The 128,610-nt window shown below is 46.2% G+C and overlaps 3 protein-coding genes across 3 annotated transcripts; all 3 read left to right on the forward strand.

Moving 5' to 3' along the window:
* The first annotated feature begins 29,649 nt into the window (after positions 1-29,649).
* LOC110548025 (anthrax toxin receptor-like) lies at positions 29,650-53,703 on the forward strand. Its single transcript, XM_060391690.1, is given in 17 exon segments — positions 29,650-29,882; positions 37,515-37,583; positions 38,551-38,622; positions 39,838-39,871; positions 40,701-40,829; positions 40,900-40,968; positions 41,235-41,315; positions 41,407-41,467; positions 44,313-44,411; positions 45,324-45,393; positions 45,939-46,019; positions 47,654-47,707; positions 47,709-47,846; positions 47,927-48,038; positions 49,672-49,797; positions 52,203-52,273; positions 53,643-53,703. Coding segments are annotated over 17 exon segments (1,560 nt in total).
* A 3,750-nt stretch (positions 53,704-57,453) lies between these two features.
* On the forward strand, positions 57,454-92,798 carry Antxrl (ANTXR like). The gene is made up of 17 exons (XM_060391691.1): positions 57,454-57,494; positions 60,530-60,772; positions 69,162-69,233; positions 70,496-70,567; positions 72,689-72,770; positions 72,869-72,902; positions 74,185-74,264; positions 74,342-74,410; positions 74,756-74,836; positions 74,931-74,991; positions 82,169-82,267; positions 83,675-83,744; positions 84,291-84,381; positions 86,812-86,850; positions 87,831-87,995; positions 89,462-89,542; positions 92,394-92,798. The coding sequence occupies exons 1-17, from the start codon at positions 57,454-57,456 to the stop codon at positions 92,796-92,798; spliced, it is 1,785 nt and encodes a 594-aa protein (XP_060247674.1).
* A 12,097-nt stretch (positions 92,799-104,895) lies between these two features.
* Positions 104,896-119,307, forward strand: LOC110548037 (annexin A8). The gene is made up of 12 exons (XM_021635994.2): positions 104,896-105,019; positions 108,580-108,670; positions 109,650-109,744; positions 110,881-110,994; positions 111,610-111,700; positions 112,448-112,527; positions 112,956-113,015; positions 113,459-113,552; positions 113,772-113,867; positions 115,352-115,410; positions 116,587-116,709; positions 118,411-119,307. Exons 1-12 carry the CDS (start codon positions 104,999-105,001, stop codon positions 118,468-118,470), a joined length of 984 nt encoding a protein of 327 aa, XP_021491669.1. The 5' UTR covers positions 104,896-104,998; the 3' UTR covers positions 118,471-119,307.
* The last annotated feature ends 9,303 nt before the right edge of the window (positions 119,308-128,610 follow it).

Consider the following 128,610-nt stretch of genomic DNA (forward strand, 5'->3'; position numbering starts at 1 on the left):
TTGTCACCAGATCAGTGACACACAGGTTGTTAAGTCTAACGCCCCATGAAAAGCAGTTCCAATTACATCCTGCCTCATCCTAAGAGCAATTTAACTGCCGCTGAAGCTCACCTGGAACTATAGGTATGGACCATTCCACCTGGCTTTTTAGGTTAATGCTGGCACCCAACTGGGTCCTCATATTTGCATGCCCAATGCTTTACTAAGGGAGCCAGTGGTTCCTTACTAAGCTAGCCCAGTGGTTCTCCCGCTGGGAGGCACAACCCCGTTGGGGTCCCATATCAGATTTCCTGCATATCCCATATTTATAATGCGATTCATAGCAATAGCATAATTAGTTACAAAGTAGCAAAGAAACAGTTTTATGGTTGGGAGTCACCACAACATGAGGAACTGTAGTAAGGGGTGGCAGCATTAGGAAGGATGAGAGCCACTGTTCTAAACGCTTGGTTAAACTTTTATTCTCTCTCTCTCTCTCCCTCTCTCTCTCTCTCTCTCTCTCTCTCTCTCTCTCTCTCTCTCTCTCTGTGTGTGTGTGTGTGTGTTGTTTTGCAAAGAAGTTTTAAGTCATGTTTAACAAAAGCCAGAGTATTCCTACTGCACTGTCAGACAGGAAAGCGTGTGTGGACCTGATTGGCACCTGGCAGGGCCCCATATAGAGTCCCATTAGGCAGGGTCCAGAGAGAAGTGACAACATATATTCCTGAGCACATCACTCAAGGTGACATGTGTATGTGTCGAGAGACACTGCCTGCAAGCACTGGACACACAGAGAATAATGCTTATGGTATTTATGGTACTAAGAAAAGTGTGTGTATACAAGAGAATTTTTGTCTATTCCCTAGAAACAGGGTGTTTGTGGCTGCCTCTACCTAGTTGCTGCTCTGTGTCTGAATAAGGCTCAGTCCACACTTCTGAGCTCTCCATGTGAGTATCACATGTAGACTGCCCTTCTAGGGAGCCTGGGAACCCACCTAGCATATGTCAGTCCAGCTTGCTACCTCACTGAAAGTGAAAGGCTGGTTTGTGAGCGTGTTGGGAGCCTTTGTGCTCTAGCTGCCATGAATTATACTTGCAGCCCTGGCTGAAAGAGAAGAGCATTGCTCAGGAACTGTAGGACTTGGGAACAAAGTCCCCTTCACTTCTGCCATCCTGGTGAGAGCTCTCACCAGGCTCTCAGTGGTGGTCAGTGTCAGAGAGAGCAAGGGCAAAGGGCCCACATCATCCAGTCCCCTTGTCACTCAGTCACTCACTTGTTCAGCCAGTCTGGCATCAGTCAGAGAGCTCCTACCCAAGTGAAAAAAAAGAAGAGAGGGCACAGCCCTCAGTTACCTGACTTAAAAGGAGGCTGCTTTTGTTCTACTGCCCACTGAGTCTCTGCTCTCATGTTTTGGGGATAAGCAGGATATTTTCAGACAAGTGTCGCTTTGGAGCATCACCCAACCGAAGTAGACAGAGGCAATTCATAGCCTAGGCCAGGATGGTAGAGAGACTCCTTGACTGAACATTATGCAAATCACAGGACACATCCTTAGAAGAGACAAAATGAGCCAGGGTGGGCAAGGTAATGAGTGGTCGCAACAGAGACCACCAAGCATTCTTCCTTTAAAAGAAGGCACCGGTGCCACATGGCCAGGTGGAGAGGAGGTTCTGCTACCTTTTATAATGACCTCTCTGAGAGCAACTTGCATGCCAGGCAGTATCAAAAACAGCTAGTGGGCTGAGCCTACCAGGACTCCTCTTGGTGTGTGAAACCCCTCAAGGATTCAGTAACAGAAGGTTTTCATTGGCACCTACTGAGAACAACCTGACTCCTGCAGATGTCTGAGAGAATCTAGTCTTTTCTGTGATCCAAGACAAAAGCAGAACTGAATCCCCAATGGCAAGACCCCATACCTTTCTGTCTGTCTGACCCCTACTTCCCTGGTCCCTGGCTGCCTCTCTGTGGGATGGAAAGCATGGCCACAAAGGATCCCAAGGTTTTGTCATATTTGCTTTAGGGAAGAAAATTCCTTTAGTGTCTCACTTCAGTTTCCAGTTTCCCCTTCTGGGCTCAGAGAGGACAGAAGTGCAACTCTGCCCTCCATCAAGGGTGAGTCTGTGCACCGATGAGATCCAGGTCTCACACTGACCTCAGCCGAGTCAAAAGACAAGAAGGATGCTTTGCCCTCTCCAGCAGAAGACATGTCTGTTGTACCAGAGATACTCTCAGGAGACATCTTCCTGAACTGGGTACTGGGTAGCGGGTTGCTCTTGAATGCTGAGGAGAGCAGTTTCACCATTTGTTTCAAATACTCTGTGATTTTCACAAGGGTCACAGGTGTGGCTAACTGGACACTTGATTGCAGGACCCACAACTAATATTTAGAAAAGCCAACACTCATATCCTTATCCTCTCAGTGTCTCTATCCGGTTCTCCACATGTCTAGGCTCCAGAAAGGAATGAACACATCCTAATGTAAGGTCATCTGTGTGATGGTGACAGTTTCTTCATCCCACTTGGGTACGTTTCTCCATGAGGTTTAAGTTGATTTGAATGAATCATGGCATGAAAGTGCTACAATACTTGCCTTTATCTACTATTAGAAATGATTTATCGCTTCATTTTCTTTCTCCTTTCTTTCCTTTCTGCAGTGTGTATTGTTTGGATGGTTGGTTGAATTTTTGGTTTTTGAGACAGGGTTTCTCTGTGTAGTCCTTGCTGTCCTAGAACTCACTCTGTAGGCCATGTTGACCTCTAACTCAGAGATCTCCCTGTCTCTGCCTCCTGAGCAGCAGGATTAAAGCCTGGTGCCACCATCATCTGGCCATTACATCATTTTAAATAAAATATTTTGCTTAATTTTTTTAAATTATTATAAGAATTGATGACATTAACTAGGGATGTATTATTTCTGTTTTGAGATAAGGTCTCAGGAGTTTGAGCTGACCTCAAATTCTACTTAGCGTTAGGATTATGGAAATATAATATAAAGTTATAATTTTACTCATAAAAGTGATTTCCATAAGTAATCTGTCTTTACAGCTAAGGAAATCCTTGCCTGCAGCCTCTCAAATTCACACCCTGAGCACACACCTAGGAAGTACCCAGCATTCTTTGATATGACATGGCAATTATTTCACTAAGCACACTGTAACACCCTCTGCCAGATTTGGTCTCTGTTCACTTCTGTGGGCAGTTTCTGTGCAGGATCACATAAAAGCCTCAACCAACAGAAAGACATTAATAAACTATGCAATGGGTTTTAATTGGTAATTAAACAACTTTGGTATTTTGTTCTTTGATATATGGACATATAAAATATATCACAAACATTAAAAAAATAAAGACATACCTGTGAAAAGACTGAATTCTACAAGAAATAAAATACCTCCATATAGTACTTCTGTTCCCACCTCCCCAAAAGCTAACCAGACTTATTTTCTGGCTTCACTTGAAAATGGCCAAGAAAATCTGATATTAACATAAAACTACTTTGACGTTGGCCCTACTACTTGATGGACACACGAACACTGATTTCAGCTAGCACAGTTATAAGTTTAAAATGTTCTGTGCGTCACTAAGCAGCAAAAATGTGTCACTCAAAGTGTGTATTGTCAGTGGCACTCACAAGCATTTAGTTTACTGTCATTTTTACTTCTGCTCACAGCCAAAGGTCTCAAGCACACAGCTCTGGCCTCCCATTATCTTCATTTCTGATCCTCATTGCTTTCTGTGTCTCCCAACTTGGCACTACACACCAGCCTACAAGACAGGTGTGGATGTTTTAAAGCTGCTGCAAGGGTCATCTTCCTGGTGTGCTTTGGGTGCCATGGAAAGCCAAATGTGAGGGCCATGGTCAGAGACACCTTCCTAATACCAAGTATTTCCTTTCCACTCACCATGAAAACTCAGAGATTTATCACTGGACCTCATTTTTCCCATGATGGACACTGAACATGTTACATTTCCAGATGTTTGGAAACACGTGTTAGAGAAAGACCTGCGGCTGGTGTGTGGTTTTTACCCTCAGGCCCAGCACACCCTGGTGGGAAGATCAGAGCATTCTCCAGGGATGAAGTCATTTATGGATGGAAACACAGCCCAGAAAGCCAACTTAGTAGTAAAGAAATTAAAGTCAGAATTCACTTGTGCAGAGAAGCAGACAAAGGAGAGGGGAGAACTGAGATGGAGCCACACCTCCCTGTGCCTGTGCTTTCTGAGTCCTTCATGGGCCATACTCCCAGTGTCAGCACAGGCCACAGGCCACAAATCTCTGAGCTTGGTCCAACTCAACAGCCATGCCTGGTTTGTAAGGAGGACAGTTCAGCACCTGGGCAACTCACACTTCCAAAAGTCTAACTATGGCCCTGCACTTCAAATGTACCATGAAGGAACTACACAGGTAGGCAAAATGAGAGAGACCAAAACAGGGTCAAGCCAGGTGTCAGGGCTGCAGCCTGCAACCCCTGAGGACTCGCCTCCTAGGACCTGGGCCAGCTACCTCACAGCTCAGGAGTCTGTGTACAGGTGTGGTCGTTGTCTGGTGTAGTCATGGTTGCTGGAGGTTACCTTTCACCCCAGTCACTCCCCAGACTCTCCACCCCTCCTCCACTGCACTCCACCCCAACTTCCCTGGCCCAGCACATTCATGCCACCAACTACTCCCCTAAAGTCACTCTCACCTCTGCTTTCTCTGTTCCTGCCTGTTCTACCCAAGACTCTCTGAACCCCTCCAGCCTGAAGCTCAAGATCTCTGTGTCTTCTCAGGGCCTAGAAACTCTCCTGGGGATTTGTTGAAGCTTCTGTCTCTACCGGTCTGGGAGTCCCCACCCATACCACACTCCCCATTTGTAGAATGACAGCCTTGCACCAGGTTAGGATACGTTCTGTGACATTGAAAAATTTGAAGGTGTCCAGAGACACAAATGTCTTGGGAGCAGTAAGAGGGTAGAGAATGACAGCTAATCTGTGTGTTTGTTAGTTTTGTGCATCTATAAGCAAGCAAGCAAACAAACAAAATTACCTGAAGCAATTATCTTTTTTAAAAGATGGGTTTATTTTATAAAACATGTTTGTTCTGCTATAATATATATATATACACACACGTGTGTGTGTGTGTAACAATGTTACATACGCAATTGTAGTGATTTAAATAACATCTTAAGAAATATTGAATTAATAAGACTAAATACAAAAATATCAAACTGTAGTTAATTTTTTTTCATCATAAGCCACTGAGTCTAATTAGAGCTGCAGGTATTGTGTGAGTATAGGGCCCACACTTCAGTGTTGGCAGCATCATTCAAGAAAGCATCCTTTCCCTCAGCAGCTATCAGCTGCCAATAAAACTCAGCCAGCAGTGGGGTTTCACCAGCATCTCTTTGGTGAAAGGTTTGGCTCACAGTTCTGAAGACTCCTGTCCAAGAGCAGGCTGTTTATAAAAGGTAGTACCTCAGGTCAGCATCTGGTATGAATGGTGTATCTCATGAACTAGAAAAAGAAGGGGAAACATATCCTGTTGAAGGATATGTCCCCAGGGATTAAGGATTTCCCAGTAGGCTACAGTACTGCTACCTTGGGGACCAAGGCCTTTCATCTACCCCACAATCTGCATAAAAACTAATGCCATGTGCACGGTTTGTTTCTTTTTTTCAAAATTAAGTGAAAAAACAACCCACACATTGGAAAAAGAGATTGCCATGCCTGTTAAAGGCCTGATGTTCAGAATAAACAATGTAAATGAGCAAATATGAAAGGAGAAACTCCCCAGATCAGAGAAAGAACACATATACATAGGCCCAGGTCGTGTGAATGCATGGCCAGTCCACTTAGGAATAATAATGAATAAAAGGCAGATAAGGCCACAGTCTAAGAGATAGCTATTCAGTGGTTTACAATGGGAAAAACCATAAAACTATGGCAATAAGAATTGTCCTGGAAGATGTGATGAGACCCTAATGTGATAAAGCCAGTATCCTACATGTGATTGACTTCAACTCATTACATATTTGAGACAGTCATTATTTTAAAGACAATAGCAAAAGAAAAGATTTCCAGAGAGCCAAAGCTACCCCTTGTAAACTTAATTGTATATATTGAGATCCCTTCAGGTTTCAATTCTAAAGACTTTTATCAATATACAGGCATAAAAAAAATGTTACGCTCAGGATGCGAGGCTAAGCACTGCACTCAGGGTCAGCCGCTTTGGACCCAGAGAAGAGCATGTCTGATTGCATGCAGGTTGATGCCCCAGGTCCCGCCTCTGAGAAAAAGGTATCGGGCGGGTCTGATGCTCTTTGGGTGGATGACACCTAAATGAACATCAGTACAAAGTTCCAATTTTTTCTTATATCAGAGATCAGACCTCTACTCTTGCCTGATGCGTCTAAAACAAAAAGGGGGAACTGTAGAGAGCTGCGGAATGCTGTGCCTTAAAGATGGAGCTGGTTTCCACCTTCCACCTTCCCGATGGTGAGTGCTCTCTGTCACAAACAACTCCACATTTGGCTAAGGCTGAGGATCTTAGTTTGCTTCCATGTATGTGGACCTATCTGCATTGCCCACGTGGCACGCTGGGGTTGGCTACCCAGAGGCTATTTAAGCTGTGGGATGGCTTTCCCCAGGGTCAGATGATTGTTCAAGGTTCCTGAATAAACTGCATTGAAAAAAAAAAGTGATCATGGTATTTCTAACGTGTGGAGAGCTGAGACTCAGACGCCACTAGATGGCGATGACATTCCACCCTCAAAACTGTAAACAGCCTCTAGTACATATGTGCGAATTGCGTAAGCACGCTAAGCATGCTGGGCCTGAGTCATCAGGCGGGGTAAAAAGTGAGCAGCCAATCAGGGTATTCTCGCGTCACTTAGGTGCGACCCGAGCTTATATAAACAGCGCCACATCGGGGCTCTCTCTCCTCTCCTCTCCTCCTCTCCTCCTCTCCTCCTCTCCTCCTCTCCTCCTCTCCTCCTCTCCTCCTCTCCTCCTCTCCTCCTCTCCTCCTCTCCTCCTCTCCTCCTCCTCCTCCTCTCCTCCTCCTCCTCCTCCTCCTCCTCCTCCTCCTCCCCCTCTCCCCCTCCCTGCTCGGGGCTGGCGGCTCTCGGGACGCCACGGCATCTCTCGGCCAATGCCCGCGGCCCTCTCCTCTCTTTTCATCGCGTGACTGTAATAAAGATTTTGTTGCGGGAGGATCCTTGAGTCCGCGTGCATTTCTGCCGGCGAGACCATCACGCGGCTCCCAACATCTGGTGCCGAAACCCGGGAACACCACCGGTACCGAGGAGAGCGCCCGTTTGCCGGGAGGGATTCAGAACCGCAACGTTGAGGTTTGTCCTGAGAGACATGTTCGATCTTGATTTATCCCATTTCTCATTTCGGCTAGCAGAAGCCCTTATGGCCTTCCCTGCTGTAATAGCTGCCATAGTTCTCTTTCTTTTGGTTTCGTGCAAACTTGAGGGCTGCCTCGGAAGGAAAGGGATTAGCAAAAGGCTAAGGGTAGGGGAGATGAGAGACAACATGCCAGAAACAGGATGTGAAAGATTAGGGGCCCCAATGGATAGAAATAGAGACGTCTCTAAGAAGAAAGGCCCTTCTGTGGATGTTAAAGCCACAGAAGTGAGAGATAAGGGAAAGAACGCCCTGGGAATAAAAGGTAAAAGAAAAAGAAAAAACCCAATAAAAAAGCCTCTTTATCCAATAAGATTAAAATTCCCGATAAATGCCTGGGCGCAGCCATCTTGGCTTTCATCAGAGGCTTCCACGTGGCTGGCAACTGGGCGCAGCCATCTTGGCTTTGGGGAAAAATGGGCGGGACCTTGGGTATATCAGCGGTCCCCACGTGGCCGGCACCATCTTTGATTCGGGCTAAGAGGCCCTGCCTCCCATGTGCTCTCCACATAATTCATTTAAAAAACTGGTGATTGTTCATTACAAAATGTTTTTTAATGCTCTTTAAAAAAAAATTCTAGCTAATAGGTTTGGTATGGCTAAAATAATTTTTACAGTTTAAAATTGTTCTGTTAAGCAGTTAATTTTAAAGCTTGTTTAATCACTAAAAAATTTTGGTTGTGGGGGATTATAGATGCTCTACAGTGTTTACTGTATCAGCAACACCTAGTGGCTGTACTTGGTGTTGTCAGTCGCAGCCTGCTAATACTAGCACATGGCCTGCCGCCATGATGGTTCAGCAATAAAAAGCACGTAAAGCTGTAGTTTGGCTGCCATGTTTGTTTAGGATTTCCAGCTGAGTTCAGTTTCATGTGGCCAGCCGCCATCCTGGTCCGGAGATAAAGAGGGTAGAGCTATAAGTTTGCCACCATGTTGTTCAGGTACTGTTCAATTTTAATGTCGTATCCTTTGTTGCAAAAAACCCTGCAACAATGGGGATTGCATATTGCCACTAAAAAGGTCCAAATTTCAGAAGTAGGTTCCTTTCTAGGGACTGTTATTTATCCAGAACGAATAGTTCCTCAAAAAAAAAATCCGCAGGGATCATTTACATACCTTAAATGATTTTCAAAAATTATTAGGTGATATAAATTGGCTTAGGCCGTTTTTAAAGATTCCTTCTGCTAAATTAAAACCCCTGTTTGATATTTTGGAAGGGGATGCTCATATTTCTTCACCCAGAGCCTTAACACCGGCTGCAAGCCACGCCCTGCGAGTGGTAGAAAATGCTTTACAGGATGCCCAATTAAAACGTGTAGATGAAACTAAGACCTTTGACCTGTGTGTCATTAAAACTAAACATTTACCAACTGCTGTATTATGGCAAGATGGACCCTTAGTGTGGGTTCATCCCAATGCTTCTACAAAAATTATTGAATGGTATCCGGATGCAGTCGCTCAACTCACACTTCGTGGGCTAAAAACAGCCATTACATACTTTGGGAAGGAGCCAAAGTCTTTAATAGTGCCTTATACGGCTCACCAAGTTCAGGTATTAACTGCTACCTCTGATACTTGGGCAGTGCTAGTTACCTCCTTTAGTGGTTTAATTGATAATCATTACCCAAGACATCCTATTTTGCAATTTGCTTTAACTCAGGAGGTAGTCTTCCCGCATGTAATGTCCCAAAAACCACTTCGGGATGGACTGGTAGTTTATACAGATGGGTCAAAAACAGGAATAGGAGCTTATGTGGTTAATAATAAAGTTATTTCTAAGCAATATCATGAGACCTCGCCTCAAATTGTGGAATGTTTAGTAGTGCTAGAAGTTTTGGAAAAATTTCCAGGTCCTTTAAATATTGTTTCTGATTCTAGTTATGTGGTAAATGCAACCAAAATCTTAGAGGCTGCTGGATTAATTAAAGCGTCTAGCAAGCTTGCAAAAATTTTTCAAAGGATTCAGTTTGCCTTAATTACCAGAAGATCCCCTGTTTTCATTACACATATTAGGGCTCATTCCGGTCTCCCGGGACCCATGTCCCATGGAAACGACCTGACAGATCGAGCCACAAAGATGATTACATTTGCCCTCCTTTCAAATTTAGAATTGGCTAAGGAGTTTCATAAAAGATTTCATGTTAGAGCTGAGACATTGCGTAATCGATTTGACATTACTAGAAAAGAAGCTAGAGATATTGTTACCCAATGTCAAAATTGCTGTCAGTTCTTACCTATGCCTCATGTTGGGATTAATCCCAGAGGAATCTGTCCACTACAAGTGTGGCAGATGGATGTTACCCACATTTCATTTTTTGGTAAACTTCAATATTTGCATGTTTCTGTTGATACTTGCTCTGGAGTTATGTTTGCTTCTCCCCTGACTGGAGAAAAGGCAGCCCATGTTATTCAACATTGCTTGGAGGCATGGAGTGCCTGGGGAAAGCCCAAAATTCTAAAAACTGACAATGGTCCAGCCTATACTTCTCAGAAATTTAGACAGTTTTGTCATCAGATGGAAATAACCCATCTGACCGGTCTCCCATATAATCCTCAAAGTCAGGGTATTATTGGACGTGCTCACCGCACCCTAAAATCCTACTTAATAAAACAAAAGGGAGGAGTCCAGGAGGCTCTGCCCTCAGTGCCACGAGTGACCATTTCATTGGCACTCTTCACACTCAATTTTTTAAATTTGGACAGTCAAGGCCATTCGGCGGCTGATCGCCACTGCTCAGGGCCTAATAGGCCCAAGGAAATGATCAAATGGAAGGATGTCTTAACTGGTCAGTGGAAAGGCCCGGATCCTATTTTAATAAGATCCAGGGGAGCTGTCTGTGTTTTCCCACAGGAAGAAAACAATCCATTCTGGGTACCGGAGCACCTCACACGAAAGCTCGTGACAGCTGAAGATGATCTTTCAACAGATACACCTGCTACTGCTTAAAGAGTCAAGGGCGGCGAGGATGACCACTAATTCTACTCGAGTGGATTCATTGCCCACAGATTGGCTTTACCCTGGGTTTCTTCTGCCTTTTCTTACTTTAAGATTGGGTGGGGGTTGGAATGTTTGGTGCAGCGCTATGTCGTGGCTTAGTGTTTTTTACTCTGGTTATTCTGCAAACTCAGAACAAACCCAAAACAAACGTGACTAGGTCGCAATCGCGCAAGTACTAGCAGCCTTGGAACAAGGATCATCTCCCAAAAATTTGGTTATCCATGTTAAAAAATTAAAACAGACTGTGACACTCAGTCGATGCACCTCAGGGGTTTTACCCATTGCACTGAGTCGATGAGTGATCCAAGTCTCAATGTTTGCCTTTGCCTAAGCGGCTATGGTACCTAAATAGGAGAATGACAGCCCTTGCACTCCCTGGAATTTTATTCCATTGCACGGGAATGGGTGTCACCTCCTTCTTTAATCTTCTCCCTTAGCCCCTGCACCCAGAGGACCTGTCTCCATTGCACCTGGTGGGGTAAGGGAGTAATCTAAAGCTCTTGATCGCTTACTCCCCAAAGAAGGAGTTCGCTTGATCAAGCTTAGGGCCCTCTTGTACCGTGCTTATATAGGCTTTAAGGCAGTTTTCATTTATTAAAACAAAAGGGGGGTGTGGAGAGCTGAGACTCAGACGACACTAGATGGCGATGACATTCCACCCTCAAAACTGTAAACAGCCTCTAGTACACATGCGCGAAATTGCGTAAGCACGCAAAGCATGCTGGGCCCGAGTCATCAGGCGGGGTAAAGAGTGAGCAGCCAATCAGGGTATTCACGCGTCACTTAGGTGCGACCAGGGCTTATATAAACAGCACCACATCGGGGCTCGCTCTCCCCTCCCCTCCCCTCTCCTCCCCACTCGGGGCTGGCGGCCTGCGGGACGCCACGGCGTCTCTCGGCCAATGCCCGCGGCCCTCTCCTCTCTTTTCATCGCGTGACTGTAATAAAGAGTTTGTTGTGGGAGGATCCTTGAGTCCGCTTGCGTTTCTGCCGGCGAGACGATCACGCAGCTCCCAACACTAACGGTGGTTTCCCTTACAGTCTGGGTGGCTCTGGATTCCTTTTTGAGTGCAGTTGTGTGGCCCAGGTATAGTCTCCCCACACGGTGCCGTCCTCTGCTCCTGCAGGTGCTTTTATGCAGGAGGGTGAAGCACAGGGGAATCCCACCCACATTCCTGTCTGAACCGTGACAAACTGGTGAAGCTGTCCAGAGAACAGCATAAATGACACCATGCTCGGTGAGGTGATGTCACAAAGGGTTCCACAGACTCAAGCTGCTCACTGCAGACTCTGCCCCCCCCCCCAAGCTCTGAGAGGCCATAAAGAACGTTCATACACACTGATGCTGTGAGGACGCCCCGGTCACAGGGAGAGACCACAGGTTAGGGCTCCGTGACATTCTAGTTGAGACTCACCCTGGAGTTCCTCAGCCCTGGTGCCACAGGGACCCATGAGGAAGCTTCCAGACAATTCCATTCTCTCCTAGTACCCAGGACTTCTCGGGTTTCCTTTCCAGAGGGCCTTCCTACTCCACCTTTCCCTGAGAGTCTGACCCACTTACCCTGAGATCACAATAAAATGGTTCTGTTAAGTCATCAGAGTTGGACAGCTTGTCACATGGCAGCGGATGAACTGCTCCCACTCACGGAAGACCCTGGCAGAGCACCCAATCTTCATCTCTTTCTGAAATCAGACATTGCCTGCTGCTTTCAGGACCCACCATTGGCCTCCCACTTTCCACACAATAGCTCCTTGGTGCCTTGCCCTCTTCACCCACAGTAACTGGGGAGCTCAGCCACCTTTTCAGTTAACAAAACACACAGGTTCCTTGAGGTGCTCCCTAAGGATGCCCTGTGAGGGTCTGGGATTGGGGGAGAAGGAGTCCACATCGGAGACTCCTGCACAGGTCCTGTGACTGGCACTTGGCACTGTCAGCATTTAGGCATTGAGCAGAAGGGCAGGTCACAAAGTCACCATGTCAACCTTCCTGTCCATCATAACCCCAGAGTGTTTTGTCCCAAAGTGGGGGAAAGGCTCCTCAGGTAGTTAGGGGAAGGACATCCCAAGAGCAGCTGCCTCCAAAATTCCCTGTGCTCTGAGTATACCAGGTGTAGTGCTACCATCGGGGGTAGGATACAAACAGTGATCCTCAACTGCTGTACGTGACTATTAATATTTACTAATGATTGTCTTTTAGTAATTCTGCTGTTAGTCCTAAACAGCTGTATACCCAAATCACCACACAGAGACTGGGTTTATTTAGTTAACCTAGAACACTATGCTGGGCAGTATTTACTCCATCCTAAACCTCCAAGTCCTCATAGTTTCCTAACATTTAGATTTCCCACATTTTATTTGCTTTTAGTGATATCTTAGGTCTAGTCCATCTCTCCATGTAGTTCCAATATCTGTCCTCCAGCTCTCTCTCCAGGCTCTCCTCACCCTTTCTCCTCCACTCATTTCTTGCCCTCTAGCTCCTCCCCACTCTCCTGTCCTCTGGCTCCTCCCAGCTCAACATTGTCTCTAGTTGCTTTCTTTTGGCCTGTTTACACAAGAGCTGAGACAGGATGCTTAGAATGAGTATCAAAATGCAATATCTGGATTGAAAACAGAGAGTGGGGGAGGGAGAAATCAGCATTTGAATGAACAGGGTAAGGTGTATACATTTTAAAAGAACATTATACCAACATTTCCCCCTTTAAGTCCAATAAAAGGCTCCTTTTCCTTCAATACAATAATAATTGTGAAATTATGAAAACTGTTAGGTAAAATCTACATGTGCAATGTCCAGTCTATGTGTATTTAGCACATGGAGATGGTATCTTAGGAGAAAGTATCTGATTATCCTATCTATCTTGACAAGTCAAAAGTTCTATACCTATATTAACTTTTATCCTCATTGGTATTACCTATATGAAAAGACTTTTTAACTTCTAAACAATTCAAGCTTAATTGTGGCACTCTAACTTTTTAGTCTTCAACCCCATCAGAGACTTGAGAAGGAGTAAAATTAGTTATTAGAGTAAATAGGAACTGCATGTTCCTATTTGTTGCAGCTTCCAAAACAAAAATTTGACAGAGACAGTTTGCTTCGTGAACAGTCACCCATAACTCTCTGTAACATTGGAGCATCATCTTCAGCCTTCTGGCTCAGAATATTTGACAGACATATATGTGAAACAGGAACTATTCAGGACTTGCTTACCCTGTCTTGGCAGAGTTCAGCAGTCGACTTGTCCTGCAATTAAGCTTGCCCATTTTAGGCAGAAATTGTCTGTCGTGAAGGGAGGGTATTTTCTTTACCTGAGTGTCTTGTTTGCCACATTCGAAGCCATCTCCATACAGAGGTTCTTTGATGCTCATTATCTTCTTTCAGGTAGGCGGGGTTCTGCCAGGAAATGACTTGTCTCATTGTCAAAGAATCTTTAATAAATACATTTTAAATGGCATATTCTGTAGGTCTCTGAAGTTTTTGAAGACTACCTATCTTTATGTAATCTATCTGTATACAAAATAATGTCTGTCTGTTAGCTCTAGGATGTATACTCTTGTGATAAATTAGACTAGTGTCTGACATGACTATGAGTTCAATAACTAGCAAATAACTTGTATTACCTAATACCTTAACCAGTTTTTAATAGCTGTTTAAAAGTATTGGAAGTAACCTTGACTTTCTATCAATATACTAAAGCTTATACCAATCTATTAATATGCAAAATCCTATACTAGAGTTAAAATTAATCTTATTTGGGAATAACAAATAAAACCCTAAGTTGAGTAGATTCAATAATCTACCCTTTTTTCTATTCCTATAAGATATCCCTGTATATTCCTTGTTTCACTCTGAATAAGACCATTAATAATAAACATCTCCCAATGACAAAAAAATTTCGTAGCCATAGCAAACAACCAAAAACATACCCAACCCACTTTAAGGAAAATTGGATGCCATTCTCATGGATTTCTCCTAGCTGACATTTTGGACATGTAGAAATCCTGTAGGGGGCCCAAATAAAATTGGGGAAAATGGTTAATTAAGCAAGCAATAACATTTGTGGTCCAGTCTTTGAATGTTGAAAAATTTTAGGATTAATAAAAGTCCTCTTTGGAACAGTCTAAAATGCTGGACCAATTAAGATTAATAGCTTTCTTCAAAGTTCTTTTGGGAGCAGGCTTTGATGAGAAAACAGCAATTGAAGCAGTTGAGGCAGGAACAAGCAGAATGCTAGAACATGCAAGATGCTGGAACAGATGTGTCAATGTCTCAGCATGCTGAAGAATGATTCTGTTAGGTTTAATTCAGCATCTCTGGTGTCCAGTTCTTTTGTTCTGCAAAAATATAATTTCTCATAAGCATTATAGAGTTCTAAAATTATAAATCTATGAGACATGCAGGATGAAACTAAACTGTAAGCCAATTTAATCTGTATCAATTAAAAGGTTAGCATAAGGGAATCTTATGAAAGAAGTGGGAAACAGTAAGATCTGGAGAGGACAGGAACTCCACAAGGAGAGCAATAGAACCAAAAAATCTGAGCACAGGGGTCTTTCCTGAGACTGATACTCCAACCAAGGACTGTGCATGGAGATGACCTAAGACCCCTGCACAGATGTAGCCCATGGCAGTTCAGTATCCAAGTGGATTCCATTGTAATAGGAACAGGGACTGTCTCTGACATGAACTGATTGGCCTGCTCTTTAATTACCTCCCCCAGGGGGGAAATCAGCATTACCAGGCCACAGAAGAAGATAATGCAGCCACTCCTGACGAGATCTAATTGACTAGGATCAGAAGGAAGGAAAAGAAGACCTCCCCTATCAGTGGACTTGGGGAGGGGCATGCATGCAGAGGGTGGAGGAATGGAGGGATTGGGACAGGAGGAGAGAGGGAACCACAGGGGGGATACAAAGTGAATAAAGTGTAATTAATAAAGAATTTTTTAAAAGGCTAGCATAATACATTTTGAGGATATTATAGCCAAAGATTTTTTCGCCAAGTATTGTTGAAGTTTTGGCTGAAGACATATTTTTATGTCTCAGTCAGTTTTAGAGTTGTTCCCATGTAAAGGGATTAGCAATATAAGTTACCATTAATATTGAACATACAATCATTATCATCAAAACAAGGTTGGATAGATTAAAATATCTTTTCAGGCTCTTGAGTGCCTGTTGTATTAGGCCAAGCTGCTACCTATTTCCCTAGAAAAGACTCCCATTAGAAAAACAAGCTGGTTGCTTTGAGCAATAGAAAACACATGTTTTAAGTAAACTTTATATAAACTCCCTTATAATTTAGAATATAAGCATACTGTAGGTATCTTGTACCTGTTTTGAGATTTAGCCCTAGATTTTTATATATGTTGTAGCTATTTGTCCTATCCCCTTGTTTATATAGAATGGGTAGTTATGCCTTTATAGCCAAACTTAAGTTTAACTCCCTCTTACCTTTAGCATTTAAGCATATGCTAGGCATCTTGTACCTGGGCTTTACACTGATAGTGGCTATTTTTTGGCTTGCCCCTTTTTTATACAGGATGGGCAGTTATAGCCGAACTTCATATGAACTCCCTCTTACCGTTAGCATTTATATACACTCTCTTAGTGTTAGCATATAAACTCTCTTACCCTTAGCATTTAAGTATATCCCAGGCATCTTGTATCTGGGTTTTTACATTGGTTTTGGCTATTCTTTGGCTTGCTCTCTTTTTGATATGGGATGGATAGTTTTGCTTCTTAAACATATGAATATAATTTTTGAGTTTTTAGGACTAAACTAGGTTGGCAGGTACTTTGTCATCTTTAAGCCTCTTGTGTCTTTTTTTACATAGGCATGACCAACATTTTTCCCCCATGAAAATGTCTCATGTTTAAAAGGATAAGGCAGTTTCCAGAACAGTGTGACATTATCTCTCTTTACATAAACCTAAGATTGATGTGAATCCCACGTTTACATCAGTAAGGACATAACATCTATTATTAAGAAAAAAGAATTTACATGGTACCCTTAAGGAAAATTTTGTCATTTTGAATCTTAGAGAATCTCTGTAAATGGCTGAACAGCAGGAGTTGCCATCCTGGCTTTTATTATATAAATAAGCTTGATCCTGAACTCAGAGACTTGCGAGTTTCTTTTTGCTTTGTATTGGGAAGAAAGGCATGTGCCTTCATGAAAAAAAATATATATATATGTATATATATATACATATATATATATATATATATATATATATATATATAACCCAAATCAGTATCATTGTAACTCAAAGCCTTTAATTGAAAATCAAACAAAGAGAAGAGAAAATTTTAAGTTGGGGTCAGTTGTGCCAATCTATGCCATAACAAACAAAGCCCAGTTGGTTATTTTAGTTGATGTTTCAGTGAATTGGCAGACCCTTACCAGAAAGAGCTGACAAGTATCTTGAAGGCAGAGAGCTTTGAATTTTGGCTGTTATTAATCTAATTATTAGAAAGAATGCCCTTTTTCTTGTCTGTAACTTAGTACTCCAATCCTTTGTTTTTTCCCCATTTTCTCCTTCAACTTTCTTGGAGAAGGTATAGAGAAGAACCAACACCATTAAACATATTGCAACCAGATCCATTAATATGACAGCCAAAACGAAGCCAAAAGGGATTAAAACACCCTCTGCCATGGCAATATTTTACTTTAAATACAATTTTAGGCCAAACTCTGTCTAGAAGTTTGTTTGCCTTCAGTTCCCCTATTCCCTGCCATGACTGTGGAGCTGAGCCAGTTGAGCCAGCCACAGTATAAAGGAGTCATGCTTGTTTATCCCTCAGTTAAAATGCAGCAGCAGCCAGTTTTGTTATAGAAGTCTCAGGTCTGCCCATAGGAGGCTGTCTTTTGCTCCAAGGCCAGTTTAAAAGTCTCTCTTAAAGAGACAGGAATTGACCTGGGAGTTTTTAGGTTTTAAGTTTGGGTTTTATCACTGGGAGCTTAATCCTCCCACCAAATTATGATAAAGTATGATTTAAAGGGTGTGGATACTTAGATTACTTGGGTGCCATTTGTTGTTGGTAACTATTAATATTTACTAATGATTGTCTTTTAGTAATTCTGCTGTTAGTCCTAAACAGCTGTAACCTAGTTAACCTAGAACACAATGCTGGGCAATATTTACTCCATCCTAACCTCCAAGCCTTCATAGTTTCCTAACATTTAGATTTCCCACGTTATACTTGCTTTTAGTGATATCTTAGGTCTAGTCCATCTCTCCATGTAGTTCCAAGATCTGTCCTCCAGCTCTCTCTCCAAGCTCTCCTCACCCTTTCTTCTCCCACTCATTTCCTGCCCTCTAGCTCCTCCCCTCTTTCCTGTCCTCTGGCTCCTCCCAGCTCAACATTGTCTCTAGTTGCTTTATTTTGGCCTGTTTATACAAGAGTTGAGACAGGATGCTTAGAATGAGTATCACAATACAATATCTGGATTGAAAAGAGAGTGGGGAGGTGAAATTAGCATTTGAATGAGCAAGGGTAAGGTGTATACATTATACCAATACTCAACCCCTGGGTTTCAGGCAGAGGTGGCACAGAAAGAGTCCAAGGGTGGCTGCCACTCAGCCTGCATGTGACCCTCCAGAGCATCTGAAGGACTAGCAAAGTCACAGGGACAGTCTAGAACACAGGGATCCACAGTCCCCACATGCCTTTCTCGGCACTCTTTCTGCTCCTGCTCCTATTGCCTCCTCCCATTTTTAAAGCAGAGAGCCTCCAATACCATGGCCCTGGCTGGAAACTATTCCACCGCCTGGGCAAGGGCTCCAGGAGTTCTCACCAACGCCAGATCCATCGCGTGAAGCAAAACTGACGCCACTGGCGCCACAGTCGATCAGGAGATGAATGTCAGGGTGTTTTCGACCTCTACTTCATCCTGGACAAGTGAGTTGCCCTCCTGCACTGTCCCTGGGTAACCCTGGGGCAACAGTGGTAGGCCAGACTCTGAAGGACAGCCAAGATCATTGTGAGCAGACCCTGGGATGTAGGCTTCTGCCACTGACTTCCTTCCTGAGTGCAGGGAGGCCAGCACAGGCCTTCTGGGTGGCTCTGTCCCCATCAACTTGACCCTCAGGCCAAGCAGCTGCTGGGAGGTACCTTTTCACCCATGTGATCTACCAACAGAGCCCCTCTGCAGGGACTGCCATTGCCACTGTGGGCACTCTCCCAGCGCTGCTGCTCAAAGCAGCCTTTGTTTTACTGCCCTAAGTGCTCAGCTTCTTTCTCCCAACTCAAGAACCATGGGAAGAGCCTGGTTTTTCTCAGTATGGTAAGCAAGCTGGACTGGCCTTTACACCTGTCCTGGCTGTCACAGGAGGGAATGGCTCAGGGATTCTGGCACTGTCCCATCTAAGTATACAATTCCTTGGCTTACAGAAACTTGTAGTGCTCTCTTAACTTCTCTAAAATTGGAAATTATGTTTACACTCTGATCTTCTGAGTTTAGCCATTTGACTAGTCTGTATTTTTCTCTTTTGTTTTCATGCATGTATAAAATGTGTTTCTACCATTTCATTGCCATTTACCTCGCACCTTTATTAGTCTCCTCCTCAACTAATCTCCCTTTCTACTTTCATGTTGGTTTGCTTTTTAATGACTCAATGAGTTATTTACAGAAGCATATTCAGTGCATATTTACTTACATTAAGTTATTTACAGATGCATATTCAGTGGCTACTGAAGAAGCTGTCTCTCCTCTCAGCAACCATTAACCACAAATAAATCCTTAATAAGGGGTGGGGACCCTTAAGCTCCTTCCCATTTCATGACAGAGTTGATGAGCCAGGTTTTATGGAGATCTTGTGGAAGTAGTCCTAGCTGCTGTGAATTCAACTTCAACCATCATGTCATATCTAGAAGTGAGTGTTCTGCAACAGTCCCTACCCTTTTCCTACAGATTTTAATTTTTTTTATCATGGGGGATATTCCCCTTACCTTACAGGGCATGATATAAATGTCTCTGCTGGAAGCAAAGAGGGTAAAGACAGGTGGGTAGAGACGCAGAGAATTTGGTATCAGGGACCAGGAATGAGGATATCCCTACAGATAGTGTGGGAGCCTCTTCGCCTATTCTAAATGGGTGATGTGAGTGTGTGTACATATGAAAAAGTAAAGGGTGGAAGGCAAAGAGCAAGAGAAAGAGTGAGAAAGAGAAAAGGGAAGATAGTTGAAGCATGAGATCAAGCAAGGGTTGTCCTGACATTCTTCTGAGAACCTACATATATAAATGGGCTTTAAAATCCTTTGCCAATCTTTGCTTCAGTGTAAAAGAGAGGGGTGGGATCAGGGCCCCGGTGCTCTGCTCCTTGACAGGTTGATGATCCAATGTATTGGCTTCTCAGTGGTTATGGCTTTGTCCCCAGCCCTAAACTGTAGATGTTCTTCATTACCTACTCAACAAAGGTTGAAGTTCTCATGCCACTCACCTCAGACAGGTAAGTGTTGCTCTGAACCCTGAAGCTATCCCACTGGCCAGGACACAGGGGTCTTGAAGAAAAGGAGGGCTTGTAGAGACCTCTGTGGTTCCCCCACCACTCGCACTGCCCATGCATAGGGCACCTATGTATCCAAACTGACCTCCAGGCCTCAGTTACTAGTGCCCCTTGAGCCTGTACTCAAGCAGAATGGGCCTTAGCTTCTAGAAGTTCTCAACTCCTGAATTTTACTTAGGCTCTGTCTATAATAACATATGGACCTATATGGACCTAGGGAGCTGGTGAGGTGTTCATATTAGTACCATTAAGAATACTGACCTGTGTGTAGCCTGCTGTCACTCTGCTTGGACAAGTGAAGCAGAGAGACATCTGGGAAACCCTGAGGAAAACACTGGAGTCTGGGGAGGGCAGATAGGTCTCCTGTGAACCTAAGTAAGGAAGCTTCAGGATGGGGTCATGAGTCACCTGTGCTGAGTCACCAAACAGGAAGGTATGGGAAAAAGATGATCATAAAAACAGGTGACTTAATTGTACCCAAAAGCTGGGTGAAGCTGGGGCTTCTGGCTGATTAGGAGGGAAGGTCAAGGTTGGATCCTCTGCCAGAGACTCCATAGGGAGTTAGAGAAACAGAAAGAGGTGTGATGGCATATCAGAATGGGGTGTCCAGTAGTGTGAAAGAAAAGGCAGAAACAGGGAGCAAGGTAGAACTGCCAGATGCAGGGAAGGCACAAGAGTTTCCGAGTATATTGACATGACACCATGAGCTCATCTCGGGGGAGAGGTGGGAAGAGACTGGCTTCCAAGGGTCCAAGGTACAAGCCCTGGTGTAGTGTACTCATGTGGCTTGGCTTGAGGGAGACGTGACTAGATTCAAATGGCAGAGAGAAATACTGAGGGAGACTGGCAGCAACATAGGAGAGTCAGAAGGGAGAGGCTAGGCAAGACAGGGGCTGAGTGGAGGACTGAGTCTGGGCTGGATGGAGGGTTGGGATAGAACTATACAGAGGACAGTGGGCTAGGCCAAGCAGAAGGATAGGTGCTAGGATGGGAGAAGGCTAGCGGTAGGGCAGAGAGAAAGAGTTGGGCTAGGCTGTACAAAGAAGAACTGGACTGGGCTATGCTGGCAAAGGGAGGAGGACAGGACAGGCTGGAAATCCTGGTTTGGCCCCCATTGGGCATGCTGAACATGATCAACTTATTTTCTCATGTGGAGTACCTGGGCCTGGCATGGGGCTTTCAGAATTCAGCCCCTGCTAATGCCTCTCTCTTTCCCAATAGGAAGAAACGTTAGAGTCTACTGTGGATCTCCTTGCTATGCCTACTTCGCTTTCTCACATTGGATTATCTGGAACCTAATACTCCCGTTTCTTGTCCTAGAATGACCATCGGGCCCAGCCCTGCCCACCTCAGTGTGTTCTGTTTTAACAGTACCTGACAGGCCATGTTGCTTCTTGCCTAGGGAACAACAAATGTGGCTCATGGATAGCCCTCAAGGCCCAACTCCAGGTTCAGGAATTCTCTGTAGGGAGCTTGTGGAGTTTAGAGTTGGGTTCACATCTACATACAATGGCTTCAGCCTTTACCAGGAAGAGGGAAGGGAGTCAGACCAGGACTCTGTGACAGTGAGGATGGGAGCCAGGCAGTGCCTCAGCAGGCTGACATGGTCCCCTTTAAGCCCATCCCAGTGACTAATGGACTGCTCAAAGGAGGGTAACCTTGGCATTAGGCTGCCTATTTAGAATGCAGATATCCCCCGGAAACCCCTAGATTAAATGCTAATTCCAGAATGTTCTCCAAGGACTTAATAGGCAAGGGCTGCATCCCAAATTTCCAAGGTCTGTATGCCCCAAAATGTAGATGGACTCAAATAAAACCAAACCTTCCCATGGGTCCCAATGAATTTCCTGTTCCCTCCTGAAATGCCTCAGTGTTCTTGGAATCAGGGACAGAGAAAGGCCCAGCCCAGAAGGGAAAGACAGTGACTCTTGTCTAGTGCCCTCTCTTAGCCAGCTGGTCTGCAAAATGAGCAAGGCCATAGGATGTCACTGTCAATAAACTTCATGCCACTTCTTTTTTTTTTTTTTTTTCAATTCTCTTCAGAGAAGAAATCCATGAGGGCCTTCTCAAACTTGAGAAAGTGGTACCTCAGGACGTTCATACATGCAGAAAAATTTGTAAAGGTACAGACATCTGTAGCCACCTATGAGTGCTGTCCAGTAGAGAATACCATTGGGTTCATTGCACTGTGTCACTGTTGTATTTTTTCATTTCCTGCCAGGCGAATGAACAAATCTAAAACGCCACCTCAGGAGGTGAGCTGTCTGCACCTTCAGCGAGGCAGGCCAGACAGAGTTGGGCTTCCTACTGAGACTGTGTATAGATCTTCTATCTCTTCAAGTCTGACTCTTGAGGCCAGGGTTCCCTTCCCTGTGCAGCAGTCACCTCTGAGCACAGGACCCAACTCAGGATGCTTCTGAGGGGACCAGAAGCTGAGTGTGGTCACCTTTAGGTTTTGTGCACACTGGTCCATGGCCTACAGATGTACTGGTGGATAGCAAGAAGAAAGCATAAGGGCTGAGCAGACTGAGCACACTGTGCATTGAAGCCTGGGCTTGGCTTTCCTCTTATTCCCAAGTCTTCTCTTTTACCTCTTGTTTGGTCAACTTCCTAAGCCCAGCCAAGATCTGTGTCCCTCTAGACTACAGGCTGTCAGGACATGCAGGAATATGTGGAATTTAATGGGAAATTTTGATGAGAGGCCATTGGGTCCCTTCTTAAGACTTTCTGACTCGGGATCTTATGATGAGCAAAAAGGTAGATATGTGTGCTTAGTATAACAAAAGTTATGTATTTATGGTGAAGGTCATTGCACAAGACTCACACTCTAAATTCCTAACAACAGTTCTAAGCCTACCTTCCCAAGGCTATTTACCTGTGCAATGTATCTTAGCTGAAGGTAGCTCTAGTCTCTAACAGAAGTCTCTGATTTGAGGGTCTGGATCCTGGGGGAGACTTTAGAGCCACAGGACAGATCAAGGTGGCTTCTCTCCAGTTGTGCAGAGCAGAGCATTGCTCTTCTATACTGTGCAGTGGGCATCATAGGGTTCGAAGACTGTGTCTGGTTATCTTGAGTGAGTCCTGGTTATCCAGTGCAGCCTTGGGCATAGTGGGGATCCTGACTGTGATACCTTTGAAAATGTTCATTACAGGTCTTGATTTGTTGGTCCTCCTATTACCAGTAACTTGTCCCTAAGGGTGTATCAAAAGCTGGCCCCAGACCCACCCTGCCTCACCAGGAAGGAGAGGCTGGGCCCATGGCTCAGAAAATAGGCTTCCATTAGGAGAGAGGTTCTATAGCCAGGGAACAAGAGGCCAGGCCTCCTAGTAGGGTTCCAAACCCCTCTGGCTCCTTATCTGTAGAGTAGGTGGTGAAGAAAGCCTTTCTTTTACTCTGAGACTGTCTGAGGAATGGCCAGGTTTACTGCAAAGCACCATGCTGGGTCTGCAGCCTCACTCACTAGGTGGTCCCTAGAGTATGTCCACCAAGCCCAAGCCCATGGTTCCTGGCTTTGCGGTTCAAACCAGTTACTTTTCTCCTATCATAGATAGTAGACATTGCGGACAGCCAAAACCACAGTTTTGGGGTCAACGAAGGGTTTAATGCTCTGAACAGCATCGTTGAACCGGTGAGTAAGTAGGATATGGAAGACTAGGGGACCCCTCTCTGCATTCCCTGGGGTGTACTATCTGCCCATCTCCATCTCTCTGTTTGTCTCTCAGCTTGCTACCAAGTCCTGTATTGAAATACTATCTGTGGAGCCTTCCCTTGTGTGTGCAAAAGGTAAGAGCTGAGAGGTCGCTGACATGAGTAGATGGTGTAACACAAGAGCGTGTACACAATTGCATGAGTGTGTGTAGCTGTGATATTGTTTCTGTGACTGGTTTGTATGTGTGTGGTGCTTCCATGATGTGTGTGGTAGATGTGATTTATGTATTTTGATAATTAATATTGATCATCAACTTGACAAAATCTAAAATGACCTAGAAAACACACCTCTTAGCATGACTGTGAGAAAGTTTTTGAACCGGGTAAATTGAAGTGGGGGAAAACCACTCTAAATACAGGTAGCACCATTCTATGGCCTGAGGGTCTAGGCTGAGCCCAGCATTCAACTCTCTATTCTTTATAACTATGAAGTAGTATGACCAACTGCCTCAAGTTCCTCCCACCATGACTTCTTCCCCTACATGATGAACTCTTTAAACATTTAAAACCGAACTGAATAAGCCCTTCCTTTAACTTTATTTTTCTGGCATTTTGTCACATCAACAAAAGAAGAAACTAATACAGAAAACTGGTATCAGGAGTAAGATTCTTACAAAATTCTGACTGTGTGATTCCTAAGCCTTTGAAAATAGTTTGCAGGAAGAATATACAAAAGTTTGGAACTTTGATACAGAAAAGCCCAAGAATGCTCTAAGCAAAGCCTAGTGGGTCATTCTAATGGAAATTTGCAAGACCAGTATGCCAAGAGACACTTAGACAGTGGAGGCCTCTAAGGATCCCATCAGGAACCCAGGGAGAGGTCATTCATGTCATATTCTGGCAAGAAATGTGACTGTATTGTGCTTAGTGTCCTGAGAACTTGAGTGAAGCTGAATTCAAACTTCAAGAACTAGTTTATTTGACAGAAGAAATCTCAAGACATAAAATAGCATTCAGGGTGTGTCATGGTAATTGATCACTGCTAACCAGGTCTACAACAAAAGAGAAACACAGGACCAAAAAGGATATGAAAAAAATGTGCTATTGGACAGGAGAAAATGGGGAATTTTAAGGTGGTAAACAAAACAAGTACTGAGAAAATGCTTGTAATTAGTTAATGTCCTTAGCAGAACAAGGACTATAGGAAAGGTGCCCTGGGGACAAAATAACCCCCCACACACACACACCTGTAAAGTGGTCCACCTTATGAAATGCAAATTTATTTAAAAAGAAAGAATATGAACTCAGAAGGGATTTCCAGTTCAAAACTACCTATAGAAAATCTGTTTTCTCAGATTCAGCAACCAAGACATACAGATGTCACTACATCTTTTCCAAGCTGACAGCAGAAGTTGGCAGTGTCGTTTACGTGGTCTTGGTTTTGCATACCCACAAGATGCAGCATTGAGGGGGTAATGGAGTCTTATGAGAGCTCTAGGCCATCCAATGTATAGCAGGCTCAGTGCTCCATAGAGAAGAGACCTTACAAGATCTTTGTTTAAGCCTACATTGCAGTGGAGATCCCAGCACATTAGAGAAGCTAGAGCCATAGAACATCCATTGAAGAAAGATGCAGCCATGTTGTGGAGCTGGCCAAATAAAGGCCATGTGTGCTGAAGGAATCCCAGGCTGCCAGCTGAAGGGCAGGGCTACCCAAGCCCTTTAAATCCAATGGTTCCAGTACAAGCTCAAGCATGCTGGTTTTCCATGTTGATCTGTACCCTTGACCTCTGAGTCAAATAAGTCCTTTCTTAAGATGCTTTTATGAGATCCTTTGTTGAAATAACGAGAAAATTAATACATATACTCACTGAGAATTGTGTATGACTGTACACATGTGTTTCTGTGTAGAAATGCATATAGGTAGGAAATCTGGATTGTGTGTCATGTGTTTGTGACATACATAGTATGCATGCAGGTGGATATCGTGGATAGATGAGTAGGTGTGGTATTTCTGTGTAGTGTAAGTATGAAAAATTGAGTTGGGGTAGTTTGTAATAAAGCATATGTCCTGTGTATATTTTGTAGGTAAATGAAAAATAAATAAGGAAAGGATATGAGTACTCCTAGGTATGGTGGTGTGCCGTGGACCAACCCAGCCAGGAGTCCCTCACCCGCGGGAGAATTAGGGGTTCAGATGTCAGATTAGGCACAGGTAGGTGAAATGACAGAGACCACACCAAGTGATGTTGGTTTGGATCTACTGAGCTTTACTGAAGTCAAGCCAACACTTAAATAGTGATTACACAAAGAAGCACCTGAAGTTGACATACTTCCCGGAGCATTCAGACTTTTTACCAACAATACAAAGTTTACATTTTAACTGAAAGAGTAACCTGGTAGAAGCAGTGTCTACAAAAAATCTTGGCCTAAAAGCTTTTAATCAAAGCAAATACAAAGCCTTAATCTAGTGGTGTTTATACAGTTTACTGCTACTAATTAGTGAGTGGAAAGCCAGGGGCTGTCATTGCCCTCCAAACCAAGGTGGCTAAAGATTTACAACCCCCCTAGAGGTAAGCACTGGGGGAATTCCTCCTGTTTGTCTTGCTAAGGATTTACAATCTTTCCTTAGAGATAAGATGTTTGAGCTAGCCTGTCCGTAAACTCATAGTATAATATAAAACTCTCTGACCTCCTATGTTTGCCTATCTTCTTTCTGCCTCATCATAAACACCTGTGTTTGGTAATGGTTTTGTAGTAGCTTTACTGCAGTGGGAATATCCAGAGCATTTATCCTAACAGATCCTGATTAAACATTTTCTTTAGAAAGCCCTAAAACTCTTGTCCCTTTACTACCTACAGTGTTTGGTTTTTCCACAAGCAATTCCTGATGCTGAATCTGATTTATTACCTCTCCTAAAATTTTATTTTCCTTCTACTCTTATTTGCTAAATTTTTTAGTAACCTATTAGAAATATGTTTCCTAGAATAGTTAATTGTACTGTTCCAAGAATCATAGAGAAACAGCAAAAAAGCTCATCAATCCAATCTTGCAACCGAGTAAGCGTGGGACTTTCAGAATACATCTTTTTGGCTTAGGTGGCCATGTTAGGGTTCTTGCTAGGGACCTCCAGGGAGCATATTTCCGAAGAAAACGTATCTCACATCTAGTAGCACAATCCATTGATATGCTACACTGACGACTCTAGAGAGGGTGTAGTAGTGGTAAAGAAAGTTTATTACAGATAAAAGGCAAAGGATAGTCAGAGGCAGGAACATCTGGGAGAGTCTAGAGTGAACATGACAAGACTGAGCCTGGACCATGTGAGGAGAGGGGGAGGGAAGAGGGGAGAGCCAGACCAAGAGGCCAGATGGTAAAGGGTAGATAAAGGCCACCTCACCAAAATGTTTGTGTTATATAGGGAATGGAAGCTGGAGGAAGGCTGCCCAGCCGTTGGGCTGGAGAAGTTCAGGGTAAGGGGCAGGCTATGCCAGCCATACCCTGTAACAGGTAGGGACTGAGGGATGCTGGGAGAACCTGGCTGCCAGTATCCACTTTGATACATTAAATAGGCACCTAGGCCATTTGTCCTGGCTTTGAGACCTAACAGTAGGTAGAAAATCTTCATGTAATACTTCTGTGGTGAGGTTTATCTCCATGTATGTAGTGTGTCTTGGGAAAATATTATGGGAAAGAGGAGGATACACGTGCGGTTTAAAATGCAGAGAGGGGAATAGTTATGCTATCTGTGCAGTCTATCTGGTAGAGATGTCTTGCACATGGTAAGTGCTTTTGGTAGATACGTGTGAGCAGCGTGTAAATGTATGGTATATGTGATATGATAAGGCTCAAATAGGCATGGGAGGAGAGTCTGATATATGATTATGATTTGTATGTTTGGGTGTTCTGTGGTGTGACAAATTGTGGTGTGGGAGTGTATATGTACCACATGATGTGTTTATATTATATGTGCTACATGTCTGAGTTTTAGTGTGGCCTGTGGTGTCTAGTATATATTTATGTGATTAATGGCATGTATTTGTGTTGTCTGGTATATAAGAGTAGTATGTATGATATCTGTGGCATGCTTACAACTGTGAGTGTGGACTAAATCATGTGTGTTGCTTTGTCAACACACAACAAGGGCTTAGGGCATGTCCTTTTGTAAGTATATAAGTCGTATTAAGGAGCTTCTTGTGAGTTGTGTGCGTGCGTTATGCATGATATATGTGACTAACTATGTAGTATTTCTAGAGGGCACATGGTGATAGTGTGTTTGTGTTTAATGGGTACATATGCCATAAGCTGTATGGATGCATGTGTAGTTTGTAGTATGTATTATAGCTAATACGTGGTGGTACACAAAACATATATATGTATGTATGTGCGTACAAATGATGTATATGTGCCTATGAAGTTGCTATGTGTATGTGGGGGATGAGCATGCATGGGGCAGTATGCTTTAGGTATAGTATGATGTAGGTGTGGAAGGTACATGCTGTGGTGACACTGTGATGTAAAGCAATTACTGCCCATTTATCTCAAAGCAAAAGGTGACTTAATAAGGCTAGGAAGACGGCATTTTTAAAACTTTCATGGAAACCTAGACAATGGGATGGAGCCACCAATACATCCAGAGCACCGGGGCTTTGCTGGAAGGACCAGAAGCAGCTGAGGTGGACATACCTATGGCATTTCCAATTCTGCAAAGTGGGGCAGTAGCAAGGTGATCATGTCCATGGGTGAAAACCCATTGGGCACAGTGGGCATCTATGAGGTTCCCGGAAGCAAGAGAAAACACCCATGTGTGGTGAAGATACCCATGAAGACAGCCATGCTTATGCTTACTTCACCCCAGCATTGACATGGCCAACACCTGACCTCCAGGACTGACAGGATGACCTCTGTCTATGCCAAGTTGTCTGCATCCATGTGCCAAAGACACACACGTTTGTATATGTAGGAAGGCTGCCTTTCTTTGTCAGTACTTGCATGCAGACTTGGTCCCATATAGCTAGAATTTGTACCTTGCAGAAGAGGAAGATACAGGAAACCCAAGTCTCCTTTTCCCACTGGAGAAAAGCTCAGCACTTCCTCTGTCTCACAGCTCAGGCAGCTGAGCTCTGACCTCCATCCTCTCCGATGGGAGCCCAAGGTTGGCTTGAGAAGACAGGACTATGCTCTCCTGTAAGCTGTGCTGCACTCAGCACCTACCTGAGGCCAATGCCGTGTATGTGGGAGCTGCAATATGTTCTCCAGATGGTGTGAGGATGGGTGTTAGAATCTAAAAGCTACTAGGGTAACAGGCAGGAACTAGCCCTGATATTTCCATCCTTGTTATTGGGTCTGGAGTGCCCTATAATTTCAGTCTCTGCCAAGCCCTACCTCAGTGCTGGGCCTTGTCGCTGGGACCTTTTATTCCAGTCTTCCTGAGGGTCTGACTCATGATTTCTGAGCAAAATAAAACAGTTCTGTGTTAAGTCACCAAGACTAAGCAGCCTGTCACACGGCCCTGGATGACCGGACACTTCCCACTCATAGAAGATGCTGGCAGCAGTATGCAACCTCCATCCCATTGTAGACCCTGCTATTGCCTGGCTGACTTGAAGGCCCACAATTGCCTTCCCACTTCCCACACAGGCTTCCTGGTTCTTTGACCTCTTCACACCCTACCTCTGCTACCTTCTTAGTGAAGAAAAAAAAAATGCCTGCGTTCCTAGAGGTGGCACCTAAGGACCTCTGTAAGGAGCTGTGAGGAGGGACATTATCTGAAACCTATGCAAAGGACCTGTGACTGGCACTTGGCACTGTCAGCATGCAGGGCATTGAGCAGAGGGGCAGGTCACAAAGTCACCATGTCAACCTTCCTGTTCATCATAACCCCAGGGTGTTGGGGGAAGGGCTGTACAGGCAGTGAGAGGCAGAAGCCCCAGGGCAGCTAGTATGTCCCTAGTCCCTGTGCTCTAAGTGGAGAGAAGCAGTGAGCGTTGGTGAGAGGACACAGGATTATTGTCCCTAAGTACAGGCAGAGGCACCAGAGAAAGAAGTCAGGGGTGGCTAGAACTTAGTGTACCTAGATTTTGGCAAAAGCTCCCAAATTCTAGTAGATTCGCCCACTCAGCCAAGATAATGCAGGACTATGGTCCTCAGGTGTCCTGTTCACTGCACCTGCTGCTGCTTTCAACATCCCTTGTTGCAGTACAGAGTTTCCCATACCCTCAGTCTGGCAGAAACCCCTATTCTAGGGAATCTGCTAGTTTCCAGAGTAATGAAGAACGGAAGTCGAGGGATATTGCGGATTATGATGATGATGTTCTGCAGTATTGTGATGGTGACTTTGATATTTACTTCATCTTTGACAAGTGAGTGGCCCTGGATGCCCTGGACCTAGATAAACCCCAGGTGCTTCTACCCCCAGGCATAGCATGGCCTGGGAAGGGGTGTCAGCTCTGCCAGGAGAGAACCAGGAGTCTTCTGTGAGTGAGACCAGAAGAGTTAGACCTGACTTCCTCTATGCCTAAAAAGGGGAAAGATCAGGATGTCCTCTGGGCAGTTTTATCTGGCTTATTAATTTGTCATCTCTCATTAGTTTCTTCTCTGAGTTTGAGGGAAATGAGTATCCACCTGATCTTTCAGGTTCAAGAAGCTTATTAGGACCATGGGAGGAAGCCCCCTGGACAAAGACTCTGAAATCTTAACTTCTAATGATTGCACTAGAACCACAGTTTAAGGAGAAGGTAATGGGAAGAAGATGAGAGGGGAGGGCAAGTTAACTTGGCATCACTAAGAAAAAGGATTTTTTTAATCAAAGGAGGATGAAGCCTGTATATGTCTCCTAAGGAGCACTTTGTCTGCCTGGAAGGATGAAGAATGGAGCAGGGGCTGCAATGGAGTGGTCTTCAGAAGCCCACAAGAGTGTCTGGGAAAAAGGATTGCAAACCATTGAAAAACCATTGCAAACCATGATGGCTGTGCATAATGAAAAAAGCAGGGAGAGAGAACCCAGGCCAATACCCACAATCCTGAAAGTAGACAGAGAAAGAAAAGTTGGTGGGCCCGAGAGAGGGCAACCTGAGAGCTGCCAGCTCTGAGAACCAGGCTCAGAGCAGCTCAGCTGATACACTGGAGAGAAGAGATGCTCACTAATTCTGTGCTGGTTGGGTTTGTCAACTTGACACAAACTGAAGTCATTCTGGGAAAGGGAGACTTAATCTAGACAATGTCTCCATCTGATTGTCTGTGGGCCAGCATGTGATGCCTTTTCTTGAAAAATGACTGGTGTTGGAGGGTCCAACCCCTGTGGGGAATGCCACTTGTAGACAGGTGATCCTGGGCTGTATCAAAAAGCAGACTGAGCAAGCCATGGGGAGCAAGCCAGTCAGCAGTGTCCCCTATGGTCTCTGACTCTGTTCCTGCCCTGAGATCCCTGCTTGAGTTCCTCTTCTGACTTCCCTTCGTGATGGACTGTAAGCTTCAAGATGAAATAAATCCTTTCTTTGCCCAAGTGGCTTATGATTACAGAGGTTGTCAGAGCAATGGAAAGCAAACTGAGACAGACTCCACAGCTGGGACCTGCCTTCTCAGGCTCCACCTCTCTCTGCCTCTGTTGTCTATGGTGACTGTGGAAACTGCCTAATGGAGCAAACCAGAGTTACTGAGCTATAGACCCAGGGGCTCCAGCTTCCCTCCTTCACTGCAGTGTGCCCTCGGGGAGTCTAAGTGAGAAGAGGGCAATCTGCTTTAGACTGTCCTAAAATGGAAGAGAAAAGGCTAGGATGGAATGGGTGGAGCCCAGAGCATGAGACTTTTCTGGGTCTGTGTTCCCTGTCCTCGACTGTCTGCCTCTCCTGTGCAGAAGGACCCCCAATCCCAACCCCTGCTTAGTCCATAGGTCTCACCCAGGCTTCTCTCTGCCAAGGCTTTGCCTCTGTGACAGCTATGCACAAAGGACAAGGGGATGGCCTGGCTCTGTGAGGCACTGAGAGCCCTTGCTCTTAGGACTCAGTTGTGTGAAGATAAGGTTCAGAATCACTCCCTGATCCTCTCCTGAAACCTTCCTCAGTTGGTGTTGTCTGCCTGCTGCTTCCCTCTGCACCCAGCACCCTGTGGGTACTTTTCTACTGCTTATAGGGACCTCAATCTGAGTGTCACACCCCTTCTTGACCTTGGGACAGATGGTTAAGCAGCAGCTTGAAAAAAGACCCATGCTTCCTGTGAAAAAAGAGGAAGGACCAGTCAGAAGAAACCAAATCCTCTCAGAGCACCTGCCAGCTCTCCTCAGGTGTCTTTGGCTTCTGACATACCCTTCATTCTCTCCTTGGAAGCCACACAGCTGACTGAGGGAGATCCAGATATGACTTTTCATGTCACATAGTCCCATGGTCTATCACCCCTGAGTCTGACTAGGCCTGGCTCCAGCACTGTGTGTGAAGATCTGTCGGCATTCTTGGTGAACTAGGGTGTCACCAGGGTAACCAGACTTACTATCCCAATGTCCTGCAAGAAATCTACCTGCTCCCCACCACCACTTTATCTAGAAAATATGTCTTATATTCAGTCAACAGGCCACAGGGAGGGCAGAGCTAGTGTAGGCAGGCTCCTCATGGTAAACTGAGGCACAAGTCAGGGAGCAAGAGACCTAACACAGGAGTGAAAAAAGAAAACATGCCAGGAGATGAGCAGGAATGGAGTTGAGGGAGCTTGTACACAGGCATGATGGCCTCAACTGATGAGTGGGAGTTTGGGAGATTAAAGGCCCTCAGGTCTGTTTCTCCTTGAACCACAGGGGTAACCGCCTGCCTGCGCTGTGGAATGGGATGTCTCTTGGAATGAATGGGCACAGCAATTCTTCAGCCATGGGGCTCCAGAAGGGAACTAAATAGGAAGGTCCCTAATCTTGGGTGCTCAGAGCCTAGCTAACACTCCCAGGTTGGGCAAACAAGCCCAGATGGTTGTTTCCCCTTTCTAGGGTTTGTTTTAATTATTTTGTTTCCTGGTGTCAGAACCTCTCACATGCCCTGAGACAGTGGATTATACACTAGGTAGAAGGGTAGATTTGAAGGGTCAGGGCTAGAAGTTAGCTCCTGCTGAGTCCTGTCACCCTTTTGTCTTCACTCATGGCCTCCCACAGTGGACAGCAGGTGCTGGCTCCTACCCAGAGTTTCTGGAACTTCTGCTGAGACCATTTGGGTCCAGACATTCACTGGACTTCTGTGGTTGCATGCTGGCCGCAAGAGCTCTGACTGCCTGAACAGAGTTGATGCAAATTGGAAATATGGGATTGCGAGGCTTTGAATTTAAAATATTTTTGTTTGCAGAGACCATGGAAAAAATAGGCTGTTTCAGTTCTTTGGTGACATCTGATGTTTTCCTGTGGTGCTTTGTTTTGCTTTCTCATGGTGTTGCCTAGATGGAGAGTATTTCCTGCCTCAGCCTGGCTTCCCTTCACCTGTGCTGTCCATGATCCCTCCTTACATGCTGGGCTTATTGTTCTTTAGGTTCCTGGCTCTGCATAGCTGGTGGCTGCCTTACATGACCCTAACTTGGCAGAGGAGACGATGCTCTCACAAAAGTTACACAGCATGCTCGAGGCACTCTGGAAACATCTAACTTGTATCTTCCAACTCCCAAGTCTATACAGGGTATGACTTTTAGATTTGGTTTTTGTTGTTTTTAGAAAAAACAAACAAGCATGCATTTTAAATACACACACACACACACACACACACACACACACACACACACACAAAGCCACAGTTCTTGATGAGAGGTTTTGGTGAGAGATGTTTTTGCTTTGGTGAGAAGTTTTTTCCAATACTAATTTTGTCATCTTCTTACTACATACAAATCTGTTCATATTCTCTCTTCAGCATCCAGTTTGGGTGGGTTGCATGTTTTTAGCAGTTACCCTGTTCCATCTGGGATTTAGGTTATTCCTGTTGCCAAAGTGTGAGTGCGGATACTGTGTTTCTTCTCCTGTTAGATTTGCAATATTTCACCTCCTCTTGATGATTTTAGTCATTCTAGTCACTTTGTTCCATCTTGATCAACCAAGATATAAGCCTGTCAATTTTGATGATCTTGTTGAAGAATTACATCATGATTGATTCACAAATTTCAAATTTTCTATTCTGTTTAATTTGGCTTTGTTGTAGTTCCTATCATTTATTTCCTCTTCTAGCATAGATATTATTTTTCCTTTCTCATTCTAGCTCTCTATGATGTAAAGTACATTTGTTAACTGCACATCTTCCTATACTTTTTTCAAATTAAAAAAAATTCTTTATTTTTGAAAATTCATGCATGGATACAACGAAAAATGTTCATACCCGCCTTCATTTCTTCCCTCCAGCTTCTCCCTTGTCCCTATTTCTCCCTCCCAACTTCATGTCTTTTTATTTTAATAACTCACTAATCCAGTTGCAATACTGACCTGTCCAGTAAGAGATACCAGTAATTGAAAAGGATTTTCAAAATGATTGAAAACTTGGCAATTGTGTATGACTCTGTGTGTGTGTGTGTGTGTGTGTGTGTGTGTGTGTGTGTTTAATGTGACCTATCTGGGGAGGAACTTACTTTGCTCTGAGCCCTATAGTTGTTGATTCATCTGTTTTCTTATTTCTCCATTTCCACATATTCTCTCTGACTCTTCCATGATTCCTAGCATCACACTGATGACAACCTGCTCTGTAGCTCTGTCCTTTGCATTGACACATTCTGCCAGTGGTTGGTTTGCTTGTTGATGCATATTTGTTCATAATTGTTTTATCGGCTTGATGAATTGACACACTTAGGTATGTGGAATTCTTTGACTCTTCTATCAGGTTTTTATTTACGTTCCATTTTGTCTAATAGAAATGAAAGAGTCATATATCAAACCCTAGTAAGAGTTTTGCAAACTACTGAAGACCCTTGTCTTATCCTTCCCTATTCTAGGCTCCCTCTCCAGACACAACTTCCACCTGGCTTTATCTTCAGTTACTATGCACTCATTTCAGGTATCGGACACATGCTGATTGCCATCTCCTGCTGTGTGGTTTATGCATGCTCCAACTTCTATTGAAAGCAACAAGAATTACTGCATCCCTCCTCCTTCCACCATTTCAACATGGCAACATCATTCTGATGTTTGGTTCTCAAATGTTGACACTGGACACACACTCAGGTATCTGCCAATGACTGTTCTCACACATGAATGTGACCGTGCATGCTGGAAGGTCAAGTTCTGCTCCATACTGCCTGCTTCCTCAACACCTGTCTGCCCCATGGCACTCTCCTTTGACTTTGAACCCTCTCTTTCTCTTGAATTCTGGAATCTAGATACTCCTTCAGTAGACTCTCAACCTGAATATTCCCCCGGTGTATGTGAATGGGGTGGTGTTTTGACTACCCAGGAGTATTTGGGGCAAATATTCTTCACATGCTATGGGGGAAGGGAGAAAACACAAGAATAATGCAAAAGAAAGCAGTGTCAGTGCTGTTTGATGAAAGAACTGTCTTACACATTAGCTTAAGAGCTAGGAAAGTGGGTGTTGGGAATGGGTTTCCAGTCGAGGACTTAGTTACCCGGCAATTGTCAGACACTGTAGTTTTACCAATTATGCCAAGTGCAAGAAGAGTGTGTGGAGTTTGGAGAACAATCTGGGTTCAGGTCCATGCTGGGTGAAAATGGTCTCAAAAAAGAAGTTTCTTTGAAAGCCTGGCTCTTTTCTGCTGTTGAAAGAGAATTCGCTGATATTACATACTAACCCAGAGGGAAAGTGTGATGAACATGTACTGTGAGTCGTGGTGCTGCTCATGCTGTGCATGAGGAGAGGAACAGGTTGCTCATGGAGTGTTGACAGTCACACACATGAGCATCACCTTCTGGAAGGTCACATCCATGATCACCAGAAGTAGAGCATGATGCTAGAAGACTCACCTAACACAAAAGGTCTAATCTAACACAAGAAAAGAGCCCAGGTTGGACTCAGCCTCAGTTCATACTATTTCAGGACTAAGATTTTTAAATAGAAAAAAAAACAGTATTTTAAAATAAATTTTAAGAGAGCAGCTGCCCTGAGGACCCACCCCATGTGGGCTGAACAATTTAGCTGTCATCTGGGCCCAGAAGCAACTCTTCAAGTCAGTCCACACCAACATCTACTCCCTCTACCCCTTCTGGAGGGGGCGGAGGAGCGGGTGCTGCAAACCAGATCCAGGACAAAGTCATCACCATTAAGAATGAAAACCTGAAGCGTGGCTGTGATCAAAACCGGCACTCACCACCATGAAGCAGATCTGAGAAGCCTGAGAAGAGACCCAGGAGAGGCTGTGATGGGAGACGAGACAGAGGCCATCTCCAGAGCTTGCAGAGTCCACAGAAAAACAAGAGAAAGGCATGTTTGTGTGGAGATGCTTTCAAAAACTAGATTCACAAAATTGGAAGATAGCGGAACAGAGCTGGTTGCACAGGGGAGGACGGGAAACGCCAGACAGCAATGCTGTGGTGCATGCAGTAGGCAGCAACTATATGGAGGGCCATGATCTGTGCTGCCAGTGACTAGAAAGGATGAGGAAGCTGCTTTCGCAGGTAGGGATAACTGCAGACTCACAGTTGACAGTGAAAGACATGGACGGGTTTTGTGACAACTTCTTCCCCCCACTCCCACCCTTACCACCACCACCTGCCAAGAAGTACAGTCTAGACAGCCTTTGAAGAGAGCTCTTAAAAATTGTGATAAGGGTGCTGAAGTGCTGCTCTTTGTGGCTGATGACTTCTGGCAGGTGGGATACAGAAAAGTGTCAGGTGTCTTTAAGGGGCTGGCCACTGGGAGTTTGACCATGCTCCAGTGAATCTATGGGCAACACAAATTGGACTTGGTTCCTCTTCTCCTCCTCCTCCTCCTTCTCCTTCCTCCTCCTCCTCCTGCTCCTTCCTCCTCCTCCTCCTCCTCCTCCTCCTCCTCCTCCTCCTCCATTTTTTGTTCTGGGGCAGGTCCTAAGAGGGGGTGGGTGGACCTGGCAGGATATGAAAGTGAATAGGATCAGGGTACCTTATGTGAAACTCACAAATAACCAATAAAAACATTAACTTAAATAAAAGATAAAAATAAAATAAAAACATCAGTAGACCCTCATACTACTGGCCCACACTTGGAATGGGTTTTCTCGTCTCTCCAGAGTTTTAACATTTCAAAGAATGTGGCCCTGGAGAAGTAGAGATGTGGTCCCCACTAAACAGAAGGCTGGGAAGAGGTCCGACAGGCAGTACTGAGAGTGCCTGTGCTTGCACTACCTATGGAGAACGTGATGCTGGGGGAGCTATCGTGGGCCTGTGCTCACCCACACGTGAAGGTGCCTGAACAAAGCAGCCCTCCCAAGCAGGATGGCTAGGTTCTGCAGGCTGCTAAGGAAGCTGGAATACTAAACAACTTAATCACGTGGGGGAGTTGTGTATGTGTGCATGCGCGTGTGCGTGTACGTGTGTGTGTGTGTGTGTGTGTGTGTGTGTGTGTGTGTGTGATGTCAAAACAGGACTATGAGAAAGAAACAGAAGGAAGAAGAGAAAGAACCAATGGGAGAGGAGAGGGAAAATTAGAGAAATGGGTGTGGGGACAATATGAAAAAAGTAGAATGCTATAGGCATATTGAAACATCATTAAAAACCTTTATTTTGCACACTTGCTTTAACAATTATTGAAAAGACAGAGTCTCAAGCACTCACTTTTCATGGCTGAGACCCAGCCTCCTGGAGAAACTGCCTTCACCTGCCCTTTAAATGCTGGCAAATTTAGAAGAATGAGAGGAATCTGAGGTATTATAAGGAAGGCTTGGACACAGTACTGCAGAGGGATCTGTACTTGGGAGCAGCTGGGAATCTCCCAGGGTGATAGCTGTGGTCAGCACATGGTGGGGGGAAGCAGCCCTTAGGAAGTTTCTGGGAAGAAAGGCAGGAGCATTCCTTCTCCCATGATCCACTTTGCTCTTACTGCTCAAGTCTTCCTTCCTTGCAGGTCCAGTGCCGTGACAATGTGGTCTGATCTGTACATAGCCTGGGAAGACATGGTGAAGAAATATATAAAGTATGCCTGCACACTGCAGCCCCTGTCAGGAGTGGCCCACCAGCAGGAAGATTAGGTTTGGGGTGGGGAGGCATGGGAATACCTTGTGTAGGGAGCACAGTTCAAAGCTAACATCCTAGGCAGGCCATGGGACTGAACATACTGGTCCCATGGATCTCTTCGGCACTGGCCAATCCTGCAGCAGAAATGGGGAGCAGGGGTGACAGAGGGGGAACTGAACAAGTGAAGAACAGGAGAGAAGACTGCCAGGTGGGAGGGTGGGCTCCAAGGAGGAATGTCATTGTGGGCTTGCCTGCTCAGCATGGTGCTGTTTAGTTTTAGATGTCAACTCCCACCAGCTAGAGTCACTTAGGAAGAGAGTCTCACTTAAGGAATTACCAAGGTCAGATTGACCTGTGGTCATATCTTTGGGAGCTCACCTTAACCACTAATTGAAGGCATAGGGAGATCCAACTCGTAGTGTCCTGAACTGTCAAGCACAGGTAGGCAGAATAATCGTGAGTACATCCATTTCTGCTCTTGACTGTGGGTGTATTTTGAGTAGCTGCCTCAAGCAGCTGTCATTGTGATGACCTTGAAATGATGATCTATAACCGGAAGTGTAAGCCAAAGATGCTCTTAACTCCCCTAAGTCGCCTTCGGTCAGGGAGTTCTGTCACAGCAACAGAACAGAAAGCAGCATCCCACATATGTGTACGCTACTTGAACACATGTTCACACATGTCAGTGTGTGTTGGGTTTGGAGCACAGGGGATCTTCTTAGCAATCGTTCTTCCCAGAAGCGCTATATCTCCATAGGCTTCAGAATCCCTCCACAAAATTTTCTGGACTCCCCATCTATGAAATGCCTCCATGCAGAAGACAGGGGATGGGGGCAGAGATTTTGCATATGTCCCCTCCATGGCTGCTTCTTATCAGGCTACTAGGCTGTTACATCAGTTTCTCACAAGCTGTGTTTTGTCCATAGTCCAAACCAGCGGATGTCCTTCATTCTCTTTGATGACAATGCCACAGTCCTAATGCCACTCACTTCCAACAGGTAGGTAGTGTCTGAACTCCTAGGCTTGCCTGATGGGCTGGACACAAGAGTTTCTGGCTTCTGGAAGACACTCGTGTGGCTTCCATGTTTGACCATGAGCACAGTGGCTGGTCACCAGCAATTCCAGAAATTCTCCACTCTCTTTCCCTCCATCACTTCTGCATTTTCCCTTTGGTCCTGGTGAAAACACTTAGGATATAGGGAGCTAGCAGGGCAGATACGTGCCCCCTCAGAGTCTTGCCTGTTTAACTGGGCCAGGAAAGGGATGCTTAGAGCAGAGTCCATACATAGCTAGTTCTCACTGTCCCAAAAGGAAGCCACTCAGTTCATTCTAGGTCACTTGCTGAGCCTGCTCAGCCTTGACAGGTGGATTATCGTAAATCCCCCCCACACATGTCCTTCCTGTCCCAGAATGGTAACAAGAGCTAGTCCTGCCTGCTCCAGTGTGTCCTATCTGCCTTAACAGCACCCAGCAGGCCGTGTTCTTATCCAGCCCTAGGAAAACAAGCCTCTCAGACAGCCCCTAGGTCTGATGCCCAGATTCAAATCTTCTGGACATGGAGTTTGTGTCAGGGCCCAGGTCTAAGCATATTGATTGCTGTCTTTAGTAGGGCAGAAGGAAGAGAGGCAGGCAGGTCCTCTGGCAATGAGATAGGATCAGGGCAGTGGCTCAGAAGAGTGGCATTGTCATCCCCGCCCCCATCCACTGAAGAAAAGGGCTGTGACAGCCCAAAAGGAGAGTGAAAGCAGCATTCGGTCTCCACTGGGAATATGGTGTTCCTGAGAGTCTCTGTCTCAGACTCATATCCCCAGGAGGCCACCATACACCTCAAGGGTGGTTCCTAGGAGACCTTCTGAGCAATGCTGTTACCTTTGAACTTCCTCAGTGCTAATGGGATCAGGGCCAGAGAAAGGCTCAGGACAGAATGGGGGAACAGGATCTGCTGCCCTCCCCATGCTCATAGTATCGACAGTGGCAAATCTGTGCAAGAGTTTGACGCTGGCTTGGCACTGTCAGCATGTCTCACCTCACCCTTCTTCAACTTCAGAACAGAATTCCACAAAGAGCTCACCAGAGCTCAGAGTTTTATGGCATCGGGATCAACAATACTACACAAAGCACTGACCGAGGTTTGAAGGGGCTGCAAGCACATATGGGCAATGGGTCAGTGAAGACTACCCCAGTGTCACCAATTTTTCTTCATTTCCTGGCAGGCAAATTACCAAATCCAAGCGGCCAACTCAGGAGGTGAGCTGCCTGCACCTTCAGCAGATGGGGACTCATAGTGCTGCCACCCCCCCCCCACGATCTGTGAAGATCCTGGATCTCTTCAAGTCTCTTAAAGCCAGTGCTCCCTTCCCTGTGCAGCAGGCCCCTCTGAGCACCGCACCCACCTCAGGATGCTTCTGAGATGACCACGTGTAGGCTTTGTTCTCACTGGCCTACAGATGTGCTGGCGAATAGAAAGAAGAAAGCACACAGGCTGAGCAGACTGAGGACCCTGGGAGCCAGGGATTAACTTGCCCTTCTTCTATCAGGCTTTTCTACCTCTTCCACTGTTTGACCTGCCTCATGGGCCCATGTCTCAACAGGCACAAGTGCCATGCAAAGCAAGGACCCGTGGCCCTCCACAGTGTAGTCTGTGGCACTTGTCTGGAACAGGTTGGACCATGTAGAAAAAGATGCGATGAGGACTGTGAGTCTTTGCCCAAGACACTCTGACCTGTGATTCTGAATCACTGTGCCCACCGTTGCCAGAAGGACAGCCCTGGCAAGGTGCCTAGAGCTGGCACAAGCAAACCTCACTGGGCATTATTGGAACAAGGGCTGTCCTTTCTTCCTGCTGTCCAGGGTCAGGCTTGACTTGTGGTATATGATTCACCTACCCTCATGGCACAGATTCTGTAGTTCAAGACCACAGAAGCAACTACACATTGAGACCATTGAGGGTCCGGGTCCCCTGAGTGGCAGGCCCTAACTCTCCAGGTTTTCTCTTTAATGGGTGATGCCTGGTGTCTGGGCTCCTGTCTCAGGAGGCTGAAGAGTAGGGCTCACCAGGTGTGCCTGTTGTGAACAGTATGGGGCCCGCTGCCCATCCAACATGCCGCTCTTTGCTTCTTTGTCAGGCAAGACAAGATCTAGTTTGATCATTGTTGTGGTTTGGGGGATACTGTCACCAAATGAAATAATAGAGTCTACAAAAGAGGTGAGTCTGGCCCATCCTCCCAAGGATTGAGTACATTTTGACTATGTAATCAATATCGTTCTCCTCTTAGGCTGATAAAGCTCGGAGCATGGGGGCATATGTTTATTGTGTTGGCATGAACTTCTACGACAAAAGTAAGGTAATTTAGCCCAGGTAATCGGGGGCCCTCTGAAGCCCACCCAAAGGCAGCTACCCAAACCTGCCAGAGGATGGTCTGTACCTGTCCCAGGGTACACAAACAGCAGGTTCCCTGCAGAAGCATACCTAACAGTTGAGTAAGCTGCTCTGACCTTGGCACCTCACTGTCATTGTCACCTGAGGGCGAGTGGCTGTGTCTCACATCTAGGGACACCCTGCATCCTCTGTCTCCCAGCTTGGGTCTCAAAATCCTCCTCTCTTTTGCAGTTGAGTGAAATTGCAGATGAAGAAGAGAATATATTCATTGTGGAAGGCCCATCTTCAGATTTACATGGGTTAGTAGATTTGGTAAGTATGGTGAATATAAGCAGTGTGGTGACAGCATCTCACTGGCCCCCAAGGTTCTCACTGCCAATCCATTCTTCCCTTTCTCCATCAGATTGGAATGATGACCTGCCTTGAACTCAGATATGTTGAGCCTTCCCCTCTGTGCATAAACGGTGAGATTAGAGGAGTAGCTGCTTGGCCATAGGCCATTTGCATGTATGCATATGAGAACATTGAATGCACAGTATGAGTGTGGCATGTTTGTGCAAGTGCTGTGTGATATATTGTGGGTGTGGGTGGATGTGGTGTCAGTGGCCTATGTGACATATGGTGTGGGTGACAGACAGTGCTTGTAGTTGTAGGTGTGTGTTTTTATGTCTCTACTTGTGGTAAGAAAATATGTGATATAGGATATGTGATGTGTATTTTTGTGTGCCTACTCTGTAAGGCATGTGCATCCTATGTAGCACATTGTAGCTTACATTTGGTGCTTATATATGTGAGCATGTACAAGTACATTGCCTGTGCTTCATTTGTGTAATTTGTGCTGTGTTACTATAGATGCATAAGCTCTATATGGTGCCCACATGACATGTCATTTGTGTGGGTTTTGTGTGATGTGTGTATGGTATGTGTGGTGGATGTATATGAGGTACGGGGTGTATGCTGTATGTGTGTTTGTGCTGTGTTTCATGTGTGTCTTTAAGAAGTGATATGTGATATGTTCCTATACAGTATTGAAGCAACTACACATGGACACTCAGTGCTTGTGTGTTTTGTACTTGTAACACAAGGTATTGTAAGTACAAAAAGCAAGGGTCTGTGTCAGTGGTGACAAAGTGACCGTGTATGCAATTGTCATCTTTTCATCTCAGAACAAAAATTTTAGGTGGAAAGTAGGAAAAGCACACAGCCCTTGCTATGACAATTATTTTAGATACTGTACCATCTTTGGGGATTTGTAATATTTACACAGACATGATAGGATATCTTGACGTTGGGACTCAAGTTCCATCATAAACTGCATGCTTATAGCATGAAGGTGATAATATTAGGCATTATTTCAGGCGAAACTGCATTTCAACTATGACTCACCATGAGGTTAAATGTAAATGTGAATTTTAAAAGTGTTTCCACTTTTGTAGTCCTGTTGATTCTAAAAAAAAGTCTTAAGTTCTGGAGCATTTTAAATTCCTCCTGTTCAAATGAAGGCTGTTCAAGTCTATGCCAAGAGCAATTTGGATCCTCCAAGAAAGTTCAGGTGCTGCCACGATTGTACATGTAGGGTTTACACATCCACAAAACAAGGGCATTATCCAGGGGATGATGTCAGTGGATGGAAATGGAGAATCAGGCCCAGTGAATATTCTCTGTGCTACAGGGAACAGAAGGAGGCCTACATGTTTGACAGAAATATCCATAAAGAGCCACACTCACAGAACTTGACAAGGGAACCCTCTCTCCAGCTTAGGGACCCCTGTCCATGTACCAAGAACATGCTTGTGTGGTCTCAGGGGAAGGCCACCTCTCTATGTCATGTGCTTTGTGGGGACAGGCTTAGTCTTTATGAAGAAGGCATTTACACCCTGATACAAAGGGAGAGAGGGAAGCCTGAGTCTCCATCTGAGGGGACAGTTCAGCTGCTTGGCTGCTCCCAGCCCAGGGTTCTGGCTGTGTGTTCTTCTGTGAGAGTTTCAGATTTGATAAGGTGGGACTCTGCTCACATCTAAGCTCCTCTATCCATGGTACCCAGCCTCAGGTAAAGGGCCACATGTGGCGGAAGGCTTCAGTATTTCCCCCAAGGGATAGGAATTCGATGCCATGACTGCTGGCAGATAAGAAAGAATAAATGGTGTGGTGACAGATGAGCATATAGACTCTACATTCTAGAGCCTGAAAAGTACCAAGGACATTCTAGTCCTTGGCTCTGGCTGCCACTACTCTTCCCCATATTATGGAGGAGTATGGAGTTTGGTGTCTGATCAGTGAAGGGGTAGAGGACCCTTCTCCTACAGGCTCCCTCCTGCTTCTGGGTAAAGAAGTGCAGCCTTGCAACCCCAGCCTGACTGCAGCATGTCCCTCTGAGTGTCCCTACACACACAGGCTTGGTATCTGGGTAGCTGTAACAAACTCCAGGTGAAAATACAAGTTGTCGTTTTCCTCCCTGCAGCTGTAATATGGTGACAGGTGCCTCCAGACACCAGCTCAGCCACTGACACTGACCTGTTAAACTATTGCTCATCTTGTGCAAAGATAAAACACAGAGGGTACTTGTCACTTGGAGGGAGCTCCCAAGACTGGTACCCCTAAGGAGACGAATGGACTAGTCCCTTGCACTGTTTGTGAGTCAACCTGTGTGTCATAGAAACTAGCAGGGTCAACTACATGGGGCATCTGATGCTCCTGGGGGGCCAGGAATGAGCCAGGACTATTCCATGGATCTGTCCAGATAAATGATAGTGATAGATCCAGCCTGCTTCCTGTGGGAATAGCTACCAAGATGCCTTCTCTCTGTCCTCTATGTATTGGACCCAAAACCAGGGACTGGGCCTACGGCTGTTAGAAAGAAACAGTTGGCTAATGAGCTGTGGTCTTCAGTGGGGGAGGAAGAAGGAACAGCTGAAGAAGGATATGTTGGCTTAGCAGCTGAAACAAAATCTTCACCCAGGAGAAACACTCTTGGATGGCCCGGAGCCTCCCCTGCCTCCCATGTTCTATCTTTTCTAGAGTCTCCAGCCTGAAGCCATGGGGGTTCACAATTGCTCTCTGTATGCTTGGCGCGTTTGGCAGGCTTGTTAAATCAGAAATGTCGAAGAAAGTTGATCAGCTTGTGCGAGGTTCCACTCAGCTAATTTGGCACAGACCCTTGGTGACATAGAAGAATTTGGGCTGCAGAGCCCAAAGACCTTGGCACAGACACAGCTGTTCCCTCTCACAGGGTCCTGGAAATCCTGTCTGAGGCCAAAATAAGCAATGCACCCAGGGCCATACCACCTCTTCCTCATGTTGTCCTTACAGAAACTCACCCATTGGTCTTAAGGGGATATGGTTTTCACAATGCAAAGGATCTCACTGAAGTTACTTGCAGATTCAAGTTCAGTAATACGAATATCATCAGTAAGTAACCCCATTCAGTATCTCAGAATTGCATACCTTCCCCACCAATCTTTCCTCTCAACCAGGCAAGATTCCCACCCTTGCTGACCCATTCCGACATGGCACTGTGAGGCACTAGAAAGAGTGTCCACATGGCAGAGCCAGTCACCTTTCCTCTTATGAATATAAGAAGATCATAAATCCGTAGTTTCTGAGGTTATCTGGAGTAGGCTTCATTCCTTCAGGAGGCTGGACTGACACTGACCTGCCCTCATCACCTGGGAAAGTGCTGCTGGTCGGGTCAGGAAGCTGGAATCCTTGCCAGCAGAGATTCAGCTCAGTTCTCTCCTCCAGACCAAACTTAGGAGGTGAGATGAGAATGTCACAATTATGTGTCCTTCTCTGGTTCCCACAGAAATCATCATCATCATTCCCCGACACACACTGGCTTCCCTAGCTTGGCAAATGGCATCCATACAATCTCGCCAGTCATAAATCCCAAAGTCTTCCTTGACTTCTGTAAATACAACCCCTACACCTGCCAGCAAGTTCTGTGGCCTCTATGTCCAGTGTTTGCACAGCTCCAGCAGTCAGCAAACTTGAAACAAAGCAATACCTCTTCCCACAGCTCAGCCCACCCTCCCTTCCTTGTCCCTTCCTCCTCAGAAACCTCAGCAGACATGCTGAAATTCTGTCAGTTCATCCCCTGGCTGCTTCTCATTGGTCTCACTTTAAACATCAGCTCAGAGAGGATGGCCATGGTCCACAATATGTCAAAGGACCTAGAATTATTCATGGACTGAAACACCAGCCATTTGCTTTCAGTCATTAGCAAAGTGCTAAGGTGTCAACTCTACTTGTCATGCACAGCTTGGGTGGACTCGGGTAGATCAGCATGAGTATTGACATTTCTCTTTGTTTCATTTCCTTTAGGGAAAAACCCAACTGATTTGAACTCCACTGTCATTATTTGTCCTAGACCAAAAATACAGCAATCTGGACAGTAAGTGCTGACAATTCTTGACGCTGTAATTCCAGAGATCATGTAGCCCTCATGGTGTAGAGCATTTGGTTTCCCCTCTGTTGTAGAGTATCTGTTTGTCTGCAGGTGAGCTCTAGATGCTCTACCGCCTGTCCTTGTTGGTGATATCCATGATAGGCAGGGTCTGCCCAGTGCTCAGAGCTGAGAGCAAGAGACAGTAAGCCTGAGCATCGATACCTAGAGTTCCACGACACCTTCCAAAGCGAAGACAATAAACTTTGTAAGTCCAGAGAATTGCACAAAGCATGAAGCAACACTCCCTTGTTCATAGCCTACTGCTATGATGATATCAAAATCCATGAGGGCTCCTTATGTCCTGAACCAGACACTTGACCATAATTGCACAAGTTGACTCCTTGTGCTTTGGATAGTAATCTCTCACTACTCACCTGTCCACTCTGAGAAGTCCAAGTGCTAGAAGTCCAGGGTTGCTACCATGAAGAAAGCCCCTGCCCAGGTACTGATCTCTAGGCTGCTTCTTGAGGTCTGCCTTTCTGTGCATTTAGAACCATCTTAGTTGATGTTAGCCTGAACAACGAGAGAGACTTTCTTGCCCACACCATCCCAGTGAATACGTCTGACTGTGTGAGTATCCCAGTGGGAATAATGGCCCTGGCTAGGCAGAGGCCCTGTATTTCTAAGAGAATACAGCTTCTCCTAGAAAGTCAAAGATGGTGAGGGTGCTAGATGTGACCTGGGGGCAGCTCGAGCTATATAAGCACTTTGGGTGGCTCACCCTATTTCTAGAAAAGAAGGGTAAGGGGGTGGGCAGGTGCCATCTTGACAATAGCCATCACCATCACTGCCACCCTCCACGTGGCCTGTGCTTACAGCCAAGCTGTTTGCAAGTCCCAATGACCTCACATCAGTGCTATCTTGCTCTCAGTCGCTTGAAGCAGGACCAAACTTCTGACCTCATTGTGAGTGACCACCCAGAGAGCAGCCAGGATGGAGCCTGAGCCCTAAACTTGCAAGTGCCCATGAGGGAAGATGCTCCTTCCCCTGTGCTGATAGCAATCTAGAACTCAAGAAGGGGGAGGGGAGCAAGTTCCACACTGTGGAGGTAGGAGGCAAGAGAGTGTTCTATATCTTGGGAGGCATGCAGCAGCAGCCTGGCCTTCTCTCAGAAATCTGGTCATCTGTAGTCCAGCGTATTGTCAGCTGAGACCACAGTGAAAGCTGAGATCCACAGAGTGCCAAGGAGCCTGGGCTGTCCTCACCTGGGTTCAGAGCAAGGCCAGAGACCTACTCGTGAGCCCTCCTGTGGCTCCTTGAGGCCAGCTAACTTAAGAGAATGGAGAGGAGGCAGAAGGATGGAAGCACTGGACATCCAGGAAGAACACTCCTTGCTGCTCCACATTAAAGCTAGGCTCTCTGCTAAGGATGCTGGTCTTTCTTTCCCTCAGAAACCACTAGTGAACACCATTCCTGTTCCTGAAACCTCTACCCTACCACCAACGACAACTCCAAAAACTTTACCAATAATTACTCCACTCCCCAGTAATCTACTTCCTCTAAAGCCTCCAACTCGTACTCCACATCGTCCTCGACCTCCTCGACCTACTACTCAACCTCCTCCTCAACAACCTCCTCCTCAACAACCTCCTCCTCAAACACCTCCTACTCAAACGCCTCCTCAACAACCTCCTCCTCAACAACCTCCTCCTCAACGTCCTCCTCAACCACCACCACAGCGTCCACCTCAAACTCAACCTCAACCTGCCCCCGCACCACCATGGCAACAGCGTCCACCTCAAACTCAACCTCAACCTGCCCCCGCACCACCATGGCAACAGCGTCCACCTCAAAATCAACCTCAACCTGCCCCCCAACCACCATGGCAACAGCGTCCACCTCAAACTCGACCTCAACCTGCCCCCACACCACCATGGTGGCAACAGCGTCCACCTCAAACTCAACCTCAACCTGCCCCCGCACCACCATGGTGGCAACAGCGTCCACCTCAAACTCAACCTCAACCTGCCCCCGCACCACCATGGCAACAGCGTCCACCTCAAAATCAACCTCAACCTGCCCCCGCACCACCATGGCAACAGCGGCCACCTCAAACTCGACCTCAACCTGCCCCCACACCACCATGGCAACAGCGGCCACCTCAAACTCGACCTCAAACTGCCCCCCAACCACCATGGTGGCAACAGCGTCCACCTATATATCAACCTCCTCCTCCCCGTCCTACAACTCCTCGACCAACACCTCCTCCTCCACCCCCTTCCACCACCTCCACCACCACCACCACCACCACCACCACCACCACCACCACCACCTCCACCACCTCCACCACCACCACCACCACCACCACCACCACCACCACCACCACCTCCACCACCACCTCCACCACCACCTCCACCACCACCTCCACCACCACCTCTACCACCACCTCCACCACCACTTCCACCTCCATCTCCACCTCCACCACTACCACGACCTCCACCTTACCGCCAACTTCATCTGTGCCTTGCACACAGCGCCCTGTTCCCCCACTGAAAGAGCCAAGCCAAGAAGTTTTGGTCAGCAACATGGTGCTGAGCCTGATGATGATCCCTGTGTTGCTGTGGTGGGTCTGGTGGCTGAGCTGTAGAAAAGTGAGTACCCTCTACCCTGCCAGGGATATGGATATGGGACAGCGGCATGACATTTTCAGCCTGCTGATGGTGAAGCTGAGCATTCTTGAGGGACTTCCTTGGAGCACTCTAGAACACACCGTGTGTGCTTACACATGTGCTCCTGGGACCGTTTTTTATCCTTTACTCCAGATGGTCATCTGTAGGGCCAAGTTACCACAGAACCGTTTTAGTAGCCTCCTGTACTGTGACAAAATACATGAAATCATCAACTTTAAAAGAAGAAAGTTTTATTTTGGCTCACAGAACTTGGAAGTTTTAGGTCATAGGTCCCTTTCCTTTAAGCCTGGGACAAAGCAGCATATTGTGATGAGATTGGGGGACAGGAAAGTCCACACCCCATCTCCATTCTAAAGGAGAAAGTTATTCTAGGAACCACTGTCAATGATTAACTTCCTTCCATGGATTCCCCGGTGTCCACCATAGGCTGCACAACCTCCACATAGCAACATAGGTTGGAACCAAGACTTTAGCATACAGGGAATCTAGGAAATAGTTGTTCAAACCATAATAGTTCATCCCATTCCTGTCTTGTTTTATCCTTTAGCCTCCCAAAACATTGCCAGCATGTGCACCAGAGCCAAAGGTAAGTCATTCCTTGTATCCTGGTATGGCCACATGTCAGAGAGCTGAGTGACCAGCACAATGAAGCATTGTGCAGCCTGTACCCAGGGCCTCCCACTCCCTCAGCAAAGACAAGAGGTGAGAGTTCTGCAGAGGTTGTGGGACTCTCAAGACACTAGATGACAAACATTACAAGAACCTTCTGATCTAGACCTTGATCAAACAATCAGCATAAACAGCTGCTCCTATTGCCTGGGGGGCTTTCAGGAGTCTTCAGTGGACTCTGGTTGATGCTGAGGTTGCAGCTAGGATGCTGAGAGTAGAGCTTTCTCCAGATGAGAAGCCCTGATTCTCATCTCTGAGCTGAGGGTGGGGAGGTGGGAAGGTGGAGTCTCCTGACTCCTGTGGATCTGCCTTCATGCCTGGACCCTGGCAAGGTAGAAGAGGTGGCTGGGATCAGCCTAGGGATCTGAGGGATAAGGAGTGTGAAAGAGTCCAGGCTGGCCAGGACCTGTGATAGATGTCCCCAGGGAAGCACAGGAAAAGGTGGGGAAGCATCTGTGGCTTACATCTGGTGAGGACCAGAAGTCAGAGAGAGGCTGGGGCAGGTGCAGCCTGGCTTTAGGCTGAAATGGGAGCAGCCTCCCTGTCCTGGTGGTTGCATATTGGCCTGGATGAGGATGACTCTGCAGCCAGAGACAGATGGAAGGGACAGTTGCCTGCTAGTGCTGGCCCACGGTACAGCAACCAGGCCAGACTTCTGCCAGCAAGGCTGGACTCGGGAGAGCCAAGGGCTCAGAAGGGGGCAGTTATTGTTTCATGGAGCTCCATATCTGAAAACTGTGGGGAGGAGGCTCCCTGGTTTTCTTCCCATGGGAATATCTCCCCACAGTGTAGGAGACATCCTTCCATTTAACCCAAAACAATCACTGGGTGAACCCACAGAGCCAGGTGCTGTGCAGGGCACAACAGTGCCCCGGTTCCAGGAGGAGCAGACAAAGCTCACACAGGCTATCCTCCCCTCTACCAGCCCAGAGAGGAAGAAACTCCTCCTGTGTCTCCCCCACCACCTGCACCACCGGTGGACACCTCCCCCATTGTGGTCATCTGCTCTTGCGGCTGCTGCCATGATGTTCGTGTGAGCGAATGCCCAGAGGTAAGAGGACCCTTTGGGGGCTATGACTCCAGGCTCAGTTCAGCAGTACAGGCACACATAGGTCTAACAGCAGAGTTCTAGGGGTAGGAGAGAATATGGCTTGTGGGACCAGCCTGGATTGACTTGTTCAAGATGACATCCAGTGTCTGTCCTCCACAGCTGGAAGGGCAGAACACAGGCCTCCCCCACCATTCCTGAACTCTATAAACGCTTGAGTCTCCCTTTTTCACTATTGAAGTCTTAGGACAGTAACCACTGAGTGCTCTAACTGGCAAGACCCTGGTCCTCAGAGTCATTGCTCCAGCCAGTGTCTCTGGACAATGTTCCAGCCACCATTAAGTATCTCTGATACCACCCTTAGAATGTGGGTAACTCAAGACACAGTGAGTGACACGAGGCTCAGAGACAATAAAAACGGGAAGTGCAGGCTCTGTAAAACCTCTACCCACTCTGAAAACTGGTAAAAAGACAGGGGCCTTGGTCCCTTGATCTTTTCATACACAAGAAGGAAAAAATGGGCCCATGTTTGTGCTTCCTGCTGAAGGAGGCCCTGAAGAGTGTGGAGGAGGGCTCTAACAAAGAACCCCTACAAAAGCATTGCAGATACCTTCTGTGGAGTCAAGACCTGGAAAGCAGTCATTCAAGCCTGTGTTCATCTTCTTTTCCCCAAAGGGTGTAAGTCCACCTTGGGAAGAGAGAAATTAACAAAGCACCAACCCTGGATAGAGAGGACCCACAAGGGCAGCATTTAGGAAGAAAGAGTCTATTAGGCTTCATTCTCCTCCTCACTGTTCTCTCTCAGGGAAGGACCTATCACTTCATTTTGAGAACTTTGGTTGTCCATAGTTGTTAAGGCCATCTGAGAGGTTGGTTTCTTCCTCTAATGCCCTTTTATGGTCACAAAAATAAATCCACACCTTCCAGAGAGGGAGGAAGTCTCTGACAGTTACATGACCTAGCTTGAAAAGCCTGGCTCCACCCACTCAGGGCCTTTGGCAAACAGCTGCAGAACCTATCCATATGGGGCCCACCACAAGAGCCAGGGATCTTTGGCCTCTCTGGACTGTCCCAGGACACCTGCTTCTGAACAGGACAGAGACCTCTCCTGTGTGGCCCCAGGTGCAGGTCCTCACATTCTCAGGTCCCACTCTCCAGGTCAGTGCCCACATCATGTCTCTCCTAAAAGCATCTGCTCATCATCAAACACCCTAGAGCCTCCAAACATCTCCAAAGCCCGCTACTGGCTTCTCTTTTCACAGAAGCACTGTCTTGTCTTCTCAAACTGTCCCACAGTCACAATCCCACACATTCAAGCATCTGAGCCCCTCAGAAAGAATGCTGGGGATTTCTTCACCATTCCCTAGGGACAGAATCATGGGAAACAGGAATCCTTGTGCATTCTGAGACACAGCCCAAGCCCTGATTCTTCCTCATGACTTCCCCTGCATTTCAAGTTCACAATATGCAACTTCCATCCCTAAGCTGCCACCAGTTGCCACTGATATGGTCTCAATCTAGTGACCAGGTGAGAGGAAGCCAGGGCCACTCCTAGAGGGCAGAATGCCAGGTGCTTTTTCGTTGTTGTTGTTGTTGTTGTTGTTTCCCTGTGCTGGTTGAGCTCTGTTTGATTTCTGCCTGAGAACATGGGCACACAGAGCCATGTTCCCAGCATGAACTGAGGAAAGCCCAAGACTCGAGACCTGATGCTAATGAGCCCTCTGGGGTGGCTTCTGGATGTGGTCCTCGTGCAATCCACAGCTGATCACTGGGCCAGGAGGACTGGCTGCCAGGCATGATTGATGCTGCTGGGTTGCCATCGCTGATATGCTTACCAGATAACAGAAGTCCCCAACCATGGCCTAACCTTGCACTCGCCCCCAGTGTCTGCGCCAGAATACATGCAGCCCTCATCATCTGTGTCTGTCCTGAGATTTTTGCATTTGGGAGTCTGGAACAGAAATCACTTTGGTTTCTAGAACTGAAGCCTCAGCTTGCTTTGGCATGTAGCTCCTCCTTTCTCTGCAAAGTGAGTAGGGCAGAGCCTTCCAGGGCCTTTGTGCTCCTCTCACATAACCCCTTGGTTTCAATAGGATCTCTCCCCTGTGTCTCCAGCATGTTTTTCCATCCCCAAATTCCTGACTGAGCCACAGAGTCCTTTCTGCCAGGTAAGGAGCAAGAGCCACTGGTCCCAAGAGTTGAGGCTGCAAATCTTGCAGGCCTCCACAGCAAGCCTGTTTCAGCCTCCAGCAGTGGGTCTGAAGGACAGCTCCCAGGGGAGAGAAACTTCCTCCAGGCCCAGCCTGTGATGATGCTAGAGCAGACCCCACCCCCTGAGCAGGCAGTGTAGCCTCCTGGGTTACTTTCAATGACCCTTTTGTGCTCTCAACTTTCTTCTCTTCCTGCAGGAGCAGTGCCCCAACCTCAACCTCCCAAGCTTCCTCTCTTCTGAAGTTTCCTCCTCGCCCCCAGGCCCTGAGTACCTGTTTGTGCACTCCTGTTCTCAGTGCTCTCATCACCCAAACAGTTGTTCCAGGACACTACCCTAGTTCCTTCCCTCTGCCCAGGTGTCTCCCAGAACCCCACTGTCACTCACTCCCCTTCAGCTGATCTCTCAGACCCTACAGAGCCAAGATTGAGAGGTCTTTGCTGCTGATTTGAACCCATGTCTCTGTTCTTGGATTTCATTTTTAAAAGAATTGGAATGTGTTGCTTATTAAGAAGTTTGACATCCAAAGGTAAACCTCAGATCTGTTTCTGTGGCACCTGAAAGGACAAAACTTCGTGGAGTCACGTGGCTAGGCATGGATGCGTTCCACAGCTTTGTCACCAGATCAGTGACACACAGGTTGTTAAGTCTAACGCCCCATGAAAAGCAGTTCCAATTACATCCTGCCTCATCCTAAGAGCAATTTAACTGCCGCTGAAGCTCACCTGGAACTATAGGTATGGACCATTCCACCTGGCTTTTTAGGTTAATGCTGGCCCCCAACTGAGGTCCTCATATTTGCATGCCCAATGCTTTACTAAGGGAGCCAGTGGTTCCTTACTAAGCTAGCCCAGGGGTTCTCCCGCTGATAGGCACAACCCCGTTGGGGACCCATATCAGATTTCCTGCATATCCCATATTTATAATGCGATTCATAGCAATAGCATAATTAGTTACAAAGTAGCAAAGAAACAGTTTTATGGTTGGGAGTCACCACAACATGAGGAACTGTATTAAGGGGTGGCAGCATTAGGAAGGATGAGAGCCACTGTTCTAAACGCTTGGTTAAACTTTTATTCTCTCTCTCTCTCTCTCCCTCTCTCTCTCTCTGTGTGTGTGTGTGTGTGTTGTTTTGCAAAGAAGTTTTAAGTCATGTTTAACAAAAGCCAGAGTGTTCCTACTGCACTGTCAGACAGGAAAGCGTGTGTGGACCTGATTGGCACCTGGCAGGGCCCCATACGCAGTCCCATTAGGCAGGGTCCAGAGAGAAGTGACAACATATATTCCTGAGCACATCACTCAAGGTGACATGTGTATGTGTCGAGAGACACTGCCTGCAAGCACTGGACACACAGAGAATAATGTTTACGGTATTTATGATACCGAGAAAAGTGTATGTATACAAGAGAATTTTTGTCTATTCCCTAGAAGCAGGGTGTTTGTGGCTGCTTCTACCTAGTTGCTGCTCTGTGTCTGAATAAGGCTCAGTCCACACTTCTGAGCTCTCCATGTGAGTATCACATGTAGACTGCCCTTCTAGGGAGCCTGGGAACCCACCTAGCATATGTCAGTCCAGCTTGCTACCTCACTGAAAGTGAAAGGCTGGTTTGTGAGCGTGTTGGGGGCCTTTGTGCTCTAGCTGCCATGAATTAGACTTGCAGCCCTGGCTGGAAGAGAAGAGCATTGCTCAGGAGCTGTAGGACTTGGGAACAAAATCCCCTTCACTCCTGCCATCCTGGTGAGAGCTCTCACCAGGCTCTCAGTGGTGGTCAGTGTCAGAGAGAGCAAGGGCAAAGGGCCCACATCATCAAGTCCCCTTGTCACTCAGTCACTCACTTGTTCAGCCAGTCTGGCATCAGTCAGAGAGCTCCTACCCAAGTGAAAAAAAGAAGAGAGGGCACAGCCCTCAGTTACCTGACTTAAAAGGAGGCTGCATTTTGTTCTACTGCCCACTGAGTCTCTGCTCTCATGTTTTCGGGATAAGCAGGATATTTTTAGACAAGTGTCGCTTTGGACATCATCCAACCAAAGTAGACAGAGGCAATTCTTAGCCTAGGCCAGGATGGTAGAGAGACTCCTTGACTGAACATTATGCAAATCACATGACACATCCTTAGAAGAGACAAAATGAGCCAGGGTGGGCAAGGTAATGAGTGGTCGCAACAGAGACCACCAAGCACTCTTCCTATAAAAGAAGGCACCGGTGGCACATGACCAGGTGTGCCCCAGCCCGCGGGGCTTCAACAGGGTTCCTAAGGTGAAGAGATTGGAAGGAATGGGGGGGTAGGGACAAGAGATGCAGGAATGAAAGCCAAGTCTGTTTGTCTGATCAAGGATTCCATTTATTAGAAATTTTTACCCAACTTGTATAGGGAGAAGGCAGGAAAGGGGGAAGGTTAATCTACTGCTGCAGGAAATAGGAAGAGTGCTTTCATGGGTTAAATATTGCACCTGCAAGATACCATAGGGATGTTCTCTTAAGATATCTTACAGATGCTCTAACAAACAGATGTCCTCACAATCTATCACCCATGATTTAGGGTTTTAGATAACTCTTTCACTAAATAGCTTTAGGTCTCCACTAAATGACCTTTGCTCTCTACTTGGCTTTGGCTTCAGTAACTACCTTTGTCTCCACTAGATAGCTTTGACTTTGGCTTCTGTAGACAGCCTTGGCTAACTAATTGACTTTGGCTTCCATAGATACCTTTGTCTTCACTAGATAGCTTTGGCTTTGGCTTCTGTAGATAGATTTGGCTCCCAGCACAGGTGGAGAGGAGGTTCTGCTACCTTCTATACTGACCTCTCTGAGAGCAACTTGCATGCCAGGCAGTATCAAAAACAGCTAGTGGGCTGAGCCTACCAGGACTCCTCTTGGTGTGTGAGACCCCTCAAGGATTCAGTAATGGAAGGTTTTCATTGGCACCTATTGAGAACAAACTAACTTCTGCAGATGTCTGAGAGGCATCTTTTCTGTGATCCAAAGACAAAAGCAGAACTGAATCCCCAATGGCAAGACCCCATACCTTTCTGTCTGTCTGACCCCTACTTCCCTGGTCCCTGGTTGCCTCTCTGTGGGATGGAAAGCATGGCCACAAAGGATCCCAAGGTTTTGTCATATTTGCTTTAGGGAAGAAAATTCCTTTAGTGTCTCACTTCAGTTTCCAGTTTCCCCTTCTGGGCTCAGAGAGGACAGAAGTGCAACTCTGCCCTCCATCAAGGGTGAGTCTGTGCACCGATGAGATCCAGGTCTCACACTGACCTCAGCTGAGTCAAAAGACAAGGAGGATGCTTTGCCCTCTCCAGCAGAAGACATGTCTGTTGTACCAGAGATACTCTCAGGAGACATCTTCCTGAACTGGGTACTGGGTAGCGGGTTGCTCTTGAATGCTGAGGAGAGCAGTTTCACCATTTGTTTCAAATACTCTGTGATTTTCACAAGGGTCACAGGTGTGGCTAACTGGACACTTGATTGCAGGACCCACAACTAATATTTAGAAAAGCCAACACTCATATCCTTATCCTCTCAGTGTCTCTATCCGGTTCTCCACATGTCTAGGCTCCAGAAAGGAATGAACACATCCTAATGTAAGGTCATCTGTGTGATGGTGACAGTTTCTTCATCCCACTTGGGTACGTTTCTCCATGAGGTTTAAGTTGATTTGAATGAATCATGGCATGAAAGTGCTACAATACTTGCCTTTATCTACTATTAGAAATGTTTTTATCGCTTCATTTTCTTTCTCCTTTCTTTCCTTTCTGCAGTGTGTATTGTTTGGATGGTTGGTTGAATTTTTGGTTTTTGAGACAGGGTTTCTCTGTGTAGTCCTTGCTGTCCTAGAACTCACTCTGTAGGCCATGTTGACCTCTAACTCAGAGATCTCCCTGTCTCTGCCTCCTGAGCAGCAGGATTAAAGCCTGGTGCCACCATCATCTGGCCATTACATCATTTTAAATAAAATATTTTGCTTAATTTTTTTTAAATTATTATTAGAATTGATGACATTAACTGGGGATGTATTATTTCTGTTTTGAGATAAGGTCTCAGGAGTTTGAGCTGACCTCAAATTCTACTTAGCATTAGGATTATGGAAATATAATATAAAGTTATAATTTTACTCATAAGTAATCTGTCTTTACAGCTAAGGAAATCCTTGCCTGCAGCCTCTCAAATTCACACCCTGAGTACACACCTAGGAAGTACCCAGCATTCTTTGATATGACATGGCAGTTATTTCACTAAGCACACTACGCTATGCCAGATTTGGTCTCTGTTCATTTCTGTGGGCAGTTTCTGTGCAGGATCACATAAAAGCCTCAACCAACAGAAAGACATTAATAAACTATGCAATGGGTTTTAATTGGTAATTAAACAACTTTGGTATTTTGTTCTTTGATATATGGACATATAAAATATATCACAAACATTAAAAAAAGTAAAGACATACCTGTGAAAAGACTGAATTCTACAAGAAATAAAATACCTCCATATAGTACTTCTGTTCCCACCTCCCCAAAAGTTAACCAGACTTATTTTCTGGCTTCACTTGAAAATGGCCAAGAAAATCTGATATTAACATAAAACTACTTTGACGTTGGCCCTACTACTTGATGAACACACGAACACTGATTTCAGCTAGCACAGTTATAAGTTTAAAATGCTCTGTGCGTCACTAAGCAGCAAAAATGTGTCACTCAAAGTGTGTATTGTCAGTGGCACTCACAAGCATTTAGTTTACTGTCATTTTTACTTCTGCTCACAGCCAAAGGTCTCAAGCACACAGCTCTGGCCTCCCATTATCTTCATTTCTGATCCTCATTGCTTTCTGTGTCTCCCAACTTAGCACTACACACCAGCCTACAAGACAGGTGTGGGTGTTTTAAAGCTGCTGCAAGGGTCATCTTCCTGGTGTGCTTTGGGTGCCATGGAAAGCCAAATGTGAGGGCCATGGTCAGAGACACCTTCCTAATACCAAGTATTTCCTTTCCACTCACCATGAAAACTCAGAGATTTATCACTGGACCTCATTTTTCCCATGATGGATACTGAACATGTTACATTTCCAGATGTTTGGAAACACATGTTAGAGAAAGACCTGTGGCTGGTGTGTGGTTTTTACCCTCAGGCCCAGCACACCCTGGTGGGAAGATCAGAGCATTCTCCAGGGATGAAGTCATTTATGGATGGAAACACAGCCCAGAAAGCCAACTTAGTAGTAAAGAAATTAAAGTCAGAATTCACTTGTGCAGAGAAGCAGACAAAGGAGAGGGGAGAACTGAGATGGAGCCACACCTCCCTGTGCCTGTGCTTTCTGAGTCCTGCATGGGCCATACTCCCAGTGTCAGCACAGGCCACAAATCTCTGAGCTTGGTCCAACTCAACAGCCATGCCTGGTTTGTAAGGAGGACAGTTCAGCACCTGGGCAACTCACACTTCCAAAAGTCTAACTATGGCCCTGCACCCCAAATGTACCATGAGGGAGCTACACAGGTAGGCAAAATGAGAGAGACCAAAACAGGGTCAAGCCAGGTGTCAGGGCTGCATCCTGCAACCCCTGAGGACTCGCCTCCTAGGACCTGGGCCAGCTACCTCACAGCTCAGGAGTCTGTGTACAGGTGTGGTCGTTGTCTGGTGTAGTCATGGTTGCTGGAGGTTACCTTTCACCCCAGTCACTCCCCAGACTCTCCACCCCTCCTCCACTCCACTCCACCCCAACTTCCCTGGCCCAGCACATTCATGCCACCAACTACTCCCCTAAAGTCACTCTCACCTCTGCTTTCTCTGTTCCTGCCTGTTCTACCCAAGACTCTTTGAAACCCCTGCAGCCTGAAGCTCAAGATCTCTGTGTCTTCTCAGGGCCTAGAAACTCTCCTGGGGATTTGTTGAAGTTTCTGTCTCTGCCTGTCTGGGAGCCCCCACCCTTACCACACTCCCCATTTGTAGAATGACAGCCTTGCACCAGGTTAGGATACGTTCTGTGACATTGGAGAATCTGAAGGTGTCCAGAGACACAAATGTCTTGGGAGCAGTTAGAGGGTAGAGAAAGACATCTAATCCGTGTGTTTGTTAGTTTTGTGCATCCATAAACAAACAAACAAACAAAACACCTGAAGCAATTATCTTTTTTAAAAGATGGGTTTATTTTATAAACCATGTTTGTTCTGCTATATGTGTGTGTTTGTGTGTGTGTGTGTAAAACAATGTTACATACACAATTGTAGTGATTTAAATAACATCTTAAGAAATATTGAATTAATAAAACTAAATACAAAAATATCAAACTGTAGTTAATTTTTTTCTTCATAAGCCACTGAGTCTAATTAGAGCTGCAGGTATTGTGTGGGTATAGGGCCCGCACTTCAGTGCTGGCAGCATCATTCAAGAAAGCATCCTTTCCCTCAGCAGCTATCAGCTGCCAATAAAACTCAGCCAGCAGTGGGGTTTCACCAGCATCTCCTTGGTGCAAGGTTTGGCTCACAGTTCTGAAGACTCCTGTCCAAGAGCAGGCTGTTTATGCAAGGTAGTACCTCAGGTCAGCATCTGGTATGAATGGTGTATCTCATGAGCTAGAAAAAGAAGAGGAAACATATCCTGTTGAAGGATATGTCCCCAGGGATTAAGGATTTCCCAGTAGGCTACAGTACTGCTACCTTGGGGACCAAGGCCTTTCATCTACCCCACAATCTGCATAAAAACTACGGCCATGTGCACTGTTTCTTTTTTTCAAAATTAAGTGAAAAAACAACCCACACATTGGAAAAAGAGATTGCCATGCCTGTTAAAGGCCTGATGTTCAGAATAAACAATGTAAATGAGCAAATATGAAAGGAGAAACTCCCCAGATCAGAGAGAGAACACATATACATAGGCCCAGGTCATGTGAATGCATGGCCAGTCCACTTAGGAATAATAATGAATAAAAGGCAGATAAGGCCACAGTCTAAGAGATAGCTATTCAGTGGTTTACAATGGGAAAAACCATAAAACTATGGCAATAAGAATTGTCCTGGAAGATGTGATGAGACCCTAATGTGATAAAGCCAGTATCCTACATGTGATTGACTTCAACTCATTACATATTTGAGACAGTCATTATTTTAAAGACAATAGCAAAAGAAAAGATTTCCAGAGACCCAAAGCTACCCCTTGTAAGCTTATGTCGTATATATTGAGATCCCTTCAGAATTAGTAAGAGAAAAGGTTTCAATTCTAAAGACTTTTATCAATATACAGGCATAAAAAGAAAAGTGATCATGGTATTTCTAAAGGTGGTTTCCCTTACAGTCTGGGTGGCTCTGGATTCCTTTTGAGTGCAGTTGTCTGGCACCGGTATAGTCTCTCCACACGGTGCCGTCCTCTGCTACTGCAGGTGCTTCTATGCAGGAGGGTGAAGCACAGGGGAAGTCCACCCACATTCCTGTCTGAATTGTGACAAACTGGTGAAGCTGTCCAGAGAACAGCATAAATGACACCATGCTTGGTGAGGTGATGTCACAAAGGGCTCCACAGACTCAAGCTGCTCACTGCAGACACTGCCCCCCCCCCCAAGCTCTGAGAGGCCATAAAGAACGTTCATACACACTGATGCTGTGAGGAGGCCCAGGTCACAGGGAGAGACCACAGGTTAGGGCTTTGTGACATTCTAGTTGAGACTCACCCTGGAGTTCCTCAGCCCTGGTGCCACAGGGACCCATGAGGAAGCTTCCAGACAATTCCAGCCTCTCCTAGCACCCAGGACTTCTCGGGTTTCCTTTCCAGAGGGCCTTCCTACTCCACCTTTCCCTGAGAGTCTGACCCACTTACCCTGAGATCACAATAAAATGGTTCTGTTAAGTCATCAGAGTTGGACAGCTTGTCACATGGCAGCGGATGAACTGCTCCCACTCACGGAAGATTGGCAGAGCACCCAATCTTCATCTCTTTCTGAAATCAGACATTGCCTGCTGCTTTCAGGACCCACCATTGGCCTCCCACTTTCCACACAATAGCTCCTTGGTGCCTTGCCCTCTTCACCCACAGTAACCGGGGAGCTCAGCCACCTTTTCAGTTAACAAAACACACAGGTTCCTTGAGGTGCTCCCTAAGGATGCCCTGTGAGGATCTGGGATTGGGGGAGAAGGAGTCCACATCGGAGACTCCTGCACAGGTCCTGTGACTGGCACTTGGCACTGTCAGCATTTAGGCATTGAGCAGAAGGGCAGGTCACAAAGTCACCATGTCAACCTTCCTGTCCATCATAACCCCAGAGTGTTTTGTCCCAAGGTGGGGGAAGGGCTCCTCAGGTAGTTAGGGGAAGGACATCCCAAGAGCAGCTGCCTCCAAAATTCCCTGTGCTCTGAGTATACCAGGTGTAGTGCTACCATCGGGAGTAGGATACAAACAGTGATCCTCAACCCCTGGGTTTCAGGCAGAGGTGGCACAGAAAGAGTCCAAGGGTGGCTGCCACTCAGCCTGCATGTGACCCTCCAGAGCATCTGAAGGACTAGCAAAGTCACAGGGACAGTCTAGAACACAGGGATCCACAGTCCCCACATGCCTTTCTCGGCACTCTTTCTGCTCCTGCTCCTGTTGCCTCCTCCCATTTTTAAAGCAGAGAGCCTCCAATACCATGGCCCTGGCTGGAAACTATTCCACCGCCTGGGCAAGGGCTCCAGGAGTTCTCACCAACGCCAGATCCATCGCATGAAGCAAAACTGGCGCCACTGGCGCCACAGTCGATCAGGAGATGAATGTCAGGGTGTTTTCGACCTCTACTTCATCCTGGACAAGTGAGTTGCCCTCCTGCACTGTCCCTGGGTAGCCCTGGGGCAGCAGTGGTAGGCCAGACTCTGAAGGACACCCAAGATCATTGTGAGCAGACCCTGGGATGTAGGCTTCTGCCACTGACTTCCTTCCTGAGTGCAGGGAGGTCAGCACAGGCCTTCTGGGTGGCTCTGTCCCCATCACCTTGACCCTCAGGCCAAGCAGCTGCTGGGAGGTACCGATTCACCCATGTGATCTACCAACAGAGCCCCTCTGCAGGGACTGCCATTGCCACTGTGGGCACTCTCCCAGCACTGCTGCTCAAAGCAGCCTTTGTTTTACTGCCCTAAGTGCTCAGCTTCTTTCTCCCAACTCAAGAACCATGGGAAGAGCCTGGTTTTTCTCAGTATGGTAAGCAAGCTGGACTGGCCTTTACACCTGTCCTGGCTGTCACAGGAGGGAATGGCTCAGGGATTCTGGCACTGTCCCATCTAAGTATACAATTCCTTGGCTTACAGAAACTTGTAGTGTGCTCTCCTCTAAAATTGGAAATTATGTTTATACTCTGATCTCCTGAGTTTAGCCATTTGACTAGTCTGTATTTTTCTCTTGTTTTCATGCATGTATAAAATGTGTTTCTACCATTTCATTGACATTTACCTCGCACCTTTATTAGTCTCCTTCTCAATTAATCTCCCTTTCTACTTTCATGTTGGTTTGCTTTTTAATGACTCAATGAGTTATTTACAGAAGCATATTCAGTGCATATTTACTTACATTAAGTTATTTACAGATGCATATTCAGTGGCTACTGAAGAAGCTGTCTCTCCTCTCAGCAACCATTAACCACAAATAAATCCTCAGTAAGGGGTGGGGCCCCATGAGCTCCTCCCCATTTCATGACAGACTTGATGGGCCAGGTTTTATGGAGATCTTGTGGAAGTAGTCCTAGCTGCTGTGAATTCAACTTCAACCATCATGTCATATCTAGAAGTCAGTGTTCCGCAACACTCCCTACCCTTTTCCTCCAGATTTTAATTTTGTTTTTTCTAATCTTGGGTGATGATCCTCCTTACCTTACAGGACATGATATAAATGACTCTTTTTCATCTGAGTATTCAACTTAGAAGCAATAACCTACTCTTTGACCAGTTTTGAGCCTTTGTAATTGATGCTTCTCATTGCAAAACCAAACAAACAAACCACCTTTAGACAAGGTTGCTTGGCCACGGCTGATGGCAGCAACAATCAACCAGCGTAAACACAGTTAGTTAGAAGGCAGCTTAATGTGCACATTGTGTTCCTTTAGCAAAACAGCAGTTGTATCATCCGTCTCACTAAAGCCTATGAGCTCCTCAGCCACAGGCTTTTACTAGGTTTTCTAAGACCAACCAGAAAGCAACTGGTTGTCCATAATAAACTTGCTTCAGTCACACCAGTGGGTATGAGCCTTGCCTAGATAGTCATGGACAGTCAACAGTGTGGCCTACAGCTGAGAAAGCTCGTTGGTGACATTTTCCCCCTGTGGGCTGCACTGACATTCCAGCAAAGTAGGGACTACCAGCAAGGAAGATGGCCTCCAGCTCAGTCCCTGCTTGATTTCTCTGTGTTCCTCCACCCAAGTGTTGGCATCTTTGGAAATAGGTTCTTAGCATCTACTTATGGTGTGCAACTCAGAGCAGTGGTGACTGCCTGTGTTGTTTGGGGGTCCCCCTGGCCAGTAACTCCTAGAGACATAACCCACCTCCAGACCTCCCTTCAAGCTTGTAAGTTTTATTTTACTTTTAAATCAAATTACCGTGTATCACATTCCCTTAAGGTTTTTTCATATAGAATATTTTTTATTAAAAGAGTAGAGTTGATTGCTCTAAAATCCCAAATCATAGACTTTGACTAAAAAGTTAAAATATAAACAAGAGAGAGATATAAAACTCTCAGATACATTGTTTAAAGACAACATCAATAAGAAAGAATTGTATGAAAGTTTCAAAACAAATACCTGAAGTTTTACTGTTATTTCAAAATCCAGTCATTGTCAGTTTTAATAAAATATCAGCATTCATTGGTGGATATTTTTTTTTAATTTCTTTTCTCATCTATGACACGGTTGTAACTCACAGTTGTAAGACAAAAATTATAATTGTAGTTCCCTGGCAGTGTAGCGGCTAGGGTTTGGTGTTTCCTGCTTAACGCTTTTTCATACACAGGTTTGGCCAATCTTACCCTTCCCTACTCCTCTCCCCAGCCTTCCTGCCCCACCACCTTTCTGCCCTCAGAGTTTCTCTACCTTCCATACCCTTCTACTTCTACATGACATGGGAAGGTACATGGGACCTATTACCCTCCTCCACCACCCTTAAAGCTTCATTTTTTTCTCTAATGGGCCTCCTCATTTCTCAGACTAAATACACACTCCCACATAAATGCACACATAAAAATTAGAAGCTAGGATTCACCTACCTCACATGATATCATGCTTTACAGTTCCATTGATCTTCCTATAAATATGAAAGGACAGAGGTGGGAGGTCCTGGGAGCTTAAAGTTTAAGTGGAAATGCAGAGAGGTGGGTGGAGGGAATGGAGCCAGAAAGAGTGGATTTACCGAAACTTAGGACATATGGGGAAGCTATATGAAAGTTTGAATGAGATTCCCCGCTGCTCATAGAAGACAGGGGTTATTAAATGAAAATCTTAGTGTCAAATATGGATACTTATTGGTTTGAAGATCCCCAAAGGTACCCAAAACAAGCTACTGCCGTTTCTCCTGGCTGCCAACCATAACTAGATGATCAGCCCTGGTCGCCAACAGCACCACACACTTTTGTTGCAGGACATGAAGAAATCACTCTTGAACTGACCAAGAAAGTCTTTCCCTGGTGTATAGATTTTATAGTCGTAGAAGGTGCTATTCAGGCTGCTGAGGGAGAGAAAAAGCAGTAATGGTCTTTATCAAGCACTGGACCCTAAGTGCCACAGTTCTGACCTGCCAGACAAGATGTGTTCACCAGTGCAAGAGTGTTGTGGCTGTTTATGGGGTGACAGTAATTTCATTTTTTTTTACTGGAAGAAACCTCCCCTGTGCATGTACAATGTTTTCATTAACCATTCCACAATTGGTGAATGTCACCAATAAATAAGGATAAACAAGTATCTCTGTGGTAAGGTATAGAGTGTTTTTGGGTATGGGCCCACAAGTATATTCCTGGGTTACATGGTAGTTTTAGTTTTAGTTTTTTTTCCTGAGAAATATCCATACTAGCATCCCAGTTGTTTATACCAGTTTATACTTCCACCTACAGTGAACAAGGATTCTCCTTACTCCATATCCTCACCAGCACAGTTAGGTTTTTGCTTCCTTGGTGATAGCCATTCTGACCAGACTGACCACGAATTCTTAAAGTGGTTTTAATTGTTTATTTTCCCTGATGGCTACAGATGTTGAACACTTTTAAAGTATTTATTGCCATTTGAACTCCTTTTAGAAAATTCTGTCTTCAGTTCCTTAGCTATCACCACCCCCTTTTAATTGAATAGTTTCTTTTCTTGTTGGTTCAACTTTTAGTTTCTTAATCTGTTCTGGATAGTAATTCTCCATCAGGTGTTTACTAGCAAAGATTTTCTTTTATTCTCTCTGTGTTATGTTTTCATCAGACTAACTATCCCTTTGATATACAGAAGCTTTTTAATTTTATAAGGTCCGACCCTTTATTATTGGCTTGATTTATTGAGAAATAGGAGCCTTAATCAAAGTCCTTACCTATGCCTGTATCTTGTGCTGTTTCTCTCCTTTTCCCTCTAGCAGCTTCAGTCTCCAGCCCTACATTAATACCTTCCCTCCGTCTGGAATTCATTCTTGCACAAAGTAAGACATGTGATTCTGGTTCATTTTTTACAGGCGGGTACTCGGCGCCATTGGTCAATGAGACCACCTTTCTCCAGTGTGTGTTTTCTGGTGACTGTGTCAAATCCTCAGGTGGCTGCAGAAGCATAGAATTATTTGTGGGTACTCCAATCTACTTGACTGAGCTTTGTGTTTTATTTTTTATTTGTTTGTTGTCCCTTATTTGTTTGTTATTGTGGCTCTGTAATATAACCTGAAATCAGATATGTTGCTATTGCCAGCATTACTTTCTTGCCACAGTCTTTAGCACTTTCACATGAATTTTTACTTCTTTATTTCTGTGAAAAAAAAATGGTATCAGAATTTTTTTTAATGGACATACATTGCTGGACAGCCTTTTTCACAATATTAATTCTTCTAGTCCATGAGAATGGGATGTCTTTGCATCTTCAATGTCTTCCTCAATTTCTTTCTTCTGTGTCTTAGCGTTTCTGTTCTAGTGCTCTAGCACTTTTGTGGATAAGTGTATTTCAAGGCTTTTGTTTGTTTTTGTTTTTAAAGGCTATTGTGACTAGAACTATTTCAGAGATTTCCTTCTCAGTATGTTTGTAATTGGTGTTTAGTAAGGACGCTGATTTTTACACATTGTGTAACCTGCCACTTTGCTGAAAGCATTTAGCAGCTTTAAGAGTTTTCTAGTGTATCCTTATGGTCTTTTATGCATAGAATTGTAGCATCTGCAAAGAAGGATACTTTTACCTCTGTTTTTCCTATCTACATCCCTATCTGTTCTTTTGTCTGATTGTTTTAGCTATGGCTTCTCTCAGTTATATAGGAATGGGGAAAAGGCACCTTGATCTTGTTCTTTTTTATTAATTAATTTAATGTACATCTCACTCCTATGTCCCTCCCTCTTCTCCTGGTCCCACCCTCCCTCCTGCATACCCCTTTCCCTATCTCTCAGAATAGGGGAGCCCTCCTACCCAGGCATTCCAGCTCATTTATTCACATAAGGACTGAGTTCTTCCTCCCCTGTCACCTTGTAGGGAAGACCCATCGGGGTGGGAGTGAGGGAGTGATCAAAGAGCAGGCAACATAGTCCATGTCAGAGATATCCCACACTCCCCTACGTACTATGCCAACATAAAGCCTAACACGCCCCCTGGGCTTTTCTTCTGGGGGTATGTGCATTATATTATATCTATCCCGTACTATATGACAAAAATCTGCTTATAAGTGAGTATACACCATGTCTGTCTTTCTGTTTCTGTGCTGCCTCACTCAGGATGATCTTTTCTAGTTCCCACCATTTGCCTGCAAATTTTATGATTTTCTTCTTTTTAATAGCTGAGTAGTATTCCATTGTGATGTACCACAATTTCTGTATCCATTCCTCTTTTGAGGGACATCTAGGTTGTTTCTTCCAGTTTCTGGCTATTACAAATCTGCTATGAACATAGGTTGAGCAAATGTTCTTACTGTATGGGGGGGGCATCTTTCTGGTATATGCTTAGAAGTGGTATAGCTGGGTCTTGAGGTAGCGCTATTCCCAGTTTTATAAGCAAGCATCAATTTATTTCCAAAGTGGTTGTACAAGTTTTCACTCCCACCAGCAATGGAGGAGGGTTCCCCTTTATCCACACTCTTGCCAGCATGTGTTGTCACTTGAGTTTTTGATCTTAGCCATTCTGATGGGTGTAAAATAGAATTTCAGAGTCCTTTTTGATTTACATTTCCCTGACAACTAAGAACATTGAGCATTTCTTTAAGTGCTTCGCCATTTGAGAGTCCTCTGTTGAGAATTTTCCGTTTGGCTCTATATCCCATTTTTTAATTAGATTATTTGATTTGTTGGTGTTTAATTTCTTGTGTTCTTTATATACTCTGGATATTAGCTCTATGCTGGATGTAGGATTGGTGAAGATGTTTTCCCAAGCTGTAGACTACTGTTTCATTCTATTAATAGTGTCCATTGCTTTACAGAAGCTTTTCACTTTCAAGAGGTTCCATTTATTAATTGTAAATCTTAGGACCTGAGCTGTTGGTGTTCTGTTCAGGAAATTGTCCCCTGTGCCAATGAGTTCAAGGCTCTTGCCCATTTTCTCCTCTAGTAGATTTAGTGTATCTCGTTTTATGTTGAGGTCTTTGATCTAGTTAAACTTGAATTTTGTGCAGGGTGATAAATATGGATCTATTTGCATTTTTCTACAAAAACATCCAGTTAGACCAGCACCATTTTTTGGAGATGCTATCTTTTTTCCATTTTATGATTTTGCTTCCATTGTCAAAAATCAGGTGTTCATAGGTGTGTGGGTTTATTTCTGGGTCTTTGATTGAATTCCATTGAGCCACCAGCCTATTTCTATGCCGGTACCATGCAGTTTTATTACTGTTGTTCTGTAGTATAGCTTGAGGTCACGTATGAAGATAACCTCCAGAAGTTCTATTATTGTGTAGAATTGTTTTAGCTTTTCTGACTTTATATATATGGGGGGTTAGAATTATTCTTTGAAGGTCTGTGAAAATTGTGTGATACTTTGATGGGGTTTGCATTGAATCTGTAGATTGCCTTTGGTAAGATGGCCATTTTCACTAAGTTAATCCTACAGATCCATGAGCATGGGAGATCTTTTCATCTTTTGGTATCTTTTTCAATTTCTTTCTTCAGACACTTGAAGTTTTTGTCGTATAGATCTCTGACTTGCTTGGTTTGGTTTGAGTTGCCCCTATCTTAGTGGAAATGTTGGGGGCTATAGATTTATTGTATAGTTTCATCTTGTTGAGGTATGTCCCCTCTATTCCTAATCTTTCCAGGGATTTTGTCATGAATTGAAGTAGGTTTGGTTCTTTTTATCAGATCTTTTCTATCTGTAGTGAGATGATCACGTGATTTCTGTCCTAGAGTCCACTTACATGATGTATTGTGTTTACTTACTTGCATTTGTCAAGTTATCCCTACATATGTGGAATGAAGCCAACTTTATCATGATGAATAATCATTCTGATGTATTCACACATATTGAGAATTTTTATATTTTTATCCTTGACTGAATGTTTCAGTTTCTCTACCCTTTTCTCCACTCCTTCTATTCTGCCCTCTCATAATCCATTCTGTTGGAGAGGCTTTCCACTGAGCATTTTATTTGACTTATTGGTTTCCTTCATTCCCAGCATTCCATTTTTGTTTTCCTTCAGTATGTCTATTTCTTCATTGAAATCTATCCACATACCATTTATTGACTCCTTTACCTCATACAACTGTTTGTGTTCTCTAGTGTTCAGAAGCCGATCCATGTCCTGTTTCATTTCTTCACAAGTTTATAATCATTCTTCATCTGTTCACACTCCATGCAAGGACAAAGCAGGAAAAAACAGGCCCTGGGATCTTGATGAGAATAATGACAATGGAAATGACAGACCCGGGGCAGAAGTGAGCAAGTCCTCAGCTGCTTTCTTTGGCAACAGCTAGCAATGCTCATCCTGGTTCAGGACAGCCAGTTCTTTCACGGTTCTCAGAAAACTGGATGTATAACTGCCTCCAGCACTGAACCTCCATAGCTGAAGCACAGCTCCTGGGGGAATTTCCTTTAATTCAGCTGTGGATTCTGGGAAATAGGGAGAAATGTGGGGAATCTATGGCTCTTCACTACTTCCTTTATCACTATGACAGGATACTTGAAAGATTTTATCTTTCTCTAATATGGGGAAGAAAGGAATACATTAGTCTGGCAATTCCCCATGGCAAAGTTTGTATCATGAATGGGTTTTCCAAGTCAAAGCTAGCCCAGCAATTGCTGAACAGGACAGTGCACAAGGCTTGAAGAAAGATCATGGTTCAGATCCTTGATGATGTAAATATTACTTCGTTTTTAAAAATGAAGAACTTTATTTTGGCTCGTAAATGGCTCAATGGTCCAGTCTATCCTTGTGTGGAAGGCATGACAGCTGCAGCTGGTTATGTCATGGTGACCAACCAAAAAACAAAGAGCTCGAAAGATCTACAACCCTCAAGACCTGCCCTACCCTCCAAATTTTCCACAACCGACATAGTAATCTCACCTGAGCAGTAGTTTTGGTTCCTTAACAGCCCAAGAGTTCGATAAGGAAATTACAGCCCAAGCCTGGGTCATGCTCTAGGTCTTTCCTAGTGCTCAAAAGCCTTCTGGTGACAATTGTGCCAGTAGTCCTGGCCAAGCCATTCATGGACAGAACTGAGAATTGGTAAGTTAAAAGTCAATAGAGGCAGGGTGGAGAGCCTCACACGTCAGAACACTAATCAAGACATCTTCCTTCACTGTGAGACCACATAGCCCTCACCTAGCACAACCAGGCACTGTGTTGAGCCACTAAAGGCCCTTCCTGGGACCTCACAGTCTCAGTAGATGAGGCTGTTTAGCTATCTTCTATTCACTACTGGCCCTGAGGAAAGTTACCCTCTCATGATGATCCACCATAGTCAGCAGCAGTGACAAGGGGAGAGGTTGCTAACGGGGAAGACTAAGAAGGCTGAAACTATCCCTCCCTGTCCTATGAAGTTGCATCATGCATTGACATATGTCTCCTTTGTCTTCAGGTCAGGCAGTGTGGGCGATAACTGGATTTATGTTTATCAATTTACGGAGAATTTGGTGAAGAAATTCCAAAAGTATGGCTTCTCCTGGCTGTATTCTCCCCTGTGCTTCAAGCAGATAGGCCTCTTTCAGACAAAGAGCATATCTCCTAGATGGGATGGGCATGAGATTCTCTCATAGAGGGAGCATAGGTCCAGGCTGGTATGCTAACAAAGTGGGGGGGTCAGAGTGCAGTGGAGGTGTCTGCAGCACTGGCTGATCCTGCTTGGGGTCTAGTTGTAGTACAGGATAGAGTCCCTCAGAACCTCTCAGAGTGCAAAAGACATCCTGATACATGGTAACTGACATTTAGGACAGGATATTCAGGGCCAGAGGAGAGGACTGGGTAGCTTATGGAAAGCCAAAGGAAAAGGCAGGAACCCTCAGAGAAAAGTTTCTGGCTCCTAGTGAAGCTGTAAATGTAAACTGAGTCCTCAAGGTTGGAAAAAGAGCAAGTTCAGAGGGTAACATTACTGTGACCACAATACTTAATCAGACAAAGCTTAATAGAGGTGTCTGTGGCTCACATGTTCAGAGGGTTCCAGTCCATCCTTAGCAGTCATGGCAAGAGGAGCATGAAGCCCAGGCTATTCACAAAAAGGAGAAAACTTATGGCAGGGACAGCAACCAGGCTAGAACTATTAATGGTCTGCACTTGATGATCTTCAATCAGCCAGACACCATCTAAAGATTCTTCAGCCACCCAAAGTAGTGTCACCAGATGGAGAACAAAAGCTTAAAACATGGGACTGTGAGGGATGCTTCCAATTCAGAATATAATTGTTGATCCCTTAGACTAGGGAGGCAAGGTAAGTCCAGAAAGGCAAGGGGAATAGGACAATGGGTAGCTTAGGGACAAATCCATAGCAGACCTCATGCTAAGCCAAGGGGATCTGATATCCTACTGTAAAGCATAGACAGAGACAGGAAGGGGAGGCATGCATGTGAAGGGCTTCCCAGAAAAGAGACAGTAATCTCCTTGAGCTGGAGGCAGAGCGGGTGAAGAAAGATGGCTACAGAGGCAAAGAATTTGGTATCAGGGACCAGAGATGAGGATGCCCCCATTGGAGAGTGTGGGAGCCTCTTTGCCTGTTCAAAATGGATGATGTGAGTGTCCTAACACTCTTCTGTGAACCTATATATCACCAAGGGCTTTAGAATCCTTTGCCAATGTCACTTTAGGTCCTTACCTCAGTGTAAAAGAGAGGAGTGGGATCAGGGACTCGGGGCATCTCTGCTCCTTGACAGGTTGATGATCCAATGTATTGGCTTCTCAGTTGTTATGCTTTGTCCCCAGCCCTAAACTGCGGATGTCCTTCATTACCTTCTCAACAAAGGGTGAAGTTCTCATGCCACTCACCTCAGACAGGTAAATGTTGCTCTGAACCCTGAAGCTATCCCAGTGGCCAGGACACAGGGGTCTTGAAGAAATGGAGGGCTTGCAGAGACCTCTGTGATCCCCCCACCCCTCGCACTGCCAATGCATAGGGCACCTATGTATCCAAACTGACCTCCAGGCCTAAGTTACTAGTGCCCCTTGAGCCTGTACTCAAGCAGAATGGGCCTTAGCTTCTAGAAGTTCTCAACTCCTGAATTTTACTTAGGTCCTGTCTATAATAACATACGGACCTAGGGAGCTGGTGAAGTGTGTGTATTAGTACCATTAAGAATACTGGCCTGTGTGTGGCCTGCTGTCACTCTGTTTGGACAAGTGAAGCAGAGAGACAGCTGAGAAACCCTGAGGAAAGCACTGGAGTATGGGGAGGGCAGATAGGTCCCCTGTGATCCTAAGTAAGGAAGCCTCATGATGGGGTCATGAGTCACCTGTGCTGAGTCACCAAACAAGAAGGTATGGGAAAAAGGTGATCACAAAGATGGGTGACTTAATTGTACCCAGAATCCCAGAGGTATGAAGCTGGGGCTTCTGGCTGATTAGGAGGGAAGGTCAAGGTTGGATCCTCCACCAGAGACTCCATAGGGAGTTAGAGAAACAGAAAGAGGTGTGATGGCATCTCAGAATGGGGTGTCCAGAGGTATGAAAGAAAAGGCAGAAGCAGGAAGTGAGGGAGACCAGCCAGCCGCAGGGAAGGCACAAGAGTCTCTGAGTATATGGACTTGGCACCATGAGCTCATCTCGGGGGGAGAGGTGGGAAGAGATTGGTTTCCAAGAGTCCAGGCAAGCCCTAGTGTAGTGTACTCATGTGACTTGGCTTGGGGGAGACTTGACTAGATTCAAATGGCAGAGAGAAATACTGAGGGAGACTGGCAGCAACATAGGAAAGTCAGAAGGGAGAGGCTAGGCAAGACAGGGGCTTGTCCTGGGCTGAGTGGAGGACTGAGTCTGGGCTGGGTGGAGGGTTGGGATAGAACTATACAGAGGATAGTGGGCTAGGCCAAGCAGAAGGGTAGATGCTAGGATGGGAGAAGGCTAGCAGTAGGGCAGAGAGAAAGAGTTGGGCTAGGCTGTACAAAGAAGAACTGGACTGGGCTGTGCTGGCAAAGGGAGGAGAACAGGACAGGCTGGAAATCCCTGGTTTGGCCCCCATTGGGCATGCTGAACATGATCATCTTATTTTCTCATGCGGGGTACCTGGGCCTGGCATGGGGCTTTCAGGACTCAGCCCCTGCTGACGCCTCTCTCTTTCCCAATAGGAAGAAATGTTAGAGTCTACTGTGGATCTCCTTGCTATGCCTACTTAGCCTTGTCACATTGGATTACCTGGAACCTAATACTCCCGTTTCTTGTCCTAGAATGACCATCGGGCCCAGCCCTGCCCACCTCAGTGTGTTCTGTTTTAACAGTACCTGACAGGCCATGTTGTTTCTAGCCTAGGGAACAATACAGGTGGCTCATGGATGGCCCTCAGGGCCCAAATCCAGGTTCAGGAATTCTCTGTAGGGAGCTTGTGGAGTTCACAGTTGGGTTCACATCTACATACACTGGCTTCAGCCTTTACCAGGAAGAGGGAAGGGAGTCAGACCAGGACTCTGTGACAGTGAGGATGGGAGCCAGGCAGTGCCTCAGCAGGCTGACATGGTCCCCTTTAAGCCCATCCCAGTGACTAATGGACTGCTCAGAAGGAGGGGAACCTTGGCATTAGGCTGCCTATTTAGAATGCAGATATCCCCCGGAAACCCCTAGATTAAATGCTAATTCCAGAATGTTCTCCAAGGACTTAATAGGCAAGGGCTCCATCCCAAATTTCCAAGGTCTGTATGCCCCAAAATGTAGATGGACTCAAATAAAACCAAACTTTCCCATGGGGACCAATGAATTTCCTGTTCCCTCCTGAACCACCTCAGTGTTCATGGAATCAGGGACAGAGAAAGGCCCAGCCCAGAAGGGAAAGACAGTGACTCTTGTCTAGTGCCCTCTCTTAGCCAGCTGGTCTACACAATGAGCAAGGCCCTAGGATGATTTGAAGATGTCTCGTCACTGTGAATAAACTTCATGCCACTTCTTTTTTTTTTTTTTTTCAATTCTCTTCAGAGAAGAAATCCGCAACGGCCTTCTCAAACTTGAGAAAGTGGTACCTGCAGGACGTTCATACATGCAGAAAGGATTTGTAAAGGTACAGACATCTGTAGCCACCTATGAGTGCTGTCCAGTAGAGAATACCATTGGGGTCATTGCACTGTGTCACTGTTGTATTTTTTCATTTCCTGCCAGGCGAATGAACAAATCCAAAACGCCACCTCGGGAGGTGAGCTGTCTGCACCTTCAGCGAGGCAGGCCCAACAGAGTTGGGCTTCCTACTGAGACTGTGTACAGATCCTCTATCTCTTCAAGTCTGATTCTTGAGGCTAGTGCTCCCTTCCCTGTGCAGCAATCCCCTCTGAGCACAGCACCTCACTCAGGATGCTTCTGAGGGACCGAAAGCTGAGTGTGGTCACCTGTAGGCTTAGGCTTTGTGCACACTAGTCCTTGGCCTATAGATGTACTGGTGGATGGCAAGAAGAAAGCATAAGGGCTGAGCAGACTGAGGACCCTGTGCATTGAAGCCTGGGCTTGGCTTTCCTCTTATTCCCAAGTCTTCTCTTTTACCTCTTGTTTGGTCAACTTCCTAAGCCCAGCCAAGATCTGTGTCCCTCTAGACTACAGGCTGTCAGTACACGTAGGAATATTTGGAATTTAATGGGAAATTTTGATGAGAGGCCATTGGGTCCCTTCTTAAGACTTTCTGACTCGGGGTCTTATAATGAGCAAAAAGGTAGATATGTGTGCTTAGTATAACAAAGTTATATTTTGTTATGGTGAAGGTCATTGCACAAGATTCACACTCTAAATTCCTAACAACAGTTCTAAGCCTACCTTCCCAAGGCTACTCACCTGTGCAATGTATCTTAGCTGAAGGTAGGTCTAGTCTCTAACAGAAGTCTCTGATTTGAGGGTCTGGATCCTGGGGGAGACTTTAGAGCCACAGGACATATCAAGGTGGCTTCTCTCCAGTTGTGCAGAGCAGAGCATTGCTCTTCTATACTGTGCAGTGGGCATCATAGGGTTCGAGGACTGTGTCTGGTTATCTTGAGTGAGTCCTGGTTATCCAGTGCAGCCTTGGGCATAGTGGGGATCCTGACTGTGATACCTTTTTAAATGTTCATTACAGGTCTTGATTTGTTGGTCCTCCTATTACCAGTAACTTGTCCCTAAGGGTGTGTCAAAAGCTGGCCCCAGACCCACCCTGCCTCACCAGGCAACCTCAGCAAGGAAGGAGAGGCTGGGCCCATGGCTCAGGAACTAGACTTCCATTAGGACAGAGGTTCCATAGCCAGGGAACAAGAGGCCAGGCCTCCTAGGAGGGTTCCAAACCCCTCTGGATCCTTATATGTAGAGCAGGTGGTGAAGAAGGCCTTCCTTTTACTCTGAGACTGACTGAGGAATGGCCAGCTTTACTGCAAAGCACCATGATGGGTCTGCAGCCTCACTCACTAGGCAGTCCCTAGAGTATTTCCACCAAGCCCATGCACTTCTTGCTTCTTCTGCAGGCCACAATGTCAACAGCGTGATTATTGCTCTGACTGCTGGGACATTGTCAATACAGCCATTTCAGGAGACCAAGGAAGAGGTTAGTCCAGTCCACAGGTGTCAGCACTCTGCCTCCAGTATTTGAGGATTTATTTTTAGCATTCTTTTTTCTTTTAGGCCAGAAAAGCCCGGAAAATGGGAGCAACTGTTTACACCGTCGGTGTATATATGTATAACAAATGGCAGGTACTTCAGTCCAGGTGACCAAGTGCCCCCGTATAGAAGCAAGATTGTAAAAGCATCTTTACAATACCAAGAGGGTGGTATTTTCACCTGCCCAAGGTACTGTGGGTTAGAACTAGACACTGCGAAAGGGATGCTCTCATGGTTGAGTAAGTCAATCCTTATGCAGAGTGGGCAGGAGAGCTTCCCACCCCTTAAATCTGGGCTATAAATGAAAGCCAGTTAGCACCTGATGTCCTACTGTCACCATGACCTGGGGACAACAGTTCCTGTCCCAAGTCGGGGAATCTGTTGCAATCATGGTTCCTGGCTTTGCGGTTCAAACCAGTTACTTTTCTCCTATCATAGATAGTAGACATTGCGGACAGCCAAAACCACAGTTTTGGGGTCAACGAAGGGTTTAATGCTCTGAACAGCATCGTTGAACCGGTGAGTAAGTAGGATATGGAAGACTAGGGGACCCCTCTCTGCATTCCCTGGGGTGTACTATCTGCCCATCTCCATCTCTCTGTTTGTCTCTCAGCTTGCTACCAAGTCCTGTATTGAAATACTATCTGTGGAGCCTTCCCTTGTGTGTGCAAAAGGTAAGAGCTGAGGGGTCGCTGACATGAGTAGATGGTGTAACACAAGAGCGTGTACACAATTGCACGAGTGTGTGTAGTTGTGATATTGTTTCTGTGACTGGTTTGTATGTGTGTGGTGCTTCCATGATGTGTGTGGTAGATGTGATTTATGTATTTTGATAATTAATATTGACAAAATCTAAAATGACCTAGAAAACACACCTCTTAGCATGACTGTGAGAAAGTTTTTGAACCGGGTAAATTGAAGTGGGGAAAACCACTCTAAATACAGGAAGCACCATTCTATGGCCTGAGGTTCTAGGCTGAGCCCAACATTCAACTCTCTATTCTTTATAACTATGAAGTAGTATGACCAACTGCCTCAAGTTCCTCCCACCATGACTTCTTCCCCTACATGATGAACTCTTTAAATGTTTAAAACCGAACTGAATAAGCCCTTCCTTTAACTTTATTTTTCTGGCATTTTGTCACATCAACAAAAGAAGAAACTAATACAGAAAACTGGTATCAGGAGTAAGATTCTTACAAAATTCTGACTGTGTGATTCCTAAGCCTTTGAAAATAGTTTGCAGGAAGAATATACAAAAGTTTGGAACTTTGATACAGAAAAGCACAAGAATGCTCTAAGCAAAGCCTAGTGGGTCATTCTAATGGAAATTTGCAAGACCAGTATGCCAAGAGACACTTAGACAGTGGAGGCCTCTAAGGATCCCATCAGGAACCCAGGAAGAGGTCATTCATGTCATATTCTGGCAAGAAATGTGACTGTATTGTGCTTAGTGTCCTGAGAACTTGAGTGAACTGAATTCAAACTTCAAGGACTAATTTATTTGACAGAAGAAATCTCAAGACATAAAATAGCATTCAGGGTGTGTCATGGTAATTGATCACTGCTAACCAGGTCTACAACAAAAGAGAAACACAGGACCAAAAAGGATATGAAAAAAAAATGTGTTATTGGACAGGAGAAAATGGGAAATTTTAAGGTTGTAAACAAAACAAGTACTGAGAAAATGCTTGTAATTAGTTAATGTCCTTAGCAGAACAAGGACAATAGGAAAGGTGCCCTGGGGACAAGATAACCCCCTCCCCCCCACACACACACACCTGTAAAGTGGTCCACCTTATAAAATGCAAATTTATTTAAAAAGAAAAAGTATGAACTCAGAAGGGATTTCCAGTTCAAAAATACCTATAGAAAAGTGTTTTCTCAGATTCAGCAACCAAGACATACAGATGTCACTACATCTTTTCCAAGCTGACAGCAGAAGTTGGCAGTGTCGTTTACGTGGTCTTGGTTTTGCATACCCACAAGATGCAGCATTGAGGGGGTAATGGAGTCTTATGAGAGCTCTTTAGGCCATCCAATGTATAGCAGGTTCAGTGCTCCATAGAGAAGAGACCTTACAAGATCTTTGTTTAAGCCTACATTGCAGTGGAGATCCCAGCACATTGGAGAAGCTAGAGCCATAGAACATCCATTGAAGAAAAATGCAGCCATGTTGTGGAGCTGGCCAAATAAAGGCCATGTGTGCTGAAGGAATCCCAGGCTGCCTGCTGAAGGCCAGGGCTACCCAAGCCCTTTGAACCCAATGGTTCCAGTACAAGCTTAAGCATGCTGGTTTTCCATGGTGATCTGTACCCTTGACCTCTGAGTCAAATAAGTCCTTTCTTAAGATGCTTTTATGAGATCCTTTGTTGAAATAATGAGAAAATTAATACATATACTCACTGAGAGTTGTGTATGACTGTACACATGTGTTTCTGTGTAGAGATGCATATAGGTAGGAAATCTGGATTGTGTGTCATGTGTTTGTGACATACACGGTATGCATGCGGGTGGATATCGTGGATAGATGAGTAGGTGTGGTATTTCTGTGTAACGTAAGCATGGAAAATTGAGTTGGGGTAGTTTGTAATAAAGCATATGTCCTGTGTATGTTTTACAGGTAAATGAAAAATAAATAAGGAAAGGATATGAGTACTCCTAGGTATGGTGGTGCAGAAAGTTTATTAGAGATAAAAGGCAAAGGATAGTCAGAGGCAGGGACATCTGGGAGAGTCTAGAGTGAACATGACAAGACTTGAGCCTGGACAATGTGAGGAGAGGGGGAGGGAAGAGGGGAGAGGCAGACTAAGAGGCCAGATGGTAAAGGGTAGATAAAGGCCACGTAGCCAAAATGGTTGCATTATATATGAAAGGGGAGCTGGAGGAAGGCTGCCCAACCCTTGGGCTGGAGAAGTTCAGGGTAAGGGGCAGGCTATGCCAGCCATACCCTGTAACAGGTAGGGACTGAGGGATGCTGGGAGAACCTGGCTGCCAGTATCCACTTTGATACATTAAATAGGCACCTAGGCCATTTGTCCTAGCTTTGAGACCTAACAGTAGGTAGAAAATCTTCATGTAATACTTCTGTGGTGAGGTTTATCTCCATGTATGTAGTGTGTCTTGGGAAAATATTATGGGAAAGAGGAGGATACACATGCGGTTTAAAATGCAGAGAGGGGAATAGTTATGCTATGTGTGCAGTCTATCTGGTAGAGATGTCTTGCGCATGGTAAGTGCTTTTGGTAGGTACGTGTGAGCAGCGTGTAAATGTATGGTATATGTGATATGATAAGGCTCAAATGGGCATGGGAGGAGAGTCTGATATATGATTGTGATTTGTATGTTTGGGTGTTCTGTGGTGTGACAAATTGTGGTGTGGGAGTGTATATGTACCACATGATGTGTTTATATGATATGTGCTACATGTCTGAGTTTTAGTGTGGCCTGTGGTGTCTAGTATATATTTATGTGGTTAATGGCATGTATTTGTGTTGTCTGGTATATAAGAGTAGTATGTATGATATCTGTGGCATGCTTACAACTGTGAGTGTGGACTAAATCATGTGTGTTGCTTTGTCAACACACAACAAGGGCTTAGGGCATGTCCTTTTGTAAGTATATAAGTCGCATTAAGGAGCTTCTTGTGAGTTGTGTGCGTGCGTTATGCATGATATATGTGACTAACTATGTAGTATTTCTAGAGGGCACATGGTGATAGTGTGTTTGTGTTTAATGGGTACATATGCCATAAGCTGTATGGATGCATGTGTAGTTTGTAGTATGTATTATAGCTAATACGTGGTGGTACACAAAACATATATATGTATGTATGTGCGTACAAATGATGTATATGTGCCTATGAAGTTACTGTGTGTATGTGGGGGATGAGCATGCATGGGGCGGTATGCTTTAGGTATAGTATGATGTAGGTGTGGAAGGTACATGCTGTGGTGACACTGTGATGTAAAGCAATTACTGCCCATTTATCTCAAAACACCCTTCGCAATAGCCACAAAAGACACAAAGTATCTTAGTGTAACTCCAACCAAGCAAGTCAAATGCTTGTGTGAAAAAACTTCAAGTCTCTGAAGAGAGAAATAGAAGAAGATATCAGAAGATGGAAAGATCTCCCATGCTCATGGATTCGTAGGATTAACATAGTGAAAATGGCCATCCTGCCAAAAGCAATCTACAGATTCAATGTAATTCCCATCATATTATCAACACAATTCTTTACAGATCTTGAAAGAAAAATTCTCAACTTCATATGGAATAACAAGAAACCCAAAATATCTAAAACAATCCTCTACAATAAACGATCTTCTGGAGGGATCTCCATCCCTGATCTCAAGCTGTACTATAGAGCAACAGTAAGAAAAATAAATAAATAAATAAATAAATAAATAGATAGATAGATAGATAAATAAATAGATAAATAAATAGATAAATAAATAAATAATAAAAAAATAAAAAAATAAACTGCATGGTACTGGCATAGAAATAGACTGGTGGATCAATGGAATCAAATGGAAGACCCAGAAATAAACCCAGACACTTATGGACACCTGATTTTTTACAAAAATGCCAAAACCATACAGTGGAAAAAAGATAGCATTTTCAACAAATGGTGCTGGTCCAACTGGATGTCCACATGTAGAAAAATTCAAATAGATCCACTTCTATCACCCTTTACAAAATTAAAGTCCAAATGGATCAAATATCTCAACATAAAACCAGACACACTAAATCTGTTGGAAAAAAAAGTGAGGAAGAGCCTTGATCTCATTGGCACAGGAGACAATTTCCTGAATAGAATATCAACAGCACAGGCTCTAAGATCTACAATTAATAAATGAGACTTTGTAAAACTGAAACGCTTCGGTAAAACAAAGGACACTGTCAACAGAACAAAACGACAGCCTACAGACTGGGAAAAGTTCTTCACCAACCCTACATCTGATAGAGGGCTCATATCCAGAATATATACAGAACTCAGACACCAGCAATTAAATAATCCAATTAAAATTTGGTATAGAGCTAAGCAAAGAATTTTCAACAGAGGAATATCAAATGGCAGAGAAACACTTAAAGAAATGTTCAACTTCCTGTAGTCATCAGGGAGATGCAAATCAAAACAACTCTGAGATTCCATCTTACACTGATCAGAATGGCTAAGATCAAAGTGTCAACACATGTTGGAGAAGATGTGGAAAAAGAAGAACCCTCTTCCATTGCTGGTGGGAGTGAAAACTTGTACAACCACTTTGGAGCTTTCTCAGAAAACTGGGAATAGCACTACCTCAAGATCCAGCTATACCACTCTTGGGCATATACCCAAAAGATGCTTCACCATTCAATAAGGATATTTGTTCATCTATGTTCACAGCAGCTTTGTTTGTAATAGCCAGAATCTAGAAAAAACCTAGATGTCCATCAATGGAGGAATGGATACAGAAATTGTGGTAGATCTACACGATGGAATACTACTCAGCTATTAAAAATAAGGAAATCATAAAATTTGCAGGCAAATGGATGGAACTAGAAAAGATCATCCTGAGTGAGGTAACCCAGAAACAGAAAGGATGGCTTGGTATACACTCACTTATAAGCAGATATTAGCCATATAATATAGGACAGCCATCTGCCGACCTAAAAAAGCTAAACACTAAGGAGGACACTAGAGAGGATGCTTAAATCTCATTCAGAATGGCAAACAGGATAAACACCAGAAGTGGTGGAAGAGAGGAAACAGGATGGGAGCCTATTATAGAGGGTCCTCTAAAAGGATTCACCCAACAGAGGATTGAAGCAGGTGCTTGAGACTCAGGGTCAAATTTTGGGCAGAGCACAGGAGTCTTATGAAGGAAGAGAGGAGTGGGATTAGAGCGACATGGTGGGGACAGGAGACCAACAAAACTAAAAGATCTGAGCCCAGGGCATCCTGCAGAGACTGATGCACCAAAGGAGGACCATGCATGGAGAGGGACCTAGACCCCCTTCTCAGATGTGGCCGATTAGCAGCTCAGTCTCCACGTGGATCTCTGAGTGAGGGGAGCAGGAGCTGCCTCTATCATGAACTTGGTTGACTGTCCTTTGATCACTCAACCCTGGTGATGCAGCCTTGCCAGGCCATGGAGGAAAATGATCCAGGCAGTCCTGATGAGATTTAACAAGCTAGGGGCAGATGGCAATAGTGGAGAACTTCCCCTTTCAGTGGACTAGGGGAAGGGAATAGGAGGAACAGGAGAAAGGGTGGGGCTGGGGGGAGTTGAGGGAGGGGGCTTCAATTGGGATATATAATGAATAAATGGTGAAGAAAAAATAAAATTAAAAAACAGATGGTCTAGAGTCACACATAGAATCACCAATAAATATAATCTCACACAAAAAAATTTAGGATAGCAATAATATGATAGCACTTACATAAAATTATGAGACATAAACTATGCAAATTGCATTTTAATACATAACTTAGTAAAAGGATGTGATTCTGCATAATGAATAGAAACTCAAGGATGGTAAAGGAAAAGAGGGAGAAAGACACCAGTACATAAAAGTTCATGTTATTCTCTATACAATTTATTTCAGTAATACTTTCATATGAAAATATTTTAGTTCTCTTTTAGTAGTAGAAAAGTAGAATAAAATGTCTTCTCCCATGATAAAAAAAAGAAGAAAAAGAAGGAGGAACAGGAGGAGGAGTGGATGGAGGTTGGGAGAGGACTGGAAAAAAAGAGGGAGGGGAAACTGCAATCAGGAACTAAAGTTAACCGATCAATTCATAATTAATTAATAGAACTGATCACAAAATCAAAATTTAAAGTTGTACCTACTGTGGACTCAGGGGCAACTACAGTGAGGCAGTTTTTCATAGTCAAAAAGAAAACAAAGCCCTCATTCCCAGGGCAGCCCCAGACAAAAGCTTATGCCCCAAATGAAGCAGGATTGGCTGTTGGTTTGAAATGGCGCTGAGTCAAACCGTGTGCTACAGAGCCTGAAGAGGACCCTTGTAAAGAAGGGTCCTTGATAGTTAACTTGAGGCATTGAAATACATGAGAGACAGGAATGAGCTGGACCGGGGCCCCAGGCAGCTATGCAGGCAAATGAGGGACAGGTAGCTGAACCCTGCCTATGAAACCACCTCCCACCTGTCCTCTCTGTGTCTTTTTTATATTGGTGTCAGTGTCAGGGAGTTTTTCCACTGCTAGAAGACCTAGCTAAACCCCAGATTAATGGGCAAAGTTGAGTGAGTGAGGACGAAGAAGGATGTGTTGGCCTCTGGGCCTGTATCTGAGACAGGCCATCTGCTATGAAGGACTCTCTTGGGAGGCCAGGGACTTGAGCAATTCTTTATATCCCAGCCCTTGACCCTGGGGTCTCTATTTCTATACCATAGACACAGGGAAGAACTGATAGTCTTCATGCTCAATGTTACCACAGGAATCACGTAGGGAGCTGGACACTCCCCTGTGCAAAGAAGGCCCTTGCTCTGCTAAAGTGCCCGTGTGGATTAGTGGGTGCATGAGGTCTCAGAGCAGGAAGGTTTCAGCTCTGGAGCAGGCTGGAACTTTCTTGTGGACTTGGGACTTGTTGGGTCAAGGATTACAGTAGGACTGCACAAGACCTGACCCCCATCCCCAGCTACATTATTAGCATGGATACTTAGTAACAGCAGATGAGGATTTGCTTACCCTACAAGTCCCACTAATGATGTTTCAGACACTGATGGTGTTTCATAAGGGCCCCTGAGAATTCCATTTTCAAGGTAGCCCTTCATGAAAGGTTAAGAGCAGAGAGAGCACAGCACCCAACCCTTCCTCATTCCAACTGTAAATGTTCTTCTTGCAGATTCCTACCAAATAAACATTAGTGGACATGGGTTTGATAACACAAAAGACCAGAGGCAAGTTATTTGCAGATTCACATTCAGTGATTCCAGAGTCGTCGGTAAGTAGCCCGTTGGTACCTGTGCAATACACATTACCACACAACATCATTTCTCTAAGCCAGCCATGGTTTCTCGCTGACCATGTCCAGCAGATACTGGGCAGCTAAAGGCAGCATGGGCCAATGGAAAAAGGACCAAGTGGCATGCCTTCATACAAACATGGAGAAAGAATAAACCTCCAGTGCCCAAAGCCATCTGGAGGCTGGCGTGACACAGATCTGTCCTCACTAAAGCATCTATTTAGCCTACCTTCTGTTCTGCTTCTTGAGAGTCAAATGCTAGACCCTGGAATGGACAGGTGGGGCAGAGCAGCAGCCACCAGACTGAGTCTAGAAGATGCCTAGAAAGCCTTTGTTACAGTACAGAGGGGAAACCAGGGTTGGGAAACTGGAAGGCTAGCCGGTGGGGACACAGCTCAGTTCATGACGTTTTGCCCAGCTCAGTGGGCCAGGAAGACAACGTGTGTCAAGGAGTGAGAGGCTTCTCCTGCCACAGTTACAGAATTCTTCTCAGGCTCCTAAAGCAAAGAAAGAGAAATCCCTATTCCCTTCCTCAGCTCAGTAACTAACAGCTATCCACCCACTTCCTGTACCTTATCCTGTATGCCTATCCCTGTACGCAGTGCACCAGCATGTCATCTTGCCTTTAGGTCCAAACTGCCTCTGGAGCCTCCGCAGCCCCTGACAAATCCAATGGCACTAAACAGTAAAGCTCAAATTTCTTCCTGGGGCCCAAACTTTCTGACTCACTGCCTTCAGCCACCTAGTAGATTCTTCCTTGGTGCCTCGCCCTTTGCCTTTTACTTATCCCAGAGTCACCAACCCTCAGATCCTTCCCTGACTGCTCATAGCTCAAGTCCCAGCAGCTCACACAGAACCAACTTCAGTGGACATGGTACACCAAACACAAAAGCACCAAGAATTGTACATTGTCTTGAGGCATCCATGGCCTACTCTCAGTAACTCACAATCCACACAATCCAGATACATAACACTCTCACCACTGAACATCCTTAATTAAATTCTGGGAAAGGCATCGTTTGATGTGTAAATACTTCTTTTTTTTTTTAAATAAAACTTCATATCTTTAAAAAAGAAACAAATCACCAGTAAAAGAGCATCTGCCCTCACTCCAGCATGCCCCGCTGCTCTCTGTCTTTTACGTTGTCCTGTGTTTCTGTTTTTGCTCTTTTCCCCTCAATCTCTATCAAACAAGCCCTGAGATGATGGAGCCATTGCTATATGTGCCTGCTTGGGTATGAGTGCTGTTCTGTGCTGGGTAGAGTTGGGGTTTTTTAGGTGCCCTTGAACAAAAAGAGGCAGGAGGGAGTGGGCAGTCATTAACCAATATTAACTCTCAGACAGGGAGATAGTGGATATTCATAATCTTGAGTCCTTCTCTTTTAGATGAAGTCCCTACTGATCTGAATGAAGATGGTTTAACATGTCCTGGACCAAAAATACAACACACTGGAAAGTAAGTACTCGTTGCTGGAGGCCTTAGGGGAGGGCCATTGGGGAGTTTATCTGAAAAAGTGCCCCTGGCTGGAGGCCTTACTGGAGAGTTTGGTGGTGTGCATTTATCAACTTGTGGAGAATCTGGGGTGTCCCCTCTGCTGTAGAGCACCCATCCCACAATGGATTCCATTTCCCTTCTATGTGCCCCTATTAGTGACCCTGGTGGTATTCAGGAAAACACAGTGCCCAGGCTCTGCTGAGGGCAGGATGAAAAAGATGATAGGTTCAAAGGTCCAAACCTGTGTTCAACTACCTCCTGAGTCCTTAGCTCATGCCTCTATGGCCGTAGACATGCAGTCCTCTTATGGCCTGGTCTGCGGCCTTCACCAACACTTTAGAGATTGGCTCTTTTTGCTTTCGGAAGTAAAGTTTCTCTGCCTACCTGTCCATTCTCAGGGAGTACAGTGCTGGGCACTGTTACACTGAGGATTGACATGTGTGACAGTCTGAGTAAACTGGGTCTCCAGGGCTCTTTCCATCAGCTAGTCTCTTTTCTGTGCATTAGGGAAGTCTCTCTTGAAGTCAGTCTGAACAATGGCATCTCCTTCATTGGGAACAAATTCATCATAACCAGCACCAGCTGTGGGAGTACTAGGGTAAGAGCCCAAGGATAACTCAGATCCACATAGAGGTCAAAAGATAGTCAAAGGGGGTGGAGGGCCTGAAGGTAGCCATGAACACCTGGGTTGTCTGCAGCAGTTTCTAGAAGAGCCACCTAGAATAGCTAGAGGCTTTCTACAAGAAACTGTTCAGGACATGAAGGGCATATGACACTTCTGCGTGGATGATCCAGGCCCAGGAATCCAGAGTTGCCACCACAGCAGTCAAGGGCATGTGTCAGGGCATCAGATCCCCAGCAACTGATATGAACCCAAATCTGCTTAAGCTTCTCCACTGCCCTTAACCTGCCTGGTGACCCCTGTCATTTGTGGTAGACTCAGCCTCCCCCGTATCCCCTCGCCTCTCCATCCCTGGCAGCCCTTCTGTAGGCTTACTATCAATTACCTGCAGGGCATCCTCTCCTGTAGTGGGGACCTGCCAACCACCTGCAAGGCATCCTCTCCCACTGTGGTGAGGGAAGCTATCAGGCAGGTGGACTCAGCTCAGCCAGGGCCCCTAAGGAGGAAAATGAGTGCCACCTGTCCAGCTCTACATCTGTCTTTCAAGGCCTGAGTCCAGTTCAGTGTGACATGGTAGTGAGCCCCAGAGAAGAAGTTCTGTGTCCACTGTGACAACCCTTGAGTTCCTCTCGAGATTCAGAGAGAGTAGAAGTGAGCTTCTTCAGCAGAGCTGGGAGATATTGGGATCAGCCTTGGATGGTAGAACCACATCTCCTGGCCCTACCTCTTTAGTGGCACAGTCATCCAACCTTCTCCCAGAGATCCAATCACCTACAACCTAGTGTTCTGTCAGTCAAGACCCCTGTGAGAACGGATATCCTCAGACCATGGAAGATCCTGAGTCATCCTCTCCTAGGTTCAGGGCTGGAAAGAGAGGAAAGGCAGGCTGCCTGTTGAGAGGACCAGACTAGGCCACCAACCCTACTGTAGCCCCTTGTGTCTAGGCAGGCTGGGTGAAGAAAGTGTGTAGACAAATAGGAAGCAAGAGGTGGGCACAGGGGAAGAAGCCACTGTTGCTATCAACCACAGGTAGATACGGTCAGAGCTACACCCGACCAGCAACAGAAAAAAGGCTCAATCCTGGGCATAGTCCAAGGCACAGTCGACCATATCAAAAAAGAAATCAATGTTATGCGCGCAAACTCACCAGGAAGCAAAACTGACTTCAACTGGAAGTTGCTGCTCCTCCTGCCAGCCTTTCTGTTAGTCATACTCCTGTTAGTCTGCTGTTGGAAGTTTTGCTGTGCCAAGGTAAGCACCCACCCACCCCTACCCTCTTGCCCTGGTACCTACACACATTGCCTGGTCTCCAAAGAATGGTGTCATGTGGCAGTGCTATATAACCCAGCCTGCTAGCAATTTCCCATCTGTTCCAAAGTCCTTGCATCATCCAGAGGAGGCACAAACTCTTAATTTGGAATAATCCTACACCAGCCTGGGTTCTAAGAAGCCTACAGCCTAGCTGACACAGGAATTCAGTTGCTCCACCGCACCCCTGGAAAGATGCCACGCCAGCACCCTTAAACCAAAGCAATCTTATATCAGCAGTTCATCCACAGGCCTCATGTGGACAAAACCTCCTGGGTGCCCTATATGTCAGGACAGGACCCCCCATGCGATGCCAGGGACCCTGAGAGGTGTCCTAATCCTGTCAGACAGGATTAGGAACCCCTAGGCCAGACCTACCCTTAACACCAGCTCCATTTCTGACCCAAGTATATCATATAGAGCCCCACGATGGGTTGCAGAGACACAGGGAAAAAGCAGAACCACCCTGCCTCACCAAAAACTTCAGTCACTGTTCAGGCTCAAGGGTGAAATGCTGCCCATCCAGAGATGGAACTGGGGCTTGGCTAAAGCAGATCAGGATCCAAGGATGGCACTGGCATTCTCGGACAGGGTGGGAAAAGGCAGAAGAGCTGGTGAGCTAGGATGGAAGGACTCTTCCAGAGAGCTGGAGAAAGAAAAGGAAATAGAGGCCCCAGGGTACAGCATGGAACACAGAGGTTGTAAGGGCCCATCTACTCCCAGCGGCACAATGCACAGAGAAATCTGGGGATGAAACTAGAGTGTGGGGAGGCCCCAGAAGGTGCACATAGGCTAAAGGAAAAGGGTGAGTGAGGGCTCCACCTCAGTCAGGGCTGGGGCACTTGTGCAGCGCTCCAGCTATGGGCCTCTTCAGGGATGGGCACCTCGGTTCAGATGGCCTACCTCCTACCAGAGAGAGATGGGGCTGCTTCGGGCCAGATGGAGCTGAACACAGCACTGCAGGCACTGAGCACCCACACAGACACGTCCAAGCCCATGTTGTCTCCCTGCTCCAAGCCAGAGTCCCTTCTGTCTGCAGGGCCAAGGCAGAGCCCACCCTGCCCACTCCAGCTCACTTCTGTCTGTTTCATGTTTCAGCGTAAGAAGCCGCAACCACCTCGGCCACATCCAGGGAAGGTGAGTTGGGGGAGGGTTGGAGCAAGAGGCAGGCAACACTACGCTGACCTTCAAGAGGTGTCATGAAGCCTAGGCACAGACTCTTTCACTACTGTGGCGGTGAATAAGGAGAATGCAGATCAAAAATTATGTGGGACTCAAAATAATGTCACTCAGACAACATCATTGCAGACTCCCAGAATTCCCCAGTCAGGGCTTTGGTAGCATGATCAGCACTTCAGCTACCTGTTGTAGCACTTGCAGTGTCCATTAAGGAATTGGTGCCTTTCAGTGGATGTCATAGGACTCTCTATAAAATGCTCAGGTTGAAAATTGGTTCTTAGAATAGAAAATTGGTTCTTAGAAATGTGTCAGATCCAGGTCTCTGTCTCCAGGATCAGATACTTTGGGGCTTCTTTTACACCTACTTGTCTTTATCATCTGTTTAGAGGGCCAAGTTGTTTACACTGAGGTCAGGGCTGGGGAAAACAGAGGATATGCTAATGGGCTCTGAGCTATGAGGGATGTCCCAGCTGGGCACAGGGACCAAATGAGAAAACCACTGTGCCTTCTTTGGAGGTAGGGCCCAGAAGAAGTAGTGAAAGGCTAGAGGAGGCAGCACCTGGACCTGGGCCTGTGCTGGGGTAGTCACAGCCCCCCTGCCCATGTGGGACATTGTTAGCTGCAGAGTAGCCTGGGGAGGCTGTCTCTGTAAAAGCCAGAGCTCAGGGGGCTCCACCCTCTGCGCAGCCTTCAGGCTAGGCTTCTCAGCAAGAGTGGCCTCTGGAGAAACAAGAGCACAGAAGTGGGCTATCAGCACTTCAAGAAGCTCAATATCTGCAAACCAGAAAGCCTTTGGTTATTCTTCTTATGAATGACCTCCCCACGGTGTGGGTTACAGCCTTCCACTTACTCCACATTAGCTGATGCTACGCAAGGGACACTGTGCTTCTATTCAAGGAGCTGCAGACAAGACACAGACCAGTTCTTTTCCCTTTTAGAAGCCAGAAGAAGTGTGCCGGGACCCACATGAATCACCACCCCCTCCTCCTCCACCTCCTCCTCCACCTCCTCCTCCACCTCCTCCTTTTGCAGCTCCATTACCTGTCAACCCAAGACCTACTGTGATAGTTGCCTGCTGTGGCTGTGGGAACAGAAGGATGCAGGTGACTGGGGGATGGGCAGGCTGTGGACTTAGGTTTGGCTGGGGATGGCAGACATAGTCAATCATCACTGCAAAGGTCTGAGTGTGGGACCGATACAGGACATGTATCACTTTATGTTGGAGGACACCTGGATCCCTGTCTCTGATGGCTGGAGGAGAGCAGCACATGGAAGGGAGCTACAAATGCTTCGATCCCTCTTTGGCAGTGTCCAGTTCTCTGGACATAGGCACCATGTCCTGTCCTGCCAGTCTTTGGCTCCCATGTCTTTGTCTCAGCCCCAAAAATGTTTTTGATGCCATCTTCATTCACTGGATGAATGAGCCAAGATATAATGGGTGTATCTTGCAAGATCAGATACAATAAAAACAGAAAGAACCAGTCACAAGCTACTGTCTGTCCATGAAAACTGGTCAAATGCCAGTGGCCCTGGCCATCCTGAATCAAGGCTCTTCATACGTAAGTAGCAGAGCTTATCCAGTAGTCCTGATGTCCACTGAGGTGGGCAAAGAGTTATAAGATGAAAGTACTTGACATGAATGTTTCAAGGAACATCATAAGCTTGTTGTATAGAGTTGAGCCCCAGGAGGCAAAGAGCCATTCAGCTGAAGGACCTCCTTCCAAGAGGCCCAGGCCACCCCAAGAAAGGAAGAAGATAGGCAGCAGTCCTAGACCCCAGTATGGAGATCCTACAAAGACAAGGAAAAGGAAGAAAAAGGCCCTAATTCCTTCCTGGCTTTACAGTCTTCCTCTTGTAGGCTTCTTCCCTACTCTGCCTCTGTCTGTGGTGGGCCCATTGCTTCCTCCTAAGAGCTTCTAAGTTTTCTGCAATCACCAAGGCCATCTGAGAGCCCTGCCTGCCATTCCCTGCCTGCAAACTACAGAGAAACCAACACAGGTCTCCTGAGAGAGAAATGGCGTCTGCTAGTGGCTCCACCCACTCTATAGGGTCCAAGGGGTCTGAGCTTCAGGGCTGAGACCATGAGATTCTCTACAATTAGGCCTAGGGTTCTTCTGGCCTCTCTGCCTTCCTTTACACTAGCCTGGCCCATCATAGCTGACACCTGAATGAGACATGAGCTTCTTGCCTAGTTAATCTATATGGCCCAAGTTCTGGCATTTTCCTCTTCTCAGGCCTTCTACCCAGAGCCTTCACAAAACCCATAGCTCCCATGGAGACCTCTGTGTGCCACCACACAACCCTCCAAACTACTCCAAAGCCAGAGCCTGACATCTTTTCTCATTGGAAACACTGTTCTGTCCCTGATTGTTCCGAATTCTCTGTGCCCTGCAGTGACCACTCCAGATACCCAATTCTTTATTCTGGTCCCTCTGAGAAGGTGGAGAGGGTATGGATTTTGTCTTCTTAGGCCCATGCTGACAGAATTGTAGGTAATGCAGACCCCAGTGTCCCTGCAGGGGTAGCTCCCAGGCCAGTCTGCTTGCTCATGGTCACATCTGCTTTGCAGGGAAGCCCAGACACGTGCTGCAACTACTTTCAGCCAAGCTGCCCCCAGATGCCAATGATGTGCTATCAACCCACGGTGCAGGTGAGCCAGACAGAGGGAATCTCCAAGGCGCAGAAGGGCCACTCTTCACATTTTAAGCTTTCGGTGTTATGGTTCCGCAGTTTAATGTGAGCCATGCATCAAAATGAGTAGGTGCTAGCTGGGACTGCTAGGTCTCTTCAGGGGGGCAATGTGAAATAAGTGTTACATGGGACCTGAAGTCCCCCAAAGAGTACAAAGTTGGATGTCAGCTGGGACCTGTTGCTCTACTTAAGGAACAAAGTAAGCTTTCAACTGATTCACCCCCTGAAGGGACAAATAAAGGTGTCAGCTGGAAATAGTTTAGGGCATGGACAAAGGAGGGCTTCAGCTGGGACCTAAAGCTTTCTGCAGAACAGTCAGCCTATAGCATTAGGCTTGTATCTGTAGAACCAACAATAGCCCAGCTCACTCGGCCAGCTCAGCCAGGTTCCTGCATAAAGGAAGTTCTGGGATGTATCACCTGGCTGGTTTTCTGCCTGAACAAAAAATACTTTCTAAGTGGGAAACCATTTACAAACTGTTTGGGGACCTTAAGCCCAGCCTAGCAGCAGGGAGCTGAGGCAGCACTCAGGGTCCCTGCTCATGCCATCTCCCATTACAGGCCACTTGTGTGTTCCATGCCACCTTTCTTGAAGGCCCCTCACCCAGGGCTTCCTTCTGATAGGCAACAAAAGAAATAGGGATAAGATCCTGGTGGAACTGGGGGGTGCCTCTTCTTGCCTCTTTGTGCCAAGCAGAGGGGGAAGGCTGTTTCTAAGCTCATGTTTCTGGCTGGAAATGGCATGCAGGCATGTGAACTTGAAGGGGTTTCAGAAAGTTAATGAACCTGCACAGAGGGGCCCTGGCCTTGAATTTGGGAGGGACTGCTTCCTAGCTTTAGCTGCTTGTTTGTGCCAGTCACATGCTTTTTTGAGTCACATGCTTTTGTGCCTTAACAAATCATAACCCAGGAAATTCTCTAGAAGTTTCAGCTTATCGAACACCTGGGCATTTTTGTAGCAGAAGTGGTTTTGTTTACTTTTTTAACTTTCATGAAATGGGTGTCTGCCACATGGCCTTCAACTTCTAAAGGAATTTGTCCAGTTGGCACCATCTTCTTAATAAATACATACAAAATCCAACCCAGTTCGTGAATCTTGAGCCAAACACACTGAGGTCTCGGTTCTCTTCATTCTGTGTTTTATCTCTGTGCCTATTAATCTGACGGGAAACAGGTCTCCTAAATCAGTCAAAGAAATAGGGCTAACTGTGGGAAATCTCACTCTGTCCTCCTGAACAGAAAGAATGTCTACAATAATGACAGGATGCTCCCAGCCCCTCTCGTCATTCTATGTTCACACCCACAGGAGCTGCTTAGAGCCTGGACTTCCTTTCATTCTTAAAAGTGCCTCAGAAAAACTCTAACTTCCGTTTAGATAGACATGTTCTAAGTACTTCCCATAAGCTAATGACTAACCAAACCAACAACATTCTTGTTGGAATGAAACTAGAGACCCTTCAAAGTCAAGAAACTTTTCAGCTGTCAGTCAGGAGCTCTTAGACCAGCACCGTCCTGCCCTGCTCCAGGATTCTTACTCTGTGCATGCCTCCTTCTCTGTCCTGCTATCTACACATCTGGGGAAACTGAGGCACTGGCATTTAGTTTGGAGATCACGGTAGCAAGGTTATTTAGTGGTACAGCCAGGTTGTGAACTGACCCTTCTGAATCCAGGTCTCATGATGAATGAAAACATTTGGACAGTACAACTTACACTCTAAAATGTGATATATGCACAGTGTTTGTGAGGTATGAACACACCTCATGGGCCCTAAAGTAACCATTTAGCCCAATATTTTGTTCTTGAAGTTCAGAAATAAACAAGATATGAAAGAGACCAATTATTTACAGACACACATAAACAAAACAAATAGAAATAAGATTTCCACAGCATCTTAACCGTGCAGAGGAAACAAAATAATTAGACCTGTGAAGCTAAGAATGAATCTGCCAGAAACAAGCAATCCTGAGGTCCTTCGAAGCTCTTGCAGACATACTTGTAAGTTCATAGGAACCAGGAAGATACTTGTGATAAAACTAGAAGTGGTTTGTAGAAAATTGTTCACAGTACTAAGGCAGATGCCAGGTTCTTTAAGGGAACTTATTTAAAACGGTCAAGTCAAAGGGGACTTTACTAATATGGACTGAATCAATCAACAATCAGAGAAATCCCCTAAAGATAATAATTTGTTTGTGAGTACTGGGGTGCTGCAATGGGGATCCCACATTCCATACCAAGCTCTGTACATATTAAAAGGGCTATGATAAAGGAAAACTTTAAAGGCAAAATTAAAGGTTCACACAAGTTGCTTTGAGACAATAACCTTTGGCCACAAGGTATCATAAAAGGATATTAAAGGATCAAGAACAAAGCTGGCAATGGCACCACTTTATCTTTGAACACCATTAATAGGTAGATGTCCTTGCACACATATTTTTGTGTAAGGTATTTAAAAGGCAATGTGTCTTTAGGCGTTTGGGTTGCTATGTATGTACAGCCATTGATGTGAAAACTTTGTGGTGGTCTTTGGGCAATGTGGTCCTAGCAGCATTTTGTGATAGTTTTTCTATATGAATGAAATTTCTTCCTTCATAAATACTCAGTTTTCCCTATATTAATCTTAGTTTATATTAGGACTTGGCATAAGCAACTCCATGTTGATTATGATTTGATTTGATTCAAAGGAGCATCAACAAGGCCAGCACTGTCAATTGAGCCCTTAATTCACCACCTTAAGTCAGGCAAAGTCAGCCTTCTGGCCCAATTCCAGTGACATCTCTATGACCTCCTTTTTTTTTTCCTCCTTCCTCCAGGGGAGATGTGCCAACGTCACTGTCATGAATCCCAGCTGCCCACAGGCCTCCTGCCCTCATCCCAAAAGAGACTATTTCCATATCCCACAAACACCATACACCTCAAGGATTGTTTTTCAACCCAATGCAGAGTGTTTCAACATCCCTCAGGCAACCTGCACCCCAAATATGTGCCTTCCAGCCAACCGAGAATGTCTCCCTGCTGCACAGACTACGTGCTCTCCGACCCACTCACCCCATCAGGAGTTCTACCCTCTCAACTATTCACAGTCCCCGAGCCCAGCCCGGTGTTCCAAGTCTCCCTCCAGGATGTTACCTCTGCTTCCTCCCCACGCCCGCCAATCTATAGAATCCCTTTGTCGCATCCGCCCTCAGCGCCCAACCTCTAAAAGAGCACATTTCTAAAGTTTAAGCGGCTTTGGTTTGTTGTACTGACACGCGTAGCGGGTCTTAGGTTGTGGCGAGAACTCGGGTTGGCTGCTGATCGGCACGCTCCACACGCCTAGGGAGATGCTCACCGGCAGAGGGGGATCATGCTGCTTGTCCCGGGACAGAACCCCCTGGCCCCACCTCCTCCCACTCCGCAAAGGCCGGTACAAATGGGATCTTCCACAAGGGTCTCTGAGAAACAGCCCCTCCCCATCTTTAAATACTCTCCCGTGTCCCTTTCCCTAAGTTTTTGCAAAGAAAAGTGTACTTAAATTCTTCATCTGGATTGCATGCTCCTGGCTTCCATTTCCTAGATCCTTGAATTCTGAATGTGTCCTAGGAGGAAATAAAGCCCCCTGGAAGCAAGACCTCCCTTTCTAGATAGGCCATGTGCTCCCCCTATCCAAGAGAGCCTCTGAACTTTATGAGATCAGGCAAACCTTACCTGTGTGTCCTCTGAATCGGGCTTCGACACGCACCAGGGCTGTGTGATCCCAAAGGAACCAGGTACACCAGCATGAGGACCCAAGGAGGGACCCCAGGATGCTCTGAAGACTCCCCAGAAAAGTCATGACACAGGCTATCCAGCTGTCCCAAATCTCGACCGTTAATTAAATGGCAGCTTTCCATGTGTTCCGTTTCCCTGAAGGTTGTACTCCAGCGTTGTAGTTGAATTTCTCTAAGGCAAATACAGGTGAAGACATGCCACACCTTCCCCTGTAACTGATACTGATTGACTCTGTGAAAATGATGGTTGTACCGTCCTCCATGTTTTCCGAATTAAAGCTATCCTGGAATGCTTTGTGCTGTGTGAAGAGTTTTATGTGGGCTTTTTCTCTTCCTTGCATAACTCTGACCTTTAAAGTACTCACTCAAGGTCTTTCTGTTCCTTATCCCTGCCTTGTCCTGCCCTTAACTGTAACTCAGGCTACCTACCTGAGTCCCAAATTTTGCCTGGATGGGATCTAAGCCTCTCTGACCCTTCCAGTCCTCTCTTATTTCTGGTAGCTGTTTTCCACTGTTAATCAAACGTCTCCTATGGGAGGAGTCAGGGCAAATTGGAACAGAGGTTGCTGGTGACAAGGTATGTACTCAGATACCCCTGACCCTCTCCTATTGCTGAAGACATGTGCTGCAGCAAGAATATGACAGGGTGGAACAGGCTGGGTTAGGCCTTAGTGGCCAGCCTTCTGCCTGCAGCCCCAAATTCTGTGACTATCCTGTGGGTCCCTGGCCTTAGCAATTAGAGGCCGGTCACTTATCAGCTAGAACTTCCAGAGTGAAGATGTGGCCTTGATACTCATCCTCAATGCTTGACCCTCAGCCTGGAAGCTAGGGGGTATGGTAGCAGAACTTATGGGTGTCTGTCCACCTAGCTTTGTCTTTAGTCTGCCCACGTGTCTGAGGCACCACCAGTGAATGATGGTATCTTCACCAGTATTTTGTGAGATTGGTTGTTCCCTCCTTCTCAACAGAGGAAATGATCCTCTGCTCTGAGCATTTATAGGTGCTTTCCCAAGATCTTAGGACCTTTAAGGAGGAAACCAAGAATTAGCACAAAGAAGCTGCCTGTGAGTGCATCCTGGGGTCTTTGTCCTTGTCCCCAAGGGTAGAGGGTTCTTCCGGAGCTGTATTGTTCAGAACTTCCTTCCCATTGCTTTGCATAATCTCTCATCCTGGACCCCTGTTTGGGCACCTTGAATCCAGAGTGTCCCTCACACCTCTGGCAGAAACAGTGCAGTGTCCCTCTACAAGCACACTTGTATACCTTCACAGTCAACAGGAGCTTCTGTTCACACAGGAGTTCTAGTGCAGTTGTTCTGTCCTTTGTCTCTGCACCAGCATTGGCCCAGAATGTAGAAGTCTGGATAGCTAAGGTAATGGATAAAGTAATCATTCAAAGTCCCTCTCTCTCCCCTTCCCTTTCTGTCTCTTTCCCCCCCTCTCCTTTTTCCCCCTCCTTCCCTTTTTCTTTTTCCCATGCCTTCATTCTGTTCTCTACTTCACATTCCAAACAGGCAAGTAGTGAGCTGCTTGTCATTTTTATTGGCTAAGATTCCCCAGAGAAGCATAAGTGATGGATCAGTAAGGCATGTATGAGAAGAGAGTGTTAACACTAATATGATGGGCTCATAAAGATAGAGAGGGGGAGAAGCTCTATGTCTGCCCTGGGGAGGAGAGAGGGAACAAGAACCCCAGCCAGCTTATACTGTGGTCTGAATTTGTCCTGACCCCTTGAAATACTTGTGTGGAAATTCCTATCCTCACAGTGTGGCATGAGGCTATAGAGTGTGACTGGGTCACAAGAACAGAAACCCATCGGTGGGATTCATGGCTTGGGGCATCTGTCACATGAGAGCATAGTCAGAGCCACAGAACAGTAGTGGACACTAGTCTGCCTTGACCTTGGACTTCGCCCTCCAGAGGTGTGAGTGGCAAATTCCTGTTGTTTATAAACCACACAGTTTATGGTAGCTTATTACAGCTGTCAGAATGACCAGACCCAGTAGAAAGTAATGGGTCTGGAGTAACCTCCCTACATCTTTCAGGACTGAAGCTTCTAAAAGGTGGCAGTGTCTCTGAATGGTGAGTAAAGGGAGGGAGGGAGGCAGAAGTCAGGGATTATAAAGAAGTCATCTACATTTTAACAAACACCATAAGGTATCAAAGTATGACCAGGCCCAGAGATCCAGCCCCTCTAGAGGTATCTGAACTGAAATATCCTTGCAGTCTGGACACTGGGTGACAGGAGGGAAGCCATAGGATGGATGGATGGTACCTTCTTGGCCACAAGACTTTTTCCACAAGACTGGAGAAGGAGGATACCCCAGATAAAAATTATTCCATTTATAAAGAACTCTATTTCTATCTTGAATCTCTTAGGTAAAACAGAAAGTTTGCTGAAACTCTACAGGCCACTTCAGAATGCAACCCCAGCTCGCAGCTATATCTCCATCTTGTCACCTGGGGAATGCCCATGGGAACAATGCCCAGGGGAAGGGTGTAATTTTGAGGCTATGGCCACAGACTGAGCAGGTGTCTCCAAAGTGGTCTTCGACATGATGAAGAACCTGACCCAAGCCCTGTCAGTGCACATATTTCTCTCCTGTTCTCTCCCATCCACATTTCATGATATGCCCCAGGCAGCTGAGAGCTGTGCAGGCAGAAAGAGGCCACAACAAGCACCCACCCAAGCACAGCAGCTCCTGTCAGAGTCCCATACCCACCTGCTGCCTCCATCCTACAAACTGGGTCTTGCATAGAGAATAGGGCTAAGCAGTTTTTGTGGTTTTGGTTTTTTTTTTAAGATTTATTTATTTACTTATTATTTATACAGTACTCTGCCTGCATGTATGCCTACAAACCAGAAGAGGGCATCAGATCTCATTATAGAAGGTCATGAGCCACCATGTCGTTGCTGGGAATTGAACTCAGGACCTTTGGAAGAGCAGACAGTACTCTTAACCGCTTAGACATCTTGGACAGAAGCTCCATAAGGAGAGCAACAGAACCAAAAAATCTGGGCCGAAGGGTCTTTTATGAGACTGATACTCCAACCAAGGACCTTTCATGGATATAACCTGGAACCCCTGCTCAGATGTAGCCCATGGCAGCTCAGTATCCAAGTGGGTTCCCTAGTAAGGGGAACAGGGACTGTCTCTGACATGAACTCAGTGGCTGGCTCTTTGACCACCACTCCCCTCCCTGAGGGGGGAGCAGCCTTGCCAGGCCACAGAGGAGGACATTGCAGCCAGTCCTGATGAGACCTGATCGGCTAGGTGCTACACCCTCTCCAGCGTCCTCTGTGTAGCATATCAATAGATTGTGCTACTAGGTGGGAGATACGTTTTCTTCGGAAATAAGCTCCCTGGAGGTCCCTGGCAAGAACCCTAACATGGCCACCTAAGCCAAAAACACGTATTCTGAGAGCCCACACTTACTCAATTGCAAGATTGGATTGATGAGCTTTTTTGCTGTTTCTCTATGATTCTTGGAACAGCACAATTAACTATTCAAGGAAACACATTTCTGATAGATTACTAAAAGCTTTACAAATAAAAGTGGAAGGAAAATAAAATTTTAGGAGAGGTAATAAATCAGATTCAGCATCAGGAATTGCTTGTGGAAAAACCAAACATTGTAGGTAGTAAAGGGACAAGAGTTTTAGGGCTTTCTAAAGAAAATATTTAATAAGGATCTGTTAGGATAAATGCTCTGGATATTCCCACTGCAGTAAAGCGACTACAAAACCATTACCAAACACAGGTGTTTATGATGAGGCAGAAAGAAGATAGGCAAACATAGGAGGTCAGAGAGTTTTATATTATACTATGAGTTTACGGAGTGTAAATCCTTAGCAAGACAAACAGGAGGAATTCCCTTCTATGCTTACCTCTAGGGGGGTTGTAAAATCTTTAGCCAACTTGGTTCTGAGGGCAATGACAGCCCCTGGCCTTCCACTCACTAATTAGTAGCAGTAAACTGCGTAAACACCACTAGTTTAAGGTTTTGTATTTGCTTTGATTAAAAGCTTTTAGGCCAAGATTTTTTATAGACACTGCTTCTACCAGGTTACTCTTTCAGTTAAAATGTAAACTTTGTATTGTTGGTAAAAAGTCTGAATGCTCCAGGAAGTATGTCAACTTCAGGTGCTTCTTTATGTAATCACTATATAAGTGTTGGCTTGACTTCAGTAAAGTGCAGTAGATCCAAACCAACACTACCTGGTGTGGTCTCTGTCATTTCACCTATCTGTGCCTAATCTGATATCTGAACACCTGATTCTCCCACAGGTGAGGGACTCCCAGCTGGGTCAGCCCATGGCAGCTAGGATCAGGTGGAAGGGGAGGAGGACCTCCCCTATCAGTGGAGAGGGGAATGGGAGGAGATGAGGGAGGGAGGGTGGGATTGGGAGGGAATAAAGGAGGTAGCTACAGCTAGGATACAAAGTGAATAAACTGTAATTAATATAAAAAAATAAAAATTTAATTTAAAAATACACATAAATTTGATAATAATAAAATATTGATAATCTGAAAAAGGGGGGGCTAAGGACAGGAAGTGGGGAGACTGGGAAAGTTCCACCCCTTGTGCTCAAGAAACAGCACTTGTATATGAACTCACAGAAACTGTTGTAGCATTTATAAGGCCTGTACAAGTTCCAGCCAGAAAGTCCTAGCACTGAAAGGGGGAAGCAAACACAGGTTCCCACCTCTAACTAAGAAGCTATAATTGGTACCCACTGGCAAAGAAAAAATTGCCTTTCTCCAATGGAGTCTCACTAGGTATGTTAACATACTTTGGGGCAGGCCACACACCCAGAAATACTTGGCAAACACAAAACAAATGCACCAGGATTTTTGTAGATATTTTGCCTCATTTTGCTTTGTCTGGGTATTTTTTTTAAACCTTATTGGCCTTCTGCTTGTTTATTTTTATTTCTCTTTTGTAGAGTTGTGTGTGTGTGTTTCTTGGGTTTTGGGTTTGTTTGTTTAAATAAAGAATATGAAGTTGGAAGGGTAGGGAAATGCGGATCTGGTAAGAATGGGGGGAGAGAAAAACGATAAAATATATTTTATGAGAAAAATCTTAAAAAATATATATGGGTCTGTGTTGCCAACAGCATCTTTACTGCATTGGTTTCCCTGAGCTGCCTTGGCCAGTACCTTGACAGCAGGGCTTTGTGGGTCCCTAACTCTGGAGGACAGACATTTCAGATCAAAGTGTGCTCCTCAGCTTTCTGTCACATGACAAATATATGGGGCCAGAGTAGCTGGGGCCCAGCATTTCAGGCCAGGCTGCAAGGTTGTGAGAGGAGACATATTATCTCCTTGGACAAATGAGCGAGTAGTGACCCTGAGCTTGTGGCAGTTTGGGCATGATAAGGACACCAAGACTAGAAGACCAAGGTTCACCTCAAGAGCCTGGAGTTAACTTAGAAGTCTAAAACTCAGAGAGGTAATCCCTTGTGACTAAAATTCCTGCAAGTTTCTTTTCCATTTTCCTGTTGCCTGAAGGTGAGTTGAGAGTCTCAGGAAGGAACCCAGAGAGCTATGGACCTAGTGGGACTTGACAGGCAAGAAAGAGACCAGGGCTCAGTTTACAAGGTGGTCACAAGCCACATCCATAGAAACTGCCCTGGGGACAGAGGGGACTGAGAGTGTCTCCTGTATACCCTTCACCCCTGCCTATTCTGCTTGGTAACCTTAAGAATTCTACATTATGTGCTGTCCATTCTACATTCTGTGCCCAGGCATCGTTATGAAATTTGGAGAATGAAGATAAAGGAGCTGGTGTTAATGCTACACTATTCCAGAAGGTGGCACCCAGAGCTCACATTTGTCCACTAAGCCACATTCCACTGGGCCAAATACAATGGAGACCTTTCTTTGTCTCATCACTTAGCTGACTTTGTACCACAGTTCTAATGGTTATAACTAATTTCCCCTTTCTGGGTATGTTTCTTTAAAATGTCAAGAGTCCGGCAATGCCTGCAAGCAGCACCCTGCACCGCCCTAAGCCCCCAAATCACACAGACTCCAACCAAACACACAGCAGAGCATAGCTGGGAACCACCAACCCTGAGCCAGCTCCATCCTCTTTACAGGGCTGATGAACTGGAGTTCTGGATCTTCTACAATCAAGTGTCCATCAAAGAGTCCTGCCTCTTCATTTCTCCCAACATCTTCCATCTCTTTCTCATTCTGGGAGACTTGGGCACTTGGGTCACGTGACCTGCATCCAGCCAGTGTTCAGGGTACCTCAACACTTGTGATTATCCATCAGCTGTGGTTTTGAACCACTGCTCTGTTATCTTCCTCCCCCACACTCAGCTGGGTCTCGAATTTGGCCCTCTGCTGAACGCACAGCTCAGATATCTGTTGATCAGCTCCACGGAACCTTCCAATTTGTACAATTTGTAAATATTTACTCCCACCCCATAATTTCTGTAAGTTTATTTTGACCTTCAACTCAACCACACCCCCATTCTCTCCCCAGTGCCACCCCTGAGTAAGCTCGTGCCTACTCTTACTCCAACATGCTAAATGTCTCTGGGTTTTCCCCAGCCACCCCTTCCTCATCTTACTTTAAAACAGTCACATTTTATAGCTTAGGTTGACCTGGCACTCACTATTATAGCCCAGGCTACCCTGCTGTCTCAGCTTCCTGGGGGTTGAGCTTGTAGATCTGAGTCACCACACCTGGTTTGTGGTTCATTTTCTTGTGTCCGTGATCAGGTTAAAACTTCAGATCCAGACGGATGGAGACAATTGTTTGCCTATTCTGTGCCTGTCCTGGGCTACTGAAGGCCACCAGTGGAAAACAAACACCAGAGATGTTTGTCTACCAACCACTAACATAGCCTGATGCTTACCAGCCTAGCCAAAGCCTCGATGCTGAATACAACTCACCAATGCAGAATTAGCTGAAAGCAAAAGATCAAATTTCCAAGGTCAGAAAATTTGTAAGGCATATTATAATGAAAGAAACTTAAATCCAAATTATTGAATGATTGCTTAAAGGACTAAGGACAGGCCGGGTGTGTTGGTTTACACCTTTGAGCCTAGCACGAAGGAGCAGATGCAGGTGGATCTCTGTGAGTTCCAGGCCAGGGTGGCCTACAAATGAGTTCCAGGACAGCCATGGCTTGGTAGAAAGACTCTGTCTCAAAAAATAAAAATTAAAAAAGGACAGAGCTTTTGTCTAAAGGGATAAAATGCTGCCTGCCAGGCTTTAGAATTGTAATATGTATGCCCAAAAAGTTGGAGCTAGAGAGGGCTAATCCTACCCCAAACCCAACTTCCTGAAACAGAACCAAAAACCTCATTCCTCTTCATGACATAGCTCAAAAGGCCTCAGATGGACACTGTGGGGAAATCTCTGCTCCAAGTCTGCAGTGAGACATGAACATTACAGCCCATTGCAGCTGATGGAGTTTAACAGGTTCCAGCAAAACTCCCTCTGGAGCCCCTTCGTCCACCCAGAATCCTTGCGCTCTGTGGGAGTTTTTTTTTTGTTTTGTTTTGTTTTGTTTTGTTTTGTTTTTTTCAGAAGAGAATTCAGGAGGGGGAAATCCTCAGCATCTAAACGAGGAGAGTCAAGAAACAAGATACAAGAAGCAAAGAGATTAAAATCTTGTGCCGGTCATACGTTAGTGTAGTGTTTAGATTTTTTTTCTTTCTTTCCTTCTTCTCTCCCTTCTTCCCTCTTTCCCTCCTGTGTTACTGAATCATTTAATGATAACTTAAGCATGTGTTACCACCCTCAGATCTTGCAGTTTTAAAAGCAGTGGTATTTCTGTTTAAGGAAGTGATGAGAAGCCAAGAAAGAAGGGGAAATAGAACAATCTGGAAAAGGAGGAGTTTGAAAAGAATGAAAGCAGCGTTTTGAAAGCAAATGGAATTAGAAATGTAAAATGGCTAGATGGAGCTAAAAAAAAAGGGGGGGGGGGATGACTGGCCCCTAACGTGGCCCAGGAGATAGGCTGTGGAGGACAGTAGCATCTGGAGAGCAGATGAGAGGCCCCAGTGTGTGACAGCTCTCTGCTCTCTGTGGCCAAAGGTGACAAGAAGACGCCAGAGCAGGATAAACAAACCCACAAGCTGGGCACACTGCCTTGCTGGGCAGAGCCAACAGTGGAAAAATCCATGGTGGAGCCTGCTAGAGATCCAGAGGGTTTAGACCGCAGAAGTCCTGAGGTGGGTGGAGGCTAACAGGCAGGCTGGACAGAGGCAGTGCGTTGCCCCACCACTGCCTCTACATGAGCCTATGTTCTGAGACCACATAGATGTTCCCTCAAATCTGACATGCTGGGTCACTTATCTCTAACCTGAAGTGGAAGCTTCTGGTTTCTTTGAAGATTCAGTTGGGTTATGTGGTGTTTTGCTAGAAATTGTCCTGTGAGGGGGCATGTGGTGTTTTGCTGTGAGCTCTTTCATGCAAGGGGTATGGCCTTGGCCAGCTGAGAACATCCATGGGTGGACACTGAGAAGAGGACAGACAGTGAGATGTCGATTTTTGGATCAACATCACAGTGCTGATCTTCATAGTTGACAGAGAGAAACGTTCCAGAGAACTTCTCGGGGCAATCCAACAGTCTTGTGGCTTTCACTGACCTGTCCCAATCTTCTGAATCGTGCTGATTCCTGTTGCTGCTTGGTGTCTGTTAGGATTGTGCAGCAGAGTTATACAGCGGGTTCATAAATTACGCTGTGCAACAGGCATTTGAGGTTTTATTAAGGGAAGGGAGAAGAGGTCACAGAGACCATCTCTGGGCAGGGTAGGAGAGAGAGAAGAAGAAGAAGAAGAAGAAGAAGAAGAAGAAGAAGAAGAAGAAGAGAGAAAAAGACATGGTGGGGGAGGGTGGCCCGATAGAGAGAGGGGAAGAGTAGAAGAGAGGAAGAGAGTGCAAGAGCAAGAAGGCAAGAGAGCGACAAAGTAGCAGGTTGATCCTTTTTATGGAGCAACTCAACTATACCTGCCAGGTGTGGCTACCTGGCTGGCGACACATGATGACATTAAAGGTTGCTAGGCAACCCGGAAACAGGCTGCCTAAATACTAACAGTGTTGGCCTTTGGACTGGACTGCTGGTATCCAGACAATGAAGAGTGCACTCATCCTAAAGAACTACTTCTAAAAAAGTCTACAACTCCCTTTACCTAATAACCTTCTTTCTCCCCTACCTCTGGTCAGTGGGTGGAAGGGAGGTACGAAGTGCTTAAAAACCCTAAATAAAGTCAGATGGGTGAAAAATCTAAGCCCACCCTAACCAACACTATGGCTGGGCAGTTTCACTTATACAACATGACTGTTCCAACCTCTGCCTTTACCTCTCTTCGGCCTGATCTTCCTTCATCTCATTTAAACTACCATCATCTTCACTTTGGCAGATCACCTAAGTACCCTGAACCAGACCCTCACAGAAGAACAGATTGTGTCATGCACTTCCTACCAGTACCCTGAATTTCCCACCAGTCAGGTGGGACCTGAAAATATTTCTGGGAGGAGTCCTTGTTGTACCCTACTCTGTAAGCCCAGATATCCTTTGTTAGTCTGTGAGTCTCACCCAGTCCCAAACCTCATCTGCTTTCTCCCTCCCCATTCCTTGGCCATTTTCAACTGCAACAGGCCACTCCCTTTCAAACTACAAGCTTGTACATGCCTCTCCCTCCTTTGTTTGGCATTTATGTAAATAAGAACAAGCTGTGAGGCACAAGCTCCATCTCTGTAAACTCACATGTTCTGACCCGTTGCACACATGTTCCATCCCTACACAAGCGCTGTGCCAAGGTCTCCTTTGACCCCCTTCTGCTTAGCTAGCTCTGTGACACCGCATGACCCAGTGGAAAATCCTTTTTCCTGAGCAGCGTTTCCTAGTACCTCAGGTCCCAGGCTAAAGAGACTTCCTGCCCTTCACTCAAACTAAATTCTGTTTTCCTCTATGCTTCCCCTTCTAATGTGAAGGGTTATTTGTGCTCCTTTCAGGACTGGAGGCTCACAGTGTGTTTTATGTACTCAGCACAGCACCTAACATGCAACCCAAAGCATCTCTCTGAACTTTGAAATATGAATGCCACATATACTAAGATCTGGGGACCCACTGCACTCAGCTGGATTAGGGCCTGGGTATTGAGCACCTCCAGATCCTAGGCAAGTTTCTGTCATCCTCATTTTTTTGTGTGTGTGATTCTCCATGGTCAGATAAATGGTGAGAAATACAGGATACAATGAATTCCTCTATGAGGACACATCTAGTCACTTAATATCTCAAGTTCTGTGTGATTCTATTGTTTAGTGAAGGAAAAATGTGAGCACACATTGGGTAGAGATGGGGGTGTTATATCATGCCAAAGGCACACGGTGGCATGAAGCTTAATAGATGATGTATGAATGAGATGGTTGAACCCAGAGTCCTTCCAGAGGCTGGCATTTCTCCTGGGCTTTCCAAGGGCCCTCAACATTGCTAATTCTTCAGGGGACCCATCTCAGTCATCTGAACTACCAGACTTTGGCCAGACCCTCCCTGTTCCAGAATCACTGGCTCTAGAACTCACATTTACGGAAACATCTCGATACACACAAGCCTGAATAATACACCAACCCTAAAAATTCAAGAAATCCAAGCTCCCAAAAGCCTGGAATGGCCCTCTATCACCCTGTGCGCAGAGGCAGCTGGAGCCCTCTTCCTTTCATGACCTCTCACAGCGCTGTTACTCAATGCCTTTCCAGGGCATAGCTGCCTTCCTCCCCTTTACTTGTCAGGATCCAGCACTACCCATCCACAAGAAGAAGCAGGCTGCAGACTTTCCAGAACAAAGAGCACTGCAGCCAGTGGTGGGAACCTTGAACACTTCTCATCATGGGACCATTTTAAAAGGCCATTCTGCAAGGTTTCCTTGGATTTGAAAGGTCACCATGGAACTATTTTCATGAGGACTGGTAGCTCTAGGAGCCTTCCTGGCACTGGGTGAGGCTCCTAGAGGCAGCAACTTCATGCTGAAGGGTAGGTAGGAGTTAGCTAAGTTAAAGGGTGGTATACCAAGAACTGTGCTGAGGAACATTCTAAAGAAAAGTAGGAAAATCCCCAAAATGAGCTCCTTGAGAGCTCATTGGGAATGTCCTTCCCCTTGGCAACTAGCATATCCTGCTTACTAGGACTGTGATAATGTCTCAGGCATCCAACGCTACAAGGTGGTTAAAGAGGTGTTCAGACGCAATGCGCCCCAGTGAATGCTGTTTCCTTGTCCTTTGCTGAACTCACTGCACTGTTAGTTTATGTAGACATGGCAATACGTGGAAGGGCTGGTGTACTTTTCCCTTTTTCTCTGATTGAAAAACTTGGTCTAGCCAACTTGCAAGAAGCTACAGCCATGTTTACTGAGTTGCCTTTCAAAGGCTACCTCAGAGTTTCCAAGCTGTGTTACAGCCACAGCCCAAACATTTGCAGCAAGTGGTGTGATCCTCAGGGCAGGCCCAGGCAGTGCCTGGGTGGGGTCTGGGAGACTCCGAAAGGCTAAGAGCCAAGAAGAGCCTGAGGTGGCAGAGAGGGAGTTTGGGGTGGGGCCTGGGCCTGTGTACACAACCACACCCACTAGCCTGGGAGTAGATGTATCTAGTCACTGAGTAGAGGCCGATTCTTTGTCTCCCTGGGAAGAGTAGCTTGGAGGCAGACAGGATGGCCTGGTGGAAAGCCTGGGTAAGTGGTAATGGTCTGGGGAGATGGGTCCTTGAACCAAGTTGGGTGGTAGGCAAAGATAATGTAAAGACTGAACCTGTTAGGCCAAGCACTGGTGAGGAAGCTGGGGGGGGGGGACTGTGCATGGTTAGAAAAGTCATTGTAGGGTTGTAAAAACAAGACAATTTAAAATAAAACAATTTAAAAAAAAAAATGAAATGCAAAGGGGAAACTAAAGGATTAGCAAGGACAGAGAAAGCCTTCTGTAGGAAAAAGGCCACTTATGACAAGAAGCGCTTCTGTGGATTTGTGCAACTGGTAAGTTTGTGCTTAGAGAAACTCCAGCAGGCTGCTCTTACAGAGGTAGCATTATGTGACGGGCCCAGGAGGTTGGCTTTGGAGAAAAATTGCTTCATGTGGTTTGAATCCTGAGTAGGTTGGATCTGGAGAAGCAGCCAAGATGGAGCATCAAGGGCCTTAAATAACAGGTTGGAGCTTAACTTTTAAGCAATAGGAGCCACTGGTGTACTTTCAGCTACAGAATACTCTGGGCGAATACAGCACCTTTGAAGGAACCCATTAACACCCACAGCACAGGTATGAAAGGGAACAGTCTGGTAGCAGAGAACACTGGTGCTTACTTGTCAAAACTGGGGGGAGGGAGAGTTGGCCGCAGGACCTAGCCCACGGGAGCCATGTATGTCTGGGACAGGGCTGCATGGACTACTCACCGTCCTCATCTCAGCTGGGGCGCTTTCAGGGAGAAAGCTGGGGGAGGCTCTGGGACCTCAGGAAGCTTGTTCAGAGCCCTAGGATAGCAAGCATAGACCAGAGAAAGCCTGAGTCTCTGTAGCAGCCCCCAGGCTCCTTGTGGGCTGAAGAAGGAAGCTTGTCCAGCTTCAGGAAAATCTTTGTTACTGTGTTGCCATCCAGAGAAAAGCTTGAGGTGTAAATGCCCTGGGCTCGGAACAGGGTGAGCAGACGTCAAGGCAGAGAGATGAGCTGTCATCCTGACCCTGGGGAAAGCAGCCAGAACAGTGGCTGTCTGCAGCTTCACAGCAGCTGGTGGGAACATGCTTCACGCAGGTGTGTGCAGCAGGGAGAGCTCAGTGATGGGCAGTTCCTAAACTCAGGTCCTAGCCAAAATAGTCCTCCATAGTGCAGGGGTAAAGGCCATCCTCTTGGGAACCTGATCAAATTGACAGCATGATGCTGGTACTCTCAGCACCTTCTGTATGGGGACACTCCTATAGGCATCTCTTGTTCAGTGTCATTGGAACCTCACAGCAAGTCTATAAGACAGATATCAATAGTTTTACACATAAAGGAGGAAGCTGAGACTCAGATACAGCAGACAGGCACCACAGTTGCCACACTAGTAAGTATTTAGGTCTGGGCAGCCTGAGACCAGATGCAGACTCTGGTCTCAGAGTCAGGCCATTGACCCATGGGCAAGCTGACTAGGGGCAACAAGGCCTCTGTGTCTGTCCAGGCTGCCAGTGAGAACCAAATGTCTTCTGAGTTCAAAGCTGGGTTGGGAATAGGACGGATGGGAATGGAGGAGTGGCCAGAGAGAACCAGACTTCAGAACAAGTCCCCGCTTTATGGCCCTCTTGAGGAGGCAGCCTGTGAACGGATCAGGCAAAAGTATGGCAGTTCCTGCGTGCCCATGACAGGTATTCTAGTCATAGCATCCTGGACTGCCCGAATTGCCTTTTGCCTCGAAACTTGTCTGCCTGGACTCACCAGCCTCAGGGTAGTTTCATCAGCAGCCTGAGACTGACCTACAGGGGCTGGCATAGCTACCTCCAGGTTCTCCACTCCAGGCAGTATCCGGTCTTTGGCTTTCTCTTTCTACAGAACCTTAACAAGAGAAGAGAGACAGGCTTCTCAGCATGTTATCTGAGGCAGCCCTGACAAATACTGGGCCCTGAATGGTATGGGGACGCCCCTCAATGACTAGATTTCTGAGGCCAATTTGGAGTAGGAAAACTACAAAGTGAGAACTTAGATGCTCCCTACCCCCACACTCCCAGAAGACAAGCATGCCTATGGGTGGGGCTCTCTGCAGTGAAACATTCCAAGAAAACCCAGTGTCTGGGGAAGAGTGAATCATCTATGGAGTGGGGAGGTAGACAGAGTTCAGGTTGAGTCAGGCTGTGGGTGAAGCCCAGCCGCCTCGCCTGTAAAAATGGAGCATTAGCGCCTAATACGACTACTGGAAAGCTGAACACCCTGTCCAGCTAAACACGCTTTACAGAGGGGATGCTCAAATAGCCTTCTAGCAGTAGCAGCACATGACCTCAGAAACAAGGAATACTCATGTGTAGACAGTGGGGCAACATCTGGCTCACTGGAGAAATTTTCCCCAGGAATTATTTCTAATAGTTCCTGTCATAAAACATGGTGCAATGAATGGGACAGGAAGATCTATTTCTGTTCCTGTGAAAACCAAGCAAAGGATACAGAGAAATGTCTTGTTTCTTACTCAAAGGAAGGACCCTTAAGGAGACAGAACAGGTGGGAACTTGTTCTGTATTTTCAGGATCTCACCTGAGGCTTGGGTGGAAGGATGGACAGACAGTGTGGGGAGAAAAGGAGAGATGGGTGGAGGAAGCTTGATAAGAAATGAAGAAAATGGGAAGGGAGCAGGGAGAGGAAGAAAAGGAGTAGGGAGGAGAAAGAAAGAGGAAGGAAGGAAAAGCGAAGGAAGGGAGGTATCAGGGTTGTAGGGCTTGGTCAGAGAATTGGTGAACAGGTGAGTGAGCGAGCAGGAAAGCAGATGGGTGAGTGGGGAACAATGGAAGTGCTGGGTGAACAGGTGAGCGAGTCACCTGAATGGATTTGACTAAACTTCCCTCCATCTGAAGGACCTGGGGCTCCCTCATTCAATTCCTATCCCCAATTCCTTGCACTCTTTACCACCCCTTTCCCTAAAACACACACTTTCAAAGGGTCATCCATCATAAGCATCTGATAAATTATGCAGAACACACACATAAATGACCCCTGCTCATGCCTTGGATCGGAAGCTTGTAAAACAAGGATGTGGGTACTTTAGTTATCAAATTTACCCCATAATCTATGGAAAATCTTGTAGTTCTTTCTACCCTATATGATCCCATGGTCTTGCAAACCACCTGAGCTTTGGAGATGCTCAGTTTGGTCCCTCCCTGGCCCTCTGAAACACCCACACCTCACCACAGGAAAGGCCAGGGTAAGCTTAGAGCCTTCCTTGTAAACAGAAAACCATGTCTAGCTTCCCGTTCCCTAGGCAAGCCTCTCAGCTTTTAGAAGCCATTCTTTATGAACTCACCCCAACCCAACCTGCTGTGCACAGGGCTGGAGAGAGCTGTGTGTGGCCAGTCTGCTACCTGCTCTCATCCAACAGGTAGTTTCTTTTTACAAGCTCTGGTTCCAGCGGCACCAGTCTATTGGCTAAGGGGCCGGAGAGCTCAGCCACTGCCTTGCAAGGTTCCATTAGGTCTCAGTGCCCAGGGAACATCCCTACCAGGGTGGGCTACTCGGTAGGCTGCCCTGTCCTTCCTGTACTCCCCATGAGCAGGCTGTTTGTCTTGCAGGTTGAACAGGAGGGCATCACTGTGAAGGGTAGTTCTCATTTCAACCCAGACCCGGATGCAGAGACCCTCTACAAAGCCATGAAGGGGATTGGTGAGTAACCATCCATGGGGACACACACGCTTACATCCCAGAAGGTGGATACCAGAGACAGCCAGGCATAACAGGTGCCCCCATTTTACTTTGAGTGATTCTGTTGCTTAGGAAATCACACCAGCTCTGAGGTGGGTGAATGTTCATTCCTGAGTGACAATGACAAGGAAAGCTACCAGTCTGAGATTTATCACTTGTAAAAAGGCTGCAAAAACCCTGGACCCACTGTGTCACTGTGAATTCAGAACAATGTGGGTCGGCACAGGACCTGCTGTGGACATGGGGATGGAGTTTAGCTGTGGCACTAAGGCCAGGGGTATCAGCCACATGGATTCTGCAGCTTGTCCTCTGCCTCATGATGGCTGGCCAGACAGCCAACTGCTTCCAGTACCACCCTTGTATGACTGTGAGTGGGAAAGAACTGGCTTATGCTAGGACCTGCTCTCACTCTAGGCAGGAGTCACCTCTCTGCTGGCTCTGCCTGGTTAGTTGGGGCACTGAAGAGAACTACAATTCCCAGAGGGTTCTATACAGCATTTGCATACCCATTGCTTCCTGTGAAACCTTAACTAATATCTCCACTTCCCACATGAGCAAATAGAGGCTTTAGGAGATAAGCCTACCTGTCCATGGCCTAAAAGGCAGGGTCTCAGACCCAATGCTCTGAACTTTTATGTGGTCTCCCTCTAATGTGACTATCACAGTGGGAAAGATGGAGGATACCTTACCTAGACACGCTTTAAAGGCCCATAGCTGGTGTTTACAGCTCGCTGCCCTTGGTTTCTATGCTATGAGGTTGAGCCTGAGCCATGCCCTACCACTGTGCAAGGTGGGGAACCAAGAAGTGAGCCACCTGGGTGTCTTGTTTACATTGATGTCTTGTGGACATCGGGCTTTTGGGGTTTTTTGGGTACCCCTCTGCAGTCTTTTCTGATGCCCCCAGAGGCGGAGGGGGTTCTCATACTGTACACCCTTTCAGGAACCAATGAGCAGGCCATCATAGATGTGCTCACCAAGAGGAGCAACGCACAGAGGCAGCAGATTGCCAAATCCTTCAAGGCTCAATTTGGAAAGGTAAGCAGGTGGGTGCTGAAGACAGGACAGCTCCTCCTAGGGTGGAAACACGAGCATAGGGGACATTGCATTGAAACGACCCTCCCATTGGTCTATAGTGAAGTTTCCCCGGCTATTCTGTCTTATCTAGCAGAGCCATATGTAGCTCCCCAGCCCTGGCCTGGCATTGGCCTTGCATTGCCGGGGTCCACTTTTCCCCGTTCTCTCTCGCTGCAGTCCTCAGTTGTGCCCTGGGATCCAACCTGAGCTCTCTCCAACTGTGTCTGTCCCACTTCCTGAACTGACTTCCCTCTTCCCTGCTCCCTGGCAGTCTGTGCCCAGGCACTTCTCATGATCAAGTCACTTGCGTGTTCCTCTCCTGCCACTGGGTACTCTAAGAGCCCCCTGGCTACTCATCGCCCTGAGCGGGAAATTTGGATGCACATGGTGCTGCCAGAAGTTTGTGCACAAACACGAGTGCCTGCTCACAGATTTAACACAAAAACATCAGTGATGAAGTGCAAGTATCCCTGAGGGAAATCACACACTTGCCACTCCTTTGCCTTACCCCTCCAAGCTACACATTATCCTCTGTGTTCAGCATCAGAGAGGTTGGGTAATGTCTTAAGCTTCCAGAGCCTTTAAGCGACAGGTCTGACAGAGCCCTGTACAGATCAGCTGGGTGTGGCCTGGTGGCTTCTTGTAGACACCTATGCCCTTAGGAAGAGAGGAGTGTGAGGTGGAATCTTGGAATCTTTCTTTCCTTCTTCTCTCCCTTCTTCCCTCTTTCCCTCCCGTGTTACTGAATCATTTAATGATAACTTAAGCATGGTGTTACCACCCTCAGATCTTGCAGTTTTATAAGCAGTGGTATTTCTGTTTTCTTGAGTTTAGAATGCACCCAGTACTGGACTGTGTGCTGAGTTGTCACACATCTCTGTCACCCTGTAAGCAATGGTATGAAGCAGAAGTTCCATTATCCCTACTTAACAGGTACAGATGCTGGTGCTTAGAGAAGCTAAAGACCTAGCCCTAGAGACCACATCAACATAACAGAGTCCATGTGAGAAGGAGAAAGGAGCCCCGGGCCAGGCCTCACCTGCACTCGGGTGGGCTCAAAGGATAAATCATCTCCCCTTTCTTTTTGTCTATCTTAGGACCTCACTGAGACCTTAAAGTCAGAGCTGAGTGGCAAGTTTGAGAGACTCATCGTGGCCCTCATGTACCCACCATACAGATATGAGGCCAAGGAGCTGCACGATGCCATGAAGGTACTCTACTTTGCTTTAAATTTCAATGGCCACCTGGGCCCCGTCTGACCTAATGAGCTTGCAGCCTGTTCAGACAGCCTCCAACATGGAGGCTGACCAGCCACAGTGAAGGCCTAGATCATAGAGTAGGGTTAAGCCAGGAGGAGTTCAGGGGAATCCGAAAGCCATCTCTGCAGCCTGAGCACTGCCCCTTGGCCACCCTTTACTTCTCATCACTCCTGTTACTTTCACAGATTAGGTGGCACTGGAGACCCAGAAGCCACAATTATTTCCACTTAAAGGGTACTTGCTGTAGTCTATGCCAGGCATTTTACACCCATGATCTCTAGTCCCACCTTCAGGGTAGGATTGGCTCATTACTCTCATTGACAGATGAGTATACTTCAGGGTGGGAAGGCAGAGCCGCCTGTGTGCCACCACCCCACTAAAGAAGGAGAGCTGAGGTAGCTTGCCCTCCACTAGCTGTCACAAGAAACAATGGTGGGAGTTCAGTGTTGCCCCAACATAGAGGAAAGAGGAGGGTGGAGCTGCGGCCAAACCTTCTGAGAAGACAGTGCAGGCAGAGCAGGAAACCAAGGGCAGAGCACTCCAGAACATAGAGGTTTCTGTCCCCAGGGCTTAGGAACCAAGGAAGGGGTCATCATTGAGATCCTGGCTTCTCGGACCAAGAACCAGCTGAGAGAGATAATGAAGGCCTATGAGGAAGGTAAGGGGGTTGCAAAGGTGGTGGGGGAAAAAACCTAGAAATGGCCTAAATTTTGGCAACCTGACAGGGAATAAGAGTCAGGCAGTTCCCAAGGGAGCTAGGCCTTACTGGAAAGAACTCTTTGGAAGGTCTTTTCATACAGGTCCACCAAGTGCCTATATGCCAAACCCTGTGCCCAGCCCTGATTGAGCTCAGACATGGGGATAGAGATGTGTGCCCAGCTAAGCTCATGTTCCTTAATACTGGGGCAATCCTGGGGAACAGAGACGGCAGTAGACACAACAGTACTTGATGGCTGTATGTGGGCTGACACAGAACACTGAAGAGGGTCATCCGCTAGGGCCCTACTGTGCTAGGGGAGCCCCACTGGCCGACTCTCCCATGTAGTGCCAGACAAAGGCCAACTAGTCCTCCATGCTGTGCGTCTGGTCAGGGCAGTCTGGAGGCTCTGGCTTTGCTGAGCCTGGCAATAAGAGGACGTCCATTGGCAGGCCCTGCTCTGGCTCTCTGGCCTGGTCTATTTCTTCTTTTAGCTTGGTTGCACATTTTTGTCATTCTGGGGTCTGAATGACTGCCTAGATAGGTCTCTGCCACTAGGACATCTAAATGTTCTGTCTATACCTTCTGAGCCAAGAACTTGTCCTCCCGTGGGAAGAAGTGGAGGAAGCAGGTGTGGAGGAGAAAAATGGGCCCTGACAGGTCCTGGGCCGCTTGCTGACCATACCTTCTGGTTCTGTTTTCCTGCAGACTATGGGTCTACCCTGGAAGAGGACATCCAAGCAGACACAAGTGGCTATCTGGAGCGGATTCTGGTGTGCCTCCTGCAGGTGACACAACCTGGGATCAAGAACTCTGTGGCTTTGAGATCCACCCCAGCAGCAGCCCTTGAGTGATTCTTCTGAGTGAGGACTAGGCTATAGGAAAACCCAGTGGTCTGGGCACCATGTGTGTCTCAGCCCAATAGCCCTGTCCTTGCTCCAGAGCCTCATGCCGCTCTTTCCTCAGCCTTTGGGTGGCCCTATGCCAGGCTCTGCTCACTAGCTTAGCTCACTGCATCTGTCATTCCAGAGAAGCAGCCCAAGTACTCTCATGGTACAAATGCCAACAGCAAGCCTTGGAGGGGACAGCTGGCTTGCAGGTCTCATGGCCAAGAAGCAACAGTCCTTCCCTACCTGCCCTTTGAACCCCACTGTCCCCTAAGCCCAGGTATTCTGATTCATCACCTGCCTTACAGAGTGATTTCCTCTGATCTTAGGGCAGCAGAGATGACATAAGCGGCTTTGTGGACCCAGGACTGGCCCTCCAAGATGCACAGGTGAAACTGTACCCTGACCTTGCCAGCTGAACTCTGAGCCAAGGGATTGTTCTTTGATATAGACCCTACCCCCACCTCCACTGTGTGGTAACTAAGGAGAAAAGCAAGGTATCTGGGAAATTCAGCAAAAGAAAAAAAAAATGGAGAGGCTGGGGCAGGGAGGCAGAGCCGGCCTCTCTGAGCCCAGAGCTCATTCATATGAAGTCCTCCGTGCATCTGTTGGTAGAGTGCTTGACACTTGGTGCTCCCAGGGACAATGAGGAAAGGAAACTTACCTAAAGGAGCTTATGGCCCAGAGAAGAGCCTTGAGCTAACGTCATTGGAGGAGCAGAGCTCAGAACAGTGACAGCCATGCTGGGCTGTCCAGATGGATGGAGGCTGGCTGGCAGCCGCACCTCTGGGGTGACAGAGTTCTCCCTCACATCCTTGTGTCCCAATCCTAGGATCTGTATGCAGCAGGGGAGAAGATTCGTGGGACCGATGAGATGAAATTCATCACCATCCTGTGCACACGCAGTGCTACTCACCTCATGAGAGGTACGGGCCAGAGGTGGGGGATGCAGGGTACATGGCTGTCCGCATGGCCTCTCCTTCCGTGCGGAAGATCTGACGGGTAGTCTTATGTGGCTCAGACTTGGAGAGAGTGCCGTGGAAACCTGGACTCCTCCCCCTGTGCCAAAAGGAAGGCAAACACGGCACCCACTGGTGTGCAGTGTGTAATCTATGTGTCCTTTGCACGGATCTTTCTCTCCACAGTGTTCGAGGAGTATGAAAAAATTGCCAACAAAAGCATTGAAGATAGCATCAAGAGTGAGACCCATGGTTCCCTGGAGGAGGCTATGCTTACCGTGGGTAAGAAGGGGGCTCAGCTCCTGGCACGTTTGCATCCACAGTCTGGGAAAGTGGTAGCAAGGGACTGGAACTCTGTATTCAAAGGTCATCCCCCACCCCCCGTGTTCTCAACCCTTTCCCCTCAGCCCAGGTCCCGGAGATCACGACACCACAAAAGTATCAGGTGGCCTTCCGGGAACTACTCTTTGTGGTATCTTCACAACCCCCCATGTTGCATGAGTGCGTGTTTGCGTGTGAGTGTCCGTGTCCACATGAGTGTTGACACAGTGACTCTAGGTCCAGGGCCTAGGCCTACCATTCTGCTTCTGCTCCTATAGCCCAGCTCAAAGCCACCTTTCTGGGCCTAATCCAGGTACCAAGGCCCCACCTTGGTTGCTAACTGAAGAAATGAAGGTGTGCGGCTTTGAGTCCTAACCAAGAGAAACATGGACATTTTCTTCCTGCATCAGTAGACTGAGTCTGAGTACAGTAACCCGTTTATAGCACATCTCTGGCCTAAAGCTGAAATTATATGGGAGGAGTTCTGGTAAAGCAAGGACCTAAGCCAGGCAGGAGGACTGCCCTATACCACCTTACATGATGGAGCTGAAATTAGGGCTCCTAGCCAGGCTCTTACCTCTAGCCCAGGCTTGCAGGCAGTAGCCAAGGTCTCCTCCCTCTGTCCCTAGGTCGCCAGTAGCTATTAACACTTGAGGTTTGCAGGCCAGCTGTGAGGACTGTAGTGAGGCTCATTCAGTTCATTCTGTGTTGCAACAGCTAAACACGCCCTCTGCTGTCACCTAGAATTCGGCCCATAGACCCTAAATGAAAATGCCTCCTAATCAGCAAAGGTTTGCAGTGTGTTCCCTACTGTGCTTCTTAAAGCCTCAGTCACAGAAGGCTGAATAACAGAGTCATACAGTATCAAGACAGTTTATCACATTCCTACACCCCACAAAGCCTACACTCTCGCAGCCTTGGGCTAAAATACCATCTTTTGATGCGGACGCCACAGTTCATCAAAGATACATCTATGAAAAAGAAAATTTAGGGTCCACCCTCAAGTGCTTTTGTCCTCAAAGCAAATCTTCTTTCATTAGATAAAAATCCAAAATGAGGCCCATAGCCACCATTCTGTGGTAACCTGTGCGGAACTGAGTAGGCAAATGCTTCCTGGGTACGACAGCTTAGGGATGTCCTCTAGCACACCCGACTCGGTGACTCCAGATGAGCCCCACAGGTGCCCGGTCCATTTCACATCTCACCCTTTCGCCTGACTGCTCTGGGCTTTTGAGGCTGCGGCCACAGCCCCAGGCTCTGCTCCTTGCCCCGCTCTCTCTGCCCCACACAAAGCCTCCATTTTGAAGGTAGGTGGTGCTCAAAGAAACATGCCAACCCTTACACAACTCGAACCCATAACACCCACAGGAATGCATACACAAACACAAGTGTCTGCAATGCCACCTATGCCCTCCTACGATTAACAGAGTTTTCCTGTTTGCTAGTGAAATGCACCCGGAATGTCCACAGCTACTTTGCAGAGAGACTCTACTACGCCATGAAGGTAACTGTCTTGGCTGCTGCCCCCTTTCTAGTCAGCTTTATAGGATGCCAGATGCACAACCAGGTACTCAGAGCCACTGCTGTCTGAACTCCAGGCTCCCTCCTGTTCTCCTCTCTCATGCATCTGAAAGGTTTGCATTCTCAGGGGCAAACTAAACCTACAGAAGGGAGGCCACACCCCCTGAAGGTACATCTGCCCAGGTGCATTGACAGGCGTTCACTGAAGGCTCCCTGAACCTTGACAACATGCAAGGTCATCCATATCATCATTGCCCCCTGAAGGGTGGTGAAACGAAGGCTTGTCGAGGTCACACAGCTGCTAGGTGGTAGAGCCAATCACTGATCTCAGGCCTGTCAGCTTGTGCACTTTATTGTATCATACCTCCTCTTTGAGAACCAAAGGCAGGATGGCTGGAACTCCAACACCTTTGACGTGGACAGACTTTGGGGACACTGGCACATTTGGCCTGTCAGTTTGTCTCCCCATGTACAGGTGCTAACTTGCCTACAAGGCTGCCCTGGTCCACATTGCTCTTCACAAGCAGAGTTGTTGGTATCTGGAACTAAACTGGAAGAGAGACATTAATTCTCATGGACTAATGTCAATGCCTCGCTTCTCTAGTACATGACACTGGCACCACCAAAAATGAAAGTCTACTCAAAGCCCTCTGGGCATATCTGCCCCATGAGGGAGAGGGTGTGTTAATTATTTGCTTGATCATGAAGCTCCATGTGACTCAAGACTAGACTCAAGACTAGTCAGGGATAAGAGAAAGAGAGAGCCGAAGACCCTGCTCCTGAAATAGCCAGTTGAGCAACATTACAGTGATATTGCTCAAAGAAAAAAAAAATCTTCCTAGAGCAGCAACTCTAGGCCTTGAGCTTCTAAGGAGAAAAGGCACGGCCAGTGAGTGTGGAGACTGAGGAAGAGAAGCCCTTTGCCGTGGGCTGTGGACGCAGCTCCATGCTAAGGAACTTGCCTAGCGTGCAGAGGTTCTTGGCTTCAATCCTAGCACCACCAAAGAAAAGAAAAGAACTGTGTCACCAAAGTCCCCCTTGGTGTTCTCCCCACTGAATCAGAGGCCCATCCCCACACTCCTACCTCTTTCTAAGACCCTACAAAGGTTTGTCCATCACCACAGAGAAACATGAGGCTGATTGTCACTCTCTCATCCAGGGAGCAGGGACACGTGATGGGATACTGATAAGGAACATTGTTTCAAGGAGTGAGATTGATTTAAATCTTATCAAGTGCCAGTTTCAGAAGATGTACGGCAAGACCCTCAGCAGCATGATCATGGTAAGACACGGGTTCCCAATTTCCCTGCCAGCTTGTCACACAGTCACTCCTGAGACGTGGGATGCTGTGACTCATGTCTCTTCCCAGTGGGCATCTCACGCTTGCACCATTACCATGAGACACATTTAGGGACCAAGAAGGAAAGAAGTGTAACCCTGAGTGTGTCAGGGCAGCATGTGGAGACTAGAGAAGCACAGAGGGCCGCCCTTGCCCCGGAAGGTGGCTTTGCATTTGAGCTGTGGAACATCCCTTCATAGTCTACCAAAGCCTTGCAAAAGGAACCATTACTGAAGAGGCAATGAGAATAAGTAGTTTCATAGAAATCAGGGTTCCTTTTCAATTCAGATCTAAGTAGTAGGGAAAATTAGGCTCCAGTGGATTGCCTGCCTACAGTCCAGCCAGTACAAGTCTCAGGGTGTTTAGTGAAGAGGGATGGTGCTCTGCTTGGCTGAGACAAACAGCCTGTCTACAAACTAATGCAAATGGAGGCCTAAACAATTTCATTAACAGATGTCAGATCATAGCAAGCATATCCCTAAGTCTTCCTGAGCTACTCAGTCAAGTGGCTAGTTCTTCTACCAGGGTAGACTGTTGACTGCATTTGATAGGCAACTCACAGTTTACAATATAACTGGCCCTCTGCATTTGCTGGTTCAGACAACCAAGAACCAAAACATTCGGGAAAAAAAGAAAAAAGAAAAAAAAACACATCTATACTGAACACACACAATACTATTTTTTTTCATTCTTCCCTGAACAATATGGTATGGCTACTTGCGTACTATTTACATTGCATTAGATATTATGAATAATCTAGAGATTGTTTAATATGTAGGAGGACGTGCATAGGTTATTTTCAAGGCCAGCAGCATTTGATATCAGGAACTTGAGCATATATAGTTTAGTATTGGTGAGGGCCTAGAATCATTCTCCCATGGATACTGAGGGACAACTGTTTATTTTTTAAACACTGCTTTAAGATGTTCTGGGCGGGATAGCATCAGGAAAGCAGGCAGTAAGACAGAGGAGTTGGAATTACTGTTTGTTGTGTTTTAGACTTCACAACCAACTTGGTCAGGTTATGGATGACTAAGCACAAGCCAGCCTGGGCTGCTGCTAGGTCACACACATGGTGCATTTCATCACAGATGGCATTTTATAGATGAGAGGACATGGCTCACAGAGGTTAAAGGAAGAGTCTGTGCGTGTTGGCAGAGCCCTGGTCCAGGCCTGTGTGATCCAAGCCCAAGCTTGGTCTGGCCCCTGCTCTATGCCTAGATGTGAATGTAGGCTCCTCGCTCTCAGCCTTGGCTCCCATGTATGGATCCTGCCGACCAAGTGAAAGGCTCTGTACTACTGGGTCTTGAGAGAAACCTGAGGAAGAACAGGCAGTTGACTGTATAAGGAAACCACCCACAAGCCTTTCTTGTCTAAGAAGAGCTTAAGAGTGGATCTGTCTCTGTGATTCATTTCCCACAACCACCTCCCCACCTAACTGGACAGAGAATTCAAAGAAGCATCAAAGGAATAGTCTGAAATGGAGAAGAAAGAGCAATGACATCACATAGAGCTGTGGCATAGAAACCCTTGAAAGGGCAGCCCCCACCCAGGGAGCACAACTCTTAGTAATGGTAACAGAAGAAAAAATCCAACATTGTAAGCACCACCCTCCCTTCTAACCCACGTGTCTCCTTCCTCCAGGGTGACACCAGTGGCGACTACAAGAATGCCCTGCTGAACCTTGTGGGCGCTGACCCCTGAAGATGTCAAAAAAAAAAAAAATACCAAGGGCAAGAAGCATGAGCATAGGCTGTGTGGCTCCAGCCCTAACTGCGGGTGGGGTGGGGGTAGGGGAACACCTCATCGGGCTTTTAGTCTTCTGTCTCCCAGTTCCTGGTGCTTCTCACCCAATGCTTCTGACCCCTGGGGAGACCAGCCTGGGTTTCTCTTTCGACCTCTCCCCTGGGTCATTTCTAGGTACGTGCACACCGTCCACCCTAGCGGTACCTCTGACCAACATCAGTATGAAGGAGCCTGCAGGAGCTGTGGGTCATTCCTTCCTCCCACAAAACCTCCCGGGCTCAGGTCACACAGATGCCTTGGCTCTGACCCTTCTACTGAGTCAGGGTCCTTGGAGGAGGAGCCAAGGACCACAGCTTTCTAGCAGGTGTCTTAGCTTCATTACCAGGCAGCCGGGGAGAGTGTGGGGGAACACTGCTCTGAAAACACAGGCATGGGAACCGAAAAAGGGTCACAGACCTCCGCCATTGGGGATGTCTGTAACACTCGTTTACCGGAAATTGTTAGACTGTAGGTGGAAGAGCATTCTTACGCCATACTAATGACAATAATTGGATTAGATTACAAATCCCTGTCCTGACCCAAATACACTGTGGCCTGAGAGACGCAGGCTTGTCCAGTCCCTGGCCAAATCCTCTCATTCCCTCCACGGTGAAGCTTGCAGATCAGAAGGGCACCCAACCCTGAACATGAATCCCGTCTTCTTCCTGCAGTCCCCAGGCCCGAAGAAGCTGAGAGAACTCTTCCTAATATTCATTCATTGGGCTTTCAGAAGCATAAACATTTGTACTTTCAAAACGTGTCTGTGGATTTGTGCATGCGAGCTGGGGTGGATGGCATGCTTACCGACTGCGGAGGCCAGAGGTTGATATCAAGCTTTCATCTTCCATTTCTTCTCAACCTTAATTTTGTTTCTGCTGTTTTGTTGTCTTTTGTTTTTTGAGGCATGGTTTCTCTGTGTAGTCCTGGCTGTCCTGGAACTAGCCTGCAGAACAGGCTGTCCTCCAACTCAGAATTTGCCTACTGGGATTAAAGGCATGCCTGCTCTCCACTTTAACTTTTGAGGCAGTGTCTCTCAGTGAACCCGGAGTTCGCTGTTTCCATTAAGCTTACTGACAGGTGAGCTCCTGTAATCTGCTTGTCCCCATTCCCTAGTGAGGAAGGGATCTCAGCTCAAGTCCTCATGCTCACACCATGAGCACTTTACTCCATGAACCATTGCCCCAGCTCTGAGGAACAGAACTTTCAGGGCTCGAACCTGTGGGCATTTCCCTAGGGAATGCTTGGAGTGACGTGTATCCGATGTTGCCCTGGGGACAGAGCTTCTAAGTGATGGTACTTTCCATTCCCCTCCCAGTGATCAAATTCGCTAGAGGGGACTTTACAGTTAGTTGGTCCTATTCCAACCTGCAGCTTTTCCTGTATTCTTTGGCATTCATGCACCCAGGGGTGACCCTTGCTGAACTTGGTATATATAGGGTATGGTTGGCAGCTTCCAAAGATGATAATTTATTGGTTTCTTTTTCCTGTTAGTATGTTTGTAGAGCCCTTCCCAAGTAAGTCAAAGTCTATGCGATCAGGGTGTACCATTGTACTCACTGCTTTCCATACTCCATCAAGAGAAAAAAAAAATGTTTATCCTTTCCCAACAATGGCTTGTCAGAAGCAGGCTACATTAAGGGATATTCCCAAAACACAGTAGAACTAGCCGCAATGGTGAAAACACAGGTAAGCCAGCCCTGAGGATGTGAGAGTAGGAGGGCTGGTCCCGCCCTTGCAGGTTGCAGCACTTGGGAGAATGGACCCTTCGCCTTAACTGGGCAGCACAGTGGAGATGACTCTGGAGGTGTGGGTGCAGGTGAGCCAGCCCTGAGGGCATGAGAGCAGAAGGGCTCATCATGTCTCCTGTTGGTGGTGGCACTGAGCGGCCGAGGCAGAGCAGTGGTAGAGAGCTTGTTCTGATGGTTCGGGTACAGAAAAGCTGACAGGCCAACCAACTCAGCTACCATCCAGGCCCAGTTCCAGGGCTTTGAGTTGGCCTACCCCAAAATCTACTCCATCTCTGAACTCTGAGGGTATGACAGGGCCAGTCCTGCAGATCCAAAGCTGCAGGATCTCCATGACACCAGGCAATAACCAGGAGGAGACCCAATGAGGATCTAACATTGGTGGTGTCACAGAAGCCAGAGATCTCAAACCAGACTCATTGCAATGAACATTTGCAAGTGAAGACGTGTAGACAGAGTGCTGTACCGTGGGGCACACTGGGACACACTACAGCTTACACGATGAGATGTTTTCTCTGCTTGGGTTTTTGTTGTCATTGTTGATTGTGTGTGTGTGTGTGTGTGTGTGTGTGTGTGTGTGTGTGTTTTATTGTGGCAGGGTAGGTTGCAAGGATGAAAAGCAGATATCAGGGGGCAGGGAGATGAGTGGGTCTGAGATTCATGATGTGAAACTCACGAAGAATCAATGAAACGTTATAAAAAAAATTAAAAAAGAGTGATACCCAAGCTAAATTTCTGCAGTCCTTTCAACTGTGCCTCCTGAATCCTGGTTTTAGCCATGGCCTCTGAACAGGAGTTTATAAACTCTAAAGTGTGTCCCAAGGATAAAGGCACTTCCTGAAGTGAGAGATCAGGATAGGAAAAGCATGGACTCAACATGGGGTGGGCTCTGTCTCTGCCATGCTGGCTCCATGTCTTGAGCCTAGTCACTTTCTGTAAGGTAAGATCTTGATTACAATTGGCTGTATATCAAGCGACCCTGGACCAGGGGTGTACAGCCATCATTTTCTGGTGCTCACAGATTGCATCGCCGGGGACCAGTGACAATGTCCTATCTCTACTCCAAAATGTCTGTAGATGTCACAGAGAAAAGCTAAAGGTTTTGGGGTGACTAGGGCAGAAGACTAGGAACTTCTATGCCCATGTTGGTTGTCTGGTGAAATAACTGAAAGACTGCACTCCACTGTGACCGGGAGCTTTTACACACAGACTTCCGGCATGGTAGCCTCAGGGTGGCAGAGTGCTTCTTTGGTAGCTTAAGTCACCATAGTTACTCAATGGGCAAGCAAGAAACTGTCTTGTCCTCTGTGGGTCAGACGTCATCATTTTCTCTAGTCCCTGTTGATCAAAGGCATCACATGGCACCCAGCTTCGAGGAAGCGAGACACCGCCCTCATCTGTCAATAGGGAAATGGTAAAGCAATTGAGTGGCTGTGTTTTAATTCACCTCTAGTGGTTCTCAAAATCTGTCCCAAGGGGCAGCGCTGCCTACCCACATGAGAGGCCGGTGTCAGCAGGACTGGAGTGAGCTTCAGAAGCCACGCGGGGCCAGGCCTCCAATCACAACACCAGGCTGGAGGGCTGCTGTGGGACCCAGAGGAGACTTGGTGGTAGAAAGGACGGAAGCTACGCGCAATGTGTGGTGGAGCACCTGAGCCCCCATAATGCCCGCTGTGAGCATGGCAAACAATGCACAAGTCTTCCTCAAAGCTCTGGGTACTTGCAAGTCCAAGGGCAAAGAGTAGACTCAGTTCCTAGTGAAAATGTCTTCCTAGCTTGCAGATGGCTGCCTTTACTCTATGGCCTCACATGATCTGAACTCTGCGCTCACCCACAGAGGAAAAGAATGCTCTGTGTCTCTCTGTCTCTGTCTCTCTCTTTGAGACAGGGTTTCTCTGTGTAGCTTTGGCTACAATGGACTCACTTTGTAGACGAGGCTGGCCTCGAACTCGCAGAGATCAGGCTGCCTCTGCCTCCCAGAGTGCTGGGCTTGCAGGCTTCTTTCTCTTCTTTTATGTCGCCAATCCCAACATGAGGAGCCCACCTAGCCCTACTCACCTGCAAAGGCCTCATCTCAAGTGTCATCACACTAGGAGGGTAGGGGGACTTCAGTTACAAGCATTCAGTCTACAATAGTACAATTGCTGAAGCCCACCACTGTATTAACTGCTGTGACAGTTAACACACCTCAGTACTGTCCTGGGCAATGACACTTTTCTTTTTCTTTTTTCTTTCTTGTGCCCATCTTCCATTCAGTGATGAGCTTTTGTCTACACAAGCGGTTTAGGAAGAATTGGGATTGCTCGGTCCTATAATCTCGTACCCTCCAGCAGCTCTCAGGGTGCAGGATTTGCTCAGAGGCCACCCCAAAAGCAACTTTATGAATTAACTGCCAAGTTTCATGTCCAAGTTCATGCTTCACAGAATGATCTGCTTTAACATAATCTGCTTTAACATAATCACTCAGGACAGAACAGGTGGCCCTGCCTCTTAGAAGAGGACACTGAACAGTACAGACAGGAGGTGCCCTTGTCCCTCCGTGCTCTCTGTGTAAGAGCTTTGGAGATATGAGGGGTCGTGTGATATCACTACCGGGTGGTTGCATTGGGTGTAATTCATCACATGACCGTGATGGTGGCTAGAGAAAAAAAAGGAATGTGGCCAACGCACCAGTCACCATCTCAACCCTGCAGAGAATTTTTTCTGGAATAACCTCTTGGAGTATTGATCAATCCCATTCCAAAGCAAATTTTTAATTGTTTTGTTTTCTTTTTCCTTTTTTAAATTATCATTAATTATAATTTATTCAATTTTTATCCCGGCTGTGGCCCCCTCCCTCGTCTCCTTCTAATCCCACCCTCCCTCCCTCTTCTCCCCTTATGCCCCTCCCTTAGTCCACTGATAGGGGAGGACCTCCTCCCCTTCCCTCTGACCCTAGCCTATCAGGTCTCACCAGGACTGGCTGCATTGTCTTCCTCTGTGAACTGGCAAGGCTGCACCCCACCCCAGGAAGAGGTGATCAGAGCCCCTGCCACTGAGTTCATGCCAAAGGGAGTCCCTGGGGACTCCACTTGGAGACTGAATCTATGGTCTTCATCTGAGTCCAGGTTTTAGGTCCTCTCCATGCATTGTCCTTGGCTGGGGTATCTTTTGCATATTTTCAATTGTTATGTGGGACTTTTAAAAAACATACTTATTTCTAAAGATACTTTAGTGCCTGCTTAGCGCAATTTCAGCAAAGGAGAAAAAAGGAATTAACGCAAGGATTCTCTGCTTAGCCAAACTTTAGTCAGCCTCCTGGACCTTCTCTGAGGCCCATCCATGCACTTCTCTAATTCCAGCTGCAGCAACAACCCTCCCTCTCTCCCAGCATCGCCCTGCACCATCCAGTCACTCTGGCCTGTCTTTAGCAAGAATCCTGTTTGGTGGCTTTTGTCAATGCTCTCTTTACTCTATGTCACCTCTGACCCTTAATCCTGTTCCTTGATTCCAAGTCCGCCTTACTCCTGCTGTGTCCGGAGCTAAGGAGGATGTGTGTGAGGTCTCTTTTCCCTTCAGCAAACCCCTAAGAGACTCCGTCTGTACCATGTTGCCCACCTCTTTCTCTGTGACCACGGCCGATGCTCACTGTCTAGCCGGGACTCTGCAGTGAGAAAAGTTTGTCCCGATGTCCTTGCTTTTTAGCTTTCTCAGAGAGATAGACATCCAGGAGTCTGATGTAGCCTCCTGTCAAGGTGTGTGACTCCCCGAGAGCTGAATTCATTGTCTTCTGTTGCAACACGAGCTGAGTGGGTTCCAGGACACTGAGCCAAATCTGTCCTATGGCTGTGATTTAAAACATAGTTTTCTTCCTATAAGAGCTTCGGAGGGCTTCCAACAACCTTTTAGGAATTCTTTTCTGCTTAAACAATCCATGGTAGACTACTCTGCTGGCAGCCCCATTATACAATATTACAATTCTGGCCTCATCGTTCCCAGAAAAAAAAAATACTGTGAAGGTAGGCCCTTTGTCCTATTCATTTTTTAATATTTAGTATCTGAATTAGTTACTTTTCTATTTGTTATAGCCAAATATCTGACATAAGCAACTTAAAATAAGAAAGACATGGTTTCAAAGGGTTTTGTCCATGGCTATTTGGTCCTCATGAACTTGAACAGAGCCTCCTAGTGACAGGAGCATATGTCAGAGAAGGTTCTAGCGTCATAGCAAGCAGAGTGAGAGGGGAAGAGGACAGATATCGCCAAAGATCTTCTCCCTATGAACTACCGTCTCCAGCTAGGCCCAACCTCCCAAAATGGCACCTAGAACCTCCCAAAATGGCACCTAGAACCTCTCAAAATGGCACCACCAAACTTAGGACTGGACATTCAACACAGCTCAGGTGAGGACAGCTCAGGTGAAAGCCATCTTTGTCTAACATACATCTGGCATTCAGTAAATGTTTTCGAATGAACAATAAATAAAGGTGCAGAACTAGAGGATAAAGCACATCACAGGTATTAAACAGGGTCAATCCTTTCCAGTCTCTGATTCTGAGGAGACTCTGTGGGTCCTCAGCCAACCCTAGTAAACAGTAGTTCAGAATCAGATCTAAGGGAAGACGGTGGCTGCTCTCAACCACCAGACCCTGTTCCTGAGTCTTCCAGTACTTCCCTTGAGAAGACTGTACCAGACAACCAGTCAAGGAAGGGCTATGAGCAGAGCAAGCACTCCGCACTGGTGTCATGCTGAGGAAAGGGTAAGGCTGGAATGCTGGGCTTGGCCTCTCTGGTGTTTATTCTTTAGCCACAGAAAGATTATCTTCCTGGAAGTTAAATTCTTGGGTAATATCAGAATCCTCTTGGCAAGAAATAGAGTGGGGAGGATGAATTTGTGGTCAGAAATTCATTGTTACCTAAACTGGCACATTCTACATGGTGCCAGGTTGGGGCTGGCCAGTTAAGGTGTGAAGGTGACGCTTGGACAACTAAACACTGACTCGATACTGGTCAGGTAGACAGGGCAGGAAAGAACATTCCATTCCGGGAGGAAGGAATGCCAACAGCAGGAGGGACTGGTCTGTCCTAGACACACTAAAGGAATGACGTGTTCGAGCCCACAGAGATGAGAGTCAAAGATAAAGAGAAAGGTCGGTGTAGGGGCAAGTCAGCAGAGGCTGCAGCTGCTATGGGCTGAGAGGCTCAGAGAGTTCCCACGGATAGTGGGCAAAGGAGTACCTTCACCCTGGCGTGGGAGAGATTCGGGCAACGGTATGGCAAGCCTGAAAGCAGAAGCCCAGGGCTGAAGCCCTTGCCATACTTGCAGCCTAACACTTTGGAAGCCTGAATCAAGTGCGTGGGAGGATGGTCTTAATCATTCACCTCCTAGAAAGTGCTTACAATTGTGAAATGGTACCCCAAACCTTTATGCTTCTGTTCCCTTAGTAAAGACCAGGCCCTGACAGCCATAGCTCCTACTGAGACTTTAAGGATCTGAAATATATCTGTGAGCCCCCAAGCCTAAGCCTGAGGCTCCGCGCTTTCACGGCTCCTTCATAACATGAGGTCAAGGTGGGCCCTGTCTGATGCCTCAGTTGTCTATGTTTGCCCTGATCCCTCTGCCAGACCATCCCTGGGCCAGGCTCCTGGGCTACCCTCTGATGGAATGCTGAGACCACCAGCTTGGTTACTAGGTCTTGCCCATCTGTGTGATGCACTCTGAGCTAGGCTCCGGTGGGTGTCTCTCAGTCTCCTGATTGCCCAGGGTGCCTGACACTCAGTATTGAGTGGACACATACACTAGTCTGCCCTAGACCCCTCAATTACTCCCTAGGGCCCCAACTTTGTATCCACGTTTTCGCTCCAAAACTCAGTACTCTTCTGTTCCCAGAATGCCTTGCTGTTGAAAGCATGTTGTTTGGCCCTGGTGAACTGTTACCTCCCTACAACTGCCCGTCCCTGCTGCCTCTGTTCCTGGCCACTAGGCTCCCCCTGCCTTCTAGTGCGACTGTGATGACTCTTAAAGGCTCCCTTTGTCCACAGTACCACACTGGACAGCCAGCGAGGGCCCAGTGCAGGCTCATGCCTGGGTAAAGCGGCACTAAGCTGACCTAGAAACCTGCTCTCACACTGCCCTCTAGTGGCTTCCTTTGACCACAAGAAAGGCTAAATGGTGTTAGCTGTGACTCCTACTTGCCCATTCAGAGAGAAATTGGAGGGGAAACCCTTGCTGTCCTCAGCTCTGGGTTGGGAGGGTTATGTGCTATCCTGTACCTCAGGTCCCTAGAGTTCTGGGTGCCCTCACACTGAGAAATCTATTTCTCCAATAAGATTTCAAAACCTCTTCACCCTAGTGACCCCCATGGGTCAGTGCTGACCCTCTTGACCACCCTGTCCCCTGAGACGTGTTCTGTCCATACCACCTGATTAAACAAAACCAAAGCACCGCTACAGGAAAACAGACTATGTTTTTGTGAGTGATGGGAGGATTTCTCTGCCTTGGCTGTCCTGGAACTCATTTTGTAGACCAGGCTAGCTATTCAAATTCATAAAGATCCACTACCTCCCACGTGCTAGAATAAAAGCCATGCACAACCACCACCCAACTAAAATTGACTATTTTTAATCTTACGCTAGAAAATAAAAACCCTTAGGCAAGACAAAGAAGCAGTAACCCCAACAGAAAAATAATGATAAATTAGACTTCATCGAAATTTTCAGCTTTATCAGTAAGAAAACCAATCAACAAATAAAAGACTGAAAAATACAAAATATAAAAAAATAAGAGTCTTGTATCCAGAATATTTAAAAATTCCTGTAGCTCCATAATAAAAAGCCTAATTTAAAACTCAAACTCCACACACAAAATAAACTATGAATGACAACTACATACATAAAACTGTGTGATTTTAAAACCCCAGTAAAACGAATGCCTTGTATTGCTAATAAAATAAAATGATGTACACATTTTCAAAATGTGTTTGGCTATTTCTTATAACCTTTAAACAAATTCTTTTCTGTGGGATCCAGCAATTCCACCCTTGAGGTTTTAATCTGAAAGAAAATGAAAATACATCTTTAAAATAAAGACTTAGATAGCAATGTTTAGAGAAAGTAATTCATGAAAGATTAAAAACCAGAAAGGATCCCGATATCCGTTTTCAAGAGGATGAATGAACAAACGGGAGTGTATTTATACGATGGCATTCTGACAGGTAATCAAAAGTGAATGGTTTATTTATACAGACTGTACACAGCAGAGAGTCAAGCATTCATGAGCAGGTGATGTCAGCTATAAAGGAGACTCAATCCCATTTATGCAAAGTTAACCTATGGCTATGCCTTGGGGACAGAGTAATGCAGTTGAGAAGGACACAAATGCTCTCTCTAAAGCGCTAGAAATGCTCCAAATCTTAGAACAGGTGGGTGATGGGAGTGTGATATAGAAAACTTCACAAATCATAGGATTTGGTTGACTGCAGACTATCCAACAATGAATCTAAAGCTGCTGTGGACATATACAGGCAGACTCTGCAGACCATGCAGACTTTCGTGTGGGTAAATGCCCAGGAATGAGCTTCCTGAATAGCACTATATTTCCATATACATTTCTGAGGCTATTCTTTTCATTGGGATTGCACTGAATCTCTAGGACAGTTTGGGAAATACTGCCGTCTTAACAGGAAATGCCCCAAGCCCACGAACACGAGGTGCCTCTACATTTACTTAAGTCTCCTTTCATTGCTATCTGTGTTGCCTTTTGGTTTTCAGTGACAAGACTTGTACTTTTTTGTTAATTTTTTTGCGTAAGTATATGTTTTTGTATTTTGTATTATGTTTTTGTATTTTGGTTTCCAGTTACATCAAATTTATGTTTATATTTTAATTTAGAGCATGCGTTGCTGTTTTATAGAAAAACCGTTGATTTATCCTTAAATTATTATTTGTGTGTAGGAAGTGTACAGATTCTTGTGTGTGCGGGTGGCACATGTGTGCACATGTGTGTGGAGTCCAGATGTTGACCTCAGGGTCTTCCTTAATTTTTGATACTGAACCCACCGCTTGCCAATTTGGCTAGACTAATTTGGCTAGACTAACACCTGGTAGTGCTAAATTTCTTATTGCTGTTTTGGACAATACAGGAAAACGTTTTATAAGCAATGTTCCAATATTGCTCTGATCCCTTTCCCTTCTTTGTGTTGATGTCATCAACAAGTTACACCCTTTTGCAGCACTGTCATCACGTGGCTCCCTTAACAACAGGAATATGGGTTGTCTGTGACTCCGTGGCTGCCTTTGGGTCCTTTCCCCTAGCTGGCTTCAATGGGAGAGAAAG

This window comes from Meriones unguiculatus, chromosome 9 (assembly GCF_030254825.1).
Source record: "Meriones unguiculatus strain TT.TT164.6M chromosome 9, Bangor_MerUng_6.1, whole genome shotgun sequence".
Lineage (NCBI taxonomy): Eukaryota > Metazoa > Chordata > Mammalia > Rodentia > Muridae > Meriones > Meriones unguiculatus.

What these genes read in the sequence shown, in the direction of transcription:
- Antxrl (XM_060391691.1), top strand. Translation starts at nt 57,454, where the DNA reads ATGGCCCTGCACCCCAAATGTACCATGAGGGAGCTACACAG. An exon ending in TGCAGAAAGGATTTGTAAAG is followed by an intron (nt 72,771 to 72,868) that starts GTACAGACATCT and finishes ATTTCCTGCCAG; the next exon opens with GCGAATGAACAAATCCAAAA. An exon ending in CCAAAACGCCACCTCGGGAG is followed by an intron (nt 72,903 to 74,184) that starts GTGAGCTGTCTG and finishes CTTCTTCTGCAG; the next exon opens with GCCACAATGTCAACAGCGTG.
- LOC110548037 (XM_021635994.2), top strand. Translation starts at nt 104,999, where the DNA reads ATGGCCTGGTGGAAAGCCTGG. An exon ending in TGGCCTGGTGGAAAGCCTGG is followed by an intron (nt 105,020 to 108,579) that starts GTAAGTGGTAAT and finishes TTTGTCTTGCAG; the next exon opens with GTTGAACAGGAGGGCATCAC. An exon ending in GACTCTACTACGCCATGAAG is followed by an intron (nt 115,411 to 116,586) that starts GTAACTGTCTTG and finishes TCTCTCATCCAG; the next exon opens with GGAGCAGGGACACGTGATGG.